This window comes from Scomber japonicus, chromosome 24 (genome assembly GCF_027409825.1).
Source record: "Scomber japonicus isolate fScoJap1 chromosome 24, fScoJap1.pri, whole genome shotgun sequence".
Lineage (NCBI taxonomy): Eukaryota > Metazoa > Chordata > Actinopteri > Scombriformes > Scombridae > Scomber > Scomber japonicus.
In genome coordinates this window covers 10,063,344-10,176,774 of record NC_070601.1, presented here as the reverse complement: position 1 = coordinate 10,176,774, position 113,431 = coordinate 10,063,344, and the positions used below count along the sequence as shown (strand labels likewise).

The 113,431-nt window shown below is 41.4% G+C and overlaps 8 protein-coding genes across 13 annotated transcripts; 5 read left to right on the top strand and 3 right to left on the bottom strand.

Moving 5' to 3' along the window:
* Positions 1-3,753: 3,753 nt before the first annotated feature.
* adamts1 (ADAM metallopeptidase with thrombospondin type 1 motif, 1) lies at positions 3,754-91,553 on the top strand. Of its 2 annotated transcripts, XR_008321031.1 has the most exons (9): positions 3,754-4,762; positions 5,638-5,978; positions 6,086-6,218; positions 6,318-6,775; positions 6,962-7,148; positions 7,398-7,576; positions 7,865-8,040; positions 8,151-9,318; positions 91,536-91,553. XR_008321031.1 is itself a non-coding variant. In XM_053314639.1 (8 exons), exons 1-8 carry the CDS (start codon positions 4,141-4,143, stop codon positions 8,890-8,892), a joined length of 2,838 nt encoding a protein of 945 aa, XP_053170614.1. In that variant the 5' UTR covers positions 3,754-4,140; the 3' UTR covers positions 8,893-10,156. The 2 variants fall into 2 exon arrangements, 1 of the variants encoding a protein (XP_053170614.1); XM_053314639.1 differs by lacking the exon at positions 91,536-91,553 and having other exon boundaries at positions 8,151-10,156.
* On the top strand, positions 14,365-20,413 carry cyyr1 (cysteine/tyrosine-rich 1). The gene is made up of 4 exons (XM_053314649.1): positions 14,365-14,467; positions 17,098-17,197; positions 18,224-18,387; positions 20,280-20,413. Exons 1-4 carry the CDS (start codon positions 14,380-14,382, stop codon positions 20,411-20,413), a joined length of 486 nt encoding a protein of 161 aa, XP_053170624.1. The 5' UTR covers positions 14,365-14,379.
* Positions 22,497-57,762, top strand: appa (amyloid beta (A4) precursor protein a). 2 transcript variants are annotated; one of them, XM_053314640.1, is made up of 17 exons: positions 22,497-22,646; positions 38,529-38,696; positions 40,726-40,855; positions 42,455-42,567; positions 42,666-42,856; positions 43,252-43,580; positions 44,295-44,462; positions 48,228-48,361; positions 49,348-49,422; positions 49,561-49,719; positions 50,430-50,558; positions 50,662-50,761; positions 51,710-51,922; positions 52,082-52,135; positions 52,724-52,815; positions 54,207-54,353; positions 54,949-57,762. In XM_053314640.1, exons 1-17 carry the CDS (start codon positions 22,587-22,589, stop codon positions 55,048-55,050), a joined length of 2,364 nt encoding a protein of 787 aa, XP_053170615.1. In that variant the 5' UTR covers positions 22,497-22,586; the 3' UTR covers positions 55,051-57,762. The 2 variants fall into 2 exon arrangements, with proteins under 2 accessions (XP_053170615.1, XP_053170616.1); XM_053314641.1 differs by lacking the exon at positions 44,295-44,462.
* Positions 59,946-61,929, top strand: LOC128354408 (tubulin alpha chain-like). The gene is made up of 3 exons (XM_053314647.1): positions 59,946-60,106; positions 60,196-60,344; positions 60,906-61,929. Exons 1-3 carry the CDS (start codon positions 59,986-59,988, stop codon positions 61,884-61,886), a joined length of 1,251 nt encoding a protein of 416 aa, XP_053170622.1. The 5' UTR covers positions 59,946-59,985; the 3' UTR covers positions 61,887-61,929.
* Positions 63,013-66,416, top strand: atp5pf (ATP synthase peripheral stalk subunit F6). Its single transcript, XM_053314650.1, has 4 exons — positions 63,013-63,063; positions 64,291-64,460; positions 65,340-65,464; positions 66,195-66,416. The coding sequence occupies exons 2-4, from the start codon at positions 64,291-64,293 to the stop codon at positions 66,221-66,223; spliced, it is 324 nt and encodes a 107-aa protein (XP_053170625.1). The 5' UTR covers positions 63,013-63,063; the 3' UTR covers positions 66,224-66,416.
* Positions 67,923-87,024, bottom strand: jam2a (junctional adhesion molecule 2a). 4 transcript variants are annotated; one of them, XM_053314645.1, is made up of 11 exons: positions 86,626-87,024; positions 80,933-80,998; positions 80,588-80,698; positions 79,732-79,881; positions 79,457-79,644; positions 79,120-79,222; positions 78,472-78,579; positions 78,275-78,290; positions 75,640-75,711; positions 72,852-72,885; positions 67,923-68,886 (listed from the first exon to the last, which is right to left on the bottom strand). In XM_053314645.1, the coding sequence occupies exons 1-11, from the start codon at positions 86,672-86,674 to the stop codon at positions 68,854-68,856; spliced, it is 930 nt and encodes a 309-aa protein (XP_053170620.1). In that variant the 5' UTR covers positions 86,675-87,024; the 3' UTR covers positions 67,923-68,853. The 4 variants fall into 4 exon arrangements, with proteins under 4 accessions (XP_053170620.1, XP_053170621.1, XP_053170618.1 ...); XM_053314646.1 differs by lacking the exon at positions 75,640-75,711 and having other exon boundaries at positions 78,275-78,287; XM_053314643.1 differs by lacking the exon at positions 67,923-68,886 and having other exon boundaries at positions 72,462-72,885.
* On the bottom strand, positions 90,451-98,763 carry mrpl39 (mitochondrial ribosomal protein L39). Its single transcript, XM_053314642.1, has 10 exons — positions 98,605-98,763; positions 97,053-97,259; positions 96,641-96,780; positions 96,178-96,277; positions 95,856-95,923; positions 94,983-95,095; positions 94,768-94,833; positions 93,983-94,136; positions 93,529-93,576; positions 90,451-90,617 (listed from the first exon to the last, which is right to left on the bottom strand). Exons 1-10 carry the CDS (start codon positions 98,639-98,641, stop codon positions 90,540-90,542), a joined length of 1,011 nt encoding a protein of 336 aa, XP_053170617.1. The 5' UTR covers positions 98,642-98,763; the 3' UTR covers positions 90,451-90,539.
* Positions 98,764-100,470: 1,707 nt separating this feature from the next.
* On the bottom strand, positions 100,471-111,324 carry LOC128354409 (ras-related protein Rap-2a-like). Its single transcript, XM_053314648.1, has 2 exons — positions 111,011-111,324; positions 100,471-100,805 (listed from the first exon to the last, which is right to left on the bottom strand). The coding sequence occupies exons 1-2, from the start codon at positions 111,322-111,324 to the stop codon at positions 100,568-100,570; spliced, it is 552 nt and encodes a 183-aa protein (XP_053170623.1). The 3' UTR covers positions 100,471-100,567.
* Positions 111,325-113,431: the final 2,107 nt, after the last annotated feature.

Genomic DNA, 113,431 nt, shown 5'->3' with positions numbered 1-113,431 from the left:
GTGTCAAGACAAGGCTTCTGTTTGAGACAAGTTATGAAATACCATTCATATTCTAAAATGTACTTTAAAAGAGTTAATACTGAGGACATTACCTCAGCTCTCATGAGTGGTAATTAGGTCCCAGCATGACTAAGTCAAGTTGATTACATTTCTAATGGACTTTAAAATACCTTCCTGTGATTGTTTTAACTCTCTGGAACCCGTCATATTTTCCTGTGTGGCAAACCTCACCCATCTGGCACCTGTGCAGAAAATAAACCATGAGAAACATTTTCAAATACAACATGACCCAAGTCAACATACCACTCACAAAATGTCCTCTTTTCTTGCCTCACACATTCAGATTTATTTACACAATATAGACATTTTTGTACAATTAATAGATCTTTCATATATGTGATAGTATTCAACCATATTTACACATACAGACACACAAACCATTGAAACAATCCATCATTTTAGACAGTTTTTAAGTATTTCCTACACACACAGACACACACACACACACACACAGTCTACTCTGACTCTTCCAGTGGGGAAACCCGTCTCACTGAACGACAGAATACAGCACTGAACTTGTAATTTATTGTTTGTACAACTGGTATGTGTGAATAAAAAAAACAATGAGATGAGTTTTATTTATTATAGTAATTTTGTATCAAATTACTATTTAACTTAGGAATATGACTGTGCAGAATCATTCCTTTGTATGAATATAGTGTTTCTTTTTTAGTCATCCACATGAATATATGTACATAAAATCTATATATTTAAATACCTTTGTTTCTGTGTTGTTTATTTTGTCATTGCATCAATTTTCATCAATCAATTTTATTCTTATTACGTAAGCTTGCAGATGTAGCTGAGAGGCTTTATAGTCATCATTCAGACCAGCCGAGGTCTCATTTGTAGCATCTTTGAAGAGATGCTACAAATGAGACCTCGGCTGAGAAAAAGACTGCTGCTGTACTCAGTAAGTATACAAGAAGCAATTTGAACTCCCAGTGATCATACATGCCATTAGAAGAAAGCTGCAGCCATATCAAATTGTTTAAATGTTCTATTAATCCACCAATGTTCTCACAGTTGAAATTATGTTGAAAATGAATACTCAGATCAAATACAATGGCACTGTTTAGACTTTGTTGTATGAGATGCATAATGTCCAGTGCCATCATACACTCATCTGCTAACTTGATAAGACTATCTGTATCAGGCCCAAAGAAAATCACATGAAAAAATACAATAAATTCAGCATATTGATTCAAGTTTACCTCATTATGCTTAAATGATGATACATTGACTCTACAGACACTACAGATTGTCATGTCCCACCAGGAGTTTTTATTTTTATGTTCAGATTTTTAGTTTAGTTCCTGTTTGATTTTGAAATGTCCTCTCCTTGTGTTTTGTTCATTTAACTTCCTGTGCTTTCCTGCCATTGATCGCCTCATGTGTTTCACCTGTGTCTTGTTTCACTGACCTGTGTTCACTTAGCAGTCGGTCCCTGTGTATTTAAAGCCAAGTGTTTTCCCTGTTTAGTTACCAGTTCATCTTTGTTATGTTGTTGCTCCCATTGACGTCTGGTTCTAGTCAACATTCTCTGTTCCTGATAAGACCTGTAAGCCTGACTTTTGATTTTGACTATTAAAAACCTTCGTTTAACCTATCTGCTTGTTGACTCTGTATTTAGGTCCTCCATCTATCTATCCCATCCTCATTTGTGACCGAGATAATGAGTTATGACAGCAGGGTCATTGTTATGGGTATCCTTTGCCAGCTAGATACAGTGATATAAAGTCTTTACCAGCAGCAGGAACATGCCTCCAAGACAATCACAGATACACTTATTTCCTCTACTGACCTCATTTTGATTATTACTTTCACATTTATGATAATTGCAGTTTCATTCTGGTTGAGACTTCCATGTAATAGTTGGAAAGAATATATAAACACTTAAATGGGTCAGGATAGTTATTTATTGAGTTTCAGTCTAGTCTTGATGGCAGAAAAGATGTGCAGTATTGGCAATGGAGTTAAATTAAGCCTGCATGTGTCAATCACTGTTAGTCACGGTTGTCAATACACATTAACACAGCTCATGTGGCCAAAATCTTTAGTATTGCACAGACAGGGGTGGTGCATAAGGCATGCAGGGATTGTGGTTAAGATGTCAACTAAAGACAAAATGGACAACACATTAGTTAACATCTCAAGTTTATCCATAAATGTGGAACCCATGATCAAGCACAGACACTGTTCTCCACACAGCGCAGATATATTACTGTACTAAGTTTGCCCCCTTGCGGCCAGTGGCTCACTGCTTGCAGCTTCACTGTTCTACAAGTGTAATGCAAGGGCGCCACCTGTCGGTTAAACTTGTTATTGGTCACTCGAGTCAGGGAACATTTCTGCAGCAGTCATGGGATTTTCCTAAACTCCTGTCTACCATCTACTGGAAATGTATGCAGTTACAGCTATTCCTTTTTTATGACCTGTTGCTTTTAAGGTAGACTTTGATAATCTGTCCCTTCATCAACTGATCAGTGATGTTTTCTATGAGTCAAAAGTGAGATTCTGGAGTCGAAGAAATGCCAGGAAGTATTCTAGGATGTTATGTATATAAAATAAAAAAAGAAAACTGAGATCAATAACACCACACTTGTGTTTTCATATTTTTTATATCATATTGGGATATTATATTCGGATCATTATAGTGTATCGTTATTTTAGAGTGATTAGTGTGTTTTCAGCTCTATGTCAAATGATTTCAACCAAAATACTGAAGACTTACTTTAGTTTTTAATATAAAAAAGCTTTTCCTGATCAGTCTCTGAGCTCAAAGTTGTTTTGTTTGTTGTGAATGTAGTTTAGTTAATTTGTGATGTGTCTCGGTGCACTGCAGATAATGGATTTTCTCCATTGCCAGTTAATTTTAATGAAACTCCAGCGTAAACTCTTCCTGTCTGTTGGAGAGGTGGAACTGCCCGGGCGGGCGGGGGAAGGAGCCGGAGGACAGGGGTTGTGTCTGCCTTGTTTAAGCGTAGAGGCAGCCTGATGGAGAAACTGCTCCACCTTAAGACCTCAGAGGCCCCTCTCTTCTCCCTCTCCCCGGGGAGCGGAGCTGCGGAACCCGGCCACGGCGCACCACAGCCGGCTTGGCACGGAGGAGGTGAGTACGGCTCCCGGAGCCCTGGCCAGCACGATATGGTTACCATTCCCGACCTGCTGCCATCTCCCTTCTCCAGTTGCACTGACACTACAACACTGCTCCACATCAGCCACTGCCTGTCACCATCATTTATGTTGGAATAGCCTTAATAAGTGGTATGTAGCACACATATTAAGTCAGAAAGTGGAGCAATGCAACAGCGCCAAAGTTAGAAGTTTGGGGTTTTATTTTGGCCACTATATTATAAATTTAAGTCGCTTTGGGTTAAATCACCATTGGGCTGTATGACAAATATTAATGGGATATACCGTATTCTCTAATAATCGGGAGTTACGGGTGTATATGTTCATCTTGCGTCAGACAGTAGAGTTTGAAGAGGAAAACTTTTTTCTCTGCCCATAGCCCTCTATCCTCCACAATGATTGATTATTATGGCAACGCTCCAGGTCGCTAGTGCGTTTTTGTTGCGCACGGGATTTGGCCCCTCTCACATCAAAGGCCCTCAGGAAAGGGGTGGTCCTGGGGCAGGGGGATATATATATAGGACCGGCTCTGTTCTGACTGCAAGGCAAAAGCAGACAACAGACCAGACGGGTCAGCAGAGCTAAAAACCTGCCCCCGATCTCAAAGAGAGCTAGAAACTGAGACATCTGCTGAGTTTTGGAGACGGAAAGATTGAGAGAGACCTGTTGGAATTTACTGCTGAGATCCAGCTTTTATTTTCATTTAATGTAAGGACTTTTTGCAACAAGTCAGACCTGCACATAACTTTAAATGAGTTTTGCACTGGATTTGATCCCTTTTTAGATTTTTATTCGTGTGCGTAATTTTGAGGACAGTTTTGTGGAAGTTAAAATACGTGGGGTTTGTAGCTAATAGTGGAAACCCCTTTAAAGGATTTTACTTGTTTCTTCGTAGAGACTTTATTATCATTTTTTTCTTTCCACTTGTCGGATTTCAGTTATACGATGTGGTCTTTACACGTCTCCATTGGTTTAATCGCCGCTCTGTGCGTCGGCGCGGCGCACAGTGCCTGGGAGGAGAGCACCGTGGTGCCGGTCAGACTAGACCCTACGGCCCGGTCGGAGAGCGCAACCGAAGCCTGGCGGACTCTCTCCCCAGAGGAGCAGGAGAAGGAGGCGGAGATGAGGGTGTACCGGTTGGACGTCTTCGGTAAGGAGCTGATCTTGCAGCTAGAGCCTGACCAGACCTTCCTGGCGCCGGGTTTTGTCTTCCACGTTGTGGGGAGTCCAGACTCCGAACCGACACAGGAACCCACGAGCGGATCCGAACCGGGTTGTTTCTTCTCGGGCACGGTGAACGGAGAGGAGCACTCCGCTGCTGCACTCAACCTGTGCCACGGACTCAGGGGCGGATTCTACTTTCAGGGTGAAGAATACTTTATTCAGCCCCTTAACTCCAGTGACTTTCAGGGTAATGAGGATGATGTCCACACCATTCGCTGGAGAAGTCAGGCAGCTTTGACTGATGAAGGAAGCTCCAAATGTGGGGTCAACGAGGACGAAGAGAGGGTGCCAAATAATCTGGAGAAAGAAGCCAAGCGCGGAACCGCTAATTCAGACCAGACAGGTAAGGCTGCAGAAATATTATGCACATTTTACACGATATTATCCCTTTATAATCGACTGAGTTCAAATTCTCAGACAAGCCACGATTAAATTGATCAAGAAAACAATGAAAACGAGATGTATTTATATAGTATATTTATATAGTGATTTTATTTATCTCTATAGAATTAAATGAACTATAAAATTATTCATATACAATTCTAACTAAACTAAATATGCTGACCCAGCTACAATCAGCTGAAGTTGTGCCGGGATGCACAGCATGCGCAATAGACTCAAGCTGTCTTTTTGACAGCACCATCTATGTGCTGCCAGAGAGGAGGAAGGGAAGGGAGGAGAGGAGAGAAGGAGCATACTTTTCCAAGAGGAAAGAGAAGGAGGAGGGACGGAAGGAGGGGAGGGGAGTAGCGGTGTTGGGGCCAGCCACAGCCCGGCAGCGCTCAGACATGTAAACTCGCCTCCTGGTACAACTCGCGCCGACAGACATTTCTATGTAGAACGGATTTTCTCCCTTTGCCCCTTGCTCAGTCGCATAATTTTCCACCAGAAAAGGTCATTTTAGGAATGTGGACCCAGAGGAGGAGGAGCCGCCAGTGGTGTGACGCTGAGTCATTGCGGCCAGGCTCCTCCAGGCACATCCGGAGCTCTCTTTAGAGCCTCTATCCTTCTGAAAAAATTGAGCCTTTGTTGCTTTTGTTTAGTACACTGAAAACAGTTTAGCAGTGGGGTGACTGTTCCAGATAGAGTGAAAATCTAAAATAAGTCTAAAAAGTTACAGTGCAAGCAGAAATTAGTATTGTAACCTAATCAACTCAACTCATGACCTAGGAACCTGGTTTGACCTGACCTCTATATTTCTCTCTGCCCTCCCTTCAGCTCACCAGAGGACCAGGCGTTTTGTTTCCACCCCTCGCTACCTTGAGATCATGCTGGTAGCTGACCAGTCTATGGCTGAGTTCCATGGTGCCGGGCTCAAACCCTACCTTCTGACCATCATGGCTGTTGCTTCCCGCCTCTACCGCCATCCCAGCATCCACAACTCCATCAGTCTGGCAGTGGTGAAGTTGCTGGTGGTGTACGAGGAGGAGCGAGGCCCTCAGGTGTCATCTAACGCTGCTATGACCCTCCGCAACTTCTGCCAGTGGCAACGCCAGCACAACCCTCCAAGTGACCGCCATCCCGAGCACTATGACACCGCAGTGCTCTTCACCAGGACGGTAAGTTGGAGGGGAAAAAGAAAAGGCGTGTTAAGACTTGAAAACTAACAGAGAAAGAGAATAAAAAGGAGCACTTAATCAAATCTTCATTTTGCTATCTCATTTAGGATCTTTGTGGTGCCCACTCTTGTGATACTCTTGGAATGGCAGATGTTGGGACAGTGTGCGACCCTGAGAGAAGCTGCTCAATTATTGAGGATGATGGACTGCAAGCAGCATTTACAGTGGCACATGAACTAGGTAAGTTGGAAAAAATTGTGTTCTCAAGTGTGAAAATGTACATACACCACTTATTTATGGGATTGAAGTGCTCAAAGAACTGTTATTTTTCTGCTCCAGGTCATGTGTTCAACATGCCTCATGATGATGCCCAGCTGTGCTCTGGAGTTAACGGTGCCCACTGGGGCTCCCACATGATGGCATCTACTCTTTCCAACCTGGACCAGCAGCAGCCATGGTCCCCCTGCTCCGCTCTCATGGTCACCACTTTCCTAGACAACGGCCATGGTCAGTGCCTGCTGGATAAGCCTGTCAAGCCTCAGCCACTCCCCCAGCCCCTGCCTGGCACAGTCTATGATGCAGACCATCAGTGTCGCCTGACCTTTGGTGATGACTCCCAGCACTGCCCAGACCTGAGCACAACCTGTGCAGCTCTGTGGTGCACTGTGACTACATCCAATGGTTTGCTGGTGTGCCAGACCAAGAACTCTCCCTGGGCTGATGGAACACCATGCGGGCATGACAGCTACTGCTTGGCAGGACAATGTCTCACAAAGAGTCAAGCTGCCAAACACCAGGTAGGAATCAGACCCAATCCAATCACACTACAAAAATAGACAACAAAAAATTGCATAGTACAAAAACAGTTAAAACATTTCAGTATAGCATGCAGAAAACTTGCTCATACCTACTCTTCTTTGCCTGTTGTGGAACCAATCAACCTACGTCAAGATTGTAATGGTCATATTACTCTTTTTTTTCAGACTCCTGTCAATGGTGGCTGGGGACTTTGGGGTCCCTGGGGCGACTGCTCTAGAACTTGCAGTGGAGGGGTGCAGTATTCTTTCCGCTCATGTGACAACCCTGTGCCCAAGAACGGAGGGAAGTACTGTGAGGGCAAGAGAATCCAGTACCGCTCCTGTAACACGGATGCCTGTCCTGATACCAATGGTAAGAGAAAAATAATCTGGTATAATGATTTCCTTTTAACAAATGTTCTATATGATTTATCTGGAAATGTATATTATAGAATAAAAGACTTAGCACCTTTTACTGTAGTTGCTTTCTGCTTTTTTATAGCAATTATTCCTTTAGTTTAAATGTAGAAGTCATGTTTTGAAGTACCCTGTGCATGGGTGTGAAAGTTTGCATGCAGGGTAGACAGACAATAAATCTGACCTTTCTCTGTCTCCTTCTCAGGCTTGTCATTCCGTGAGGAACAGTGCCTGGCCCACAACGATATGTCAGCCCAAGTGTCGCTCGGTTCAGGCGAGGGTGTTGAGTGGGTGCCCAAGTATGCTGGAGTGTCACCCAAAGACCGCTGCAAGCTGGTGTGCCGGGCCAAGGGGACTGGATACTTCTTTGTCCTCAAATCTAAGGTGAGAGTTGCTAGATGCTAGATTATATTAATACACTATGTTTTTATTGTTCTTTTTTTAGAATACTTTTACAAATTAAAATCCAAATTCAAGATTCTTAAGTGCCTAGTTTATCTTATAACAGTCATCTTACTTTTGTAGCTTTTGTAATTTACCTCATCCCCTAGGCTACTGCATTATTGGGGAAAATACTACATAATACTTTTTATCTTTCCACACAGACTTTTATGTAACAACCCTGCTAGACATAACTCTAAAGTTTCATTTGTTTCTCTCTGCTGCCCCCAGGTGGCTGATGGCACACCCTGCAGCCCAGATTCCACCTCAGTTTGTGTTCAAGGCCAGTGTGTCAAGGCTGGATGTGATCGTGTCATTGGTTCCAGTCGGCGCTTTGACAAGTGCGGTGTGTGTGGTGGAGATGGTTCTACCTGCAAGAAAGTGTCAGGCTCCATGGAGCGTGCCAGGTAAACTTCTAGAAGCCTTTTTTGTTGTACACATCTGGAAAGTCTTTGTTGTGTGTATGCCAAAATCAATTTCTATTGCCATATCTGAACTTTGTCTGTCTCTGTTTCAGGCCTGGTTACCAGGATGTTGTTACTATCCCTGCTGGTGCCACCCATCTGGATGTCAAGCAACGTGCCCCTGGCAGTGGTCGTCATGATAACAGCTACTTGGCAGTGCGTCGCCAAGATGGTTCCTATTTGTTAAATGGTGATTACAAGCTGATGACCATAGAGACCGACATCGCCCTACGTGGAGCACTATTGCGATACAGCGGCTCCTCCGCCACTCTGGAGCGGATCCGGAGCTTCGCCCCACTACCTGAGCCCCTGACCATCCAGGTGCTGTCTGTAGGAGAGGCTCCAAGGCCAAGGGTTAAGTACAGCTACTTCACCCCAAGACCCAACAATGCTGCTTCAGCCTCCTATAACAATGGAGGTCGCCGCCAATCCATCAATGCCATCCGAGAGATGGGTGGAGCCGAGTGGACCCTGAGGGAGTGGGGTCCATGCTCCCAGAGCTGTGGAGGAGGTATGCAGCAGAGAGAGGTGGTGTGTCTGGACCCACAGGGTCGTCCCTCCAAGGACTGTCCAGAGGAGCTGCGTCCCCTGGCCTCACGGTCCTGCGCCTCCCAGGCATGTCCCTCCTGGCTTCTTGGAGAATGGTCGCTATGCTCCAAAACCTGCGGCAGAGGCTTCCGCAAACGCCAACTTCGCTGCATTGGCCATGATGGGCGTACATTAACCCATGACAGCTGTGACCCCAAAGACCGTCCGCGACCCCTGCTGGAACTGTGCTATCAGAGTGCCTGCTAAGGACTGCCTCTACAATCTAACCTCGTTCTCTCCACCTAACTTTCCAAAAGACATCAGATAAAAACTCTAATCTTCACTGCCTCATTTTTCCCATGGACAGTCTAAAGAGGTAGATGAATGTTTACATCCATACGGCAGGTCTCCATGGGTTCCAGTTGATCCAACAGTTCCACATGTCAATGGAACCACAATGACTGCATCTGTAACTTCCAATTTTTACCATTTCCATTTTGGAGCCAGATGTTAAACAACAGTGGCATTGCCACCTGGTTGCAGCAATATGGCTGCATTCAGCTTGCTGCTGTATGGCTTCAAAACAAAACAGTGGCACATTTTGCCTCCCATCAAGGAGGACAACACATGGACATTCCTGATTTCTTAAAGCATGCTGCTTACCGTGCCAATGTCATGCTTGTATGCATGTGTGTGTGTGTGTGTGTGTGTGTGTGTGTGTATGTGTGTGTGTGAGAGAGAGAGAGACAGATAGAGGGAGGGAGAGAAAGAGAGAGTGTGTGTGTGTGTGAGACAGAGAGAGAGAAACTGAGAGACTGTATGTGTCAAATTTTTAATACATGTATATGATGTTTGTCCAAGCTGGGCTGGACAGACACAAGGGTGGGTGGGGAAGGTTATTGCAGAGTATATAAAGAAACACATGAACGAATATAGCTCATATTCTACTTGCTAACCCCATCAGGTATGGAAAATAAGATAGCTCATAGTCAGTGTTTTTGTTCAAAATTGCCAGTCCACATTTATTTATCACAAACCTGTAGCACTTCATCTTTGTTTTTACCAGCGGCACATTGTAACATCCATTTGTCTCTAAATGCCTCAGTACATCGTACTTTGTCCTTTAGCCATATCTTGCCCTCGTCTACACAGCTTCCAATGAGGGAACTCTTCAAAGACCAAAGAGGTGTGTTTGAGTTTATGTGTGCCTGTGTGTATGTGTGTGTGTGTGTGGAGACCTAAAGAGGGACTTGTCTCCTGCTACTACTTCATAAGTAAGTCTCTCCTGCCTTCTGCGAAGGCTCTTGTTTTTTTTCTATCAAGTTTTTATTTCTCTTTTGTACAGAATATCCAAACATTATTTATTTTTGTACAGCCTGTTATATATAATCATGTGGCTTTTTTAATATTATTTTTTATTTGTTATTTGTTATTTGTTATTGAGATCACAGAAGGAAGTAGAATATACAGAGTATTTATACAGTGTTATATATATATGGTCCTAGGTTCATGAATAAAGTATCACATTGACTTGTGCATCTAATGTCTCCAGAGTGGTTTGTCTGTTTGAACTTGGGAGGTACATTGATTTTCAGTTACATGGGCACAAACACACGCACAAACACACATATGTAAAATATGCACACAATCTGCAGGGTAAATTCTGATTAAGTTCTTTCATCCCTTGACCCTCCTTACATTTAACAATATATTTTTCTGTATGTATATATATGATACCCTTATGTAAAATGAGAATATTATATTTGTCATTTAGATGTTGTCCACTAGAGGGGGTATTTCAACTTGCCATTCAATTTCAATTCACAGTCTTTAAACATAGTTGCTAATATAGAGTTAAAGAGCACATCGTAAACTGTTGATTCTTGGTCCTCATGTATGGAATTTTACATTGCCCAAAGTTTGCTGTGTGACAATATAATAAAACACAACCTAAACAAAATATCAGCTGAAATAACGGCCATGCCAAAGCTACTTTGACACAACACCTCTCTCAGACCTGGCCCTAAGAGCAGGTAGTAAGGACCCATTCATTTTAAGGCCCTTATCATGTCAGTTAGTATTTAAGCAGTACATATTCCCAAGTAAACTTACATTTGATCATACAGCCACAGACCAATTACCACACAGTGAACCTGGAGCTTTTAGGGGCCCTGAGTCTGTAATCTAGCCTTGAGCTTTTAAAAGCTACATGGTGGCCTTATGCAGGCTTTTATGTCTTCTAATAATCTATTTGTAAGCCACATGTGTATTTTGAGATTAAAGCTAACATAGCATACTAAAACAACATTTGGATTCCTCATTCCTTTCTGCAAATCATCATGACCCAATTCTACTGTCCTTTTATGATCATTAACTCAAGTCAACAACCATTGGAAAGTGATCATTCAAATTTTGATAGCAGCCCTCCCCAGCATTCTTCTCTTTGATACTTTTGTGGGTTTTTTATTTTTAATTCTTTGCAGTCAGGCATTTCCCCTGAACTTTCTGGACCCCAGCTGGGACCAGACAATTACCCCCCCCCAGCTATGTCACTAAAAGCTGAATCCCATGTGGCACTTCCTGTTTGGCCCTGAGTAAGATCATCTCCCGCCTTGTCGATTCCCACTGCGGCACAAAGGAAATAATTATCCCGTAATTATGGATGGTTAAGAAGAAGATTGGCCATCTCTCCAATCTGCATAATAGCATAATGTGTCATCAGACTCTGTGATCCTAAATGACTGCTGTAGGCGAGGATGTATACTTTGTGTATTTTCTTAACTTCAAGATTGACAACGAAAAATGGAAAACTGGGAAAGAAAAAAGTCACCACTAATATGTACAACTGAACTAAGACATATTTTTTTACCTGCTTGTTTTTTCATGTCTCAGCGTCACATCATTACAGCTTTAAAGAAACATCTGGAAGGCATTATGAATCATCGCTGCTCAATGTGGGTGGCATTTCTGAGAGCTAAATTATCTTCATCCTTTTGCCACCCTAGGTTGCCCATAAAAGTTTGTTTAAATTATGGTATGTTTAATCCAGTTTTCAAACTTCAAAAGACCAGCATTCATATTTAAAAAAAACCAAACCAAGCAACCAAAAACATACTACATTCAGTCTGTGCAACAAAAGATGGATCCAGGAAAATATTAATTATCTCTATGAACATACAGTGTGTATTTCTCCAGTTAGGATTACTTGTTGATTGAGCATTTGGAATATATTGTTTAAGGGTGATTAGTCTTACATAAAAGAAGAATGTGATCATAATTTTGCCGAGCTTAGAGTAGGTTACTCTGTAGATGCCAGATTCATTTGTTGAATGATGAGCTTTTATGGTTGCTAATGTCCGTGGGCTTTATAAGGGGCCTTTCCAGTAGTATCATTTAGCTCTATAATTATCTGTTTCATGACTGTGATTAAGTCAATGCAGGTCGACACAGGCCACTTCTTTGGAAGTATTCTCAGCACCAGAGGGAATTGTATGTAGGGGTGGGTGGTCCTTAAATGTTTCTGGACAACAATAATATGCCCTAAATGACACCAGTTTAGCCCAAACACTCCACCCTAACATTTACTGTTAGCGTAGTGTGATGTCCACCCCCTTCTTTGTGCAATTTTCTACAATACCTGGCTCCATATTTTATATAAAGTAATTCACATCACAGACGATCAAAGAATATGCAGCATACAAGCAGAAAACTGAAACAGTGAAGGTGTTAAAGCTGCATTTTGACACTACAGGATCTATAAATATGATGGTAAAGCAGGGTGGTGCCTATTCCCACACACATTTTCAAACAAATTAGAGCCAACCCTAACCAACCCCTAATCCAGCCTTGGGTGACCCTTCTTTTAACTTTTTTCTTCTCATGGTGCCTCTGGTGGTGCTTCCTGTCTCTGCCTCTGCCAGCAGAGACAGGAAGAATCCACTTTGCTATATGAAAATGAACTCCCTAAATCATATCGAGACTGTTTCCGTGCCGTAATGTATGAGGGATTTTGATATGATAACCGTGTGTTGCATAAATGATAATGGGATGAAGTTTTTTTAGGTTACTCCAAATATGATATAATGGCTCCAGGATAGATTTAAACAAAACAAGAAAAAGTAGGACGATTCGTGTTGTTTGGATATCTGAAAATAGTCATGAGTCGTGTTAGGAGGGGTCATCTTGAGTCATTACAGCCCGCTTCCTCTTTCATCTCAATAGAGGTCGTGATTTGATGGTAACATGTGAAGCAGCAGAGGAGACCAGGCTTTCTCTTTCTGTGTAAAGCTAGACAGACGTAACAAGCATGAGTGCCTAAAAACATGTGCTTCAGAATAGCAAATGGGTAATGTGATTTTAGGCTACATAAATGATTTGCAATATAATCCCCAAAGAGAAGTATTTATTTAACTGTGGCACTAATTCTGTAGAAATCTGTAAATCTGTAAATAAGTAAATAAATGATGAAAATGATCTTAATCACTTGCTTTATGGCCTTCACAGTCACCAGATCTGAAAATGAACACCCATGGGATCAAATGAGATAAAAAGTGAGGGTAAGTTGTTCTGGAGGCGATGTCTGACATTTGGTAGCTATTTACTTTAATTTGCCACACATCTGTAACTGGAGACCCACTGTAAGCTGCTGAGTGCTGACTGAACCATTTGCTACATTTAAGAATAGAAAATAATATCAATATAGACATATGTTACTGAAAAATAAATGTTGCATCTATTGAGCATGTCCTGCTTTATTTGGATTAGGAAACAATTGTGTAATTTTAGCCTCCAAAGACACAACATTTTTCATCCAGCTGGTTAGAAGAGGCTTTGAGGATTCTCATATTTAACATACAAGGACTGCACTTTACTTTAATACATACTGCAGCTTTTTATCTCAAATGCAATCTTTCCACAAAGCCTTCAAAATGACTCACAGAGTGCCCCTATACCCCCCCCCCCCCCCCCCCCCCCTGATAGTGTGTGATACTTTAAATTAGGATCCATGGCAAACATGAACACAGTAAATAGTTCCATCTATTGAAACTGCATATAAGCAGAATGAGGTGTTTTTGGCTGGGTCCCCTTGGGCCACAATGCATTGGTATTTTTGAAAAGCACTAATTAATGAAGAAAAATAAAACAATGATATGAAGTCATTAGTTACAAATTGATTGAGAAAGTCGTGGAAAATTGGAATAAGCTCCTGTGAGATATGAAAAAAAGTTTTATTTTTTTGGGGGGGCTCTGCTTTATTGAAAAAGCATTCCCACAATTAAAATTCAATTAAAGTCCTATTTTGAAAACCTCGACCAGAAGTGTTTCCATAATGTTGCTGACTTCATAGTCTCTCTCTCTCTCTCTCTCTTTCTCTCTCTCTCTCTCTTTCTCTCAGAGTAAACCCAGCAGGGTAATTTGACGGGGGATGGGAGGGGAATAAAAACCTCAGCAGTCAGTCGAAGGTGTGGGAACAGGACGGAGCAGCGACACAGAAAAGACGCGCACACGTGGAGGAACAAACGGAGCTTCACGTTTTGAGACTGGGGGGGGGAGAAATATTTAAACAACCCCTTAAACAAGCTGCTCGCTGCTCTCTTTGAGGGGAAGGGGAGATACAACAATGATCCTTGAGGAGCCAAATAGGTGACTGCTGCTGGAAGGCACAGGCTTTTTTTCCCTTCTTATTCTCTGTCATTGATTAAGGAAAGTAGGAGCAGCCCGGAAAGAGGGCGCACAGGGAGAGAAAGAAGGGTCATGGAAAACCCCTGGAGGAGGAAGAGGAGGACGCAGGCGGTGAGATGGAAATTGTTGAGGAACTCGCTGCTGCTTTGTTTATTCACTGGTGAGTTTTTTTTGTTTTAATTGTGCTGCATATACTTTATCTCTTCTCTCAGCAACTACCCCCTATCTAATATACCTGTAAGTTGTAAATGTGACTCCACCACTTTCAGAAAACTGTTGAAGAAAGTGTGGATAAACAATAGAAAGTCAATAAATAATTTAGTCAGAACAAATTTACTCTTATTTCACTAAACATGAAAACAGCTGGAAAAGTTTTCAGCGGTGTCAAATCTGCAGTAGGCTACAGGGTTGTGGATGGGGGGCAGGGGAGAGGACTTGGTAGTGGTGTATGTGTGTGTGTGTGTGTGTGTGTGTGTGAAAAGGATTGGGGGGTGGGTGGGTGGTTGAAGGACATGGTGCCATTGTCTCCCAGCGTGTGGAGAGACAGGAGCCAGGACCTCAAAGGACCACCCAGAAAGAGCACGCCAGAAGTCTGCTGATGGGACCTCCTGCAGGCTTTTATATGGATATATGGCAGCATTTATGCAGGGATGTAGAGTTACATTTTTTTTTTAAAAGTGAGTTGAGAAGTGACGTTTATCATCAAGGAAGCATCCATCAAAACTTTTCAGACAGAAAAGTATATTTTAAGTCTCTAAAAGGCCTAGCAATGCACTGAAGTTTCTGCAGGACACATGTATAATATAATGTAAACTCTCCTTACAGTCATAAAAAGGCAGCACTCTGTTCTTTTGCTACCTGTATGTGAACTCATGCCTGGAAATGTGCGTATGCCTTCAGGCACACATCATTTGAGTGTGAGTGATTGCTGAGAGAAAGCAGATCCTCAGCGCACACACACACACACACACACACACACACACACACATATATATGCACACAACTTGTTTTTCTTTGCAGCGTCCTTCATTTTAGCTCAGGATTGTGAAAGACTTCCAACCTTCGGCGTGACAGTGAAGAACACAAATATCGCAGTTCATGAAGGGGAAAAAAGCCTTGAGATGAAAAAGGGGTCGTGTCATGGCAGCAGGTTGAGACGAGTACACAGAGGCACAGCTGTGTGTACAATACTTTTTGAATATGAAGGCTTTGGCTGAGCAGGAAGGGTGGGGGTAATGAACCACATTAATCTCATACTCATACTCACACAAGTAATAGATTCTGCCAATGCCCTTAGCAGGAATAAGCATGTTGGATGTAAAATGATCGTGCTGGGTCATGCGTCACGAATTGCACAAGTGGTAAATGTTAGCTCTTCAATCATCTTAATTTGACCACCACGCAAACACAAGCCAGTCACGCTGTCTCCCACTCAAGAGGTAATTAATTCAGTTGCTGAATAACTGAGTTCCTGTGTCCATCCTGCTCTGTTTTCACACTTTTTGTGGCCAAGGACAGTTTTAAAAAGTAACCTTGAAAAACCTCCAACTCCTGAACAGCTCAGGTGTCTGACCAATTTAGGGAACTCAGAAAAGTGAGTCCAATGCCTACATTCCCCATAATGCAAATCTAATAATGTGACATCATCAGTGTTATTTTTTCTCAGACTTGACAAAGTGACTCCACTAACAAAATATAAAAAATAGGACAAAACCATCTATGTAGCTATTATGCAATCATTAAACATTTTCCAAACTTCTGGAAATGTGGCTTTACAGTTCTTTTTTTTTTTTTTTTTTTTTTGTAGATTGGTCTGGTCAGATTCAGCCAGCTTGCAGCCTACAGTGTTTGGTGATGTGGGCTGGTTTGCTTCTTCAGCCACCCTTGCCATGGAAAAATAAATTAAGCATGTCTCCTATTAACTCGGTTTAATGCTGCATAGCAATTGCATGGCAACGGCTGCCTGTTGCCATGTTGTGTCGCTATATTATATGTAATCGGAGAGCTCCCTTTTGAACTCATTTGATCTGTCAAGATTACTTCAGGCCTGTTTCTATCCTCGCTAAAAGGAAGACTCGGGAAGATTCCTCTCACTGTTTACTGAAGGTGGAGACTGATTTTAAATCTCCCAGCGGTCGCATTCTGGCTCCTGATCCAGCTGATATTAAAAAACTTGAATGTGGTAATACAGGATAGCAGCAGCGGTTGGGTTTATTGGAACAAAACCCAAGGTCCCCGTTTGAGTTCACTCCAGTGTTCCTTCTTAAATGTTTTCTTTTCCCCATAGCTCCACAGGTATTGATTGCTTTTAAAAACAGATAAGTGCTCTCACAGTCCTCTGAGCTCATAATAAATCGACTGTCTTTGTGCTTCTTAAATCTCTTTTGAAGGTATAAATAGAGGCTGCTGGTTGAGGTTGTGTGCTTTGAGGTTAGCTCATAAAGAGGTTTCATTATTGCGTTGGAGTAATTTTTAATTGAGGGAAAGGTTTAGAGTTTCCCAGATAACAAGACCTGACTTTGTGGGGTTTTTTTTGAAGTGCTTTTACAATAAATGGTCACTTAAGACTCAAAGATGTCTGTGTGTGTGTGTGTGTGTGTGTGTGTGTGTGTGGAGTGTTTTTTCTTTATAACCCTGTTCACCTCCATTATAACTTTTTAAAAGACCTTCTTAGAATCTTGAACCCCCTTTTTCTTTAAGTATAAAATGACCTACCAGTGAATTACTATAAATGTTTGACTCTTTAAAATGTGATGTCCTTCTAACAGTGTGTGCATGTGTGTGTTGCAGGAGGCAGTGAGGCCCAGTGTGAAGGCTGTATAGAGTACTGCTGCGATGGATCACCACCCTTCTGCTGCTCCTACTACGCTTATGTTGGGGACGTCCTCTCGTAAGTTAACATACAGACACCACAAGCAATGTCCAACTTTGTCATATCTTTAGGTGAGTGTCAGTATAATCTATCAGATGATTAACCAGCTTTGGAAACTCTCCCTCCACACCGTTACAGTCAGAATTGGGGAGGCTGAATCCAACAATCTCTGTAACTGTGTAAAACCATTAATCTAACATTCATGCCAGTCTGGCTCTGTAAATGGTCCGGCTGTGGAGGAGTGAATGTAAGCAGGGTTTGAACTTTTTTTTCTTATTCATTGCACAACTATTTTTGCTTTCCAGGAGAGACTGTCTGTCTGAAAATGTGCGTTTTTTTTTTTACCCGCATATTTAAACAATATGTCATCTCCCCCCATCTGTATGACAGCTGCTTTTTTTTCCTCCACCCTTGAGTGTGGCAGATTGGAGCATCCCTAAACAATTCCTCCTTCAAATAAACCACTTCTTGTTCAGCCTAACCTCTCCTTGAGCTTGAAATGAAAGAAAACAACTAATGTGCACACCAGCTGTCTTTTTAAGGTGCCAGAAGAGTCTTCAGAGGGTCTGACCTTTGACCTCTGCTTTATTGATTCAGCACAACTGTTTTAACACTTTCACCTAGTTCTCACAGTCCCGTTTCCTTTTTAAGAAGATAGAGCCTTGTTTAGTTTTGTGTTCTCTCATTACAAAATTGCATATTATTCTCAGATAGAAGTTTCTGCTCTTTAACACAAACAGGGCTGAATGTTACATGCTGACGAATGCTGACTATGAAGACGTAACAAACCTGCTAATGAGTGATTTTCTATTTTATAGCTCCGATTCACAGACTCCCCTGCAGTGAACACACCACAAACACCAATGCACACACGCTCCTTCACATAGTCACACGCACATACACATTCACATCGCACAGCTGATTTACATAAGATGCTGCTGTCCAACTCCAAGTATTAGTCACTACCAGCTGCCCCCTCTCACACTTGAATGGATGGCTCATAGTATATGTGTGTGTGTGTGTGTGTGTGTGTGTGTGTTTCAGGGGCACTGCCATCTCCGGAATAGTCTTTGGCGTGGTGTTTCTGATGGGGGCGGTGGCAGCCTTGTTCCTGTGCGTGTGTATGTGCATGAAGAACGGTCGGGGCGCACGGGTCGGCGTGTTCAGCACCTCGTACATCAACACTGTAACCCAGGGGGGCTACCCAGGTAGGTCTACACACACACACACACACACGCAAATGTACAAAGGAATAAAACTCAAAAACTGCATATTACAGATGTATGTAGCATTCATTTATCATTTATTAACGTCACTCAAGTACAAGTTGTAATTTTTAAAGTGGTAGCAACTTCTTTACACACACACACACACACACACACACACACACACACACACACACACACACACACTTTAAAGGATACTCTAGCCAAAAAGTGTATTATTGATCTATTAATGAATTCATATTCATCCATTATAATTTTGAACATTTATAACTTACTAGAAAAAATCTCTCTCTCTCTCTCTCTCTCTCTCTCTCTCTCTCTCTCTCTCTCTCTCTCTCTCTCTCTCTCTCTCTCTCTCTCTCTCTCTCTCTCTCTCTCTCTCTCTCTCTCTCTCTCTCTCTCTCATATAATAAAATGCACTATATTAGAACTATATAAAGTATACTTAATGTTAATAAAGAATGAATTACAATCCTGACCTGTTCAGAGTATGACTTTTTAAAATTGATTTATTGGTTACGTAATTGACTACATTTTTGCATATTACATACGTGCTGCCGCAGTGAATCCTCATATCACCTCCTCAGGCAACAAGAAGTGAAAAGAGAACGCAGGTGTAAGAAAAAAATTGACTGGCGTAATACAGTATGTTACAGGAAGGGAACCACCTTGGCCTTGAGCACCATTTCTGAGAAGTAACACAAAGAGAGAGTGTTTGCTTTTCAGAGTGTGAAGGATTAATACCATCTCCAGTCAATCATGGGCTCTGACGCTCTTAATACGTAACTGCTCTTAGAAAATCTCATTTCCTTATTTTTTACCTGTTACACTCTGTTCCTGTACAATTGAAGAATGTGTCCATGTTGTACTGGCAGGTACATTGTCTTCATATTAGCGCCTGTACACTGTGACACTCTCCAACTCTACAAATACTTTTTTTTTTTTTTTTTTTTTTTTTTCTGGGGCTCATCATTTATTTATCTCGCTTCATTCTCCTCAGTGTATCGCCTTCATGCTACACTGGACCTGCACTCCTCACTCTACCCTGCAGCTTATGATCATATTTCATAAATATGACACTCATACACACAAAGCGAGGCAATATGAGTGGATATGTATGGAACTGCAGTGATATGAATTATTTTCTATATCTTGACACTCTTGGGGTGTAAGATCCTTTTTTTTCCCCCCTGCCACAAAGAAGACTTACTCCTATATGAACGTGTGATTTATAATTTACTTGGTGATTGGCGTTTACATTATTCACCAGTTGTATTTAATTAACAGTGCATGAGAGATGTAAATTATTTATGTCACATTTTTCTCATCTTGCAAAACCTCTTGTCTTCAAAACAGCTTCAGATCATAACTTGGCATTTTTAAACTCAATCTCCTATGAGGACACTCTTATTACACTGTGTGCTCTGAAGATAATAGTGTAATAAATGTGCGGTTGTGCTGATGCAACCCTTTGGATTGGAGCGGGGGCTTGACTAACTCCATTCATCTTTTCTTTTATCTCTGCTGCTTTGATGTTTCAGTGAATAATGTAAGTCTCCCCTGGTGAGGCTGTTGCTTTGTGGTCAACAAAACTACTTTTTTGACCTTCTTCAGGCGTTAGTCCAAGTCCCTTTTTCTCTAGAGTGTGTAACTCTCAGTTCAGCCACTAGAGGGCAGAACTGTCCCATTAAACTCAATGCAAAATGGGGGCAGGTATCTTAAGTTTGAGATGACATCATTCACCTTAAATATGTCAAGAGTGTCATTATTATTATTGTTATTATTATTATTATTATTATTATATAAGAAATATATGTTGTTTATATTACCAATCTAGTGAACTTATGTTGCTTTATTTCTCTTTTGTACTCCAGGTCCTCCGCCTCCGTACAACTATGACTACGAGATGTACCCTCCTGCCATGCACCCCCCGCCTTATACGCCGACTCAGCCTCGGCCAGCCAGCTACTCCCCCCCTCCTCCTTACCCCGGCTGCACACGCAAATGAACCTGTGCTGCAAAGATCATCCTTTGGCCAGCTTAAAGGACGGCGTCATGGCCTGATTTTCCAGACCTGGAGATGGCTGTACACACACACCTCAGGCCTATAGAGCAATGCTGCAGCTATTGGAGTTAAAGACTGAGGCTTTCAGGGGTCCACAAAAATGTCCATATTTTAAAAAAAAAAAGAAAGGGGGTGGCCCAGTGCAATATTGTTCAGCAGGCCAGAATTCCTTGCTATACTCTTGCAAGATGTAAATGTAACTGCATTTATGCTGCTTGGTAGTCTGGACAAAGTGATGAGGAAATAATATTTTAACAAGATGTGAATCAGGACACGGAAGAACTATCCAAACGTGGAACATGTCTACGTTTGGATAGACTTAACAGGCCTGCAGCTGGTACTTTTTTCCTGCTAATAACCAATATCTTTATCCGTCCCCGGCTGTGCACATCAAAGGCACCATGCGGGCTTTGATAAAGGTGAAGACCACTTTTGTCAGCACGGTGGGGAACCTCACTTCACTTGAGGAGGAGGAAAGTCTTTCCAGGATACAATGTAGACTCTTTTTATGGAAAGTTGCCTTTTTTTCCCTCCATTTCTTTAAAAATAACTTGACTTATATGATGTGACGGAGGTGGAAGTCGAGGATGAAAGCTGTTTTGAACAAGTCAGGTCTGGACCTGTCATGTGTAGACCCAAAGACTTGAACATAATGCATAATAATACTGACCTTAATGGAATGGGCAACTTGAAAGGACTGGGTTGTTGGTAATGAGCTGGCTTTTATTGCCTTACTTGAAACAATGTGAGGGTGAAAACTGAACTTGGGTCACATTACGTTCAGTTAAGTGGATTCCCTTTGAAAGTGAAAAATGTTAATCTTGAATCACAATTGTGAAGCATTCATTATGTAAACTACAGCAGCAGGCTATCAGTTTTTTTTTGTTTTTTGTAAGCGAAAGTGAAATGACCTTACTGTTACTGATTCATGCAATGGATGACTGTGAATGATGGAAGGGATATAACCATTAGTAATGTGTCAGATAAATGATCTTAAGTGCTTTTTCTTTGCTCTTTCAGTGACTGTGTTGTAAATTAAAGACGTGATTAAAAAGTGACTTTTTTTCTTAAAGAAGTATGAACATAAATGTATAGTCTATTTTATTTATGTGAATGACTAACAATGTATGTGATTGTGTTTTGTGCATATAGATAGTGTATGTGTGGTGTGCAGGTATATCACATGTTGATCTATTTACAGTCATCTTGTGGGGGATGCACCTCCTTAATGGGGATAAAAGCAAGTCTCCTTAATGTAAATCATTAATTTTAGGGTGAAAACTTGGATTAAAGTAAGGGGTTATGTTCAATTTAGGCTCAGGGTTAACATTAGGCATGTGTTGGTGATGGTTAAAGTTAAGATAGGTGCCTAGGAAATGAGGAAAAGTAATGTCCTCTGAAATGATGGAAATACAGCTGTGTTTGCGTGGTTTATTATAGGCTACTGCTGGGGACAAATTTCAGACTTAAGACCAGTTAATTGGGGACAGTTTGTCCAATTCGGGACAAAAGCTGTGTCCCTAATTAGGAAAAAGCTGATTTTTTAGGTCAGTGGTTAAAGTTAGTGGAGGGGTAAATCCCCAGGATATTAATATAAATCTATGTGATGTCCCCAAAAGTGACATGATATGTGTGTGTGTGTGGTTCAAGTATTCATTATTTTAAGGGGACAAAATTATATACACAGTCATGTTATCATGTCCTTTATGGAGACAAAAAGTCCCCTTGATGTAGCCTAAATCAATAATTTTAGGCTAAAGACTTGGTTAAAAGGTCAGGTTAGTGTAGGGTTATATTAAGGTTAAGTCAAGAGTTATGGTAAACCAAATAGTGGTTGTGGTTAAGGTTAGGAGAAATCTTCAGGGAATGAATGTAAACCAATGTAATGTCCTCTGAAGTGATGGAAACAGGGATGCGTGTGTGTGTGTATGTGTGCGTTAATCCCACTCCGCTGTGGTCAGGTGATCCGGCGCTGAGCAGCTGTGCAGCTTCGGTCTCGCTCACCATCAGACAACGGGAGTCACCAGCGCCGAACGCACTCAGTTTCTCAGCCGACACAAACGTCGAACCAGCCGGTGAAACGCTGCCTTTAGGAGCGTAGTGTCAGCGCAGCGACATGGGGGACCGAGTAGCTTTACTGCTGCTAGCTGTAGTGGCGTCGGCTCTGGCTGCCGAGGTAAGAAAAAAACCCTTTTTTCCCCTTGTGCGAGAATTTGTAGTATTTTCCACCATATTGTTGCTGTCATCTGCGTCAAGCTAGCTCGAGTTAGCGGCAAGAGCGGAAGATGAGCGGTTGCCCTTTCAGAATTGACGCTTAAAATTGTATTTGGAAACGTCTTGTAGCTCCATAAACGTGATAGGAAAAATGTTATATTGATTAAATACGTGTCCTTTGTTTGAACTATTATGTCTAATCTTTGTAAAGCGTAGATAATGATACAACACATAGCAGCTAGTGTGCCTATGCGTTTACGTTGAAGGTTGTAACCGGAAGTATCCATCTATAGTCTGGGTAGATTGACACTGATTGGGAAAACTCGATTTTTCTAAACCATGGGCAACTAACCGTGCAATATAACATAATGTAACAAGCACGGGTTTAGCTGTATTCGCAATGAAGGCTTCCTTTGTGTGTAATCTCTCCGAAAAGCATAGGATATAGACAAATATACGTTTTTTAATTGATGTATTCTCTCTGGCAAAGTCTCCCCCCTCAGCCTGTGGTAACTGATTTATTGAGTGTGTGACAATAGAGAGAATATCCGACACCCAAAGATGTATAGCTGCACCCATAATGTGTCTCTTTTCTTTGTGTAAAACTGGGGAGTAACTTGCTTTTGTTTTTTCTCACCGCTAATACAAAATGTTATACAAGTTATAGGTTTATAACCAATTTGTGACCCTGTATGAGACTGCGTAGCTGGCTCTAGCTATAAAACGCCATTACTTAGGACTAATTAACTCTGGTTAAAATCATTACAGTGAATAAATGAAAAGTCTCAGTTTTCATATCCCGAGGGTTGTTTTTTTTTAAGGGAGTGGGCGTGTTTGGGGATGAAAATAAACGCTACAAGGCATACTTTTTTTCGTGTTCTGTCAACGATGATGACTCGACGCCAGTTTTGCTATTTCCACAAACCAAAATGAAACCGTGAAAATAGAGTATATGGGAGAGCCAGCAGCAGCAACACTGCCACATATTTCAGTCAGATGTGGAGAGAATAGAGAAGTAAGATGGCGGCGGTGCACTGCAGCATTTATCGAGGGGTCGGGAACTGGGAAACCAACAGGAGCTTTGACTATCATTGTTGCCTTTTCAGGGTCGTTTATTTTAATAGCCTGCAGTTTTTACTTGATAATAGTCACTTTATACATACAGGTTATTCTTTCATAATGACTGTGATGGATACATAAATCACTGCTCCTACATTTTTTTTAAGAGTCTTCGCCAAGAATGTCGCTTTGTGGAAAATACACTGCAAAAAATATCTACAGCTTTACTGGATACACCTGTACAATCTAATAATGCAGTGGTTTCAAACTTTCCTCGCCTTAAGGGCCTCTAAACAGACACAAATGAGACCACGGACCCTCATTTGATTAGATTTTTTCCCTGGGTCCCCATTTGATATGAATTCAGATGTTTTATTACATATAATGTGTGAAACCCATGATCAAGACAGTCATTCAGGCATTGTGTTACTAGAGGATGTTATTTTAGTGAAAATAAATGAGTTCCCCTTTTTCGCAGGGGACATCCCAAACCTCTTCAATGACCCCCTGGGGATCCCCTTACCTCACTTTGAGAACCACTGATCGATACAGCTGTTTTGGCTTCATGATGCCATTAATGTTACGTTTTAGTCCACACCATCACAGATTTGTTAATCCAGTTGTGTTTTTAGCATTGAGGTGATGATGCTGTACTGGACTGCATTATATTCACGTGTTTGTGAATATAATGCCCCCCCCCAATATATATAAAAAGGGAGGATAAAAACTCCTGGCATTTTAATGTAGTCCAGTACAGCACCACCCGTAACTATGGCGTCTACTAATACTGAACCTTATTGAATTAACATATTTTTTAAACTTTGTGCAGGTAGAATTTAAGGCAGGGCTGTTATATTGAATAGCAACAGATTGTACAGGTGTATATGAAGTGGCCATTTACTTGATTTCATACTTAAGTAGATCACTGAAACAGCAACATGTCATCCAATGATTGCCTATAGTGTCATTTTCTCACTGGTTTCACTATTGCGTTAGTTCCTCTTTTTCTAGAAAATTCCAAAGCAAATGTATCACTAACAGCGGACTTTCCCCAAGATGGGAAATTATCACCTTTTTTCTAATGAGTGGTCTTAAAGCCCAGATGTGAATTTAGTGGAGGTGGACATTATTTGCAGTGTAGCCTTATTGTGAGAGAATCCCACATTCATGTAACCACCTATTGTTTCAGATCAGGTTTGCAATAGTGTCTGAGGAGCAGCTGCAGTTGCTTTCTGTGGGATGTGGCTGATAAATAGGTTACTTGTAATAGATTGATTGTCTGCTGAACTCTCTCGCCGGCCATTTCTGGTCAGCTTTTTCTCTCTTTTTTTTCCCCTTTCCTTTCCTGCACATAGTCTGTAATCACTGTGCTTGGAATGAATAGTTTGGCCTGCTGCGTCAAGCCAAGCATTTGCTTTGTTCATAATCCATCGCTTAAATGTTACTTAAGACAATCTTTACCCTTTAAGTCCTGTATTTACATTAAAAGCATCAAAGGCAAGACGGGTTGAAATGCGGTTGAAGACGTTGTTTTAAGATATCAGGAATAATCTCAGCAAGATTAAATCTCCCTCAAAAGTGAGATATAGCCAGTTTTTTTGATCTTGTTAGGGCTTGTTAATAACCTCGTACATACAAACACACACACACACACACACACACACACACACCTCTTAACACACAGCTCGAGGAAGCTGCTTTTCCTGACGGGCCCGCCCTGTACACGGAGGCCGTGGTGTGGAGCGTGGGAGTTGGATGCCAGCCTTTGTGTATCTGAAAATACTTGGGAAATGGCTCTTGGATGGGTGCAGGCAGTCTGTTTGTGTGCATACTGCAGTCTTTCAGCCCGGGGCGGAACAGCCTTCTCCCCTTATTAGTGAGCCTTAATGCCATTATGCCTGTTGGCACCGCCAGGGTTTCTCTCTGGCACCTTCTCGGCTGCTCACGCTGCAGTTTCAATCCTTTTGAAGAAGAGATGCACCCAACACTCATATGTCTCTTCTTGCTTCCTATTTTCTTCTTTTTACTTTTCATTATACCCATTTGTTAACTTTCTTCTTCCCCTTTCTTCCCCTTTAGTGAGTGATTTACATTCTTCCAGAGAGCCTTTTGTCAACCCCAATGAAAAAAGAGTGTTAACTTTGTTTTTAACCAAAAGTGTTTAGTAAGTGTTTGGATAGAAAAGCAAACTCAAAAGTGGTGTAAGAGTTTTGACAGCGATGAATCTCGTAATTAAAATTCAGATTGTTTTATGACTGCACTTAATTCAGGTCAAGCGAGGCTAATGCCAGCGGATAAATATGTTTCACAATCTCAGGATTTTTTTTTCTTCTGCTTTTTGAACCGATCAGAGAAGCTCATGCACTGATTTCTGAGACGCTAAAGTCTGTCTAAAGCTGAAATGATTAGTCAATGAATCAATTATTAACCCTTAGATAATGATTCATGCTTCATGTTTTTTTAGGCAATAACAGTGTGGTTCCTTCTTCTGGTGGATTGCGTTTTGAACTGTTGCTCAGACAAAACAAAGATGTCACAATGAGCTCCACCAACTCGTGATGGGCATTTGTGCAATTTGGCAACATTGAGAAAGGAATCGGTGGATTCTTTGATTGTGAAAGGTCGTAGTCAAGATGCAGACGTCCTCATGTTATCTACGTCTGGAATGAAGAAAACTATGCAACAGACATGTGAAGTACATCGTGTTAGGGTGTTTTCAGTTTGATTTCCTTTTGTTCCTCACAGTCATACTGAATATTAGTTAGTTGTACTCTCTCTGTGCCTCAGTTAACAGTGGATATGCCGCTATATTAACATAGCTAGTGCTGGATATCCTCTTCATAATGAGACATGATGAGTTTGTCTCCGGCACTCCCTGTTTTTTTGTCTTTCCGTCTCCCCCTCCCTTCCCTGTGTTCTTTTTTTAATCCCCTACCAGCGGTGCGAAGAGTCGACTATAAAAAAAAAAAGAATTCCTTCAAAAACGGCACATTCTCCATCTTGGTCGTGTCAACAACAACAATGACACTGCAGCGCTCCCAATTAACGTTCCCCCCCTTGCATCCCCCTCTCTCTGTCCTGGAGAAAAGAATTCCTGACCTTTTGATACCGTTGTTTCTGTTGTCATGGTCCCTGGAAATGGGGATGTGCTCCCTGTCCAACACATCTCTTCTGTCCACCTAATGAGACCTCAGACAACCAGGTTTCCCTGCCAGTCATGGAAATTAGCTGATACTGAGGATTCACCAGCACCTTATTTTTGCCCTTTCTCTGACTCTTGTTTTTTTGTCTCTTTTTTTTCTCACTGTAACAAGCTGAGCCTTCTTTGTGAGTTCATAACACTGTTTTTTCCGGCTGAAAGGTAGCCCCCCCCCCTCCCCACTCCTCCTGTGAAAACATGGTAGGAATCTTAGTACTGCTGATTTCAGTGCTAACAGGCCAGTGCTAAGCTCAAAGGCCCGCTTTGTGCAGTGCAACCTGACCTCTGAATGAGACACTGCAGGATAAATACCAGAAGGTTTGATAAGATCCAACAAGCATCTAATAGGATCAGAATAACTGAGTGAACCTGAACCTGTTGACTGAAAAAGAACATCCAGATTTACAGCCAAGGTCTGGATTGAGATGTTTGTTAAGTTTACCTGGAGTCTGAGCAGGGCTCGCACGTTTTGCCAATGCGGGGATCAGGTCAGATCAAGAGTCCAGTTCTCTGACTGTCACGAAGAGCAAACCAGTGCCAGACACATGGAGTACTGCCAAGTTGTAAACGAAGGCTTTTACGCAAGGCTCTGTTGAGTTCAGCTGAAGTTTTGGTGGCATTAATAAAACTAAAAATGAACAATAACTCTTGTGTCAAAAAATATTAGAGCCTCTTTTCCTCCAGCCCACCACCTTCTCTTTATGTGTTGCTCCTAATTAGCTCTAATAGGTCAAACATGTACACCGCCCCCCTCCTTTGCTTTATTTTCTTGGAGGCACATGACATTCTCCCTCCCTCGTCTTTATATTAGAGCGAATCTCCCACCAGGCAGTACCATTCATCACCATCGTTATTTCCATCTGCAAATATCAGCAGTGCGCCACCAAGACACACTCTTCATTTCTGCCGCTGCTGAGTAAGCAGCTGTTAGTACAGAGTCTGAATAATGAGGTGAGAAACAAGTCGCCCCGAGTCCGACCTGCGCAGTTACTCAGCAACAGCGGCAGAAGCAGCGCAGAGCCGCACACACACACACGCACACACACAAAGGTCCCATCTAAACATGTTCTCGCCATGTGTTATAGTCACACATCTCCATCACAGATATGTCAAGGCTGTGGTGTGTGGTACAGGGCCAGTAGTGTGTGTGTGTGTGTGTGTGTGTGTGTAACAATCTCAGAGGCTAATACAAGTGTGCATGCATGAGTTGGTTTATATAGGTGACACAGCGCAGAGATCAGTATATTATAATATATTGCGCACATGCTCGTCGTCACACAACCATGAGTCAGGCCCGTCTGGCACTCGACTCGGAGGCAGTCGACTTAACGTCTCAGCCACTCCAACTGGCTCGTCTGTCAGATCCCAGACTGCAGTTGTGTAACGGACCGAAGAAACGTCCCCTCACCTCTGAGCTGTGAGTTATAAGAGAGAGGGGCCTTTCCCACACCTTTTTTTTCCCCCCGGCAGAGGTTTGACATTTATTTTGGGTTGAGTGCATTGACAGAACGATATGAAGCGGCTCCACGAACTCAGTCAGGGCAGTAGTTCTCCAAACAGCCCATTTGGTGCATCGGTACTAAAAAAGCAAGCAGTAAAATTGGTTCAAATGGTTGGTTGCTAGCCGCAGATCATAATCGCAACATCTCGGTTTCAATTTCAGCTCAGAGACGTTTATCCTCTCTCTCCCTCTCGCTCCCTCTCTCTCCCATGTTTTTTTTTCTTCTATCAGCTTTCAATAAAAAAGGCTGAAGTTCCCAGCTAAAAAGCGTAGGAAAGTGCAGAAATTCAACTAAAGACTGAATCTTGTCAGCGAATGCAATTGTGAATAAGAGAAGTCAATTTTTTTTGGTCTAGGAATTTAATTGAATGTAAAAAGCATTTGCATTTGATGTAAAAAAAAAATCTTCATTTCATCTCAGCAGTTTAATATGACAAACACAAGAACAGAAGATGTTCCCAAACATAATCTTTTTCATCATAATCGCCACAAACCAATTCTTCCAAATGAGCCATAAAAATATTTCCTGCAGTGGAGATGTGCCCTATTTTTTCCCCCTCTACCAGTCCTCTTCATTCTCATAATTGTATTTCCAGCCACTTTTCAACACTTCTGCTTTTTTTTTTCATTAAACAGACACTAAGAAACCGCTCTGCCCCACCACATCTTTGATTCCTGCAGATGTTGCTGATTCATTATTTCAAAGATCATCTTGAGAAAGTTTCCTCTTAATGATGAGGCTGTGTCGTTCTCACTCCCTCCATCCCCACACTCTGACTTAACACACACAAAAATACCCACAAGGGTCCTTGTTATTGAAGGTTGTATTCGTCCACTTACAGGAATGATCTCATCCCCTCTTCCTCTCATTTGGCTCTCTCCACGTCTCCACTCACAGTCTTGGGTGTTCAGGGTTGCCATAGCACTGGAGTCTTCCCCAGGTGCCCGCATGCTACTCGGACTATAATTAGGCTGCTGTATGTTAGTCCTTCTTCTCATCCATTCCTCTCTCTTTCTCCCTGCTTTTACCTTCTTTTTTTTCTTCTTCTCCAGAGCAGTTCTTGCCATTTTTTCTGAAATGCTGTGTCATCCATACTGTATGTTACTGAATCTGGGGCTTGAGAGTCACAGTTCAGAGGGTTTATTAAACCTGTTACCTCTTCTAGTCAGGCGACACACCATCAATTGTGGATAGCAAGTCCGCACGGAGGCCAAGTGTGAAATTGGAACACTTGTTTGAAATGCCAAGTTCGATGTGTGTGTATGTGTGTGTGTGTGTGGTGTGGGTGTAAATGAGAGAGAGGGGGTGAGATGTAAGATTTGCGTCAGAAAGTGGATGGGTATTCTTGACTGTGTCCTTCTATTTCTGGATCCGTTTCCTGTTTGGTCTCCATGATAGAAGCGGACTTCCTGTGTTTGTGCAGGCAGCAAGAGTGATGCAAAGCTGGGCAAGTGTGTGTGTGTGTGTGTGAGTGATAGGAAGCTATTGTGTAGAAAATCCTTCATGTTTTGACAGTATGCTGTGTGGAAAATTCCAAGTAGGATTTTCTCATTTTGTTCCACAGATCTTTATTATAATGATATTTAACAGTAATAAATAGTACTTAAAGCTGCAGTTGGTAAGTCTTTATAAAAGTAACTTTTTGTCATATTTGTTAAGACTGTCACTATGTAAAGACAACATTACATGAAACTAGTAATATGTATAAAAAGAAAAAAAAAAAACTAAACAGGCTCATTTAGCCCCACCTACTGCTCCTACTGCAAGTTGCCAAAATCCACCACGACCGGACAAAAAGAACCAATCAGAGCCAGGATTGTGTCTGATGGCGTGTCTGACAGCTGTCAATCACTGCTCACGCACACAGCCCCCTCCCCCTTCCACCTCAGCTCGGTCAAGCTCATATCTCTGAGAGCGGCTTCAGGAGCGTAGAGAAAGTAATGGCGCAGCAACAATCACCGCATGCACATCGCGTGTACGTCAGCCTCCTCTGGGGGAGGGAATTTGGAGATAGGGCAGGAGTGCAGCGGAGAGGGAGAGGGAGGGATCTGAAAGTTTTACTTCTTCAAATTTGATGCTAAGTCCTCTCTCCCCTCAAAGTTACCAACTGCAGCTTTAAGATTAGATGAAGGACAAAGTAGAAGAGTAAGGTATAAATTGACTATATTTCTGCAGTGGAGATTTGTTTTCCTTTTGGAAGCACTTGACTGTGTTCCCGGTTTACCTGTCGGCACTGGTGCTCATAACCACTTTTGATGATTCCAGGATGTACACACCCATCTGCACCCCAGGGCTCTGACTGACAAATAACACCCAATAACAATACTGATGGAACATTACCTCAGCTCGCAAATCAGCGGTGAAATAGTTTTTTTGTAGCTCTATTTACGGGAAAGCTTTCGGTTGTTGTTATTTTCCACCAATATTCTTTAAATGAAATCCACCAAGAGGCCAACATGATGAGTGTTGTAGTTTTTGGGGGTTTTTTGGAGAGAAAAAATGACATTATGTGATGCAAAAAAGGTAAAAGTTTTAGTATTTTATTTTTCTTCATGTATATCATAAAGAAACAAGAAACTGAATATTAAAGTCATGTAAAGGCTGTGACTGAGTCATTGGGAGCTGCTGATATGTAAATCAGCATCACACCCTATTCATAAATGCAGATATTTAATGATGCAACATATAGATGCATGTTTCAGCTATAGGGGAAAACAGCCCTCATTAAATGTTTAGGCGAGGTTGTGAACAGATTAGCATAATTTCTGTTTGGAGTAGCCACAGTTCAGGAGTGTATCCTCTGTGTGTGTGTGTGTGTGTGTGTGTGTGTGTGTGTGTGTGTGTGTGTGTGTGTGTGTGTGTGTGTGTGTGTGTGTGTGTGTGTGTGTGGAGCTCCATCTGTGTGTGCTGTCGGCCGACCGCTGGGTGACTCCCAGCGGGATACCAGTGAGGTCATAGCGATTTTAGCAGTCCGAATGAGCCGACCGTTATACCGTTCATTTTCCTACTAACAGAAACACCTGGACACACACACACACACACACACACACACACACACACACACACACACACACCCCTACACCTGCTTCCTCATAAAAGCAAACTAACCCGATGATGAAATTCCCGCACCCAGGTGACTAAGGATAACTGCGCTGCCTCAGGTTGCCACAGTGATGACAGAGTGGAGGTTATAACAGGCCGTTCCCCAGGGTTGAGTTCAGGCTCTGTATCCATGGTGATTATAACTAAGGCAACCAAGAGTCCCTCCATCACGTCTAGACTAAATTAAGTGGGCAGAAGTCAGAACTATTTTTCTTACACACTTCTAATCAGATTTTAAACAGATTTGTCTGAGATGCTAATTCCCCGTGCAACCCCACACCCCCACACCCCCACACCCCCACACCCCACACCCCCAAGACAAAGCTTAATCGCATTGAATATGAATGAAGATAATTCTTTAAACAAACTTTAAGTCCTCTTCACAGACTCAATGGAAAACTTTTGAAGATGTAGACTGTCGTGGAGAGCATGAAGTACATGAAGAGAACATATCAGGAGTTACAGATTTGTGTGTGTGTGTGTGTGTGTGTGTGTGTGTGTGTGTGTGTGTGTGTGTGTGTGTGTGTGTGTGTGTGTGTGTGTGTGTGTGTGTGTGTGTAAAACATTTCATTATGTCAGCTTTAGATTATGAGCACAAATAAGACAGGAGATCAATAATTAAACCAGCCTGACTTTTAAAAAAATCTTTCTATATCTGATCTCTTGGTTGAAACAATGCCTGTCTGAATGAAAATAGTGCTCAGCTTCCATCATAACCTGATTCCCCTCACTTTACCCCACTCTAAAAACGCTGGCAGCACCGCTTAAAGGATGAGCCAGGCAATCAATCCCACCCCACACCCACTTTTTAATGTTTTTTTTTTTCCTGTCACATCCCTGTTTTGCCCTAGATTTTTTCTTTTCTTTTTTTTTTTTTTCCTAATGAAGGCGTTCTGTCTGGTTTTACATCTGCTCTGTAATTGAACTTAAGTTTGGCAGGGAGCACGACAGGAAGGGAAGGGAAGAGGGTCCGGCTTCCCCTGTAATCAGTAAAACACATCAGGCGCGCATAGAATTACACACACATTCACACACACACCAGAGCGGGATAGCGTTGCACACACTCTTAAAAAGTCCAGTCAAAGATGATCCGAGGGGGGGTTTAAGTAACAGCAGGGTTTGTTGCTTCCCAAGGTGATTATAGAAAGAGTGTGCGTGTGTGCGTGTGCGTGTGTGTGTGTGTGTGTGTGTGTGTGTGTGTGTGTGTGTGTGTGTGTGTGTGTGTGTGTGTGTGTGTGTGTGAGAGCGTTTGAGTATCTCTGTCACCTCGCCAGTCTTATCTAATTCCGCCGTCACATATCCTGCCGAGCTAAGAAAAACAAATTCCCACAGCCACGGGTCTTGTAAACAACTCCCAGACAGCCAAGCTAGAGCACGCTTCATTCCACTAGCAATTGATTGATTAATGACTGTGAGGAAAGCAATATAAGTTTATTGTATCACATCACACATTATCCCGCTCATAAATGTTTAAAAGGCTATCAAAGATGATACAATAAAGATCTTATTTGCATTGTTTTAGGCAGACACTTACAGGAGATTCCTCTTCTTTGTCTTTGACGCAGTGATTATGTGTGTGTGTGTGTGTGTGTGTGTGTGTGTGTGAGACATTGTAAAACATCTCTAACATTCGGCAGCTGACATTATCTCGTGTGTGTGTGCGTTTGTGTGTGGTACAGTGTGTCCCAGCATGGACAAGAAAGCCACATCTTGTCTGGTACTAGCTTGTTTGGACATAGTCGAAAATGCCTACGTGTGTGTGTCAGTGTGTGTGTGTTGAGCTCCTGCGACACATCTTACTCTCCAGGGTGTCACCACCACCACCTCCTGGGATGAGAGCTGATCTGAGACACCCTCCCTCCCCACACCACCACCTTCCCCAATCCTCCCCCCTGGCAGGCCTGGGCCACTCAGATAAGACTGTACAATTAATAGCACCGCAGGACCAACACCCACAGGGACACTTCAAAGATTGTGTGTGTGTGTGTGACTGTGCCTGTGTGTGTGTGTGTGTGTGTGTGCGTATGTACTTAGCGTGCACTGGAATACATTTAAATGCTCCTCACTCTCTGTCTGAATGAGAAGATACATGTGTGTGTGTGTATGTGCATAAGAATGGATTTATGTGTAGTTTGCATGCGTGTGATATAATATTTCTCTTTCTGACACCCCTCCGTTTACATGAAATGGGTAATAAACAGTTTCCTTCTTTTTTTCCCCCCTGCTTTTCAGTGCTGCTGATCACATCGCTCACACATTATCATATCACACATTTTATCCCTTTTTTTACACAATGACTGTCAGATGGGAAATGGTTAGGCAATTTACATAAAGGGGGGTAGAACAGTTATGACTTCTTACAAAATCCAGCACAAAAGGAGTCACGGGAGAGCTCTATCGAGGAGGGGAAGAAAAGGTTAGGGTTTTTTTTGTGTGAAATGGTCCTTTAAGGCAAAAAGCTATGACTGTCAGAAACATGATGATGAATCCAAGATCACGTGTCGTGTGTCTAAGGTTTGCCTGGATGAGATTTGGGTCATGGTTTCCAGCTGTGGAAACAGGTCACCTGTTTGAGATGGGTGCTGTGATTTGAATTACAGCGTAACAAAAATCACACACACACACATTTACACGAGTTTGTGGATGGTCCATGTGAGCTGCCGCAGCGAGATTGTCATCCTCATCATAAACCTCCTTGGGTTAGCAAAAACCACTTTATCAAATTGGAGCAGCAAATAATCTCAGTTTAATCGCTTTGCTACTACAAACTTGTATTTTACTGCATTACATTATTAAATTGTTTGATTTTTTTTTTGTAGTGTTTTTTCTTTCTTTCATCGAACCCCCGTGGGGTAAAATGAATTCCATTTCATCCTCATATTACTGTAGTGATGTTGAACGAGTTTTATAGCTCATAAACCCAACATTGCATGCTAGGCTTTAGCAATTTGGATACAGACTATCTACAACATTTTTTTTTAGTTCCATTTGGGTCAGCAGGTCCACTGAGCTTAAGTCTGCATATTTTCTTTCCATGACGGACTTGACTTTGGACATGACACGGCCTGTTTTTTCCTGTAAATAATTCACAAAACATTAACACACATTAAACTCTGACGCAGTTCTCTATGGGCTAACTTTTTGGTCTGATTCCACCATTTCAGTCAAAATCAAGCTGTCTTTCATCAGCTGGTGTGATTTAACGAGAGCAGCCAGAATCTCTGAGACATTTTTGATGGATTGCAGCTTTTAGTTGCATGACTTGTAATTTCTGTTTAAAAGCAGCATGAGTAGCAATATGCGAGTCGAGTTTCTGCTGACTTTAATTGATCCGTCTTCTCGGGGTCAATCTCGTATAGCATCAGCCTCCCTTCTCCCCCACCCTCCCTGGCTTATTCCCTGTTGTTACGGTGATGGCTATCATGCCAGATTGAGACCAAAGGGGGATATTTCTCCTGACCAGGCTGGCATCCTAATCCTCAGTACCCAGATTACTGCTCCCTCCCATCCCTTCCCCTCCTTTCCCTCCCACGCAGGATGACCGGCTGGCAGACTGGCTGGACCGTGAACCAGAACTGAGATAGGATAAAGACAGAGACGTAGCCTGGTGTCTCAACTATAACATTTGTCTAACACTCCGCTGCTGATATGTCAGTCTGCCTTTCTTTTGTTCCATCTGTTGCTTGCCCAGGGTACATCCTATGTTCTATGCTTTATCAGCATCACACAGTGCCTTATTTCTCCAGTCAGTGGACCATGTAGAGAAGCGCAGTGATTATGCTGTGTGAATTTTTACAGGTGTGGTCAGGATGTTTCGAGACTGTAACTGACAGACATCCTTTCTCTCCAAACTACCTCTTTTGACTCCTCTGTGAAGCCTTCCCCAATTTGGTCCAGCCTTCCCTCTCCATCCCCAGCCCTCTATACCTACATCCTTTCAGTTTTACAGAGTGCCTGACCTTCTGCTCGAGCCCGAAGGCTTATTGTCCAATTCATCTGTCCCCCCAATCTCTCTCTCTCTCTCTCTCTCTCTCTCTCTCTCTCTCTCTCTCTCTCTCTCTCTCTCTCTCTCTCTCTCCTTACCCCCCCCCCCCCCCCCCCCTGGTCTCTCGCCATTGTGGTTATTGTCCTTTTCTCTCACTTTCTCCTCACGCTCCTGCCTTCGCCACCATCCTGGGAATCTGATTTATAAGCTTCCAGCGAAGGTTTGGCCAGCCCCCACTCCACCTCCTCCTCCTCCTCCCCCTCCCCCCTCCCTCCACCACCAGAGCAGTGGAGAGATAGCAGTGGATAGTACTGTAGGAGAAGCAGGAAACCAAGGCGCAATCGGCGAGGGTATGATTTGCCAGCCAAAAGAGGATGACAAAGAATTTGAATGTCAGCGAGCAGTTGGCACAGATTTGCCTACCTGTGCCTCAAGCAAAGAGGAAGTTGGTTTATCTCTTTCATTAAGGGACAGGGAGAGGCCAGGGGGTGGGCAGATAAGGTCAAAATGAAACCAGGCACTCAGAAAGTGAACTAATTAAAAGATAGCACATGCAAAGGACTTCTTTTAAAGATTATTTGAAAACTTTCAGCTCTCACTTGGCCCTGGGTTTTTACTATTAATGAGCAAGATGGGATTTGATCTATCTCCGTCAGCAGCGCTCGGTCACAGATGGCGGTGTGGGAATCGAGCAGCAGACCCCTAAATAACCCTGTGTGGTGCAGATGGCTCAGTGTCAAGACTGATGGTCAGCAGTGTTAAGTTGCCATGTGTTGGAGCTGAAGATTAGGGGGGGGGAGTTAGTGATTTCCGTGATACTACAGCCTGCAGCTTGTTGTGTTGGACTGTGAAGGCTGTGAACTTTGTAGGTGCATATTTGACCCATGGAAGTGTAACCTAATCTGTGTGTATCTATGCGTGTGTGTGTCTGTGCTGTTTTTACCCCCATTTGACTGCTGTAAAAATAGTTGTAACATCCAAGAACTCGTTACTACACTTTTACGGCAGATGCTTCCTTTATTCATTCTCTCAAGGAGAGATCGCGTGATCCAATCATGTGACTGAATGATCCTATTATGGAGATCAATTGCCAGAAATGACAGTCAAATGTTAAAGAGCCCGATAACTATAGGTCAGTGTTAAAAGCTAATTTGCTGCAGTGCTCCATAACCAGTGGTTGACTTCATCATTTTAGCATAAATCAGTAGGGTACAGTGTGTTTTTATGTAGAACTTAATGTGTAATCAAATACACTGATTAATGATAAATAGAAGTTAATATTAAGGTGGTTAGTTATTGAATAAAATGCAGCATGTGCAGATGTCTACTTGCCAGGTTTAATAAGTTATGTGTAAAACTAGAAGTAAGAGATAATATCACAAGCACCTGCAGAGGTTAATACAATCCAAAACAACATCCCTGCAATATATCCTGTGTTTGTGAACCTTATTAATATTTTTGCTCCCCTCACACAGCTTTCATATCAACTGCACCTGAGAATATAACCTGATGTGAAATGCATGTCTGTGCCTCAGCCTCAGAACAGAACCTTATGAGCTTCAGTTGTGGCTGTGCAGTAGCACCGGATCGTCATATATTGTACAGGTGTTGACGTTTCTGCATTCATCTCATGTGTGTGTGCTTGGCAAGCTCTGTCTGTTTGGCTTAGCCTGGCCTCTCAGTACAGAATCAGGTGGATAATAGATGACATACTAACAGTTCCACAGAGCGCCGTCTTCCTCCTCCTCTGCCAAGTGTGTAAATATAGACAACGTGTGTAAATGGAATCTAATGAGAGCTGATTGAGTTCGTCTCGACCAAGATACACGGCCGCTAAATCGATCCAGAGATTTCAGTTTTCAGCTTCAAATTGAATCCAAACCGATGGCCTCCTGACAGATCATATTGGAATCGGACTTTTTGCCTCCGGCTGCTTGGAGAGAATCAAGTCTGGAGGAAAAAAAAATGCTATCCATCTCACAAAACAACATTTGTTTGCCTGCCAGGGCCTTCAAAACCATTAACAAGATTAGGGAGCGCACAATGGCAACAGTCCCTCTCCTCCCTCCCTCCTTCTGTCTCCTGCTCTTTTTTCCCCCCCTGTATTTCCCCCCCATTTTGTTCTAGCTCATTTGCCAGTACAATGCAGACATTCAGTGGTTTGTCTGCACCTCCTCTCCTAAGGGAACGTCAACAAAAAACCTCCTTATGCAGGCAGACAGCAATGACACACATATACACAAAAACACACATGCAAAGGCAGCAAATCAACACTCAGGAGCATAAATTAACACAAAAATTAATACATTCATGCCAAAGGCAGACTTTTACTTTTGCATACACACACACTCCCCTCTCTGCCTGCAACCAACCTGCTCTTGTACTCAATATGTGCCGCACTAACAGAGAGAAATGAGCCGAAAACAAATCACACAGAGGGTTATATAAACACCATACTGTCCTGGAAAAGTATGAAAAAAAGTCTACATGGTGCTCAGAGATTTATGCCGTACCCATAAATGGTATAGCACAGTGCAGTCGAGTGGGGGTGTGTGTGTGTGCGTGCTTGTAGCCGAACATCATACACAATAGAGGGTGCATTGGTTTGCTTCAGGCTTGATGTTTGAGGAAATGTATTCCTACAAAGCTAATGATTTACAGAAGCATGTTTGGTTTTTCCTCCTCTTCTTTCTTTCCATAATCTGTTTGATACTTGCCCCCACCCCATCCCATCCCCCTTCCCCCCTACCTCTTTTCACCCTCTTCTCCCTCCTCTCCTGTCGTTTTAAACCAGCTCACCTCATCTTACTTTTCATCTAACACTAATCACCTCTCCTCTCCCAGCCCCACTTCTATCTAAGCAATAAAATTTAATTGCATCCGTCTTGCATTTCTCAGCACAAGTGCTCAAGCAGCTTAATATGAGTGCTATATCTCATTAAATCTCTCTCTCTCTCTCTGTCTCTCTCTCTCTTGTCTGTCTCTCCTCACCTCTAGGTGCCTACAGATGTTTCAATGGGTCTGTTGGCAGAGCCCCAGGTGGCCATGTTTTGCGGTAAACTCAACATGCACATCAACGTGCAGAGTGGGAAGTGGGAACCGGACCCCTCGGGCACCAAGAGCTGCATCGGCACCAAGGAGGGCATCCTGCAGTACTGCCAGGAGGTAAAGGGTTTGTGTGTGTGTGCGTGTGTGCGTGTGTGTAAAATATTCACCTTCTGTTCTATAAATTCAACAGTTTATTTCCCCTGCGGAATGAATTAATTCTGATTTCTACATGATTATATTAATCAACGCTTTAACGCTGATATGAATCTTTATTGTATGTGTTGTAGTAAATCATTTCAGCCTGGAGGGGTGTAGAAAAGGTGGGGAATGTAGATATTGAATGTCAGGACCAAATTGGAGAAATAATAATAGTACAAAATTCAGTTTGGAGTTAACCCAGTTTCATCATTTTCAATACCAGTCATGGCTTGACTCTCATTTGTCTACGTATGCTATGATATATTGAATAGTTAAGCTGTAATTACCCAGTGTTTATTTTGTTCTGAGTGAGCAATAAGCCCAGATGATCATTTTTTTTATAGTTGTGACATTCTAGTTGGATTTTTGGGTCGGATAATTTACATTTTAGCTATTAAGCTGACACTCTCAGAGCAAATTACAGCGATTGAGCAGGTAGCAGTGCAGTGACTTCATCAAACAATATTGAATTGGTTTCTGCATTGTCTTATATCACTATGTTAAGGCAAGTGAGATCAATCTTTCAATTAAGGTGTTATGAAAAGAAACAGCTTGAAGATGTGAGTTTCTGAGAGAAATGTGACTTCTTTACAATCTAACCCAGCTCTAGTATATTACCCCACAACACAAAGCACTGTTTGTACTAGGAGGCAGAAGTATTTGTTCTTCAGGTTACTGAGTCTTCAAGCAGATCTGTTTTTCTTCACCAAAATCCCCAATTTGGCCAGACAACAGAATTCCAAAACTCTGCTCAGAAAACAAGCAGCTTAAGTCCATGTGACTTTTCTTTATGAGCTCTAGTTGGCTTATAATTAGGCAAGGTGAACCCAGTACAGCCAAATATGTAAATGCAACTCTCTGAACTTTTTTGTTCTTTTCTAGCCCAAAGAAATCTCTGAGCACTTGCTTCCACAAGACACAATGCTGTTTATGGCCATGAATTCAGAGGAACTGTGATTTAATATTGTTTTCCCCAGTAAGCGGTCTTCCCCTATAACCACAAAACCACATTTCAATGGGGAATTTTCTAGCAGTGTAGGTTATCACTGTGTTAATGCACTATGTAAGAAAGAAATGATAAAAAAGGAAGTTATCTGATAAGAGGAGGTGATGCATAATGAGATTTCTCTGAAAAGGATGTATGACAGGCTCAAAGGAACACGAGTTCATCTTTCCATTGTTATCGCTGATAAGAAATCCAGTATTAACAAACAAATGCTTAGCAAATCAGTTTTATGCCCCAGATTCAGATACAGCATTTTAAACTTCAAATGTCAAAAGGAAAAGTGGAGAGGCTCTGGAGAAATGTCCGACTCACAGCTGAATGGAAGAGCCGAATTGGCAAAGGCGAGTGCGACAAGGAACCAAGAAGAAGGTTGTGGAAATATTTATTTTCCCTCTGCCTAGGGAGAGGAGAGGGATGGAGGAGGAGGTGTCAAGAAAAAGAATGAGGGGAGAGGTATTCAGAGAGGGATGACAAGTCAGCTCAGAAAATTGTGCAGAGGCAGATGTCATGCATGGCTGAGAGGAACATGGAGGTAAACACAGCTGAGTCTGCCAGGCAGAAACTGCATCAAGGAGCACTGCAACAACACAATGATGAAAATACACAGGAAAACAGAGACGCTTCTTCTAAATTCCCAAAAGTAAGGGAGGGGAATGTGTTACTGAAGACTAAATAATTGATCAGGAAGACCAAGGTTGACCTCACAGTTAGAGGTCAGAGTAAATTCCAGTCTGAGTGCTGATGAAGTCCACTTTTTAGTTTCTCTCTTCACCTAAACATTACATTTTTATATTAAATCTGGTACTTTCTTTTTGGGGTCCCATGGAGGGGAAGGGAGGGAGGGAGGGAAGTGGTGAGTGAGTGGTGTGGTGTGGGGTGACAGTATTGTTCATGAGAAGACGGGCGACCATTATACATAATACATAATCCTTTTGTGTGTAGGTGTACCCAGAGCTCCAGATTACCAATGTAGTGGAAGCCAACCAGCCAGTCAGCATCCAGAACTGGTGCAAGAAGGGGCGCAAGCAGTGTCGCAGTCACCTGCACATCGTGGTGCCCTACCGCTGCCTGGGTGAGTCCAGTATATGTTTCACAGGAGTAGAAACCAGTAGAAAGAAAGAAAGTGAAAGTAAAGGTCACTGTCTATAGTCAATCAAACAATCAGACTTTATTTGTCTGGAGGATTACGATTAGGAACCGTAAAATTGGTGTAATATCTGCTCTCTTTCTGGTCCTTAGCAACACCCATGAAGCTGAGTAAGTAATTGTAATTGAGCTATATTGTTTTTAGGCAGAGCAGAAAGTAGAGTATTAAAATAGTCAATCTTGTAACCAATAAAATGTGCATTAGTGTCTCTGTGTTGGCTTTAGAGAGAAACAGTCACAGTCTGGCCACGTTCTTAAGATGATAAAATACATACTTAGCTTTGTTTCTAATGTGAGTTTTAAAACTAAGATCACTCCTAGGTTTTTTTAACTTGCTGACAGGAGCTTATTGCCAGCACTTACAGTTTCTATCACAGTTTTAATACCAAAAACAAAGACATCAGTTTTGTCCTGGTTGAGCTGAAGAAAAGTATCTGCAGTCCATCATTTGATATCTATAATACAGTTCAGAGGGGCATTTATTGGACCTGAGTCATCAGGAGACTCCGCAATGTAAAGCTTTATGTCAACTGCATAGCTATGAACATTTCTGTGCCTCCTGAAGAGAATAGTTTATGAAGTTGAGTAAATCTTCATCAGAAAAAGCTTTAAACTGTTTTAAAATAGAATGTGGGAATGGGATCTAGAAAACAGCTTGCTGGTTTTAATTGAGAAATAACTTTGCCGAGCACCATAGCATCAATCAGGACAAACTTCTCCACTGTTCCCTCACATAAAAACAAAGGTGGCGTTAAAATTCATAGGCTGACATTCACATAAATCTGATCTAATTGTGCCTGTCTGTTTTTACCTCTGAAGTGGACTGCAAATATCTCACATTTGGAGTTGGTAGACATATTGCCAGACTTCATAAAAACAGGGTTAATTAAACGGTCAACGGTTGAAAAAAGAACTTTGGGGTTGCCACTTGTCAATTTTGAAAAGCGTACTTGCCTTGCATGTTTAATTGCCTTATTGGAAATCATCAGTTGTCCAAAGAATATGTGATAATTGACCATTCATTTACTCTTTTCCCATCTTCTCTTTTTAATTGTTTAATTTCTTCGCTACTCCAGGGAGGCGCCTCATTAGAAGTAATCTTTTTCAAGTTTAACGGGGCCACTGTGTCAAGGGTTGCACTTGGTTTACCGTTTCACTGTTATAACTATCTCCAGTAACATCTAACATAGCACATATCTGCAGGAGTATTGCGTAAGATATCAATACAATTTGCAGCAGCCTCAGTAGTAAGACAGCAGGTCCTGACAGGTTGTTCTGAAAGATCACATTGTATGAAACTACTGAGAGTAAAAAAGACACAGAAATGATCAGAGTTGCCTACATCTACAACTGAAGAGATACTGGCTGTCTTGCTCTAGTTACTACAAGTGTTACCATAGCAACCAGTGCTACAAGGGAGTTATCAGTGCTGTGTGAAATGTGTCTTTAGTTAGTCAGAAGGCTGGGCTGAAGCTGCCCGTTGCGTATGAATTATATATAAATATGGATATTGTCTACGCTGCAGTGGGAGAATTTGTGAGTGACGCCCTGCTCGTTCCTGACAAGTGCAAGTTCCTGCATCAGGAGCGCATGGACCAGTGTGAGAGCCACCTGCACTGGCACACTGTAGCCAAGGAGGTGAGTACACTCAAAACACACACTCACACTGCTGCAATGACAAAAATAAGTACTGATCGATTTTCCTCGTCTGTCTTTTCAATTCGGTCCCTGCGTAGTCTTGCGGAGACCGCACCATGAACCTCCACGACTACGGGATGCTGTTGCCGTGCGGCATCGACCGTTTCCGAGGGGTGGAGTTTGTGTGCTGCCCCGCCGAGGCGGAGCGTGACGCTGACAGCACCGAGCAGGACGCCGATGATTCCGATGTCTGGTGGGGTGGAGCGGAGACTGACTACTCTGATAACAGGTACCCTCATACACACACGTGCACGCGCACACACACACAGATAAATGAGGGCTAGGCAGCAGCAGAGTAATACATCAGTGCTCTGTTGATTATAGATGCTGCCACATTTTGAACGTTGCCATGAGAGTAGAATTTCTCTCCTTGAAAGCAAACCGCTGGCTGGTTGTAATAGTTTCTGTCCTTTCCTCCTCCTCATTCATCCTCACTGTCTTCCTCATTTCATCATCCCTATTTCTCTGTCACCTCTTGCCCTTATACCCTCCATATGTCTTTTCACTCTGGTCCCTCTCTCACCTTCATCTTTCCACATTCCCCCCCCCCCCCCCCCCCCCCATGTCTCCTTTCCTCCCCCCTCCCCCTCACAATTTTTCTACCCATCCCTCCTTCTCTCTCAGTATGGTGCGGGAGCCAGAGCCAACGGAGCAGCAAGAGGAAACCAGGCCATCTGTGGTAGAGGAGGACGTGGAGGAGGAGGAGGAAGTGGCCGAGGAGGAAGAGGAGGAAGAGGAGGAGGAGGATGAGGAGGACCTGCTGGATAACGACCAGGACGGAGACGGAGAGGAGGACGAGGAGGTGGTGGAGGAAGAGGCAGAGGAGGAGGAGGGAGACGAAGACATTGTCGACACGCTCGACGACAATGATGACGCCGATGAGCCCACCACCAACGTTGCCATGACGACCACCACCACCACCACCACCGAGTCTGTGGAAGAGGTTGTCAGGGGTGAGGAGCATTTCTGCCGTGGGCGTGTGTGTGTGTGCAATTTTGGTTCTCTTGTTATGTATATATAGTTATGTCTCTTATTTTGTCATTATCAGGGTATCTGGAGCTTATTAGGAAATTCTTTTACATTAATTCATAAAGGATTAGAAATCTTTTTTTTTATATAATGTAGTGAGACTTTGCTCTGCATTTTAGATTAATGGGCAAGGAGCTAAGTACATGCAAAACATGTTTTCCTTTCCCATTTTTGTATGCTTTGATGAGCACAATTGAACTTCCTGCGCCTCATCAGTTAATTTCCTGCTTCCTCATTTTTCTTATTGTGCTCATTCATCATTTCACACTTCTGGCACATTTCACTGTGTATTGATAACTGGCCGAGCTTTTCATGAGCTCCATTAGCTCCATGTTGCATTACAATCAGAATTGGTTGTGCCAGCTTTTTTTTTTTTTTGTTCATGTTCATGCTCAATTGGTGTTTCAGCATGAATTGTAGCATTAATAATGAGTAAACCTGGCTTTCTTCAGATACCCTGTTATGTAAAATCAATTATTATGATTTTACAACATGTCCTTAAATTTAAGTGGTTTATTTTACAGGTGAACACACTTGACATCTAAGCAAAGAATGTGAGACTTTTGAGGCAATGAGGTACAGCTTTGTGAATGATGACCAGTGTGTGTGTTTGTGTATGTGTGCGTGTGTCCTCCAAGAGGTGTGCTGGGCCAATGCTGAGACTGGTCCATGTAGGGCCTTGCTGCCCCGCTGGTACTTTGACCGTGAGGAAGGCCGCTGTGCTCAGTTTATCTACGGCGGCTGTGGAGGCAACAGGAATAACTTTGAGTCAGAGGAGTACTGCTTGTCTGTCTGCAGCAGCGTCTGTAAGTCCTGCCGACAGGAGCTAACCTCAACCAGCAGCTCACTGGTCTGATATGTTGTCTCCATCTCCGATTTGTCTCTTAACTCTTACTTATCCTCGTTGTGTGGTAGATACCAGATATTAACAGCTGCTCAAACGTTTCCTGCTTGGTGTGCTTCTTTTCTAGACGTTCCCTATATGTCAGCATTTCTGGCTAACCTTTTCTTTTTCCTCCCAGTCTGTGTGTGCGTTCATCAAGCACATAATTGTGTTTTTACTAAAAACAGACTCTAATTTTACCGTAATCCTTGGTGGGTTCTTGAAGCCACCAACTTGATCATTTCGTACACACACTGTAACCTTTACTGCTATGATCAGATCAGTCCTTCTAGCCAACCTTTCTAGTGTTTCAGGCACATTTACATTTCATAATTAATTAGTTTTAGCAACACTGGATCTATGTTATTTTAGCTTTTAGCAGTTGCTATGTTCACGTCATAGCTACATAAAGCAACACTGGTTACCACATGGCTTTTGTGAATCCTCAGAAAAGACTTGAAGCTGTTGGTGCTTGTTAAAATTAAGTATTTACAAATTGTTTATGCCCTAATATCCATTGTTAGATACAAAGGATTCATGTTAGTGCAGATTTTGAAATTCTGTCTAGAGGTTGAATGACAGTCATAACAGACATGACAGTACATGCTGCCCTTTGGAGCATTTACAATAACTACAGTAATTTCTATGATTACAGTCATTTCACGGGTATAAGCTTGTACGTTCCTCTAGCATATAGATGAGGTGTAAAATGATTTAGCAGTAATCCTCACCTTGCTGCACATTATCCCTCACATCCCTGACGTGTTGCAGGCTTGCTTACATTATTCCGTTCCTCTCACTGAGAAAATTCAGCTAATTCGTTTCATTTGCTTTCAAATCTGATGTCAAATTGGCCGGCTGCTATTTTGAAAACGTTGTAATGTTTCCAAGGTGATAGGAATGAGAAAGTCATCAATACATCATTATGCACTCTCAGAGGATACCCGCATTCTTAATCAGATCGTGACAATCACTAATGATTAGGATGGATTCTTTCTGATTGTTCACAGGTATGGCCATTAGAGTTTCTTAATAATGAAGACTTTAAAAGACAGAGTGCCTTTCAGTGGGCCTTTCTCTGTTTAAGCCAGATGTGATCACAAAGTCAACTGATTGAATTTCACTCTTGGATTGCGATCCTATTTTTCCCCTGGCATGTTTTTCATTGCCAGGAGACTTTGTGTGCGTGTGAGCGTGTGTGTGTGTGCAGAAGTGGGGGTTGTGTGCCATAGACGGGAAGCGGAAGGCAGTTTAAATGTTCGGCTGTAATGCTGATTTCAGTGTTGTGTAAGGTTCAGTGACCTTGCTCGATATGCGTGTGTGCAAACGTGTGCGTGTGTGCGTCCCAGTCACGATGTGCACGATCCGCCCTGCAGCAAAAAGGACCCACGCCATCTCTGTCTTCCTATATTTTGATCTCATTTTAACCACAGCGTGCGTGTTTAGATGTGTGGGTGTATGAGCATGTGTGTTTTGGTTGGAGATTTCTGCTCCATTTGGTATAGTGGAGGTGAGAAAGTGCTGCAGTGTCTTTTCTCTCCCCGCCACTACACCAACACACACACACAAAAACACACTCTATACTTGTGTGGGCAATTAAGAGTTAGGCCTATTCACAGGCAGTCCCAGCATGGCTGCCATTTGCTGAAGTGGCTTTTTTTTAATAAACACAGCATTTTTACAATAATAATCCATGTAATGTTCATTAAGCACTAAGTCACTTTTATGTGTTTGCTCTGTATCGCTGGTTGGTGCAACTTAATATTAATTCAGTGTTTGCACACTTATTGAAAAGCTTTTGCTATTCTAGAAAGTTCTTGGGAAAGTCCTTCAGCACTCAGCAAGTGATGCATTTTATTTTTAGGTTGTAACGTTAGTGGTTTGCCCAAAATAAACAGAGGGACTGAGAAGTTATGTGGATAATAGTCACAAAAGTTCTAAAAAAAACTTCATCTTATTCACTCTTTAAAGTAATAAATACATAAAAAAAATTCTTTGACATTGACATTTCAGACACTTATGATCGTGAATTATTACCATTTGCACCATCTGATGGGTGTAGTGTCATAAAGCTGTCTTACATATCTATTGTAGGATGTGTAGCTGAAAGTAGTGTGCATGCTATGGGTACTGTCTTTTTATTCCATTGTGGGGCATTTTGAGAGCAATGCAATACATTGTTCATTATAAATGACACTGCTGTGATTTCTTAAAAACACTGCAGCAGTGAATGTTTAATAGCACTTAGAAATTTGAAAGTCTAAAAAATAATAACTGGACTGACACTTTAAATATAGTAGACAGGGGTTTAATAGTTACCAAAATGACACAAAAGGAACATATTTTAGGCATGTGCATATGTCTTTCTCTGACATTTCTGTCTCCAGCTAAAGCGAAAGGAGTTTAAAAAATCAACAGAAACCTTTTCACAAACTATATTATTTTTGATAATCAACAGACCCAATCAATTTCCAATTGTTTTCCTGCATTATAATGGCGTTCATCTCAAATACAGATATTTCAAAACCTGAGTAAATAAAACCAAAACTATGTGCGTAAGTGACGAAATATTCTGTGTAGTAATTTGGGTGACTGATCCTTTAAATTATATCGAGGAACAGACAATGACAGAACACTGGGCTTAGGTCAAAGTGAATAACATCCCGTCGTTGTTTTTGTGTCTTGTGCAGTCATGCGCTCTTATCAGACATAACCAATTTCACATGCCGTGCGACCTTCACACATACACACACACACACACACACATACACATACACACCACCAACCCTTTTTTACTGGCATACTTGTGAAAGATAATCAACTTTCCACTTATTGAATCAGGGTTACACGCAATAAATAATCCATTTATATTACTGACAGGTAAGGCTACATTCACAATACATCTGGCACTGTGGGAAAAATGCCCGCCCTCTCTTTCATTTGAATAGGGGTAGTGTGTTTAGGCATGGAGTGTAGCAAAAAAACCTGCAGTGGGAGAAGTTGAACCTGTAAAGCTTTTTCTGATACACCACCTGACATCACGCTGCGGTGGTCAATCACATAAGCTTGCGATCGCACTGAAGACGGCAAAAGGGGAAAAGAACTGTGTTTACCACGTAGCACTAAAGTTGTACAACCTTGCTTTCAGTTTCCCTGAGTCATGTTAGTGCGACCACCAGCAAGAGAGAAAGCAGCAGTGGTCAAACAAGCTAGAGAATGAATGAAGAGAGGGAGCAGCAGTAGCAAGAACAAGAAGATTTTACCATCTAACGCACAAATAAACAAGCCCACACCTGCGCACAACCCTGCGGGAAGGTGCAACCTCAATTCATTGTGCGCTCTTGAGCACACAGGATGAATCTCAGCACCACTGTTTTGGCATGAGAGCCGTATCACGCTTTGAATGAAGTTATATAAATGAGAGAGGGGTTTTGTCTCTCTTCTACAAAGAGACTGTGGGTCATCTGAGGCATTCACTTGTTTGCTTTTGGAGGGTGCTGGCTTCCAGCTATAGCTACTATCTGGTTTTCTTTCTCTCACAATCTCACCCTAACCCAATTAACCCATGTTTGGGCCCTGTGTTCCATGTTTGTGTGTGCGCCGAGGCAATAGAGCTAGTAGCAGTAAAAAAGATGTTTCACTTAAAAGTCTTTTCAACTCACTGTCTCCTCTTTCCCTTTTCATGTAGTACCCACAGCCACGCCCAGCTCCCCCGACGCCGTAGACCACTACCTGGAAACGCCTGCCGATGAAAACGAACACGCCCACTTCCAGAAGGCCAAAGAGAGCTTGGAGGCCAAACACCGTGAAAGGATGTCCCAGGTACTGACTGAGAGTGAGAGTGGAAGAAATGAAAGGGAGTATATGAGGAAATAAGGATATAAGAAGAATGTAGGGTTTTTATACTTTGACTGTTGAGGGTTTTTTTAATTTAGCAGTCACTACACACACATGAATTAATAATGGTGGCTATGCAGGAAGCAGAGAGGAGGATTGTCTTTGTGGCAGGGAGAGAACAGACATATTTCTATGAATAGAAATTGAAGGGAAGAGAGGTGTGGCAAGTAAAAAGAATAGGTGCATTTGTTAATCCCTCCCGGGTGAGCCGACGGAGCCAATTCTACATTAATTGTATTCTTTAATCACCCGGTTCGCTCACCGGTGGAAAGCCAGATGGTCCACAGCAACAGTTTCCTAAGCTCAACACAAGGACACTAACAACCTTGCACAGAGCTAAGAGCGACGTTTTCTTTCGCCAGAGTTTGTGCACCGCTCCGGATCACGGGTAGCTACGGGCACACAGCATCTTCGGATTTCACACAGTTGACTTCATCCTTACAAACTCTGTCAGGTCATGTCTCTGGTAAAAGGCCTGAGGTGAATTAACGACTTCACCTTGTAAGTCAGAGAGGATTTGAGCCGAGAGGATGTGCAGTCATCTTTCTGAGATGCTGGGAGTGAAAAAAGGAAACCAAAATGTGGTGATTTTTCTTTACGTAACATATAAACCTCCATGATTTAAAAAGCAGAAACTCTGTCGTATCAACGTGCTCAATCTGAAAGGATTATTTACCCAGACTGGAAAGGATCTGATGTTTACTCCTCTGTCGCCCAGATGTTATCTTTTCATAGTCATGTAAACTGTCAGATTCTCCTCCATTGAGACAGTCATGCGATGATCACATCCTCTCCACAAAGAGCAATAAGATGTTTCACTCAAGTGTAAAATGAACCTGTGATAGAACATGCAACAAGATAAAGGAGATTGGCAAAATCTGATGTTTTTCCTTCCTCGTCTTGTACTCTAGGTGATGAGAGAGTGGGAGGAGGCTGAGAGGGAGGCCAAGAATCTTCCACGCCCTGACAAGAAGGCTGTCATCCAGGTAAGACATGCATATATTGGACATATAATAAACCATGCAAGGTTTTCAGTGCCCCTTCATCACCCTGCATGTTGTGTTATGCGTGTTTGTGTGTGTGTGTGTGTGTGTGTGTGTGTGTGTGTGTGTATGTATATGCAGCGTTTCCAGGAGAAGGTTGAGGCACTGGAGCAGGAGGCAGCCAGCGAGAGGCAGCAGCTGGTTGAGACCCACATGGCCAGAGTGGAGGCTCTGCTCAACGACCGCCGCCGCCTGGCTCTGGAGAGCTACCTGACCGCCCTGCAGCAAGACCCACCCAGGGTATGGAGCACTGCTCTCTTTTCCTTTAACAGATGCAGATGACTGACAGTATTTAATGATCAAAGGAATAAGTTTTATTCTCCTGCAGAGCTGACTGTTCTCCTGACATTTCTCACCTTTTTATAGTTGCTTTTAAGATTCTCTGGTATTCATCTTGTTCCTTTTTCTGTTTTGTTTATTTTTAAGTGAGATATTTTTATGAGTCCTTTTGTCTGACCTGTTGCAAAACATGAATAATTTAAGTCCTTTGCCTCTATGTTTTGTCACTGTGTAAATATACATAACAAATGTAGCCTTTTATTCAGTACATTCCTTGTAAAGTCATACAAAGGTTTTGCATTGCAGTGTATGAATTATTTTCTTATATCCTGACTAAACTTGCATGTAAATATTTAATAGACTCACACAGAACTCAAACTAAAGCATTTGAGACATCTGATTGGTGCCTGAGGTCATGGAATGGCTATAACTTAACCTCCTCTTCTGGTTCACAGCACAGAGAACTGAAAAGAAACAGTGTAACTAACTGATTTGGATTGAGATCATTTAATAAACTTAATAAATGATATGTAGTAAACAGGATCCTTAAATAAATAAATAAATAAATACATTCTAAAAGTGTATTTTCAGATCCAGACTGTCCAGGAACACATCATACGTGCTTTCTCTGCTTTTAACCATCTGTCTGGTTCTCTCTTTGTCTTCTGCAGCCCCGTCATGTGTTCAGCCTGCTCAAGAAGTATGTGCGTGCCGAGCAGAAGGACAGGCAGCACACCCTCAAACACTTCGAACACGTCCGTATGGTGGATCCTAAGAAAGCTGCACAGATCAGACCTCAGGTACCACCACACACATGCCACAAATCTCTGGTGATCAATTCCACACATTTAAGTAAATCTATTCAGTTTGCTGTTAACTTGGATCTGCTTGTGTATGTGATAGGTGCTGACCCACCTGCGTGTCATTGAGGAGCGTATGAACCAGTCTCTGGGACTTCTCTACAAGGTTCCAGGTGTGGCTGATGACATCCAGGACCAAGTTGGTGAGTGTTTGTCATTTTGCCCCATTGAGACATCATGTTTTCCTATTAGCTTCACTCAGTTTGAAGCATCACACATATCTGGTGCTCTTGGTGAATTTATTGAAGCAATTAAAAGTGAAAAGATCAGAGCAAAATACAAAATGAAAAATGAAGGCAAAAAAAGCACTAAAGTGATAAGAATTGTATGAATATGATTTTTTTAGATCCTGCTCACTGTGTGTCTCCTGACCCCGTAATGAGAGAGATATGGAGGAAGACACACTGTCCTGATTGTGTTACATGTAACAGAGGGATTGAGTGCTCTAAATTCCAGCCCCCCCAAAAAACATTTTTTGTTGATAAGGCCATTGGAGCCATTTGGCCTAATTCTTCTGTTCAGAGTCAAATGAAACTGTTTGCTGAGAAGATAAATCCCCCATCCCTCTATCCCTCCCTCCCTCCCTCCCTCCCCTGTATTTGCGAGGTTTCTGCAGGTTTTTGGGTTTAGTGGAGTTGCATGCGTCACGCAGCCATCTGTGTCTCTGTCTCTGAGACTGTCACAGTCTGTACTGCCCGGCAAAACACACACATAAGAACAAACATACACAGAAGATAAAAAAGCACCATTCAGTTATTACTAGGTACTAGATCTTTTTAATAAAACTGAGCTGAACATTTCTTAGAGGCTGTCTGACCCTTCTGATCTGTCTATTTCATTGCATTGGATATTTTATTTTAAGTTTTATTTTTATTTTAAGTAGAAATATGAATCATCAACCTTTTTAAAGATTATGTCCTTTTTCTTTTACTGTAAAAGAAAAAGAAAAATGATTCATTCTTTTATTGTCTGATTGTCTCAATGAAAAAAGTTTGATAACCCCTCTCCTCTTTCCACATTTTGCTCTCTTCTGTCATCCTTTCGTTTGTCTCCTTTGACCTTCTTTTTGCCTCCTCATTGTGTCTAATCAGAGCTCCTGCAGAGGGAGCAGGCGGAGATGGCCCAGCAGCTGGCCAACCTGCAGACGGACGTGAGAGTGAGCTACGGCAACGATGCCCTGATGCCCGATCAGGAGCTCGGAGACGGACAGACCGACCTTTTGCCTCAGGAGGACTCACTGGGCCTGGGAGGAGTTGGCTTCATCCACCCCGAGAGCTTCAACCAGCCCAACACTGAAAACCAGGGTACTTACTGCAGCACTCAGCTATAGATAACACAAGCACTAATGGCAAAGAGCAGCAGCTATATTTGGGTTGCCTCAAATTTGTGTAGCTAGGAAAAAGAGTTTTGCTCATATTTCTTGTGCTATAAAATGATACCATGCTCTCTCTCGCTCCCTGTAGTTGAGCCAGTGGACTCTCGCCCCAACCTTGACAGAGGCATTCCTACACGGCCAGGTTGGTGCATTATAGTGATTTGGAATATGTACATCAGATGGATTGAGGTTAAGACTTGCAGATATAATATAGCAATATTGGAGACTCTGGTGCTTTGGCTTGTTAGTCTTATATAAGCAGTAATGATCAATAACAGTACAGTATAATGTACTGTTCCTTAACAATGCTTTCTTTGTTAAAGTATCATTCAGGATAATAAAAAATGTTTCTTCAGGTTAAATACAGTCTGTTCTTAAAAAACTGTCACAAGACAGTACTGAAGGAGGGGCTAAAAGGAAAGTCAGGACAGTATTTTTCCACTTTCTTTCTTTCTCTGAGCCATTATTTGCACACAGTCAGCTCCACTTGACCTCCAGTAAGGCGCCAGCTGGTTGTTAGATTTGCGATGCAGCTGTGGGGTTTATCCATACTGTTTATCCTGCACTATACGTGCCATATTTAATTCATACTGCCGTTATATCCAACACTCTGCTGTTGGTCCTGCGAGTTTGATTTCAGCAAGTGTGTGAGAGAGAGAAAGAAAGAGAAGGAGAGAAGCGAGCAAGTGTCACCATCCATAATAGATGGTACTTTTCTTTCCCTTGCCAGTGAATGGAATGAAGATGGAAGCTATTCCTGAACTCCGGATGGAGACGGAGGACAGACAGAGCGCTGAATATGAAGTTCACCACCAGAAACTGGTAAAATAAAAACACATATACACCCAAACAAAGAGAAGCTCACACTGACAGATATGCAAAATCATTTGAAATCCAGTGGTTTATTTATAGGTATAGGTTAATGAATGCAGACCACAAACGAGAACAAAGGATGCATTTACTGACACATGCAGGCTCACCCTCTGCCCCCTCTTAAGCATACACACACACACACAATCAACACTCATGTCCATGGCTCCACTTTGTCCTCGTGGTAAACTCCCAAGGTTGTCGCCATGGAGACAGGTGTCCATGGAGACAACTGCAATAATGCGTATAGTCTTGTCTGCTCTTTTGAAATCCTCTGTCCTTTATATCAGAGCTAAGTTTCCTGTTTCCTGTTTGTCTTTTATCTATTTTTCTGGTCAGCTACAAGTTCTTATACTAAAAATTATGAGACTCTAACCCAGTTTTGCGCTCATTCAATATTCTCTTTCGATATTGTAATACTAGCATAAAAACCTCAATCCATACTCAGTCAAATCCAAATCCGTGTACCTTACTCCTCTCACCTAAAGGCTTTAATCCGTTAATCCCTACATTTTATTACATATCACATTTCTTGCATTCACTATGAGCAGTCAGTGTGTTAGGCATCTCCTTAGCCCAACCACTTAATTTGGTATTCACAGTCACCCCAATCAGCATTCTGCAGATTTATTCGGGAGGAGACTCACCAGCCTAAAATTAAGTCTACACTCACTGCAGCGTTAGACACAAGGCAAAGGTGGGAGTGCTGAGATGTCAATATGCATTTTTGTTAAATTATCTGTAGTTAAAAAGATCACAGTGGTGTTTTGAAGTTTGTGCCAGCTGACTGGGTTTCTTTCCCCATTATCCCTGCTGGTGTGCGCACACAGTCAACAGAGGTGGAGCTATCAGGATTTTGTAGCCCTTTCCGAAGACGCCATTTGCTCCTATTTATTCTTGTGCTGTGTGAAAAATGAGATCCACAAAGCAGTAGTAATCCTTCAGAGAACCAGGAGGCTTCATTTGATTTTGTGAGGGGTTGGGGGAGAGAATAAAAAAAAAAAAAAGTAATCATGTGTATTAGGACTGCGTCACATTTGAGCTGAGTCATACTCCATCAGGGCTGCTTTATGTAGTGCTCTTTCTGTAAATCACATGAGACCAACATTAGGAATTAAAGTCAGAATGTTATCCTTCAGAAATGAGTCACCTTACAGACATGGTTATGTCCATGTGGTTTGTGGTGCACCTTTGTTCCTTCATTGGTTTCCTAGAAGAAGAAACATGACAGCTATTTCTATGCTCTATCTATGATGCTCAGGTTTAAACTTTGGTTGTGACTGACTGGTCACCTGACAAATGTCCGACCTTCAACTCCACCCCCCACCCTCCCCTCCTCCTAGGTCTTCTTCGCTGAGGATGTGGGCTCCAACAAGGGCGCCATCATTGGCCTGATGGTCGGAGGCGTCGTCATAGCAACCGTGATCGTCATCACCCTGGTGATGCTCAGGAAGAAGCAGTACACCTCCATCCACCATGGAGTCATTGAGGTGACAAACAGCTGACCTGTGTGTGTGTGTGTGTGTGTGTGTGTGTGTGTGTGTGTGTGTGTTTGTGTGTTTGTGAGCGTGTGCTGTGTACAAGCTGTTCTGTGCAGCAGTCAATCTGGTGTGTGGGGGTGCGACGATGTGCACGTGCATGCACATGTAAGTGCATGCTGTCTTTCAGTACAGCACAGTATATGTGTTTTTATCAGTGTATGTATGAGTTCCTTCAGTCTTAAAAAGTCATTAATATACAGAACATAGCAAAAATCTTTTTTTTGGTTGTATCTTCTCACTAAATATAATTGGATTAACACCCGTTACCAATTAATTTCCTGCTTTCCCTTTTCTAATTATCCTCATTTATCATTTCAGAACTTCCATTAGCAGTTTAATTAAAAATGCAGCGGTTATGGCAGCTTTATTTCTCTATCTTTGTCAGTTACTCTTAAATTCACATCCAGGAACATTAAAAAGGTCGTTAAATGTCTTCAATTTGTAGAATGTTTAGATTATTTTTATTTTTATACTTGAACGAGTATGTGTGTGCGTGCGTGCGTGCGTGCATTACCTCCCTCCTCACCCTCTGGCTCTCCTCCAGGTGGATGCTGCCGTCACCCCCGAGGAGCGCCACCTGTCCAAGATGCAACAGAACGGTTACGAGAACCCAACCTACAAGTTCTTTGAGCAGATGCAGAACTGAGGAGAATGTCATATCTACACACATACACATGCACACACACACACACACACACACACACACACACACACACACACACACACACACACACACACACACACACACACACCCACAAACACAAACACACATAAACATACATCTCCTCCCAAACAGCAAGCACCTCCCCTACCCCTCCCCACCTTCCCTACCCCCCCTCTCCCACGTCTCCAAAAAGGCAGTGTGGCATAGATCATTGAGTGACTGAAATACTCAGTCACAAGCATACTGTAACAGACTGTAGCCAGGGTTTCTTTCATTTTCTGCCTGGGCGGACACCGTGGCCAAGCCAGTTTGCACCAAGTTTGTTCACTTTATTGGAGCAAGACGCCTTTTTAATTAAAGAAAGGGGGGTTTTATATGTTGCTCCGTCTGGGCCTGCTGATGTATGGTCAAAGCCCTGCCCAGTGCATCGAAACAAACCCAAAGGGGGGAAAGAAGCGCGTTCTCTCTGCACTGATTCAGGGCCAGTGTATAGTTTTTGGCTTGGGACGATTTTAGGTGTGGACTTGTGTAGGCAAATCTGGCCACTGATCAGTAGGATTTTAATGCGCTCCGGCCGTCTGAGCCTCATTTATAAAAAGTGGTTGCAAGCTGATGAATGAAGTTGTCAGAATCAATCATTTGAAAGCACACTTTTTCACCATATGTTCATTGGTTCATTTGATTATATTCTTCATAATGATCACATTATGAAACATAGGCTTAAATCAAGCAATGTGATTTTTAAAATTTTTTATAAATGAGGCCCAGCTTTTCTCCACCTACTGCACCACTACTGCACTCACTCTACAGTCTACACTGGAGTATAAGTGAGCCTCCTCTCCCTCCCCCCCCCCCCTTCCCCCTCCTCCTTCATCCCTCCCTCCATCCTTCTTTTCTTTGCGCATTCTTACGACAGCTGGGCTGTGTTAAGTCACACAAGGCTCTTTGAGGATATCTGGAGACGCTGATAATGATGATGATGATGACGATAATGAATATGTCGACGACAACAGTAGTAATTATGTATTCCGAATGAGCTGTTTTTATTTTCGAGTTTTTTCTCTATCGTTTCCAATTTTGTTTTTCAAAAAAGAATGAAAACGGAGAAAAAAAGAAAAAAAAGAAGTCAACCGATGTAAAGTCCTTTTTTTAAATTGCGTGTAATGTACTGAAGTAATGCTGAAGTCTTAGCTGTTCCTATGTAGTGCATGACAACAATGACAACAGGATTTGGAAAAAAAAACAACAAAAAAAATAACAAGATCTTTAACGCTGCTCTCTCTCCCTCGAGATCCTTTCTCACGTATAGATTGTCATTCTAGCAAGATTGTACATTTAGTATCTTCTCGTGATCACGTGACATCAAACAATGATGAAAAATATATATAAATCTAGATGAACGGGCTCTGCTTTGATATCATGTAAAATACACATTTAAAAGAGATCTGTGATTTTGGACTTTAAGTGTGTTCTTCATTTCTTTTATTATTATTATTATTATTATTATTATTATTTTTTAACCATGCTACGTTCCTGAAGCTGCAGGAGGGGGGCTGGCTTCATCTCTGTTTGTATATTATCATTCACTGAAATATATTGTTTTGGAAATCCTTATGAGTAGAGGGGGCTCTCAGACATCACCCCGTTTGATTTTTGCTTTTCTTTTTTTTTTTTTTGTTCGACTCATGTTACAGTGTTTTTCTTTGTGTTTTTTTTTTTTTTTTTCCAAAAGGGCAAGATGTGAGAGTGAAGGTTAGAGAGAGCAGGAAGGGGCAAATAGGAGGCATGGGGGTTAGAATTATCTCTGCGTGTGTGAGTGTGTTTCGTCATTTTCAGTCTGGTGTTTCGTCCAGTTGTAAGCCGACGCCGTCTTTTTTTTTTTTTTTTTTTTTGAATTGGTGGGGGTGGGGGTTCTGTAATCGTTTTGCTTTCTGCTGATAGAACAGGTGGAGTTCTGAGAGGAGGATGAAGAGGAGGAAGGAGAAGGGCAAGGTAGAGAGGAAGTGACTTGCAGTTCTGGATGGATAGCCAGGCAGGCAGTCTGTATATATATATATGTAATGGATTTTCACCGCCCCCCCCTCCCCAGCACCTCCCCTCCACCTCCCTCCTTCGCCTTCCTTTCCCTTCAGGCATGCTGCTCACCTCTCTGCCATCAATGCACACTTGACTCCTCAGAGGCGGAGCACTGTAGTCTGTATATAGATGATAGGCGTTCACCATCAAGAGAGCTTAGAGCCAGTTCGGGGTGGGGGGTTGTGTGAAAGCAGGGCTTATATTATTCTGAAGTAAATCCAAGTTAACAGCATAGTAGGCAAGAGTCCCCCTCCCCCCCCTTCATTCAACCTTTATCCTCATACAGTCCACCATCTCAACATTACATCGAAAGAAATACAGTGTGACCTCTCACTCGGTTAATACGTCTGGAGTAAGATCTATGAGGAAGCTGTGGGTGACATGTACATTTTGGAGGCTGCAGTGGGGTGGGTCCATGGTTTTCAGAGGGTGCTCATTAGAAGCCCAACAGAGGGCAGTAGAGTAGAGGAGGAAGCAGGATTTTCTTTCTATCTTTTTTCTGTGGGTTATATATTGGTTTTGTTTTCCACTGTGTAATATTGTGCAGGCCATTTGCATTGACTGGGAAAACGCTTTCTACACTGTATTCCATAATAAAGTTTTGAATGTACATACAAATTCTTTGTCTTCTTGTTTTTGCCAGATTACTGTATTAAACATGACAGAGTACTTTTGTTTCTACAGTCATTGGATATAACATGATAGTAATGTATCAGCTTTGTCTACTTATTTAATACCAGTTTTATTCTAATAAATGTATGGCCTTAAATATTAGACAGGGAATAATAATGTGAGCACTGATACCATGAAATGTGTTTTTCTTTCTTCTTCCCATCCTATAAGGAGGTCAGAAGTCAGTTTCAGTCACAAACAGCAGACTGGGAGCTGACAGTGTACCGCTCTAGTACACATAAGAGGGCAGATGCTTCCTGATACAGATAAACACAGGTCATTTTGTTGAAGGTTAAATTATTTTGTGTTAAAATGAAATCAAACTACATCCCAGTGGTGGAAGAAGTACTCAGGAAGAGTATTGGTTTTGCAGAAAATAAGGCTGACCGACATGTTAAATAAATTCAGTCAATGCTTGAGCAGCAATTTATTATAGCTGCTCGAGGTAGAGCTTGTTTGAACAGCTTTGTAAGGGTCATAAGATACATCTGAGGGGTTTTGAGGTGATAGATTGGTAGAAAGGAGGAACAAACTTGTGCTACATACATTTGGATTTATATTCAGAACTTAATTGTATTTTTGTGAAATGTCTCTTAGATGGGACTGCAAACAACTCATACATTTGAAACATGACAAATAGACACATATACATTTAAAATCTGAAAATATGTTAAATAAATGTAGTGGGATGCAATGTTTGGGGAATGGCAATTGTTAAATGCAGTAAATCATGGAGAGTAATAGGGGAAATTGCAAATCTTTTACATATAAAACCTAAATATGAACTTGCAACAGCTTACAAATCACACATCTTACATCTTTCATCTCATGAGATGAATAAAACAGGCAGATAGTATCATTTGACCTCTCTGACCAGAACAGATTTGTGTTTAATAAGAGCACTTTGCCTCAACCACAAATGAAGCAGATAACTTTATGAAAGAGATATCAATTACATTTCTAGTCTCAATGTGTTAAATCACTAGATTAGATATCTGAGAAGGGGAGGTGATTTGAATACTGTCTCACTCTAAATGGAGAGTTATTACTCTTCAGACTCTGAATCAACAATATAATATTAAACATTTACTGTAAGGAAAAAACTGTTTTTAGCTTCGTGATGGTTTTATTAACAGGTGTGTCCTTCCTTGATGTTATTTGAACCTGTTAATATTTATAAAATGCCAATTTTGGTACAAAAAATTTAAGATTTCTTATGTATTTATTTATTTATTTGACCTTATTACTATATATTCTTGAACAGTGCTGTTGATTATGATATATGTGATGATGAATCTGATGTCATGTTTATATATAAGATGTATGTTTTGAAATGTATGTTTTTGATGCATTGTTTTTTGAAGTATGACTTTTGTATTCTATGTATTTTATTAAATCAAGAAGAAGGGTCGTCATAGCAACTGATAGCGATTCATACAAACACTGTTTTAATTTAGCCAATAGAATAAGGGCTCGTGTGCCTGCCGACCAATCAGAATCATCAGCGCATTTCCGGGGCAACGCTAACTCCTGGTAATTGTTATTGAAGCAACGAGCCAGCAGCGTCTTTTATTATCTTCTGAAGCCTTGAGGAAAATGGTGAGTTTATATGTGAAGTTGTCATATGTAGTTGTTTTACTTAGCCGTCAATTAACTAAACTAAATTGGCCGAATTTTATTTGCCAAAAACGTAGCCTCAAGGTTGAAGCTAGGCTAGCATAATGCTATGTTAGCTGAAAGAAAAGTCAAGCGTTAAGGCGTAGAGCAGCTTCATGTTTGTTACATTTATAGATAAAGTGAAGCTTGATAATATTTTTGTTTCTTCAGTGTTAATAATAGTCGACTCTAGAGACAACATGGTGCCGCTCAACATGGTGCAGCTCAAATAACGGTGGCGGGAGTAACATGTAGCATAGAGCAGAAAAGTAGCATTATAGAGAAAAAAATATATATAAACACAAGTGCACTGTCTTACAAAAAAACCCAAACAAGAACTAAATGTGGCCATTGAGGTCAAATTATTCAAATTATTGTTCTTTACATTACAAATGACCTGTTTTCCTCCAGCGTGAGTGTATTTCAGTTCACGTGGGTCAGGCCGGGGTCCAGATTGGCAACGCCTGCTGGGAGCTTTACTGCTTGGAACATGGGATCCAGCCTGATGGACAGATGCCAAGCGACAAGACCATTGGAGGAGGAGATGATTCCTTCAGCACCTTCTTCAGTGAGACTGGAGCAGGAAAGCACGTCCCTAGAGCTGTTTTTGTGGATCTGGAGCCCACCGTCATCGGTAAACTCTTGACTTAATATAGACACCATAGTTACCTTCTTGATTTTGCTTAGTCAAACCCTTGACTGATTTTGAACCTGTCTCTTTAGATGAGGTGCGAACTGGGACATACCGCCAGCTCTTTCACCCTGAGCAGTTGATCACAGGCAAGGAGGATGCTGCTAACAACTATGCTCGTGGACACTACACCATTGGGAAAGAGATCATTGACCTGGTGCTGGATAGAATCCGCAAACTGGTGGGTAAAGTCGTAATATCGCGCAATCACGCACAGATCTCTAGATGTGCTGTGTAGGTGTCTCGCGAGACCACAAGGTATTTCAGTGATCACGATATTTCGACGATGTTTACAGCTTTAGCAGTAGCATCAGAGTAAAAGCCATCAGGTAAGTGTTTATTTTAATAAACTCATGGTGTACTTACAAACTTTTCAATGCATCGATTTATGAGTAAAGACCCTATTTGTACTACTATAGAAGTTTGATAACAATCCAGGCATTATTAGTGGGGTAATTTACAAGATACACTGGTGGTCCCGTTAGCGCCTGTACTAAGCCATTCGGCTGATGGCTCTAACTCCACTATGAAAAGAAACGGCTGAGGCCCTGATTAGATAGACCTCATGGTGCATATGATGCTAGGTCGAAATTACGCCGAACCATTGCTTTAAGTAACATTATATTTCTATGTTCTAATAACTGTTTATCTGCTCTAATTCCCACTAATAGGTTTCAATCATCTAAATAACAAACCTGTGTTTCTTCTACTTGATCAATGTCCAATGCTCCTCTGTCCTCAGGCTGATCAGTGCACTGGTCTTCAGGGCTTTCTGGTCTTCCACAGCTTCGGAGGTGGTACCGGTTCTGGTTTCACCTCTCTGCTGTTGGAGCGTCTGTCTGTAGACTATGGCAAGAAGTCCAAGCTGGAGTTCTCCATCTACCCTGCCCCTCAGGTGTCCACTGCTGTAGTAGAGCCCTACAACTCCATCCTGACCACCCACACCACCCTGGAGCACTCTGACTGCGCCTTCATGGTGGATAATGAGGCCATATATGATATCTGTCGTAGGAACCTGGATATTGAGCGTCCCACCTACACCAACCTGAACAGGCTGTTGAGTCAGATCGTGTCCTCCATCACTGCCTCTCTGCGTTTTGATGGTGCCCTTAATGTTGATCTCACAGAGTTCCAGACCAACCTGGTGCCCTACCCTCGTATCCACTTCCCTCTGGCCACCTATGCTCCTGTCATCTCCGCTGAGAAGGCGTACCACGAGCAGCTAACGGTGTCTGAGATCACCAACGCCTGCTTTGAGCCTTCTAATCAGATGGTAAAATGTGATCCCCGGCATGGAAAATACATGGCTTGCTGCCTTTTGTACCGTGGTGACGTGGTGCCAAAAGATGTGAATGCTGCCATCGCCACCATCAAGACCAAGCGCACCATCCAGTTTGTGGACTGGTGCCCTACTGGTTTCAAGGTCGGTATCAACTACCAGGCACCCACTGTAGTCCCCGGTGGAGACCTGGCCAAAGTCCAGAGGGCTGTGTGCATGCTGAGCAACACCACTGCTATTGCAGAGGCGTGGGCTCGACTTGACCACAAGTTTGACCTGATGTACGCTAAGCGTGCCTTCGTCCACTGGTATGTGGGTGAGGGTATGGAGGAAGGAGAGTTCTCTGAGGCCAGAGAAGACATGGCAGCTCTGGAGAAAGATTATGAGGAAGTTGGGATGGACTCTGTTGAGGGTGAAGGAGAGGAGGAGGGTGAGGAGTTTTAAGAATGAGTAACAGCACTTCCTGAACAGAAATGTGTTTATTATTAGCGTGTTTGCAGTTGACTCAAATAAAAAACCTACCTCTGGTAGGGGTGCCTGAGCAGAAAATTCTTTGTTTTGTCCATGAAAATGCGGTTAAAGCCATGTGTTTTATCACATATGCCATGGTCAGTATGTTCCTAAATACATCCAAATTGAAATGTATTAAAATTCCAGTTTAGCTGTTTTCTGAATAAGAAGCTAAATAAAGTTCCTGTGACATGAAGCTGTGTGTTCATTTTAGTTTAGTTTCAGATAGTTTAGATAGGTTAAGTGTTATTTAAAACACCCACCATGTTTACATACTAGTATTGAAACATTTAAAAAAAATTTTTGTCAGATTATGCTTGAAATTAAGGACTATATTAAGGATCAAGGATGTTATTTTGGTTAATTTTTCCCAACATATTTACAGTATGTACCAGGTTTCCAGGCATCAAACAAATTTGGGCCTTATGTGTAAAGTCTGTATTGTTTATAATTTACGGTACCTGAAGATTTTTGCCTTGTTTTAATGTATGAATGGTATGAAGACTTAGAAACAGGATTTGAGGATTTGCATATACTCAGTGACATCTAAAACACAGCCTCTCAAAAAGCCCCACTTGTTTTCCCCATGAAGCTGCTAATTTTGTTTCAAATGACCAAAATTACAGTTATTTTGCTGTGACTATAACAAGAAGTGAAGCGTGAATGCTTTCATAGTTTGTGCCCGTCAGTTGGTTTCATGTAAATTTTCAAGTTCCAAATCCTATTATTAATTTTGGCTACTTATCTCAAGAAAAAACTAAACTAAAATCTAGTGACTTTAAAAAACAAAACAAAAACACCTTTATTCTAATTGAACAGAATATATAATAGAATAAACAAAGATTGTACAATTCCAGTTCATACATACATACAGGATACATTTTTTTTGAAAGTATAATTAGGGTATAATAATTCCAAAATAATTAAATAAATTATATATATATTGTAGAGACTCAAAATAATATGTTTTATTTCAATTAAAAATAACCTGAACATAAATGGGTATAAATATGACATCATTAGCGCCGCCTTTCCCTCTATACCACATCCCCCAGAATCCACCGCGGGTCGTCCACATTTGGTGTCTCTGCTTCTGAGTGTCAAACCCAAGGTGAGCTCCCACTTTTTTCATTTTAATGCAATGCCAGTTATTTAACACTACTCTGTCTGTCATGTGTTAGTATATAACGATAAATGTGTGTTCGTGTGTTTAGCGTGTGTAACTGTAGCGTGTGGAGCGTGACAAACGACGGAGGAAATTGTTTGTCTGTAGTGTCTGCTAATGCTAACGCTAGCGTAGCTCGTTAGCGTTAGCATTAGCAGCTAACTTAGCTGGACTGCACCTGACCTTTGTCGTTGTGAAATGATTAATGCAAGTTTAAACTTTAAATTGACAGCAAAAAGCCACTTAAGTGCAGCACATGTTTAGCATTTAGCCAACGTCAAGTGGCGTTATGTTTGCACCGTACTGGACCATAGCTAAGTTAGATATGCTAACTTTTGAGCGTAATTGATTTGCGTCAGTGACCCTGTGTAAGGCGATGTAGTTTGTGTAGGTGACTGAACCCTTCAAGGTAGAATATACACATTTTAAAGCATTGTAACTTTTTTAACAGCATATCTATAATACCAAACATTTCCTCATAATGCAGTTATGATATTGTTTCTCAGACACGATTTAAGATGTAGATAACATACTCTACAATGAGTAATTTGTGCCTGATATGTAATTTCCATGAAGAAAAGTTACATTATCTAGTTTAAATCCTAAAATATTTCAACTCCTCCCTCATAAAACATAGAATATATGCATGTGTAAGTGTTTTTCTTGTAAGAAGTTTAATTGTTGCTTTTGACTATGAAGTCAGTCCCCAAGGTGCACTGGAAGCCCCCCCCCTCTCATACTTGTGGGAGTTTAATATTGGATCAGGATTTGTGCCAAACTATTTGTCATGTCACAATTCATGCTTGCAGGCCCACCATTTTTTAATGAGCGCTCAGAAACCTTCCTTGCAGCAGATAAAAGTGCAATAAAACCCCTCTAGTGGTCACCAGCCCTGCTCCTGAGAGCTCCAACACACCTGATTCTAACGATTGGCTTATTATCCAGTAGCTGAAGCTTGTCAAGGGCTTGATAACGAGGTAACTGAGACACAGGTGTGTTAGAGTGGGAAGATACCTCAAACATGCAGGGTTGGTAACCACTGCTCTAGTGTCTCTGAACTGTGAAGCTCAAATATCCAACTGTAGAAACAAGAAGAAAACACATTATTGGGTAGAGGCAATTTATTATTTTTATTGTATAACCACCTAACCCTGAGGCTTTGTTCTCCTTCAGATGGCACTTCATCGGTTATTCCAGCTGTCCTCTCTGCTGCGCTCCGCTGTGGGCCTGACTCTGCGAAGGAACATTGGCATGTCTGCAGTCGCCTTCAACAAGGCCAAGGACCTCGACCCTGTCCAGAAACTGTTCCTGGACAAGATCCGTGACTACAAAACCAAGAGCAAGTAAGTTGATCATGCACAATGCGTGTCATAAAACCCCTGACCAGACATGTTTAGTTTCATCTGATTAGAGTTCAGATAGAAAAGGTTCACAAAGTGGACCTCCAGCTTAGTGAAACACTAACTTGAAATATTATAGAAATATTTTGTCTTCTTTGGTATGCTTTTGTCCGTTTAATAGGGCTGTGCAATACGACCAAAATCTTAAATCCTAATATAGATCATTTCATATCATTTAATTTTTAAATATGTATATACATACAGTAAATCAATTAATAGTGCCTGGTGTGTGTGCCACCATACACACTCTCGCACACCCCGTCCACCTTTTGCACAGATTAAATAATTCTTGTTGGCATTTTATTTGCTAAGCTTTTATTGTACTTACAGTAACATAACAAGTGTGTAGTTGTTGACAGCCAATGACAGCAGAGACTCTCACTGAGCTGAAATGAAACGAGTGCACATAAATTTGTTAAATAACATAAATAAACATAATCTCTACTGAATTTTGCTGTCATTTATGGTTGTGCTACTCTGCTCTCTGTGGTTCACCGCAGGCGGGGCTGAGCCCTCTGTGCTTCACATAGTCAAGCAGATAAGTACTGCAGCTACATTTGTGATTTCACTGTAAGTGCAACAAAAGCTTCTCGTGTAAAAAACCAACAAGAGTAATTTATCTGCACAAAAGATGGACAGACTCCAAGTGATGAAAAATATTGCTGTGAGGAGTGTGAAATAAATGATGGAAAATAATATAAAATGATAAACATATTTATATCACCATATCAAACAACCATGCTGTTTAATCCCCAACCCCGCTCCACTCATCACCGCTACCCTCATCCCTTGAACATTTATTTGCTGCCTTGGCTCTCCCAGGGCATCCGGCGGTATTGTGGATGCAGGACCCTCTTACCAGAAGAACATGTCTGAAGAGATCACCAAACTAGAGAGGCTATACGGCGGAGGAGACCTCGCCAAGTTCCCCGACTTCAAATTCGCAGGTGAGTTTCTTGCTAATGTTGGTAAAAGTGTGACATTGCTTTTTTTTGGTCTCTCTCCTGTTCAGATCTTAGCTTAATATTTTTAATAAAAAAAAGAAAAGATTAAAATTTAAACTTTATATAACATCTCTATCCTAATATTTTTTTATATGAAAACAAAGGAATGTTTGAAATTGATATTCTAGTCAGTCAATGCAACACTAAATAATTTGGCAACAACACAAATTGTTAATGTCACTCCTTAGCCACAGCTTTAACATTGACCTTGGTGCACTGATACACAGCAGAGCCTCTGAAGGACAGAGTGACCCAGACAATGCATTTCTTCATTTTTAGTCATTGATAATGACATTAAAACTACTCATGTCACAGAAACTGTTGAAGCTTATAATAACACTTATGGAAGTTACTTTGTCTTTTTTTTAATGCCTTTTAGTTTTCCCTATCATAAATTGTAGTTTTTTACCACTGGAGAGATGTGCTGTGATTTGTCTGTGTCTAAATATAGTGTGCAGATGGTGACACCACCAAAGCAAGCTGGCTGTCTTATTGTGTTTGACATTGGTTTGAGAGCTTTTTATATCTGAGCTTCACAGTAATTTTGATGAGGCTACAACCAGCTACTGTCTATATGTATTTTTGTAGTCTTTGTCTAGATTTTAGATAAAATGTCTTGGGAAATTACATGTCGAATGTTACTAATGTTCTCTGTATTTTTTGTTTTTTCCAGATCCCAAGCTGGATGAAGCAGCCAAGTGAATGCTGTCCTTGTTGTTAATCTCCTACATGTCATCCATATGTTGTATTTAATAAAAAAGTAGTGGATTGAATGACTGCTTGAAAGGGTTGTAAATTAAGCTGCTTCTGGTAGCTTTCACAGTTGCTGTGTTGAACAGTGGTTATTGTTTATTACAAAGTCAAATATCAATAAATAAAATATTCAGATCCTGCCTATCATTTGGAGTGAAATGATAAGATATACTACACATTTAATTAAAAACAACTTAATATATCTTGAAATATATTTTTATCTGGCAAGTAATCATTCTAGAAAATTGAAGCATACATTTAACTAGTGTCATATCTAATAATGTTTTTAAATACATTTGTTAAAGCTGCAGTTGGTAAGTCTTATAAAAGTAACTTTTTGTCATATTTGCTAAGACTGTCACTATGTAAAGACAGCATTACATGAAACTAGTAATCTGTAAAAAAAAAAAAAAAAAAAAAAAAAAAGGTCTATTAGATATTTTTGTTTTAATGGTATTCTAAAGTGTTTCTTTTCAACCAATATATGCTTAAATAATATATACATCTATATATCTATAGAGATCTATCTAAAAATGTATATCTATACATATATCTATATAGATATATATGTATAGATATGTCTATATCTATACATATATCTATATAGATATGTCTATATACATATATCGATATATCTATATATACATCTATATATCTCTGTATATATAGAGAGATATATATCTATATATATATAGAGAGAGATATATATCTATATATATATATCTATAGAGAGAGAGATGTGCAGTTCAGTGATAAATCTAAATGTTGGCTGACCTAGATTTGCTGTCGCTGTGATTTTGGTCTTGAGAGTACTGTATCATGACAGGGTCAGAGGTGCATTTAAGCTTCTCCAGGATTAATATGTGAAACTCACCATAGTGTCAGATGGGGTAAGTTTCCATCTGACCTGTTGCCTTTGTGCAGCACAAACTTTAATGTCAAACTCAGGAAATGTACCAAGCAGTAGCTCACTGGGATTTGCAGTAATTCCAGAGATGCTACAGATGAATAGAATATGTGAACATTCTGTGAAATGTGCTTGAATGCCTTGGTCATAACTAAATCTCATCCCTCTCATTCCCTATTTACAGGATTTAAAAAACGTGTTGCGGAGGACTGTGAAAACATAACTTTAATCATCATTTATAGAGGCTTTATCAAATATTCAACTGGAATTTGGGGTTTGAACTCTCGCTCTGGTGCATCAAGCTGTCAGTCAACCTCTCTCTGATGCTCCATGCCTGTAAGGAAGAAATGCACTTGAAAGATATAGTCTTGCTTACTGCACTTATGTATTTCCCTCAGAGCCTGTGAGCATATATGTGATGTGCAGATAAAAAAAGATGCAGTTAGTTTGTTGAACAAGGCAGTTACAATTAACGATTATTTTTATAGAGATTAAACTGCCAGTCATTTTCTTAATTAATTGTTTTGTCTATGAAATATCGAAAATAGAGTAAAATGTTCCTTATAATTTCTACGATCCAATGTTGACATTTTCAAATGTTTTGTCCAGTTAACACTCTAAAATCTAATTTACTATCATGAGACAAAAACTTAAAATATCCTCGTTTGATAAACTGCAACCAGCAAATGTTTGGCATTTAGTGTTGTCACATGGAAAATAATTGTCAGTTTGTGATAGATAATTGCAAATTTGGCTTTTAATAGAAAACCTTTTTATTACTGATACACCATTCAAATAAAACTCTGAACAACCATTCACACACTGTCTAAAAACAGACACTCCATTTGATAAACATTGATAAACAGTGGCACAAAAATATAAAGACAGAAAAAAGTAAGGCAAATTCTTTACAAAAAACTGTGATCCATAGATAAATACGACAGACAAATTAAAAAGGCACAAGGAATATATATATATGTATGTATATAAAAAGACCATGCAGGCACATTAGGATGGAATGGGGTTGGTCTCAATAATTGGCTGGAGCAGTTTCCTGGACTGGCCCTTGGTAGCCAGGGGTCCCAGTATTACAGAAAACTTGCATGTGGCAGACGCTGAGGTAAACTGCATTTATGTTTTGAGTAGACTGAAAACCACCATGCAACTGAAACACTTTCCCTATGGCTTTGAGGAGAATTCTCCAGTGAGGATTAAAATTTGAAAGCAACAAAAATCCCTTTTTTAAACAATCAGTCTTTGGTAAAAGAAAAAAAACATAGGTAGTTAAAATGATTGGCCTGCAGAGGGGAAGAAAACAACCAAATGTGTAGAAAGCTCTGTCCCTGGATCTTTGAATAGAGATCAATTGGAATTTCAACATCTGACCACCAGGGGGGAGCAGAGTGCCATAAAATTGTACTGAATCCCACATGAGCAGAAAACATTTATGAAAGAGGCGACTCACACAGCAAAGCAAGAGAGTAAGAAGCCTTGCAAATGTTTGTCGTGACCCATCCAAAAGGAGTGGTAGAGGAAGATTGAAATGAGCGTTTATTGGAAGATCAAGAGCTCATTCTGAGTCCAGAGAAGTAAAAAAATAAAAATAAAAATCAGAATCCAGTGTTGGCACCGTATCACGAGGGTGATGTATTCTTAAAGGAAGGCCAGCTTCTCAGAGCATGAATGACTGGGTGTGTTTGAAATCCTGCAGATGGGGACAGAAAAAGAATAATTAGTATGTTTTCTTGTGCTTATTTCAGAATTACAGCTATCTGTGGTGAATCAATCAAAAACAGTGACAGGACTTCTTGAAGACGTTTCCCTGCCCTGACTGCTGGTAAGTCCCATGCATTTAACCTCGTGTAGGGTTTTTTTTACACCTATGGTCATAGAAGTTGCATGTGGCCCTTTAGTCCACCTGGTTGTTGTGAGAGTAGTTGTAGTCACGTAAATCAAGGTGTTAATTGCTGTTAAACTGTCTGGATAGTGATGTTAGGACAGTATTGTAAGTGGCTGGTAAATTGTGTGGTAGACTAACTCAGCTGTTGAGTGATGTTATTCCAGTTGGATATAGATGGCTTCCTCGTCACATCCCCATCTTCTCTGTCCAATATGTGTAAATTGCTGTCATTAAAAGAAGTGTCCCCTAACCTTAAGATGTCGGTAGACTACTAACTCCTCACCAGAGAATTTGGGCCACGTGTTTGTTTTGTCTCCCTGATGTAGAGGTCTGTGCAGTCTTTATTGCATTGGACTGTATATACTATACATTGCTCCACTTAAATATTTGGACGTGTTGTATTTAAGATGGACACGCTTCTGTCTGTGTGTTGCTAGGCTTTAAAAACACAGGGAGGCAGTGCTTCCCATCCACTTATGGAATAAATTGTTTCTTTTCTCTCTCTGCCTGTAATCATGGTGTTTTCACTGGATCTTTGTTTTTTGTAAAGGTCCAGTTTAAGTAACCACAAACCTTTAGAGTTTCCTATTTAGGTGTTTGTGCTTCTTCTCTTTGCCTCAGTACTTGTGGGCACATAGTCGACCGTATTAGGCAGGGCTCTTTTAATCCCCAGCCTGTTTCACTGAGTGATTAGTCAATGAGTAAATAGTGATTAGTGTGTGGGTTTCTTGTATTTCAATGTTAAGGCTTCTGTCCTCTTCAGTGTGTTGTACTGCATAGTCCAAGACAGTCATACTATTGTCTGTTATATGTCCTCCCACGTTAACTGGATGTTGCTGTCCACTGAGTTCATGTTCTGTGACACTTCTGCTTGGTTTTTATTTTGATACAAGTGTTGTTCACATATCTGAATCATTGGCTCTGTGCTGTTGTCTTGAAGGAGCTCTCATCTTCTATGTAGAGGTTAATCACATGGGGGAGACAGTGGTTGAACCCTTGGTGCAGCCATATTTCTGTCATTGTATTTAAAGTCGATGGTGTTCAGGCAGGTTAAGCATATATCTGGGCTGAGGAGATAGTTTCCTTACAGTCTTCACCTCTGTCAATAATTAGAATACATGTGAAAAATTAGGCAGTGTCATTTTTCAAGTTTTCACAATTATTGACGGAGGTGGAGACAGTAAGGAAACAACTGCTACAAGACAAAACCAACCTCAGCCCAAATATGATATGCTTAACCTGCCTGAAAACCACTGATTTTAAATACTATGAAACAGAAGTATGGCTGCAACCAATGTCTCCACCTGCGATTAACCTCTACATAAAAGATGAGAGCTCCGAGCCAGTGATTCAGATATGTGGACGACACTTGTATCAAAATAAAACCAAATGGAAGTGTCACAGAACATGAACTAAGTGGACAGCAACGTCCAGTTAACGTGGGAGGACATATAACAGGCAACAGTGAGGCCGTCTTGGACTATGCAGTATACACTGAAGAGGACAGAAGCCATAACATTGAAATACAAGAAACCCACTAATCACCATTTACTCATTGACTAATCACTCAGTGAAACAGGCTGGGGATTAACAGAATCCTGTGCAGTACTGCTGCCCACAAGTACTGAGGCAAAGAGAAGGAGCACAAATGCCTAAAGGAAAGTCTAAAAGCTTATGGTTGCACAAACTGGACCTTTGACAAAACAAAATGATTACAGGCAAAAAGAGAGGGGGGAAAACATTTATTCAGTAAGTGGATGGGATCTTTAAAAAGCACTGCATCCCTGTGTTTTTAAAGCCTAGCAACACAGACAGAAGAATATCCATCTTAAATACAACACGCCCAAATATTTAAGCAGAGCAATGTAGTATATACAGTCCAATGCAATAAACACTGCACAGACCTCTGTCAGAGAGACAAAACAAACACATGGTCCAACTTCTCTAGTCAGGAGCCAGCAGTCCACCTATAGGATAAGGAACAGTTTTATGGACAGCAATGCATTGTTGGACAGAGAAGATGGAGGTTGTGAAGAGGAAGCCATCTTTGTCAAACTGGATCTACAACACAATTTACACAACGCGTATAATCTTGTCCTTTCATCCCAGGCAGTTTAACACTATTAACACCTTGAGTGGCACCTACAACACTAACATGACAGCCAGCTGGACTAGAGCCCCACCTGTGACCTCAATGACCCTGAAGGTGTAAAAACTCCCTACAGAGGTGAAAGAGCTGGGACTCGACAAAGAACCAGACACCATCTCAATCCTGTCGAGCCATGGTTGGATGCCAATGAAGCCTCGTAGAGCCAGGAGCCATCGTTGTTTCTTCTACTTTGTATTATTGTTGCTTCAAAGTTTTTTATCAACAACTGTGTGTGCCATCAACCCATTTGAAAATACGTGACCAACAATAAACTCATCCTGGGTGTGTAGCCAAAGCTATGAAAAACACAATGAGTCACACAGCTGCACTGGTGGCATGTTCCTTCATCACCAAAGGAAATGGCTACCATAGTTTGTTTAGAAACAGCTTCGAAGACTAATTAGTGATAAGAGCCATCCTCAGGAAAGAAGTTACTGGTACGCCAGATGCTACTGCACATGGGAACATGGTTCTGTCACAGGCCACTTTATTAGGTACACCTGTGCAATGTAAGTCAATTCAATACAACAGTTCTGCTATAAATTCTATTTGAAGTTCATACATTTTCAGTTTTTATTAACATTATAATTCTACTTTATTACTTAGGTCGTACTAAGTGGTGGTGTACTAGGGTGCATTATATTGACTGGTGTTCCTAATATTTTGTCCACACCACCACTTAGCACAACGTCAATAATAAATATGAATGTATAGCAGAGCTGTTGTATTGAATTGACTTAGATTGCACAGGTGTATCTAAGAAAGAGGGTAGCACAACAAGTTAGTGAAGTTCAGTTAATGCAACCATGTTCTTGCACATGCACAGTGACATCTACCATACATACTGTTATTACTCTACGGAGTGGTCTCTAAACAAACTATGGTAGACATTGCCTGTGGACTGAAGGAACATGTCACCCACTGTATGGAGTTTTATTCCCCTCCTATCTTTATTCAAGAGCATGGTATATCCATTTAAGAGCATGATTTATTGATTTCATGTTCAGATTTTGTATTATCTCTCGAAAACCTGCCCTTGCACTCAAGTAGCCTCTGCTTTCACTTAAATTTGCTCTGTTTCTTCTCAAACTGTATGCTTGCATTCAGATTTATCGCTTACACAGATTTGAGCACAGGAAATCAGTGCAAGCAACAATAAATCTGACTGCAAGCATACAGTTTGAGAAGAAACAGAGCAAATTTAAGCACAAACAGAAGCAAAATGAGTGCGAGGGCAGGTTTTCGAGAGAATTTCACAAAATCTGAAAATGAATTACATAAATCATGCTCTGAAATTAATATCACAATTTCAAATAAAGATAGGGAAAAAAACTCCATACCTATACCCTGTGCAGCTCTGTGGCCTAATTGATGTGTTGTTAGCTTTTGGACACCAATAGAGGTCTACAGCACAGAAGAAATAAGATATCAGGCTTTGGACACACCAACAATACTTAGTAGGACGAGTTTGTTGTTGGTTTGACTGCACATGATATGTTGACAATAAGAAAAACAGAACATTTGCTAGCCTTATCCTTAAAGTCAACAATACCGCTCAGTGCCTAATATAAGAGGGAAGGGGGAGATGCAGAGAGGGTGAGGAGGAAAAAAAACAACTTACTTCTTGGGGCGGAGGGATGTAGTTGACATTGGACCTGAAAGACAAAGACATGGTAAGCACATTTGGACACAGTCACAAAGCAGAGAAGAAACTCGAGGCAGACAGCTATATCCTGAGTCATATCTTGCCCTGCATAAATAATGTACATCATACATGGCAAACCTCCCATTGGGTAAAAATGAAGTGCTGCCTCTGAACTGCAGGGTTGTATTTATCTGGAGAGAGAACTGTACGCTGTAACCTGAAGTTATAAATATCTGTATCCTAATAAATACAAATGAACACAAAATGAGTTGGTATATACAGCTACTACCATTGCTGGGTTGGCAAGATGACACAAAGCCTAATTGTTGGCAACAATGAAGCGTTCACACCCAAGTGGCGTTGTAATTGTTGTGATGCATGTGCGAGTGCATGTTGGCTCATTTGCAAATTAAGTAAGGCCTTGCCTTGATGAGATCAATGTGTGGATGACTCATAAAATCACAAAAAATGATTAGTCTATATGAAGGTAAGGCTATAGTCTTACCTTCATGAGGTAAATTTGTGGATTTCTCATAAATCACAAAAAATGATTAGTCTACACATAAGTAAGGCTATAGCCTTACCTTCATGAGGTCAATTTGTGGATTTCTCATAAATCACAAAAAATGATTAGTCTATATGAAGGTAAGGCTATAGTCTTACCTTCATGAGGTAAATTTGTGGATTTCTCATAAATCACAAAAAATGATTAGTCTATATGAAGGTGAGGCTATAGCCTTACCTTCATGAGGTAAATTTGTGGATTTCTCATTAATCACAAAAAATGATTAGTCTATATGAAGGTGAGGCTATAGCCTTACCTTCATGAGGTAAATTTGTGGATTTCTCATTAATCACAAAAAATGATTAGTCTATATGAAGGTGAGGCTATAGCCTTACCTTCATGAGGTAAATTTGTGGATTTCTCATTAATCACAAAAAATGATTAGTCTACACATAAGTAAGGCTATAGCCTTACCTTCATGAGGTCAATTTGTGGATTTCTCATAAATCACAAAAAATGATTAGTCTATATGAAGGTAAGGCTATAGTCTTACCTTCATGAGGTCAATTTGTGGATTTCTCATAAATCACAAAAAATGATTAGTCTATATGAAGGTGAGGCTATAGCCTTACCTTCATGAGGTAAATTTGTGGATTTCTCATTAATCACAAAAAATGATTAGTCTATATGAAGGTAAGGCTATAGCCTTACCTTCATGAGGTAAATTTGTGGATTTCTCATTAATCACAAAAAATGATTAGTCTATATGAAGGTGAGGCTATAGCCTTACCTTCATGAGGTAAATTTGTGGATTTCTCATTAATCACAAAAAATGATTAGTCTACACATAAGTAAGGCTATAGCCTTACCTTCATGAGGTCAATTTGTGGATTTCTCATAAATCACAAAAAATGATTAGTCTATATGAAAGGTAAGGCTATAGGCTATGGAACAGTTATTACTAGCCTAAGTGAAGTATTGTGCTGATGCAATTGTGTGTGTGGGTGAGTATATGTTGGCTCATTTGCAAAAGTGAAATGCACATAGTTAATGGTACATACATTGGTACATACAATGGTACAAATCAATGGCACAGAGCCAAAGATGACCTTGTATTGAGTTTTTATAGGCAAAATATAGTGTGTCAACCACTTAGGGATGGGGGGCTCGTAAAGTCCTGTAGCGGTGGTGTGGGGTGGCTCACAAAGTTCTGTAGCCCAGGGGCCTCCAGTGATGTTAATGCACCCCTGATAACCACTACAGAAGGCCTAAAGGAATAGGAAGTATACAAACTTCAAACAAGGCAGGCGCAGTTGATGGTTTACAGCATAGACTATTCTATGAGCTCGGCACAAGTGTGTCATCTTGAGAGCTTAATGATTAAACAAACTCACATCATATATACAGAAAGCTTTCAAATGTGGAAGCCAGTCTGTGTCTCATTGCAATGTCTACACATACTATGTAGCAAGCAAAGCTATTATTTCCTTCAATCCTACATCCACGGTGAATTACAGTTTAGGGTATACTTCCCACACATCTACCAACGTCACTATTAAAAGCAAATCCTGACATGGGTACGCCTTAAAAGTGAGAGCATTAATGACTCTAAACAGTAACTTGGTAAGAAAATGAATAAATATATAAAAAATTAAAGAGTGAGCTGTCCCTGATATATATATATATATATATATATATATATATATATACAAACATTTGAGTGCACCATCTAAGAATGAAATAAACCGTGCACATTAAATCTGTCCTGTCTCTTTGTCATCAACTTTACCAAATTCACCATATAGTTCTCATTTGATACACATTTGATCACATTTGTGTGTGTGTAGTCAGATATCAGAATGAGCATGAAGTTTAAAATGAGTGATACAATTGAAGTACAGTGACAAAGCATCACAATACAGCATAAATACATGTTTACAGTCCATTTATATGAATGTAGCAGTAGATACTCTGGGATTTCATACAAGACACACACAAATATGTAAATGACAACTATATTGTGAATTTGTCTGCATTAAAACAGCACAGGTGATCACAGAGAGCTAGAGGGACCAGAACAGAGGTTAACAGGTCTACATCTCTATATGTATCGTCAAATTTCTAAATGATAAACACCCCAGCGAATAAGGATAAGTGATCAAGTCTGAATGATTTTAGGACTAAGTATTCAGTTACCCATAAGAGTCAAATCATTACAGCTGCTATTTGCTTCCATATCTGTCTGTCAAAAGCACTCACGTGTCCTCAGTTCTGTGCAGGGTTTGGCTGCTGATGTGGGCTGCCCCATGACACTGGGAGATCCAAAATGACCTGTTGGGGTCAGTTTGTTGGCTTTAAAAAAAGGTGTAACAAGAAGGGTGGTCATTTTGGACTCACACTGCACACCATGCTTTTATGGAAGGGGGTTGGATAAGGGTGGGAGGCGGGGGGGGGGGGGGGGGTATTAGCAGCAATCACGATGCAGCAGAGCCAATTGTAATGCTGGGGTGAGCCGGCCAAGTGGTGAGCCAATCACATGCAGCAATCCAAAATCCACATCCTATGCAATTGTTTCCTACTGCCTGTCTTTTAGGTTTGTACTGCAGCTGTCCAAGTGTCCTCAAACAAGACATCTACTTACTATAACTGGATATCAGTTTTTATGTGGTTATTTTATTGGTGTTCCTCAAGGCTCTAGTTTTGGCTCCTTATACATCTCTATAATTAATTAAAAGGAAAACCTAAGAAATCAATTTCAAAAGTATCTTTTAAGTGACTCATAACAATGGTTTCACTCCATTTTTAAAAACTCAACTTTTTCTTCTTTATACTGGATATTAAAATGTAACATCATGGAATTAACATAGAATCATTACCATTTAAATTAATTATCTTTTAAAACTTTAAAACACATTCTCTCCTGTGAACTACAAATATTGTAACTACTCCAATAAAATGATCAAGGTCACCTTGAAAGGCATATTTCTTATATGAACTAAAATAAATGATAAAATCTGGGGCTATATGTTTTAAGTGCCAATTAATTTCAAAACTGTCGAGGCCATTAACATTAGATATTAGCTTAGAAGGCAATACTTTCTTCTATGCACTAATATAAATTATAATTAACAGTTAATGTATTTGCATGATCATGTTCTAGTTGAATATAAAACAAGATCCATATTAGTTCATGCAACTATGAAAAAAGGACAAGGGAGGGCGAGGGAGTTCAAAGACCCCCGTTCCTGCAACAAAATGTAGCCTAAAGACACAGTTGGTGGATGGATGCCTTCTCCTTTCATATGATATAAATATATTCACTCTAGCTTTAAAACTGAGTCTGCTGCAGCCTCGGAAAGACAGTATAATGCGTTACTTTTTAAAAAACGTATTAAATATCTCTAATTAAAAGATGAACATGTTCATTTTGACAGCACTAGCTATGTATAGTTAACATCTAAATGTATACTGAATGTGTCACAATTGATAGCTGTTTCCTTCTAAAAGAGTTTATAAGGTAATAAATTACTAGATATGAAAAATAAATGTGTAAACCATGTTTCATCATATATGAATGAGTGTATGATGAGTATGATGATGTATGATGACTATATGATGAGTATGAGTATGAGTATGAGTATATAGACAGCGAGATGAACTGTTCAAGGACACTTTGATTTATGAGTAACGCCTTCAGTATTATTTTTAGGAGCTGAAATCTCCCTGACAAATTCTAAATTTTACATTTTTATACAACCCCAAATTCTTCATTAAAAAAAAATCTTACAAGCATCATCTATGAAGGACAACATAAAAGTGGACTCTGGTCAGCATTTAACAAGGTCTAACAGTCATCCCTCTCACCAGGTCCTGGCTATATCTTTTTGTCAGAAAGGCAGAGTTACACCCTAGATCTGCATTCCTACTCTGTTAACTTGTACCTACTACTGGTGCATCAGAAATCATGTCACATTGTCTTTGAGTCTTTGTGAAGAAGCCTGTTCTATAAATAGAAGTTGACACTGACAGCTCCAGTTAGCTCAGTGGGATAAGCATCAGACTTTAACCTAGACAAAGAGCTTTCGCATCAGCTTCAAGGAGAGCTCCAACGCTGACTCTCCATCAAACGCTGAGCAGTAACAAGCAAGTAATCAAATAACAAAAGTCAAGCAAGTTAGGCCAGTCACATGAGGACATGCATTTAGGTCTGTGGTTTCTGGTTTAACGGCCATTCAGGCATCAAAACATCCTTACACCCACTGTAGTGTATTTGCAGGACAGGGCCTGTTATTGTGTGTAGATACACTGCACTACCAGCCCTCTGCTCTACCACCCTCTCATCCTTCCATCTCTCCAATATCTAAATAATCCATTTCAAATTACCCATCCAATCAGTTTAATTGCCTGCAATTCTTTCAACTGACAATATTTTCCTCCTTGCTGATTAACACTGAGTAATTATTCCATAATTATGTTGCACTGATGATTTCTCTTCCCCTGCACTGTCAGATCTGTCGGGCAAAAATTTGACACAATTTCAACAGATGTACATCTGCCTGAAAGAGGCAATCAATGTATGAAAAAAAAAAAAAACTTTTCCCAAGGTTTTTACATCTGTTGGCGCCAATCACCAGATGAGTAGAAAAACAGGCGCTGCTGTGGCTCAGAAACGCACACATATAGACGCACACAGCCACAGCTGTCACTCTACACAGTCCTGACTCAGCGCACAGACACACAGTCTAAGTGCAATAACAACAGATCACCCACCCCCACCCCCACCCCCACCCCCACCCCCTTCATCCTCCTCCCCCTTCCCCCCATAGTCCTCAGTGTTTAGGATATTAGCCTGTGTTTGTTCACATCAATGTTAATGCAATCACAGAGCTCTTACCTTCCTCTGTGTCCTGCTGATGGATGAGTCGGGGAGCATCATGCAAGACAAAAAAATAGAGCGTGTGTCATTTTTTATAGAGAAGTATGAACAATAACTCTAATAATTGATGTACAGCTCATACAAGCAGATAAAGTGTCTATTAGGTGGAGAAAAAAAATCACTGACAACAACTGAACTAAAAGGGACAAACTCACGGCTGAAGAAGCCATTGCGATGTAAGAGGTATCCCCCGCATCCTAAGACCACAATGACCAGGCAGACCACCACCACCGCTGCCACCACAGCTGTGACATTGACGTCCTCTGGAAGATGGAGAAGAGAATGAGCACATGAATTATGATGCGTTTGTCATAGGAGGTGAGAAACGGATGGAGACAAACTCTCTTTCCTATTTCATTATGTTGAAGCATTAATATACAGACCTTAAACAACATATACGGAGAGGCTATATTTGAATGCATCTCAGTCTAATGCCTCTTCCTGTACTCCTATAGTACTCTCAATAATTTATTAATTACAGAAAATGCTTGTGTGCATTAACCTAGAGCACAATGTAGGATTTATTAGCAAGTTGAAGACCTTTCCATACAACACAGCATGATTAAAGACAATATAACTTGTCCCAAAATAGACACAGTCGCCCTTCAAGCTTTAAGTTAGTTTATAGAAGGTGACTACTCTCTCCTACTCTCTTTTAGAAGCAGGGTGAAATCAGCTTAGCGGGCTTTTCCTCTCCACTGCATCCCTGACTTTCTCCATTACTGAAAGGTGTGGGGGAAGAGACAGGATAAAGTGTTGACACACACACACGCACAAAAAAACAACAACACACACACACACACCTATCGTCATGCGCTTGCCCTCACACGTCTTGGCTGGTCCCACCCCGTTGGTAGCCTTGCAGCGGTATGTACCGGTGTCCTCTTTGGCCACAGTTTTAAACTCCTGAAGAAGAGATGAGGAGAAGAGGGGGAAAACTTTTATGAGGCTTTAAAGGATGTTAGAAAATAGAGAACATGCATTTCTTCTCCTGAAAAGAAGTATTCAGAATCAGACTCTGTCCTCCTCCTTTCAACAGGATGTTACTGCATGGAGATACTGTAAAGTATTTCCAAATATGCACCCCACCCTTTCCTTTTTTTATCTTATCTGCACATGAACAAATATTCCCGCTCTCACCAGTATTCCTGTGTATTGGTTGATTACATAGGTGGCGTTAGCGCGCCGCGCCGGGCTCATTGGCTGGTCGTCCTTGTACCAGGAGTATGTAGCAGGCGGGATGCTCTGCTGGTCCCTACAGCGCAGCTGCACCACTGAGCCTGTCACTGCTGAACTCGGGATTTCACAGGACGGGGTGTGTGGGGGCACTGAAGGACAATACAAAGGGAAAATTACACAACAGAAGCATTTTGATCATATTTTTTCCCCCGTTGTTGATTATCAGTCAGTCTTACCCAGGACTTTGAGGGTGACATTAGTCTCGCCCAGATTTACAGAATCATTAGGAGCGCTGATCTCACAACGGTACTCCCCAGCATCCTCCTGGGTCACCCTTTTCAGTGTCACTGTCGCCCCTGCAATGGTAGCCCGACCTTCAAAGGGACCTGAGAGAGAGAGAGAGAGAGAGGGGACAGAAAACCATAGCCATGTCACTTAAATACACATTAAAAAAAGAACATAATGAGGCTTATTTTAAATGGATTCTACTTTCTACTCACTATATCAAGTATTAGCTGTGTTTCAACTTTTCAGGAACTTAGAAAAAGAGAGATGTTTCCAGATAGACCATGATGCATTTCTGCATTTCTTACACTGACTTCAAAATGTTTTTCATCACTCGGGTGAATTTAAAAGCTGTTGGTTGGCAGCACTACTTTTAAAGAAACAACTTTATTCATGTCACTTTTTAAGTGAACTTCAGCTGTGGCGTTGAGTCAGAGCGGCATTTTGAAGCCGTGACATATTTGAGAAACCTCTCAGACTAACTGCGTTGTCCTTTTAAGACTGTGACCAGGTGAAAGCTGTGATTCATTATTTATTTCACCCATTAAATCCACATCACTAAACCTTAACGGAGAGGGAGAGACGGGGAGATCAAGGATAAGAGACAGGCTACGATTTTATGCTTTGACACCATTGACACATGATAAAACCTCTCTTACATGTTATACATCAGTCCTGTCTCGGCCTATCCGGGTGCTTTCTCTCATCCCATGTTGCAAACCCCCGTCCAGCTGGTAGTGCAAGCTGATTAAAACAAATGCCCTCTTTGACACCCTGCAGATAAAGAGCGACAGGCTGCCTTCTCACCTTTGAAGCTTCCGTCAAAGTACACAAAGGAGACATCTTTCCCCTTCTTCTTCCACTCAATGCGTGGGTTCTGGTCCCTCTCTGTGCGGAACTCGCAGGACAGGACCGCATCTGTAAGAAGTGTGTGTGTGGGGGGGGGACATGTCCAATGAGATATTTATGGAGGAGCAGCAAAGCCTTCGATCACTGGCATTTTTAACTGCCTGCTCTATTTATAGCCTCATAGTTTATTCTGTCAGAGAGAATCTGATAGAAGCTCTTGAGGATAAAAATGGCTCAAAAGTGAGATGAGGCGGCTCAGACATGAGTTGCTTTCTTTTTTTTTTTTTCATTTTTCTGCCTCACCTAAGAACTCCCGCACCTCCACCTTGTGTTGCTTGCTCGACACGATAACAGGAACGGAGGGGGAACCTGGTAGAGGGTGGAGAAGGAGAGAGGGAGATTAAAAAAAAAAAAAGAAAGGAAGAAGAAGAGGAGGAGGGGTGAGAGCAGTTCAGAACACAATATCGCTTGTCATCCATTAGGGGGGGGGCAAGGTGAATTGGGTAAAGTGCTCCACGTTGCCCGCCAACTGCAAGAGGAGAATGCTTAATGGCCGTCTTTGAGCTCTGTTGCTCTGACTGAGGCGAACGTAGCAGACTGAGTTTTCTTCTGGAGATGTGAGGTGACGGCAGGATTACTCCCTCCTCCGCTTTAATCCTGCAGGGGGGTTAAAGAGCAACCCGCCGTATGTTTATTTAAGCACAGGTTAGGACAAGGTCACCAAACATCTCCAGAGCTCACTGCAGCCGGCTTGTCCAGATTAACCTGATGAATGGAGGGGGCATTAACCAGAGGCGGATGGCACTGTCTGTGTTTGTTTCCTCACCGGCTGCGTGTCACAGATACCCCCCCCTCCCACCTCTCCCTCATCCCAAAAGCATCCAAACAGGAAGAGTAAGTGAGGAGCTGCCTTTCCTGTGTACTGATTGGTTTAGGGGTTGGATTATTGTCTGCTTGTGGGTAAAGGTCACCTGGGGGAGAAACGGGTTAGAAATAAGCACATGGCGAGAACAGTTAACACTCCCTGAAAGCCTCACAGCTCCCAAAAGGCGGAAAGTTTAGACAAAATGTTATAATGTGATTTTTAGACAAGGCCATGAAATTCCATAATAAATGTTGAAAGGGCCTCAGGGGTACTTAGCAGAACATTAAGGGCTTTTTCAAAACTCGGAACTTTTAGTTGCAAGATGTGAAAACTTTTAACTAATTTGGTAGAATGAAGAGGTCACAAGAGAGGACCCTTCACATACATTATAACTTAACTGGTCTCACTGGTACTGGTACATACACACACACACACACACATTTACCTTTCCTGCCATTGTTCCAGCAAATAGCATGACGCGTACAGATTAAAATCTCACAATCCTCAACATTTATACTGAAATTAGTCAGTCCTCTAGTTTCCTGTTTGTCAGTTATTTCCTGCATGGGGGCCCCATTGTTACTGGACTACAGAAGTCTGAAGGGAGGGGTGAATGTAAAAGAATTGAAGGCAAGCTGAGACAAAGAGCAGGAAGTGTGGATGGAAGAGAACAGGAAGGCGGACATGTCGGATGGCCACACAAACTGAGCATGGAGTTTATAAGGCAGCCTTAAGGGTTTCAACATCTGCTATTTTTAATTTAGCCTTTTAAATAAACAACAGCCTATACAATAATAATGTCATCTGCCAAATGCAGCATTACGCACTCCTTAAGTTGGCTCAATTTTCACTAGCTTCACTTGGTCAAACTTCCAGCTAAGTGAATTAAAACTGCACGCTCTCTCCCACCAGACGCTCTTCTCTTCCCCTCACTTTGCCATGTGTTGACTCGCGGCGATGTAACAGGATTATCATCGTAGCCTTGGCTCGTGTACCTCGACACCCTCTGAGGAGCATTGTCTTGCTAAAGGATGAGCACGAGGAGGAAGGGAGATACAATGAGATTAAAAAAAAGGGACGAGAATGAACGACAAAGGAGAGATGAGCGGCCCTAAGAATAGAATACAAATGAAGGGAGCGGAGGAGAGTGAGGCGGAGTTGATGGTGGTGGTGGTGGTGGTGGAGGAGGGGGGGACCAGAGACCCAGAGACCCAGAGAAGCATGAATAAAAGAGAGAGTGGGATTGAAAGCGAGGGAGATCCTCTTAGACAGTAAGACTGTGAATGGGAGAAGCTCTTGTCACATAGTGTGAGACCAGGCCTGACGCCACCTTGAAGGGTGTCTCTTTGAGAAAAAGGAAATACAGCAGGGTTGACAACATGCCTGCACTTTACCTCTGCATGACTGACTGACACACAAACACACACGCTTCAAAAAAAAAAAAAAAAAGAGCAAAGAGGTTCTGCATGTGAGGCCCTGCTTCACTTCGTGCTCTACTACTATAAGCACTGTCAGCTTCAATGGCCTCAATTAGCTCCAAAAGGCGTTGAGGCAGACAACAAACACATGGCCCATTCAGTTCATTTCACAACTGCATGGTGGGTAATGTTCACATGGTTTGGCCTTCTAAATAAAAGCCCTGCTGTCCAAGAAATCAGTGTTTAGGGACGAGTGTCAGCTGGGAGTTGACCCAATGAGCACTAAATGTCATTTCAGTGTTCAGCAGCTCTATGTTGTAGCTGTAGAGGGTTTTTTGGCTTTACTGCTCAGTTTTAGACTAAGCATGACCATAAAATTTAGACAACGCACCAACTAATTAAATATGCATGAGACATCCAAGTGTAAGATATAATCTTACAAGACATATAGACTGAGTTTGGAAGTATGGCTCTCCATAAATCCATGTCTCTAAGGATCTACACAGAAAAGGCCATTGTGGGAAAATGTAAGAGCTCCCAAATCTCAACAATGCATAATGCAGAGCTGATTGGTTGATCTAACTCCCATTGGGAGATGGGTTTGTGACAGACATGAAAAAACTCAATATCTGTATTTAAGTAGAAAAAACCCACAGCTGATTCAATATCTACCAATGACATACAGCCTGGAGAAGCTTGTTTTAGCCTTAAAATGTAAATGTGAGGCAACATTGAATGCATTTTAAGCATCTTTCTAGTCAAAGTGTTTCTTATCATATGCACGGTTAAAACAAGTTCCCCTGACTTCTGAAGCTTCCTGTATGGTGAGGAGGGTCAGGGGTGGGACAGCTGATTGGATCAATTGATTAGTCTGATGGCCTGAGGATAGAAGCTTTCCCTCAGCCTGGAAGTCCTGCATTTCACATTGCTGTACCTCGTGCAAGAGGGCACAAGTGTGAAAGACCTGTGGAGTGTGATACTGCAGGCTCCTTCTATGCTCTCTCTGCTGGTAGATGTCCTGCAGAGATGGTCATGGCACCCTGATGATCTTCTCAGCAGGCGTTTGCCACGCAGTGACACAGCTGGTCAAGATGCTCTCTAAGATGCAACTGTAGAAGCTGCTGAGAATCTTTAATGACATGCTGAAATCCACAGTCTCCAAGTCATCACTGATGTGGACGCCCAGGTATTTAAAGAAAGGACTTTCATTTTAGCCCAACAGTGGATGTTTTTAAACCAATATAAAATGGCTCAGTGGTTCACAACAAAAAAAGTCGGCCGAGTCAGGCTATTTGTCAGAAAAATTGGTTGTGAGGACCACTTATTAGCTGGATCTGGAAGCTGTATCTGGATAAGGCTGCCAGATTTGATAAGATGTCAGTTGTGCAGACTGATTTGGCCTGAGAATCAACTCAAGTTAGAAGCACATAAGTCAGATTTGTACCAGCATTGGCACCCTAAATGATCCCCAGATTCTGGGCCAGCAAAATTGCTCGTATAATGAAAATTTTAATATGAAAGCAACATCAAAAAGATAACATTCTCACACAGCATGAATCATAAACTGAAATGGGAGTCGAAAAAGCTTATGTGGACTTTTTAAAGTTTCCATTTCACAGCAACACATCTCTGGTGGTCCTCCAGTATGGCACCAGGTACAGCAGCTACAGTATTTAAAAGGCTGCTTGTGAAGGGCCCGTTGTGCCTCTGAAGACACACAAACATCTAGACAAAAAGGTATCAACACAGAAACAAGAATACACACACACACACAAACACATACACATCTCGTGCGTGGCATTAACATCAAACCACCAAACACTGAGACAGCTTAAACTCACAGAGGGACACCCACCCTCTTGCCTGAGCAAAAATAGAAAGATGGCACGCTCGCTCCTTGGCACGCAGCTTTGCTCTCATTACGTGGTCCGTACAGAGTGTTACCGGGGGTTGGGTGTTGCCAGGGCTGAGCGGAGGTCAAAAGCATGGTGCAGTAATAATTAAGGCACTTTTTCAAATTAACAGGGAAAAAAATTAAAAAGGGAGGGAGAAAGGACCCATAGGAAATATCCTGTCTGGCTGTGTGATACAGATAACATGAGTGTGGGCAACACACACGTTTCAAGGCCGTAGGGGTACAGAGAAAAACAGGGTGAGGACTGTGTGTGTGTGTGTGTGTGTGTGTGTGTCTGTGTGTCTGTGCGCGTGTTCTCCATTTGAACAAAGCCTCTCTATGTGACTGTAACCCAGTGAGCAACAGCTGTCTCAGTCAGACGCAGTGTGTGTGTTTTGTGAGAGCTTGAAATAGGGGATGATGGGTCTCTTGCCACAGAGACCCACCCAAAAACACTTCCTCCTGGACTTTAAAAACAATACAACTATCAGGCGTTCAGTGCAAGAGCAGATTAGACACTGCTGTTATACTGTTGGCATCAATCATCGAGCCAGATGATGAGTGATTTCTGTCACGTTGTCCAAAACACGCCCGGACATGCACACACCTCTGAACTCGTGACCCGGTGGGCTGACAGGTGGCAAAATGTGGACAACACAGAGTAAAATGTGCGTCACTCACTCACACTGTCTCATCACATCTATCCTACACTGCTACCGCTCCCCTACTGGGCCAACACTTCCACTGCTTTCTCTTGTCCTGCTCCTCCTTCTCTTTTCCAGGTTGACATTAAAGGCAATCAAGGAAAGTTAAATGTTTATTTTTGGAGGTTTTTTTTTTTTTTTTTTTGGCTATTCAAAGAAACCGGATTTCTCAGGTTTTATCGCTCATTTCCACTGGACACATTTTCCTGTTTTGTTCCAAACTCCTTCAGTCTCCTGGTTACATCCCTGCTATGCAAACACCATGTCACGATGTTCACCTCAAGTTTCTGGTGGCACTCCAACCACTGACCTCACACACAGATCTGCCACCTTTTCGGCCAAAATGGGCAGCCACCCGCCACTGCCATGCTGCCCACACCCTTGGGTGGAACGCAGCCAAGTACAACTTTAGGGCCAACTTGTAGGAACCCAGCCTGGCTGTAACATCACACTGCCAGCTCTCACAGCGGGGCTTTATCTACACAGAGCAATAGTTCTCAAAGTGGGGCCCAGGGAGACTCCTCAGAAAAAGGGGAATTATTTATCTTCACTATATCATGCATAAGTAACACAAACACAGAATATATGACTACTTTGCTCATGGGTTTCATACACTTGATCTAATTAAAACATGTCAAAGCAATAATCTTATTAGATGGGGGACCCTGGGACAAAATCTTATCAAATTGGGGTCCATGGTCTAATTAGTGCCAGTTTAGGGTTTTCTTAATTGTGAAACCACTGACATGAAAGTGACTGAAAAAACAAGAGTTGCAATGAATCAGATTTTATATTAAACTTAGTTTCTAATGTAAATTCATATTTTCAGATGAATTTATCTTCTTAGAAAAAAAATGAATGGCAAACTAAATCCAACAAAGACATTTTTCCTTAAAGTCAGCTGTTTAAAAAAAGTATATAATTACATATTAAAATGCTATTTCTACGTCCAAACTTAAGCATAGAGTGCTACATTAAATACTTTTGTGCAGAGTATTGATTCCAGGACAACGTGCAGGATCAGCTAAAATACAATCATAAGGAAGCCAGCACTTTAAGCAGGTCGCATATCCAAACAGAGAGTTGATTGTTAGTAATAGATAGTTTCCACTTACATTGCATGAGTAAAATAACAATAGGAAGATACAGGGACGTCCCCTCCATTATCGTCCACAACTCTGGCTGTGTCTTCCCTGGACGGAGCGAGGAGGCAGATCCTGAGCCTCAGCTTTCTTCTCGCACTTGTTCACAACTCTCCAATAATTCATCCAGCTCAGGGAGTACTGTTCTCCGCGGGGGAGGGGGCGAGGGGGGGGGGGCGACCCGACCGGGACCGGACCGGACCGGCACTGCACAGCGAAACGAGAGGAGAGGAGAGGAGAGGAGCGGGTGAGCCGGACGCACCTACGGGACTGATCGCGCTGGAGTACCCGGTGTCCTAACTGAGGGGGTTGGGGGGGAGCTGGGCTGGGACACGGTGTGCCTCGGTTACTGTTAAGGGAGCCGGATGGATGTGCTCTCTTCTCTAGTTGTGCGGTTTCGGCGCTGGTTGAGGTAGAGATGGTGGTGGAGATGGGTGGGGGAGGGAGGGGAGGGAGGGAGGGGTGTGCTTTCAGACGAGCAGAGCAGCGGAGCACCGAGAGCGCAGCACCGTGTCCAAGACGCGCACTGCACTGCCAATTGGCTACACAACACCGGAATCAACTGGGTATGGCAACAAGGTGTGGCACCCATCATACCTTAGCCAAGGGGGGAGACCCAGGGGGAGACCCGGTATGACCCCAAAGTTTTTAAAAACACAACTGGAGAGCAAAGATTGAGCCAAAGGATTGATTTGAAAAGCCACACCTGGAGCACTGACAGTCTGATGAGCTGCTGCTGTGGTTTTTAAACTTCTATTAAACAAAGATTATCATTCATGCAGTTTAAAAGTTATCATGGTAGTACTTTGTAATAAAGCAGGGAGCCTTAAAGGGTTGCTGGTACCTAAGAATAGATCAGTTATGAGACTTTAAAGCTCTTAAATGTCATGTCTGATCTCTGGATAACAGGAAATGTAGAAAACTAAGGACTTAAATTGAAAAACTGAAAATTTATTTGGTGTTTCAAGAAGAAGCTCCTCCAGCATTTACTGTTATTCATACATCACTTATCACTTATAGACTATCTAAACTGAGTGTTTCCTAAGAATTTTGGTGCTGTTTGACTTTCACTTTAACTTTTTAGTTGTGGGGACTTTGGAAAGATGTTGATTTTGTTATTTTGTACATGAGTTTAATTATTTATTTATTTCAATGATAATTATTTAAATTCCTTTACTGTTTTTTGCTCATATATGGCTGCTCTTCTTTTGGCTATGTCTGCCCATTTTTGAGGGGGAAGTGTTTATTTGGATTGGAAGTGACATCTTCAAATATGTGTGGGTGCTGCAATCTGTTTAGTTTACATTTAATATGGATGATGAACTTTTACTATAAATAAAAAGATGAGACAAATTAGGTAGAATTATTAAAAAAAGGGAAATAATCAGCACTCTAACATTGAAGTTCTCTTGCTGCTGATTGATGTCAGTATGTGAATCAAAGTGTTCAGCACAGAGATAACACACTACAACTGTTTCATTAACCCTAGTCGTGCAGATTAACGATCCCCCAGTGGATTACTATCGACTCAGCACCGGATTGGTTCGATGAGCCGACCGACATTAAGACAATCTAAACTGGAAAAACTGCTTCCAGTCAGTCTTTCCACTGGGAAATAAAAACGGGTGAGGTGAATCCACTGTTAACCTCGCATTGCGCAAGCTCTTCAGCATAAAATAGAGAACAGGAAGACATTATAAATTCATTTCTAGGAATGCATTATTCTAGAGTGTTTTAGTAGCTATTCAAATTTAATCAGGTTGGAGCTGCAGCAGTCATTCTTAAACATCTCTCCAGCTCAAGTAGTGAGGAGGAATTCAGGGCAGTGATTCAAACATCTCAATCGGTGCTTGTGGTGTGGCTGGCTGTGAGTCCGAGGCATATGTTGCTGGGTGTGTCTCGCACATTGTCAGTGTGTGTGTGTGTGTGTGTTGTGGGGGGTAGGTAGTAGTGAGTGGGAGCAACAGCTGCACAGCGGCCAACTTTTCAGGCCCGAGGCTTTGCTCAGTCTTTGATACAACTGTGATTAAATATTGGAGGATGTTCTTGCCAGTAAGAAGCAGAACATAAGAACCATCCTTGGATGATCTGAACAAAAACAGGCTGTTTTCACATTATATGCTACCTGTTTTTTTTTTTCATTTTACATTGTATGTCTGTCTGTAGACACACACACGGGGGCAGGGGATCGGATGTCAAGAGGGGATTTGTAACACACAAATGGGGGTCAGGGGGAGGAGGGGTAGAAAGTCTGGGGGATACGACAAGGAACTCCACAACTTTCTTTATGTCACTCACAGTCATTAAACATCCCCAGCTGTCTGTAACCATCTGTACTGTTACACAAATGGTGAGCTTACAGCACCATAAACAATATAAACTATTAGTGCTGAGCTAGAAGCCATTGATAGGAACAATGTTTTCCAGATATGTTTCTTGGGTATTTATCTGTTGAATGACTAGAATTTTGTAATCTTGGCCAAGAGAAGAAGACACATGTAAAGTATGACAGATCTTGCAGTTTCGATATGAGACCACCAAGTATTTTATGATAAACAGAAAGGATTTCGAAACGAATAGATACATTTGCCAAGTTGCAATGTTTGCTAACTTGACAAACTGACGCTTTGTCTATAAAATGTCAGAAAAAGAGGAACATTGCTTGTTATAGTTTCCCAATAGTCCAAGGTGATGTCTTCATACTGCTTCTTTTGTCCAACTCCAATTCCCCCCCAAAAATCAAGAGATACAGTTTACTTTCACATACAGCAAGAAAAAAGCAACTAATACTCACGTTTGGGAAGCTGGAACCTATGAATGTTTTGTACTTGCTGCTAGAAAGAAAATAGTTGCAGATAAAACATTTTGTCTATTCAGCTCTACACAAAACTTTCCTAACAGATAAAAGAGACTCAGTAGAAACTGTGAGCGTGACACAGTGAACGTCCTTCACATCCTCCTTCAGCGTTACTCGTATTGCCATTTTACACAAAGAACCTTTTATTAACATTTAAATCACATTTAATGTCTTTATTTGTATTTGCTCCCACATAACTGATGCTTTATTAGAAAGTAAGAGACCAATTCATCCTTATTACTGATTAATAAATAATGTGCAGACTTGATGGCTTATTAGAAAAGCAACCAGGCAACAGCTGTTCCTATTAATGGCTTATGACTGATTGTTAAAGCATTAGAAACTATTTATAAACCAATAATTACAACTTGTACAGCTTTGTCTGTCTTATAAAGTGGCAGCAAACAATCAAATGTGTGATACAAAGCTGCAGCATCTCTGCACTCTGAGGATGTACAGTAGAATGATTGTAGTGGTTGGATAAGAAAAGAACAGTCTTTGGCAGAAAGCAGGAGTGTTGTGTCTAATGTGTCAATACGCTTGGCATTCTGGGGGGGGGGGGGGGCAGGGGGATGGGGAGATGGGAGGTGGGAGGGGGGCTTGAATCCTCAGGCCTGCTCACACTTTCTCACACTTGCCCCAGCACACACTCTGAGGATTGAGAACCACCTGTCTGATGAGTGATAGACACAACAACTGCACTGGTGCCTGACCTTCAGGCAACACACACACTCCGCTGTTGTTGTTAAGCAAACTGCTGACACACACACACGAACATCCACACGTTTCCATTTTCATTCCTACACACCCGCAATCAGCTGAATACACAAACGCACGCACGCACAATGCAAGAAAGATGCTTACGGTTCACACGGCGACCGCATTACGACTAACAGTTCTCTTCAATTTGTGTAAGAAAAGAGATAGGTGGAAGAGATTTGTCACATATTTATACACATTTATTGAGCAAAGAATACAGTCAGATACATGTCAAAGTGTGTATGTGTGTGTGAGGAAGGTTGTGCTGGGGTTACTGGTTGGTTGGAGGTGGAGTTGAGTCAACAGGAGAGGGTGGACTCACTTTTTCAGCAGGTCTCTGCACCTCCACCTGGGGAAAAAAAGAAGAAAAAGCCACATATTGTAAACAGAACTAACTAAAAGATATTTAATTACATATTAAAATCAAATACTGGTAATTGTTACATCCTCCATCTTTGGTTTGATAAAGCAGAACAGATTTGGCCTAAAAACTGTCTTTAAAGGACATTTCACAGAGATGTTGAAGGGGTATGGGGGCATGACGCTCCCCACAGGGAAAATTTGGGAGAATCTGTCTGAGGCGTGGGCGGCCATGTTTTGAGCGCCAGCTGGAGGCAGAGAGGGGACAAGCTTCCCTACTGCCTGCAGCCGGCTCACAAAAGTGCGCCCGCCCACGCCACAGTGCTTCTATGAACCTGTTTCTGGTGAGGTCTGTGTAGCAGCAAGTACTGGAGGTGCACATAACAGCAACCTTCCAATTTTACAATATTATGTATTATATACAGCTTTAAAAATATTAGGCTGAATCAGTGCCTGTTTAAGAGTCATAAAGATCTGATGTACTGCAGAGCTACTGTGCAGATTTGCATTAGACTGCAAAGGGTTCCTGTTAGCATTTCTCTCAGATTTATTAGAAGATAAACAGTGTACAAGCAGACTGTGTAGTTCACCTTTGACCTGCTGTCCCTGCCATACATGAGCACAGTCTTCTTGTGGAGTGACACATTATTACAAACATTTAGAAAGCGCTCACTGCATTTTACCTCCAAGGAAAGTGTCAGATAATGTGGCTAAACTGTTGGCTTGTTTACAACCTGTCTGATGCTTTTCCCTGCCCAGTTAGACTCTGTTGAAGAGATGTGGCTGTGTTCCCAGATTTTAGTGGACAAATTAAATGACTTCTTTTTTAAAAAATGAACCATTATTCAATAAAGAAGCCTCTTGAGATACAACAGTGTCATCTAGCACAATAAAATGATACCTAAAGCAATGAGAGAGAGAGAAGTTTGACAATTAAAAACAGCCAAATTCCTCATGAAATGAAATCTAAAGCAAAAATAAAACATGTTGGGACAGGAACAAGATGAAGATAAAATAAAATGTGAACAGCTACGACCTAAAAACAAGCTCAATTTAATCAGTGGCATCAGAATGATATAGATAATAGAATTTATTATTGGAGCTCCTCCTGTTTTTGATGTAAAACAGATGTAAACTTGTTAGAATGTAAAGAGTCTCAATGATTTATATTCACTTAAAACTTAGGATAAGGATATCCGCTCTCAGCTGGAAACCTATCTGTGGTTCCAGAAATCAATGCCAACACATCCATGATTGGAAAGAAATGACATTGTTCATTATTTCATTATGAACAACAGATTATGTGACTGAATTTACTTAGAAAAAGAGCACAACAGCCTAATAAACCCAAAAGTATAATGCTTCTTTTATTTTAGATCTTGCCTTTTGTCTCTTCCTTGTGCTTGTTTCAGTTCAGAGTTTGTTTTCCAAATGCCATTTATCTGGTAATCTCAGGCATATGAAGAGTTTAAAAATGTATGTGGAGATGTTTACCAAAAATAACACATGAAGAGGCACATAATTTCGTCTGCGGGAGTCGGGACTGTTTTGTGAAATGAGGAAATTAAAGTAGAATAATACTTTTCATGTGTAAAATTTCAAAAGAGAAATACAAGAGCATTTTCACTCCATCTCTCACATCTTTGAACGTTCTGCCACATGAAGGAGCAACAGACGGTTTTTATCTGCCAACACTGACAATGACAAGCCAAGCCTAGCTCTTCTGTTTTTATAGAAAGAATTAGATAATCGCCGCCTGCCAGTGGGGCGTGTGCATTAAGCTTGTTTGCCAACAAATACTGAAAATACTGCAGCATAAATGTCCTTCAGGGAGGATCTTAGCCTGTTTCACTTTATAGCTCCTTCACTGATTGGTGCCGATGCTCCGTTAATATGTGGGACCAAAAGGACGGGACGGCTGCCCTCTACACACATCATACGCACGCTCAACACTGCAAACATTAGTGTGTCAGGTGATAATATGTCCTCTAAAACTATAAAACGGACGCTCAGTCTCTCTTGCAGCAGCTCTGCATACTAATCCTGCGCTTGTAAAAAAAAAAAAAAAAAAAAAAAAACCTCCACAAAGACGTGATCCAAATATCCCCGCGTTTAATGTCCGGCCAACTCTCACGTCCATACTTTGTCTTTAAAAAAGTGCTATTTCAATTCCCTGACTAACAGAATCTGTGTGAAAATAAAAAATGTAGGTCACGCAGCACAGTATGCCATCAGTTGCCAAATCAAGGGTGTCTATTAATGAGTACATTTTTTTCTTCATTACGTAATCAGTGAGGCACGGAGAATGCCAGCAAAATATATTTCGCCTAGATGGCTCCATCCAAAATTAACTCTTAGCCTAGTTTAAATTAGAGGAATATATGCTTTTCCTTTAGTCAAACTTAGTTATGCTCAGACAGAGAATTCTACTTTGTTTCCATCTGAGTGTCACAAAGTACGCCTAGAAGAGAGCCTTGAACGCAGACAGATTTAAAAATACTTCTGCCTTGGATCTTGAGTTAAGAGTGTGTGTTTGATGTCGAGTTCAGAAAAGAGCAGTTTGTCCTTCATGAGGAGGATCAGACCTGCTTTTTTGCCTGAAGACTACAGCCCCATGCTACATCTCTGTTTTTGCCAAAATATAAATGCAAAGACATAAAAATAGCAGCGTTAAATCCAAACCTCTGGCTACTTTGTGAAATCTGCAGCCAGAGTGAAGAGAGAGGAGAGAGAGAGCTGGCTGAATGTGGAACAGGCAGCAATTTGGACAAGTATCCAGCATCTAGACAGGACCAGTGTCCCAAAACACTAACAGCCCTCTCTGAGCTGGCCTCGGTGTTCAGCTTTGATGTCGCTGCTGTTGGATGAGTGTGGTAGAGAACAGAGGCGTTTGTTCATACCAGTTTCTCTGCCCGCTCCCTCAGTTTCCTCCAGACTGTGTGGTGCGCCTGCAGAGAGGAAGAGAGCATGACTAACAGGCACATGCAGACACAAATTAACTACCTTTCCTGTGCCATATACCTCTGTGCTATCATACATGAAAACTCTGATATTATAAGGGCAATAAAAAGAGTCATATATGTTTTAAATCATGCCAACACTGATTTAATAAGAATAATATAGAGGGAAAACTGTGCCTAAGCAGAGTTCTGTCACAAAGAGAATTTTTCCACCACTGAAATCCATATTAAAGCATTTTTAAGTGGGTTAGAAGGAATGTAGCTTCAGGGAAACAGCATCTAGGTTTTCATTCCTGTGGGATCACTCATATACGCAAGCTGAAAACATCCTGCGCTTCACTTTCTGGATGCCTTTCATGTGTTTAGGTGCTGTGTTCCCCACAAATGTCTGTACCTGCAGCTGCACAGGAAGGGAGAGGCCCTGCGCTCGTCGATGGAGGCCCCAGGGTCCCTGCCCCAAGCTGTGGAGGGCCGTCACCTCATATTGCGAGCACAGGCCTGTTCTGCCCACCAGAGGGCCCCCACTCAACAGCACATAGTCACCACACCTACAGAACAAGGTGAATGGTTGTTAATGGCACTTTTCCGCAGATATTAGCATAAATTAATGTTTGAACATCTCTGGTAGAAGAATATCAATAAAGCAATGTTAAAACACTCCTTTACAAGTTCATGTCCTACATTTTACTGTTGTAGCTGTTTAAAGTGAAACTAGTTTTACCAGGTTTCATAAAGGTGGTTAGGGCTTCCCAACTTAGGGGATGGTCCCTATACAGAGTCACAAGATACATCTGGAGGAGTGTGAGATGATTAATGGTGTAAGGAAGAAGAAAAAACATTTCTGAATTGTCTTTTTCTCTAGTTGTTGCTTTTTAGTGAAATACTAGATTATTTGACCACTTAGAGCCTTGAAAAACCATTTCAATTAAATGATCTGAGAAGTCAAGAGGGGACATCATTTTCTTCAGTAGAACTAACAATTAAGATGTCTGAAATGTGACATATATAATAATATGTATATAAAATTTTAATCTGAAAATTAACCAATGACAATAACTGTCAAGAAATGTAGTGGAGTAAAAGTAAACACTATTCTTCTAAAATTAAATACAGGCACCTCAGAGTTGTATTTTAAGTCAGTAAATATATGTACCACCACTGCGTTGTGTGTAATGTTACCTGTAGAGCGTCACTGTGCCTTTGGGACTTTGCGCTGCTTTCTGCTCCACCTCCTCCTGTTTACACCTGAGAGACAAAAACACAGAGAGAAAGATTAATGATGTCTTCATCTGTTCAGGAGAATACTGAAAAGGGAGAGAAAAAGAGAAGACCACAGATGTAATGTATAAACTGGGCAAAAGACAGTGTTCAGAGCTGAGCAGGAGTCAGTCTACCTGCTGTGTGAGAAGACCTCCAGCGCCACAGAGGGCGCCACCTCCAAAGGCTCCCAGACCAGGTCCTGGTGGATGAGCTGCTGGGCTGCTCGGGTCAGAGATCGCAACGACTCCTGGAGAGAAAAACAGCCATGTTGTAATACAAACAACTCTTGTACATTGACATATAAAACCTCTGATTCATTTCTCCTCTCCAACAGCTGCTGACAAACTGACAATTCAGAGGTGATAATAGAAAATTCACGCTAACACATATAAACCTAATTGTGGATGCACTAGCTGTGTCTCATTTCTAAATATTTGATGTTACTAAATTGAGCTAGAACTCTAAACTGGAAACACTTTCAATACCCAACAGAACAGCAGTATTAGGCAAAATGTATTAACCTGTAGTTTAATAAATAAATTCACTAACCCTTACTAGCTGCTCTGGAGCTTTAACCAGTCTCACTGCTTAAAAAGCTGTCTTTCTTTATGATACAGAGACTGAACACAAACTTCATCCAATGAGAAGACCGCGGACGGTGATTGAAAGCTCCAGAAAAAGCAGCAGAGTAAACCTTTTTTTGTCAAACTACTGTATCCAAGGTCAAGAATTCAATTTAACACTCAATATCATTATAATTTTGCTCAATAATGAGTGCTCTCAGAAGTTTTTTTTAGAGGTTTTGATATCTTTGAAATCCAGTTTAAGCCGACCATAATATCTATTATTTGTGAAGGATGGAGCTACAAACCATGTCTGAAAGCTACTAGGAATGAAGTTGTTACAGGAAACATTTAGGGGAAATCTTCTTATTCACTTTCCTGCTGAGAAAATGGACATGATTGCAGAGGCTTAACTGAGCCTTTGACTCCCCCCCACACACACACCTCAGAGGGAGTCCATGAGTCCAGCTGAGGGTCGAGCACCACATCACAGCAGAATGCCCCTGAAATGACTGCAAGGAAATAGATGAAGAGTCAAAAACACACGTTTAAACAATGTAATCTAAAAAAGTGTATCTGCCAAGAACTATGTTAAATTAACCTGAATAACTGGTGTCAAATATTACAAGCACACTAAGAACAGGCAGAGACCAGACATCTCATCTCACTTTCAATTCTGTCTCAGGCTTTACAGCAGAGATGTATTCATCAAAGACAAATTCTACTTTCAGGGTAAATCTAGAGACATGTCGAGGAGCTCCTGTACCTGGAACCTCTGGTGTGCTCAGCAGCTCCACACTAAAATCGTCTTTGAACGCCGTCTCCAGCACCTGACCAAGCAGGGCAGCACAGGAACGCCAAAAAGCCTGAATAGGAGGAAAGAGGACATGCTAAATCCAACGTCCAAACTAAAACACGATTGTCATGATGTCGTATATTTGTTCATTCTAGTTTCTCTTGTAGGGGCTTCACAGCATATATGGATTTATTGGTGCAGATGGCAGACTTTCCTAATTTAAGGCAAATCATTTTACTGCCCAAAAATGCAAATCCTTTCAATTTAGTTCATGTTTTGTTGGAATAAAAAAGAAATATGAGATTCCCTGACATTCCTCAGCAAATTAGAAATAGAAGAAAACGTTAGACATAAATTAGAAATGAACATGAACTAAATGTCCAAAACTATCTGAAATCTGTATAAATAACTCAATCTATTCTTGTAGGAGTACCTGGTTAACCAGTGTTGGGTCGTTGTCTTTAAATGTGAGCAGAGTGAGCGAGCAGGAGTGGGTGAGGGGCTGGTGGAGAGGCCACAGTTCACCATCTACCAGAGCCACAGCTGAGTTGGTCACATGATGCGCTGTCAGGTCTGCAGGAAAACACAGAGGACTTCGTCTGAGTGCAAAACAAGTATTTATTTATAGTGCGACACACAGTGATACATTATTAATGCATGCAAATGAAGGTGAAGTGCTCCTTTTCTACCAGCTTGGGGATTGTATGTTGTCACCTGTGTCACACCCATTCCCTGCATCTCCACGGAGGCTGATTTTGCATCTATTTACAGATTCAGGGCTACAAAGTGTACAGACTCAACCCCAGACTGCTTAACTAACCCCCTCTACAGTCCCTTTCACTCACGCTTGGCGCAGCTCAGTGGAGTGGACATCCCTTTGTTCATGACGAGCAGCGTGCCTTCCAGCCCCGGGGACTGCATGGACACCTCTATCTTCTCGATGCGGGGGTACAAAGCTCTCTGCCTGGCCTGCTCTCTGGAGAAGACGGCATTGCGCTGGTTGAGGATCTCAGCAGCCGACGGACGAACAGCCACCCGGGTTGATGAAAAGCCTGAAGAGAGGAGAAGGTGGATAAGTTTGTTACTGTCAGATAAAAAAGGTCACTCCTCCATTTATCAGGCAACAAGCAGGCTATGTAGTTGTACCATAGAAAATATAGGCTCTAGTGATAGAAGACCTTTTTAAATGGAGGACTAAATAGATTGTCATTTCACTGTGCCCTGTACAAACTCAAGGCACCCAGTGTCTGAGGCAGCAAAGCAACCCCAAAAACATCATTGAGCCTCCTCCATGTTTCAATAGTGTTTCTATTTTCCTGCAAATATAGGTTTGGTGTGGTTTTAAAAAGCTCCCAAATTTCCCACAGCACTTTCTCCCAGAAACACTGCAGTTCTTCAACCTGCAATTTTAGCGATGTCCAGTCTGGCTTTTTTGTGTCTCCCTCTTCTAAGTCAGGTCTTTCTGGGTCTACTATGTATCTATTATAACTTAAACTTGAAGATTAGCTTGGTTCTGTATTGAAATGTTGTCTCTTTGGCAAACATGTTCAATCTCAGGCCAATTTTCCTCTTGTAATCATGTCTGGTCATGTTGGCTACAGTTCCTTTGGCCTTAAACCTTTTTTTTGGTGATCAAATATTTTATTCAAATTTTTGAAAGACAATATGCAATAATAACCAGTACATAACACAGTGATAGACATAAAGATGAAAAATAAAAGTAGTCACCCTTTGCCCTTAAACTGTTTAGAAATAGTCTTGTAACCCTGCTTGGCTATTTTTTAATGTCTTCAAACCACTCTAGTTTTCCTTCTGCTTCATATGTTACACACGGTGGCACCAAACAGCAGAGTGACTGACTGGCTGCATGACTGATTACATGATTGGAGACACCTGTGACGTTAATTAACACGCTGCAGTCCGCTCAGAGTCTTTGTAGAATAAACATGAATTCAGTTATTTTAACAAGTTTTTAGACATTAATTCCCAATAAAATATCTTTACTTTTCAACACTGTTCAGGACAAATGGTGCATTATTTTGATAAAATGCAAGAGAGCTACGTTTGCACCGTCTAATTCATTGATATGTGTATAAATCACTGTACCTTCACTATTTGAGGTCATGCGTTTGATTAAACAGGCGGTGAAGGAAGAATTTAGCCTAGTTAAATAATTGATACATATTAACAGCGTCGTGATGTGAAATTGACAATATTCACTACATGACACACCACGTTACAGACTACACACCCCGAGTTGATATAAATATAACAAGTACAGCCCTTTTCACAAGCATTGAGAGCATCTTTGTGGTTTAAAAGGCAGTATATTTTATCCATTATGAAGTTACAACCTGCCATTAGCTTTGTTAGCTAACCGGTTAGCTCGCTACTTACGGCGGTGGAGAAGCTGACACACAGTTCTGGTCGCCATTATGAAGACTATTTCAACATTTACAGATAATAAAAAACCTTAAAACATATATAGAAGGATATAGAAGGACAAACGCTAAATGTCAACTATGGACGCCATGCCTATTTTGTGTGCACGTCTACTTTGGTCCGGGCAGGAACTGAAATCGGTCGCAACAAAGTTCCGTGTCTTTCAGAAGAGAAACTGCTGTTCCTGTTTGTGACAGCAGGTGTCGCTGTTTGCAGTCATTTTAAGCGAGTTTATTTAAAAGCTTAATTCATAACAGTTAAAAGAAACCCTGCTGTGATCATGGTGTGTGTGAGAGACAATTCCTCACATAATTACACTTGTATAATATTTTTTTGATATTCCTACATTTGTATTTCCACTTAAGTCACGTTATTTATGACATCATTCAAGAATTTATTTCTGCCTTTATTTGCCCCAGTCTGTCTTTCAGAACTGTTGAAAGACTTTTATACTGATTGAATTGAATCCAAAGTTATGATCTTGGCTCTAAATTCCCCCAATTTCATCCTCTAATGGACTCTAATGGCGCTCACAATTTGACAAATGCTTGTTGGATTTTACAGAACCAGAATCAGCAGTAAGTGTTGGCACTAATGGCAGCAGCAGGACGCCGGACCAGCAGCAGCCGCAAGACCAAAAACATCATAAATCATCTCGACACAGGCAAAGATGGAGCCAGATTACTGCTAAATAGCAAAGCTGTGAGGCTGTTTCCACAGTGAGGGCAAAAATCTTATGACCTCTGAAGGTCTGGAGTAAAAAGGACAGTGGTTAGAGTGGTACATTGTTCAAAGATGTAAATGACACAAGAAAAATATAATCCCATGTGATTAACACCAAATGATCACTCAAAAAATAATGAGGCATGACACATTTGTGCGTAAAGATTTATTTTTTTGTTCAAAATAAGTGTTTCTGACATTGAACCACTAACATATCTGATGTGAATTAAGATAAATGAACTCTACACTGACACTGATGTTCACTTCATACAATGTAACAAGGCATTTGTATCATCTGTAGGGTGTAAAGACTAGTGTTTGTACATTTTAATGACTGATTGATTGACTGGCTGATTGATTGATACTGTCTCTTTGGGTGAGATTGATTGTACTCAGTGTCAGTGTGACAGCACAACTTCATGCACACATCATCCACAATATGTCAACATTTGGGATCTTCTGAATGAATTTCCCCAAAGGTGCGATTTCCTTGTAGACATTCGTTCATCTAGTCATTCATTCATTTGTAGTTAGGCGGGCCTGCTGTAAAACTCACTTCCAGTACGACTCCTTCACAGTGGTGTTAACTTGACATCCGTTCAGATACTTAGGTGATCGGTCTTTCCTGGTACAAGCTCAGAAAGTCTCAAAAGTGCAAAAAAGAAAAACACAAGCAGAAGAACACAGGACCAATAAAACTGCAGAGCACACTGCCATCCCCGCTTGGACCTATGGCTGGTTTCCCAAAAGCATTTAGCACTATGAATCCACTTTGTAGATGGCTTATAAGATGTTTTTTTGGCACCATGCTGCCTTTGGGAAACCCCCCGTAAATTTGCCTCTGTTAACCAGCCTACCGGTGATGGATGTTGGAGGTCAAGTGTTTTTTTTTTTTTCCTCTCAAAGGAAAACCAACAGTGTGTCCCACAAGTGATGAAATTAAATGTTCCCATAACCTTTTCTGTCACCTTCTGCTTCAGTTAGTGCTTTCCTACATTCCCCCAGAATGCCCAGAGCACATAGTCTGAGTTCAGGCTACGTGCTAGATACAGAAAAGCATGTAGAAATAGTGATAGCAAGAGTGGATTTTTTCCTCTTGACCCCTCCATCCTTTAATCTATCTAACAATAATTCATTTGCATTTTAATTTCTAGCATCCTCTCATCCATCACCCCTCCTACAGGCTGATTGGCTGCTACTGAACACTGCAGGCGGGGCAGCAGGCCTCTCTCCTGTCGGGCAGAGGGCAGAAGTCCATCTGCCTGACGATCTCGGCGAAAAGCTCATCCACCATGGTCTTGCTCTTGGCCGACGTCTCCATGAAGGGGCAGCCCCAGTCCTCGGCAAGCGCCTGGCCCTCACTGGGGGACACTTCCCTTTCCTCCTCCAGGTCCACCTTGTTACCCACCAGCACCACTGGCACCTGCTGGTACCTAGAAATAGGTGAGAAAGTAACATCAGAGGAGTGTACATCTAAAATTTTGCTGCCTTCACCCCCTGCTGGGTGTTTCGCTTTACAGACTGAGACAACAGGAACTTCCTGATATGTAGGGGAGAAAGAGGGAGGAAAAAAAGAGACTAAACTCACTGACAGAATGTGTGTGCGTGTGCATTGTTGGCCTACATACTGTATTTGTTAGATGCTGAAACAATAAGGAGTTTGAACAATGCACAATGGAGCGAGGGAGAGGGATAAACACAGCTACATTCAGCCACAGCTCCCCAGGGGGGCCTCCATCACTCCCCGGGTGTCTAATATCAGTAGGCGGTCCCATTAGAAAACTGTCATTACGAAAAATAACTGCCTCTTTCGAACACTAAGATGCTCTGTTTATTCCTAGATGCAATATACGTGCCTGTGCATGGCACGCAGGCTTTACATTTAATGGCTTCCAATTCTTGTTTAAAATCATTAGCTTTCCACTTTGCATCATTTCCATCATGCACTAAGCATGTCTTAACGGATCAAAAGCTTTTTTCCCCAGCGTGCGACTGACGATCCCGGTCCTCTTCCCTCTGAGCCATCAATACAAGGAAACCAGGCTGAGGAGAGTAATGGAATAGCTTATTGAATAATTGAATAAAGCTAATGTGGTGCTCTCACATGATTGGACATGAGCATTGGCCTCGTACCTTGGAAACAACTATTTTCTACTTCATATTTAGCTTTGACTCACATTTCAAACTCTGCAGTGTATCAACTGGCATGGAGAGTAGAAGAGAAGTTCAGACACCTGTGGGTCAATAAGTACATCCTTAAAGGGTCACTTCACTCAAATCAGTAAAAAAACAAATGAACTGCAGGCACATGTAACAAGTGTAGCATGTCATTCCCAAACATTTACCAACAGGGGTACTCCTTCCTCTAGATTCTGTGGTGCCAAGAATCAGATTTAAGTAACATTAGCATATGAAAATAATAAGTAACCATCACAATGTTTATATAAAGGTTAAATTATGGCTACAAATTCTGATTTTTATAGTTTAGTATTGGATGTTTGACTTAAGTAAGTGTATTGATCATATGTGTGCTTTATGTAATAATTTGATAATGTTAAAGATAACTGGCTGCTCAAAGCACTGTAAGATGGGAAACAGGGACTATTTCTTCAGTAGAAAGTTGTAGCTATATTGAAAATCATTACAAAAAAACAAAAAACTTTAGAGTATCAATGATTAGTCAATAGATTACCTCAGAAAATGTGTTTTTGAGCATTTCCCCTCCCAAAAAAGGCTAAAAACTCCCTCATCCCAGCTCCTTGAATGTGAATACTTTCTCTTACTCTACTAAGATAGTAAACTGAATATTTGTTGGGTTTGGACTGTTTGTCAGATACAACAAAACATCTGAAAATGTCACTTTGGGCTCTGGGAACAATTTTCTAACATTTTACAGACAATCACTCAATTGATTACTACACATACTTTTGGCCAGCTATGGTCTTCTTCTGTCATTTCGGTGAATAGACCAAACAAATGTGTTGTTGCAGTACTTGTTATATTCTACAGTAAACCCTGATTGCATTTTATTCAGATAGCAGATATTTCATCTCAGTTAGACGCCCTTCATGTTTTCTCTGATTAAACTACAGAATGTCAATTACAGAGGGTATGCTGTATATTCTCACAACAGGTAATGGCACAGACCACCTAATGGCCTCAACCATCAGTCATTCCTAAGTGCATCCAGAGCCTGGCTTATTGATCTGCTGGTGCTATTGAGAAATGGGCTCTTATCTACAAATTGGTGGCCTGCTGCCACGCTGCTCAGCCGGGAGAAGAGCTGAGGCGTGGAAAAGAGCTGACAAAGTCTCACTGAGCTAAAGCGGAGCCAGAGAGCTGCAGGAAATGTGTGCAGGCAGGAGGGTGGAGAGAGGAAGGAGCACAGAGAGCGTGCTTTAGAGGGAAGACCCCGTGCAAAAGTCACTTTAGCACCTGATGAACCTGCTACTGAAGTGTTCTCCTAGAGGAAAATTATAAATAATTTCAGCAATTTCGCCCATGATTGGTCTACAAACAAGCCTGTCAAGCAGAGAAAAGTCGCTCTTTAAGGCTCAAATGCCAAAGAATTCCCTGCAGCTTGACATTTCTCCCTCCAACAGCCGCCTCACCGTGCAACACACACTCATACAAACAGCAGCTGACCTCAGCAGGACAAGCATCTGTGTGTGCACGGCCTACATATGTGTGTGTGTGTGTGTGTGTGTGTGTGTGTGTGTGTGTGTGTGTGTTTGGAAAGCTGGAGTCTAGAGGGTGTGAAGTGTGAACAAGGAGAGCACCATGCAGACAAATGCAATCTGACAGCCTTGCAGGAGAAACTCTATATATAACTACAAAGACACAGGGAGAGCCAGCTTCTCTGGGGTGGGGCGGGCGGGGAGTTTGTATAGCGCTTGGTTTTTTGCAGCATCAAACTACAGCTCCCTCCCCTGCCAGATGAGGAGATGCTGAAACTGCTCAACACAGCAGGAACAAAACCCGCCCCGCAGGGATTTATAGGCTGATATCATGTATTATTGAGGAATATGTCAGTCAATGTTTGGGGTTAAATATTGGAGTTAAAAAGACACAGTTTTGCACTCAATGTCTCAGTACTATTGTAGCTCTACCAACCTTGACATGCTTGCGTTTAGCCTTAGAAATGTTCCGTTTTCATCCCACATTATTCACACTATTCTCACTTCTGATATAAAAAATACATTTCTATTTTTCCACGTGAAGAGAAGGTCAGAAATATGGCCATTTTTTGAATTGATTCTTTCAGTTCAACTAATCGAGCAGAGAAGCATAACTGCACCATCTTCCAGGTTTGGCTTTAAATTGCATGACAAGCGGTCTAACACTCATTACTCATGTTCATCCAAACAATAAGTCATAAATTTAAAGTTACACATGGTATGACAGTGAAAAATGAGTGTATAATATAGCTGTGTTTTTCTGAGCCAGGGACACTGCTTGCCTAATGTACTGTAGCCCACCGCCCAGTTGTTACTCTTGGGTGTGGGGTAGCCAGGCAAGGGGCAGAAATAATTAATTTTAAATTTGGTGGTTGCTACACCCATCACAAATAGCACGTCCAACCAATACTAGGGGAGAAAGAGGAGCTGGAAAGTTTTTGACATGATTAATTACTGATTTTATTTGCCAAAAAAAAAAAAATTGTAATATGTATGTATATTGTAATATTTAAATAAGTAAACCTAAAAGATAAAAGATATGTTTTGAAATCAAATATAAACCAATACACAATGTCTCCTTCAAAATAAGAAATAAAATATTGTAATAATGCCATAAGATAAGAGAAGAAGAATGTCTTGTTATCAATCAATGGATTTTAGTGATAAATGAGGCATCACTGAAACATTTAGAAAGTAATCACTGGAAACACAACCATCTATCTGTGCCTCATTTCCTGTCTGACACATGAAGGCTCAGCATTTGAAAGGAAAAGGTATCAGGAAATCTTTGTCATTCTAAAATCTGACTCTGAGGACACTGAGTTCTAAACATATTTATTTTGGACGTAGGTTAAAGGCCCTGATATGATCCTTTATCACCTAAGTCCCATATCTAAAAGCTAATTATTTATTCAAAGTTGATGCCATGGAGTGTAACTTTATTATAATGCATTACCTATTTCCCACTGTGCAGTTTTTTTGCCACTGCAAATCCTAAATGCATATAGTTGATAGTTTGTGAGCTCAGATCTACACATTACTTAAATCAAAACATCCCTTTTTTGCACTTAAGGTCCTCGTGGCTTTTGCAGCTTGTGAGGTTTGATTAGAGTGTTTAAATTCTGCTCGCAGTGTTTTTACTCTACATACAAATGAAGATATAGCTGTAGAAAATAACAATCACTGCTCCCTGGCTCTTGGTCCAGCACTAGAGTTGGCAGCCGTGCATTACCGGAGTGATCAGCCCAGTTGGAATGCGTCGTAGGATTGCTTGGCTCAAACCGGCAGCTGTATGAATATGCAGCTTTTTTGTTTTGCAGAAAATTCATAAGCGATAAGTCATGCTGGTTTATGGAGCAGACAACAGCAGGTGGCCGGCTGCAAATTATCGACATGGCGATGCTAAAAAATGTTTCTTCATGTCTACAATTTTTGCTGGGAAACTCTTTCAGAATAATACTCACAGAGTTGCCACGTGGGAGATTGTGTGCTTAGCTGCAGGGCTCTCACCATGCAAATTGCTGAGCTCCCTCTTTTTTTTTTTTTTTTTTTTTTGAAGCCATCATCTGCCTGTACCTGCATTTTTTGAAAAAGCCACAAGTCCAACTGCTGCATCCTCATTAAGGGATGCTGCTTCTTCTGCTGAAACACATCTGACCTTTAGAAACACACAAAAAACAAGTTACTTCCATTGTTGGTGCAACTGTTGGGACGGGGTGGGGTGTGGGGGGGGCAAAAACACAAACCTCCCACACACAGAGAAGCAGTGTTTATAACTCACAAAAAGAGACGCACTCTACATTTTCCACTTAGCCTCTGGGTACAACAGCCTTATTAAGGCTACCTGCTGTGTTAAATAGCTACAGTGACTTCACTTTACCCATTTTCACAAGCCCCACAGCGCCGGCAAACACACACAGAAATTACAAAAGAACAGTCAAGCATCTCCAACACGAAGCCCTCCAACCCTGCAGCCGCTTCTTTGCTCTGCATCTGCTGTTAATTAGCAGTTGGATCAGCTACACTATGTGACAGCCAGCCATGTATCTGCTTGTAGGACCGGACAGAAAAATCACACAACCTATAGCGTCTACTCGCTGTTGTTAATTCCCAAAGGGTGATACTGCTGGAGAACAAAGCGTCTAAAGCTAATGTTTCTGTAGTGCCACGGTACCCCGGTTACATGAAGAAGAAAGCAAGGCAACAAAATAACAAACCGCAAACATTCCTGTGATAAACAGACAAAGAGAGGGGCCTGCACAACAGATGGAGAAGGTCTTTAGAGTCTTTTATTTTATGATGAATCCCCCAAGCTTCATTTCCATCTTTAATGGTGCAGCCCAGCTTCTCCAGATAATCTCATTTTCTTTAGTTCAGATACAAACACAGTATGAGCAGTAAGGAAGTTAACAGACAAGTCCTCATTAATCGTATTACTCCTGCCGTTTCGTGCAGTTAAATGAAGACAACATTTTTTTGTGCTGACCCATAATGTGAGGACAACTAATGTGTCCCAAATGGTCCAAATTTCTTCCTCTAGTGTGTGTTGAGGCTGGAAGAGGAGATTCAAACATTAATGGGGGTTCCAGCTTTCTCTGGATAGAGGTCACAATACTGTCTTGAGTTTGAGTTGAGTTGTATCAGTATTGCATGGGAGGGAAAAAATGATGAATGCAACGTCAGGCTCAGTTTTTGTTTTCAATCAAACAAAAAGTGAATGATAAGTGAACGCCAACTGCTGCTGCTAACCAATCAGAAGTGACCGACGTGCCCATCCCGCCCCTCGTCATTTCCAGTCACCGTACCAGCTGCTCGGATCAGTTAACGATTTTTGTCAAGTTCAATGAAGAAATATGCCAATTTAGGAATTTCAGCTCAGTTAGATAAACAACTGAGCCAATGTTTTTATAACACCAGACTTACTAGAATGGGTTGAAAGAATGGGAGATGTGGGCAGTGATTCAGAGGTCTGGAGAAAGGCGCCGATGAGTAATATAATAGTGCAAGTTTGTTTTCGATTTGATAGTTTAAAGATGAAAAAGATAATCATTTACATGTGGGAAATCCCAGGAACAGATCAAAGCTAAAGTGCTAAAGTCTTTTTTTTTTTCTTGAGACATCACAAGATGATTAACAGGCTAAAAAATGAGAAAAATACATTTTAGTCACACAATTTGTGTTTCTTTCTGGCCCATTGAGAAATATTTATCACTTCAGGCTTCTAAAACAGTCTGAATAATGAGCATTCGTCCAACTGTGCAGCCTTGGAGAAGGGATTTCCAGTAAACAGTGTCACTTTAAAGGGTTAATTCCCAGAAACATTAGGAAGGACTGTCCCACTGTTTATTAGATTGTATTTGAATGATGCACAGATGTGTTTTGGGGATGTTTGCGAGCTGCCAGAAAGCTACAAGTCAGTACTGAATGTGAGAAAAGGGACAAAGCTTCTGTGGGTTTGGTATGGTAAAAAACACTTGTGAAGTCCCGGCACTTAACAGCGACTAACAATCCAACAATGAGCACTTTACTGGTGGCTGATTTAACAACTCGCTCTTTCCTGATGGCAAACGCTAAAAGCTTGAGGTCAGGAAGCTGCTTTGTACCTACACCAAAGTGCCCCATGGGATACGTAGTTTGGGTCTCTCCGCCCTATTCCCACTCAGCGGTGCGTGACGCTAACCTCCTGCTATTAGACACAGCATCAGTGCAGCGTGGAAAAAACGCAGCTCGAGTGCTTTGAACGTGCTTCCTCCTGCGCCGACAGAACTATAAACCTTTACATGCAGGGAGCCAGATTATTAGATTGCGAGGAGGGCTACACCCAGATGTTGTTTTCACTGATAGCGACTGACATGGGGTTTATTTGGTTAGCCTGTGAGGTGCTGGAGTCGACAGAGAGTATAGTGTTCTAGCACACAGATATACACCAATTATACAAATAACATTTCGGCATGGCAGGGTGTCTAATCAAACAAATCATTTGATTTGGCTGAGACAAAAATGCAGATTCCTGTGAAAAAGGCACAGTTTGGATGAGAGACGAGTAGGGGAAAGTGTTTACTGCTCCTCACTGCCTTACTGCATGCAAGCAAGTCAGCACGGCGGAGGTGACGTGTGGATTTGGGCACTGCAGGAGTATCTCGTGGCTTTGAGCCACCTGCGACGGCGCAGCACAGTAATCTATAGTATTCTTGCTTCTTTCCCATGCTAACCCCCACTAAGGGCCCTGCATAAGCATCCTAGTTTATATGACTCTCTAATGGAGGCCTGATGTCTTCTTGGCTTCCAACCCAACACAATCCCATTAAGTTCTGGTGAGTGGGCACATACTATATCTCGGTGTGGTGCTCCTTGCTGCTGCTGCTGCTGCTGCTGGCTCAGCAAGAAGTTTAGGAGGAGGAAGGCAGATCTCCTGGAGACAGCTAATGGAGACCAGGAGCTGAATTTGTCTGTTGTTTCATTTAAGATGGACACCCAATGGATACTGTGCATGTGTTTAAATGACCAGCTGAGCCTGTTCTCACTGTCCTTAAAGAAACGGAGGGTGATGTTACATGCATGTGTCAGCACTTTTATACTTTGACTAACTAAAAAAAAGTGGATTCAGTGTTAAGTTACTCTTTAAAGTCAGAAACAGTTTGTCACTCTCTGCTCTGTACAGGAAGGACTATTTTCTACAGTTTGTGTGTTGTGTCGTTTCAATTATTCATCCTTTTTTTTCTTGAAAGACGCCTGTTGTGTGACGAGACTTACTCATCCTTCTCTTTGAGAGAGCACAGAGCTGTGTGAATTTTAAAAAGGGCAATTCAATAAAACTGAGTGAGAGCGGTGGAATTTTTTTCAATCACAAAAGATTGTTGTTTGCTCAAATTCAATTATCCTGTGCGTGATTTTCATTTCTATACAAAATATAATTTATGCGCATCCAAAAAAATATTTTCCTCTTCAAAAAAAAACTAAACAAAATCCAAAGTCCACTTGCACACTAATATGCATACTGATGCCCCTCCCGATTTCCCAGAGCACAAGGGTGAGGTCTGCAAATAGTTTGTTTAGTACAGCGTTCCAAAAGACTATTTCTGATTACATAACCTCACATTTAAGAAGCTGGAAGCAGAATTTTTGCTTATAACTAATAGTCATTCATTTATTATCAAAATGTTGCTCTCTGACATCTCTGACAGACATCTACATCTATACACAAAACACTTCACTGATTGAATTGGACAAATTCAAATGATAATGTGGGTTTTGGTTATTGTACATACTTGAGGAACCTCTTGCACATACAGTAACAAACCCGACTTCAAACCCAGAGCAGTGTGAAATAAAAGGATGAAATATTGATGTACACTTGAGGACGGTGGCGGCTGATGCAGTGTGGGCTGCTGCTTTGGGTGGCGGCCGGCTAGAGTCGACATAGCGCCGTTTTTTCTCCATCATTATATTATTCATTTCAAAAGGAGTTCCCTCGTGCGCTCGTCCCTGCCGTGCCTCGTCAACTGTGTGACGCTGTCCCGCTTCCACTCGGGCCTGTGACGTCCGTGCCACGGGAGCACTCTGTTCACTTCAGGGATGGGGAGGAGTGTAGGACAAAAAGCACTGCACTGGACTATGCAAATTCAATTCTAAATATATATAAATGTAAGTAAATAAATGATTGATTGGACTTTTTCAATGCTATTTTACAGGTGCATCCTGATCTTAACATGACACAGCTCTGGCAACCAGCATGTGATTAAAGGATCCGTCCAGTTGTTATAGTTTTTATAGTTTTGGCTATCACTCCTACTTAATTAACTGCTGAGCTCTGGGCACATAGTTTTCCTGTGCAATTAGGTATAATTACCAACATTTCAGGTGCACTCACTCTCAGTTTTACCACCAAATAGTGTTTTAGATCATGTGGGTAAACTGTTGCCATGATTATAACCCCTCTGATCATCTTACTGCTTGTTTCTAGCCTCGTTGGACTTCATTGGAGTGATGTTGTGAGTGTGTGATCACAGCAGCTATTTTAACTGATAGGAATGATATCCAAAACTACACAAATAAGACACCCATGTTGTAATGAATTGGACTTATGTTTTACAGTTTTCACAGATGTGGAGTAAATGTAGAAAAAAAGAAAAAAAAGGCTTTGTTCTAGACACTTTGAGGCCTGAGTTTTAGGCCCTATATATAGTATGTAGTACCCTTATCCCCTATAGAGAAAGACAGAAAGAAAGAAGAGAGAGCTGAGAGGTTTGAAGTTTGAGATGCTCCTGGGTTGGAGTGTTTTGAGAGGTTCTCTATGTAGGGCTTATGGAATTCCAGGGGCTCTTGAGGGGTACCAGGTGGTACTCCAATTAGTATTCAATTAGAGAATGCAGCAATGATTAATCATGGCAAAAATAAATTTAATCTATCCATAAAGCTGAAGAAGCCTCTTGGACTGATGGGGTCATATAGCCCATAAAATGAGAAAATTTGAAGGGTCAATGATAATCTGGGATAAATTATGCTGACCATGAAATGTCTACATAAGTGTCCTTTATGTTCTTATACAAAACCTGTGAACTGACCTCATTTCTCAACATAATAGGCTCATTAATAATATATCATACTTCAGAGTAAGCATCTTAAACATCATTGAGTAAAACTGTAAAATAGGATTATAACTGCAGTATAAATCTGATATAGATAATATGATTTCTAAACCAGATAGCTATTAGCTACCTTTGCCATTTCATTATATTTTCCCTGCTAGTGTGTTTATGTGATACCGAAGCTTCCTGTTAGAATGAGATGGCTTTTTCAGACACCTGCTAAAAAAACCCCCGAAAGATTCACACAGCCAGTCAGTGTCATTAAAGATCCAAAATAAAGGAAGGCCCTGAGCCCAAATGTCACAACGAAAAAAGGAAAGATCACAGCTTTTTTTCTTCCACTCTCTGTCTCATCCAGCCATGAGATGAGCTCAGTGGATTCATTGAGTAATGGACTGCACTGATCGAAACCATCCAGAGTTAGTCATGTGTGTGTGTGTGTGTGAGAGAGAGAGAGAGAGAATATCAAACCCAGGGAGAGTTCATCGAGTTGATATATGACAGGTGAGCTGCAGCTGGGCTCTTAAGAGGAACATGAGCTGGTTGTTGCTGCTTCTCACACAGACAAGGGGGGAGAGGAGGGGAACTTAGAGGGTGAAAGTTAGAGATGATGAGTGTAAAAAATATTGGGGGGGGGGGGGGTTGTTCAAATTCAAATGTATTTCAGAGGGCTCTTGTAAGGGACCAGGTGGTACTCCAGCAAAATGTAGTATAATTTGATTGTTAAATGACCCTTATTGGTATAACCCAATAGTCACATACAGGATTTAACTCTTTAAAGGCCAAAATATATTCATTAAGCTCCTGTCTGTTGCATCAGACTGTATTAATAATTCAAGGGTGGTTTATACAATCATGTGAACAATATCTCACCTTTTGACCCTGATGATCTGATCTCTCATAGGCTTGATGTCTTGAAAACTTTGCTGGTTGACCAGACTGTAGACTAGGATGAAGCCTTGGCCGTTCCTGATGTAAAGGTCCCTCATGGAGGCGAATTGCTCGGTGCCGGCGGTGTCGAGGATCTCCAGCACAGACGGAGAGGAATCCACCTCGATCTCTTTCCTATAGAAATCTTCAATAGTCGGATCATACTTCTCTATAAATGTCCCGGTGACAAACTGGACAGTGAGCGCAGACTTCCCCACCCCTCCGCTGCCGAGCACCACCACCTTATACTCCCGCATAGCGCTCCTGTCTTCTTAAATCCGGCATGCAGAGAATAAAGTCATCAGCTGCGGATAAAAGAAAATATGGCCATGCACACAGCCTGGATTCAGACTAAAGGCATGACACGATCGCAGCTAACAGTAAATGAGATGTAATAATGAAGATGATGATGGAGCCTCTACTGAAATATTCCCACGCTATCTTGAAGGGACACCATTCCAGAGGCATCCATAATGCAATAAGACGTCGCTGTGGCAAAAATAAGATGATCAGAGGCAACTAGACTACACATCTTTTTTAGAAGGCTAACACTTCATTTCTCTGCATAGCAAGGTAAGGTAGAGTTAAAGGCAAAGAGGCTATTTATCCTCAAGAAGACAACAGTGCTGGGAATCCACGCCTCTGGAGTCGGTGCATCCACTGGATGTTACTATTTCCTGGGTTGTATGGAGGGTGATTAGTGCCACTAACAAAAAAAGGGAGGATGTTTGTGACAAAAAATGTGAAGCCTGTGAAGAGAAGTATCTTATCAGCACTGTAATAGAAATATGGAATTAGACATTAAAGCATCCTCTTTTTTGGCATTAAATAATGTTATCAAGAAATGACACTATTCATAGACACAACATATACTGCAAGCCTGATGTTACCTGGAGGAGCCGTGTGTGAGAATGTAAATCCAAATCAGTTGAACAGGACATTAAAACAGACTTTACCCTAGTACAGAGTACAAAGGTTTTTTAAAAAAAGATTTTGTTGGCATAGACGCCTTTATTTATCAGTAAACCAACAGGAAACATGGGAGAGAGAGATGGGTGTGACATACAGCAAAGGACCTCCGATCAGGATTCGAACCGGGGCCGGTTGCGTATATGGCATGCGCTCTAACCACTCAACCACCTGCGCACCACCCTAGTACAAAGTTTGTGTAATGTTGGATCCGATGTGTGAATACAGCAGGTCATCTTTCAGGGAATCCACAGCAAGCAATGTTTTTTTTTTAAATCAAGTGACTGGCATGAAACCGGAAGAAAACAACCACCTGAGGGTGAAGTAGAAAGTTAATGTACACAAAGACGCCAACAAAAATATATAACTGGAGAGACGACGAGATTCAGGAATTTCTGGCCAGCACTGAAGGAACGGTCTGACTCAGTTGTTTATGTAAATTATTAACTAGCATACTTTTTGCATAATCAAAACCACTGTTTCAAAAACAAAACCATGTTTTTATCTGATACTACTTACGGATAAGGTTTGGGTTAGGCACAGAAGGTTCAGTTTAGGAAAAGATCATCGTTTGAGTTAAAATAACAATTGAGTTAATGTTAGATCTTTGTATGATTATGGTCATGGCAACCAGTGTTACCTGTCACACATTAACGTATGATGTTTTAACAACCTGATGTCCTCCCTCTGGGAAAAATGTGGGTCTGTAAGTTTCCTTTTTTTTTGTTCATAGTTCAACAGACAAGCATCATATTTTCTGTGGTACTAACAGGGCTTTGTCATTTGTATTTGGGGCATTTGTTACCCATTAGATGACAGGAGTAGTTCCAGACGAGGCTCAGCTGAAATTTCTGACCTTGCACACCAGCAGTATAAGTAGGAGTCTTGTTACATCTCGTCTCTCCTTGAATTTGCATCCTCTGTTTCCTGACCTTGTCTGGGACACATCTGGGATACGCTGATTGTTATCATAAGTGATAACACACTTTTGATGGCAGCACAGATATTAATGCAATTAACAAAGAGCAGACGACAGCCCTGAGTCTAGGCTACAATATTTTACTCTAAGCTGGCAGCTGGTGGTGTATACCATTTTAGATTTTGCCTTTGTATTTATGTGATGATCTACGTGTTGTTTGTTAGCTATAGTGTTATACGTATGTTCAGGTCATAGCGTTTCTAGTTACTACTCTGGAAACCCTGAACACCTTTTTCATCCACTGCTGCTAACATGAGACACAGCCATATGTTTTTACATGCAGCCAGTGAAATAGTGGCACTAATGACCCCTCATACATGCAGCAATTATATATATATTTTACTCAACTTCAGAAAATGCTCCACTGCAGAAACAGGAAATGACATAGACATAGTTTTCCTGTTCCCAGTACTTGG

What these genes read in the sequence shown, in the direction of transcription:
- adamts1 (XM_053314639.1), top strand. Translation starts at nt 4,141, where the DNA reads ATGTGGTCTTTACACGTCTCCATTGGTTTAATCGCCGCTCTGTGCGTC. An exon ending in CGCTAATTCAGACCAGACAG is followed by an intron (nt 4,763 to 5,637) that starts GTAAGGCTGCAG and finishes CCCTCCCTTCAG; the next exon opens with CTCACCAGAGGACCAGGCGT. An exon ending in CAGTGCTCTTCACCAGGACG is followed by an intron (nt 5,979 to 6,085) that starts GTAAGTTGGAGG and finishes TATCTCATTTAG; the next exon opens with GATCTTTGTGGTGCCCACTC.
- cyyr1 (XM_053314649.1), top strand. Translation starts at nt 14,380, where the DNA reads ATGGAAAACCCCTGGAGGAGGAAGAGGAGGACGCAGGCGGTGAGATGG. An exon ending in GCTGCTTTGTTTATTCACTG is followed by an intron (nt 14,468 to 17,097) that starts GTGAGTTTTTTT and finishes TGTGTGTTGCAG; the next exon opens with GAGGCAGTGAGGCCCAGTGT. An exon ending in AACCCAGGGGGGCTACCCAG is followed by an intron (nt 18,388 to 20,279) that starts GTAGGTCTACAC and finishes TTTGTACTCCAG; the next exon opens with GTCCTCCGCCTCCGTACAAC.
- appa (XM_053314640.1), top strand. Translation starts at nt 22,587, where the DNA reads ATGGGGGACCGAGTAGCTTTACTGCTGCTAGCTGTAGTGGCGTCGGCT. An exon ending in CGTCGGCTCTGGCTGCCGAG is followed by an intron (nt 22,647 to 38,528) that starts GTAAGAAAAAAA and finishes CCTCACCTCTAG; the next exon opens with GTGCCTACAGATGTTTCAAT. An exon ending in ACAAGAAGGCTGTCATCCAG is followed by an intron (nt 49,423 to 49,560) that starts GTAAGACATGCA and finishes ATGTATATGCAG; the next exon opens with CGTTTCCAGGAGAAGGTTGA.
- LOC128354408 (XM_053314647.1), top strand. Translation starts at nt 59,986, where the DNA reads ATGCCAAGCGACAAGACCATTGGAGGAGGAGATGATTCCTTCAGCACC. An exon ending in TCTGGAGCCCACCGTCATCG is followed by an intron (nt 60,107 to 60,195) that starts GTAAACTCTTGA and finishes CTGTCTCTTTAG; the next exon opens with ATGAGGTGCGAACTGGGACA. An exon ending in TGGATAGAATCCGCAAACTG is followed by an intron (nt 60,345 to 60,905) that starts GTGGGTAAAGTC and finishes CTCTGTCCTCAG; the next exon opens with GCTGATCAGTGCACTGGTCT.
- atp5pf (XM_053314650.1), top strand. Translation starts at nt 64,291, where the DNA reads ATGGCACTTCATCGGTTATTCCAGCTGTCCTCTCTGCTGCGCTCCGCT. An exon ending in GACTACAAAACCAAGAGCAA is followed by an intron (nt 64,461 to 65,339) that starts GTAAGTTGATCA and finishes TGGCTCTCCCAG; the next exon opens with GGCATCCGGCGGTATTGTGG. An exon ending in CCCCGACTTCAAATTCGCAG is followed by an intron (nt 65,465 to 66,194) that starts GTGAGTTTCTTG and finishes TGTTTTTTCCAG; the next exon opens with ATCCCAAGCTGGATGAAGCA.
- jam2a (XM_053314643.1), bottom strand. Translation starts at nt 86,674, where the DNA reads ATGGAGGGGACGTCCCTGTATCTTCCTATTGTTATTTTACTCATGCAA. An exon ending in CTTTGACGGAAGCTTCAAAG is followed by an intron (nt 79,882 to 80,587) that starts GTGAGAAGGCAG and finishes TCTCTCTCTCAG; the next exon opens with GTCCCTTTGAAGGTCGGGCT. An exon ending in TGTCACCCTCAAAGTCCTGG is followed by an intron (nt 79,645 to 79,731) that starts GTAAGACTGACT and finishes ATTGTCCTTCAG; the next exon opens with TGCCCCCACACACCCCGTCC.
- mrpl39 (XM_053314642.1), bottom strand. Translation starts at nt 98,641, where the DNA reads ATGGCGACCAGAACTGTGTGTCAGCTTCTCCACCGCC. An exon ending in GAGGTCTTCTCACACAGCAG is followed by an intron (nt 94,834 to 94,982) that starts GTAGACTGACTC and finishes TTTGTCTCTCAG; the next exon opens with GTGTAAACAGGAGGAGGTGG. An exon ending in GGGAGCGGGCAGAGAAACTG is followed by an intron (nt 90,618 to 93,528) that starts GTATGAACAAAC and finishes TTTTTTCCCCAG; the next exon opens with GTGGAGGTGCAGAGACCTGC.
- LOC128354409 (XM_053314648.1), bottom strand. Translation starts at nt 111,324, where the DNA reads ATGCGGGAGTATAAGGTGGTGGTGCTCGGCAGCGGAGGGGTGGGGAAG. An exon ending in CAGATCATCAGGGTCAAAAG is followed by an intron (nt 100,806 to 111,010) that starts GTGAGATATTGT and finishes ACCTATTTCTAG; the next exon opens with GTACCAGCAGGTGCCAGTGG.